This window comes from Paramisgurnus dabryanus, chromosome 2 (assembly GCF_030506205.2).
Source record: "Paramisgurnus dabryanus chromosome 2, PD_genome_1.1, whole genome shotgun sequence".
NCBI classification, from domain to species: Eukaryota; Metazoa; Chordata; class Actinopteri; order Cypriniformes; family Cobitidae; genus Paramisgurnus; species Paramisgurnus dabryanus.
Window position 1 is genome coordinate 35,775,884 of NC_133338.1, and position 144,179 is coordinate 35,920,062.

Here is a 144,179-nt window from a genome sequence, read left to right on the forward strand (position 1 = left end):
TTTAAAGTGTTTTACAAATTATCATAAACCATTCAGGAAATTAATGCAAATGTCGCATAACACACATGAATGAGATCGGAGACCCTGCCATAACACAACTGCCACACAAAGATAATGGGCCTGACCACTCGTAAGGCCGACATGTCAGGACAGACTCCTGCCAAATTTGTCCATCTCATTCTTCTTGTTCCTTTGCGTCATCTACTTGTTGTTCGTCTTTCTCCGGCGCTCTCTCTGATCTCTTTCTTTTCCTTTCGCCTTACTTTGCCTCGGTATTATCTTTTGTCCACAAGGCAGTCCGTGTGAGAGCTGAACAAATATCATCACAGATCTTGTTTAATTCATGGTCGCAGGCAGCCATTATGCTGTCATCAATAGCATTATCACAGCCCATTACCATGCCAGGCGTGTTTGCAAGCCAATCCCTATCCTCTCTCTCTCTTCCAACACCAATAAGATTGCAATCACAAGGCATGTACTGCTTCCTTATCACAATAGTTGTCATGTAATGTACGGTGATTACTGATATCTCTCCCACTGATTTACGAACTATCATCACATACGTCGGTTATCACCAAATAAACTGGATATAAACTTATATGGGTAGGCTGCGCACTACATTATTGGTCTTGTTGTTCTTTAAAGGGACTATAAGTAGGATTTTAAGTGTTTTATTAATCAAAATCAATTTCTTTATGTACGCAATAAGGTACGAGAGGCTGTGCTATATCGTGAATAAGTAACGGCTGAAGGGCGTTGTTAGGCACGACGCGAAGTTAAAACAATAAAAAGCATTCCTTCCACTAGAAAAAATTGTCCCTGACCATGAACAAAAAATGTGTTCCAATGTGCAATATGCATGAAAGCTCAAATAAAAACAACAAACCACGTGTTGTTGCTAAGGGTGTTGCTGCTAAGGGTGTTGCTAAGGGTGCAGTGATAAACAGAACCGTTGGGTGAAGCGGTCATAGACGTGTTTTATCGTGAATAAAGCACACCTATTGACCAATCAGAATCAAGGATTGGAACTAACCGTTTTATAATCATAAATATGTCCTTGTTGGTGTCAAATGACATCTGCCAATGATCTGACTTTTCTTTGTAAGCTTAGATTTCTTCTATTTACTTACATTGAACGGGTAAGTCCAAGGAGGCTTCCATGTCGTTCCACCGTATTGATAAACTATAATAGCAGAGAGGGACAAAAAGCACTAGCCTACCAACGCGTTTTCATTCAGAAAACGTGAACCAGCTGAAACGGACAAGGAGATCAGTGAGTACATAACGGCTACCGTAGTTGAAACACGCATTTGGAAAAGCGTTTGAATTCGTTTGAATGCAAAATACAATTTCACCACTAGATGGGGGTAAGTCCTACTTACTGTGCCTTTTAAAGAGGTTGTATTGTGAGAAATGTCTTTTGGAAAATAACGAAAACGTACTGTCACTTTAAAACTTTGACTTTTTCTGGCTTTATTTGGGACCCAGTTTTAGCACTTTAAGTGTTGGGTGATTACAACAATAAGACAAATATAGACAGTTTGACACTAACATTATTATTGGCAACTGAAGTGGCAACAGACCCTCAGGTCTGAGGAAGATCAGAGTAGTGGCAGATTGGGGGTAGTCCTTAAACTTGAACAGAGCTCCTATTAAGGTTTTGCTTATTACCTCTGATTTGTGGAGGGGTTTTCCATGTGTGCTTTACCACTGCATAAATTAGTGGGTTTTGCGAGAGAAAATGCAAAAAAAAGGATAGGTGATGTGATAATGGTAGAGGATTAGAGATAGTGATGGAGTTTTGTACAGGTTACAGATGGCACAAAACAATTCTTGGCAATAGCCATTTTAAAAGATGGCTGATTCATATAAATTTGTGCGATTTCATGCATGATTCACTTTCCCCCTATGACACGTTGGTTTGGCATGGGGGGTGGGTTGCCTTTTGGGTTGATTTGGCTTGAAGGTATTGGTTAACACTGGGAGACAAGTGTGTCTTTTTTTGGTTGCTGGCGTTTTTGGGTTGGGTTTGGCTCATAGACTGTAAAAAAAGATGTATGACGCGACTTCGCCTCCCACCATTATAATGAATTGAAGCCAAAAATGTCCGACCACGGTCGCCGCCATGTTACGTAAATACGTCAGTTTGGAGCCAAGGCATGCGCAGAAGGAATCGTCTGTGGAGCCAGAGGCAGAGCCGCGGTATCAAACTTCTGCCCAAACGCTCGCGCAACCAATTCAACCACGCCAATCATAAAGACACGCCCCGTTTCTATAGCATCAAATTACAAGCTAAAATGAAACTTACCACAATATGAACACTTGAACATATATCAGCCTGATGATAACTACTTAAAAGGAACAAAACCATTTTTTTGGAAGTGTAAATATTTTTTTGATTTATAGCAGAGTCCCATTCGTTTGAATAGAGAGGGGCGGGGTTTATGATTTGTACTGCAGCCAGCCACCAGGGGGCAATCAAAGAGCCAGAGGCTTCACTTTTCAAGGCTTATGAGGCACACCCGGTTTGGCTAGGTAGCTTATGTTATATGTTTTTTGTAGTCCATTATATTCTGAAAATTGCCACGCTTTCGTTATTTCTAGATTTTTCTGTCATTTCTATTGTTTATATTCCATGTAAAGCTGCTTTGTTACAATTAATTGAATGGAGTGGAATTAGGCATGGGGTTTCATGCTCTTTTTTTTATATTGATATGGTTTTGCATGTTTCAGAATGCACAAATTCATATGGAATCATAAAATAGGTACACGTTCCCATGAGGTCAGGGCTACTACAATGTTTTCAAGCGCTTTGTCCAGTGGGAAGCTAAACTGACCCTTCACTAAGCCACGCCCGCCCGAAAACCGTCACAGGCCAATCGTGGCTTAGCAACCTTAACTAGGCGAGGGAGCTCTGTCAAGCTTTCGATCGAGGAAATCATGCCGAAGCATTGTGCGTATGGATTGTGTAAATCTGATATCCTGTATCCTAAAAGTTTGGGAGGGGTGGTGGGATTTTTTCCCTTCCCAAAACCTAAAACCCAAGGGGAGAAATGCCGGACGTGGACTGAATTAACAAAAACACCTATGTTAATGTTAGCTAGCTAACTCAGCACATCATTGCTTGGAAATAATGACGGTTCTTTGTTCATAATGCATATATTTGAACGTGATATAAGATGATTCATGAGTTCACACTTACAAATAAGTCGGTTTAAATAGATTAAATTTGTAAACGTATTTGGCGTGCTGTCCAGGGAGAGAGCTCTAAGATCAGAAATGGGCCCGAACTTAGAGAATCCCCCCCCCCCCCTAGGTTTAGGGAGTAACCTGGTGAGTGAGAGGAGATGGGGTGGTGGAGGGATTCTGAAGACTGTAGAGAACCCTTAGGTGAGTTTGGCTGTGATTATATATGGGCTTGCTTTCATGCTGATTGGGTAGATATGTTGATTACTGATTGTAGACAGCTTGTGATACTAGAGGATTTGTCGATTACTGATTGTAAACAGGTGAAGTCACTTGAGTAGTTTATTTGACGTGTTCCTCCTGAACTACGTTAATAAAACATCATTTAAAGGCAAGACGGAGGCTGAGTGACATACTTAAAAAATATATATTAGCATTTTGTTAATGGACGGCCTTTCCCTAAGTACCCCAATCTGAAGGGTCAATTAGCGCAGTTAAAATTATGAACGTCTACTTGGGAGCCCCCTGGCCTTCAAGCTGCTCAAGATTGTGCCATTATTGTACCCTGTTGAAAAAGGGGTAAATGTGCGTTATAGTTATATTAGAAGTGATTTTCCATTCCAACAAAGTAATCTTAAATGTCTTATATGTTTCTGAAGAAATAATTGATTATGAAAGCATAATAAATCCCTGACATAACATTTTCATTTGTCATGTTGGGTGAAAGTAAAGACATTTGCATTTTACAATGAAATGAAAAGCGAGACGTATTACTGACACAGGTATGTCCTACTGCTCCCATATTCACAAATGGCGATTGATCGGCATTCAGATAAAGATCAAGCTGTAGTGCTAAAAGGATCAGTGAATAAATCATCAGTGAACTTCATTCGTTCTTTATCTAATCCTGCCAAGATAGTGATTATGTCTGGAGGATGCAAATTCTTTCGGCCTTTCCAACCTGAGACGAGCCGAAGCCTGTGGCTATGATCAACCTGTCCAAAGAGTTGTCAAGTGAACACATCTAATAACCTTTCAGAAAATGTTACGTGTCTATGTGGATCTGGTTGCTTTCAGGCTAACGGATTGCTTGATTTAGAACAGAACACTTTTTTTACTACCGGGAAACTGAATCAGAGGTAAACAGACAGAGATGCACTTTCCTGCAGCAAAATGAATTAAGGGTTTGGCCCTTCTCTCTTCTCATCAATTTCTATAATGTAATTGGTGTGGACGGCAATGGAAAGCTTCTTTTAAAAAGAGTACGCACAAGGGTATGCGTAACCAAAGGCTTGGTATTTAAAAATGGTAAATATGTAATATTACGTGACTAAGCAGCATAGTGCTACGAAATTGAGATTTCAAGCATAGTAATATCAGTACTGTCTGACAGGGCTTGTTCCCAGCTGAATGCAATGACTGAATTATTATAATCATTTGGCATGATCACATAATGAGGATGAAAGTGGGATACAATGAATGACTTTGCATTTCTGGCCACCTTAATCCTTAAGATTTAATTTACTGAGAACATAAAGAGTCTAATCAATTTTATTTTCAGATGTGTGAAGTAGCGTCTCCCTGGAGTGGGTCTGCAGTTAGACCAAAGGCTGACGTCATTTATGGCTCAGTGTCTCTCTATCTCTCCAACCTGTATTTCTTTCACTATGTCTCAATTTAAAAGCCGAACAGAGGATGGAGGATATTAAAAAAAAATAGATGTGAATGCATAAAGCTGTCAGACAGGACATAGGCGGATGAAATTGATTCTTACTCATCTGTCAAACAGAACTAACAGAATTCCCTCAAAATCATTTTTCAATCCTTCTGTTTGGCTTAAACCTAAGAAACCTTTGATCTGAAACTTAACTAACACATTTTGATCTAATATGGAATATATTAGATGGACATGAACAGGTTAAAAATCATACTGTCTGTCCCCTTGTGAACTGAATCTAAAAATGTATTGAAATGAGAATTGTAACCAAAAGCTTTTTTTAAAGAAGAGGTGCAGTTCACATCAAAACCTGACTATAGTAGTCTTAAAGAGTGCTAGCATATATATTTTTGAATGTATTATTATCCAACACAATTTTCAAATAAAGTAAAGTCTCATTATAAGAGCATACATTATATAAAACCTAGAACTTAGTCTTTGGATGTAGGCTACTGCAGCCTCCCTTAAGAATGACCAAAGTTCAATTAATTGTAGAGTAGATACCATACATTTCCTGTGTTCAAAGTCTTGTATGAAAGCTAAAGACCGGGTAAATAAGCTCCAGTAAACTTCACAGTTCCCTGTGCCCAAACAAACAGTGTTTAGAAAGCCACAAGAAAGTGAATCTACTTACACTGAGTGGCAGTCCTGTAATTCTGTCAGGTACCTTCGTATTAGAGACGACTACTGAGAGAATTACATCAAATAGAGATTAAAGCAGCAGAGCAGAGAGCAGGAACCCTAGATTGGACCGAGATCTCAAACACACTCTGAACCAATGAAAGAGGTGGTGGATGAATAACTCTTTAGTAGAAAATTGATTTTAAGTGTAGAGTCGAGAGTAGGGGGTGACAGGTGGCATGGGATCGGGATCAGAACGTGATTCAGACTTGAACCAAGAACCTTTAGTTGAAGCCAGGATGAGAAAAATTGCATTTATTTCCTGTTGTTTTACCAATAACATTGTGGTGTTATTGTTGATGAAAATACAATTTTAGCTTCCAAAAAAGTATGCTTTCTGATCAACTGATGAACACAGCATAAAATATTATTAAGATATGATCATGTTTTTGCTGGCTTTTCATTTTTCCACATTCTTTTGCATATACAGAGACTATTTTTTAAATTTGTAAAAAATGCTTGTATTTGTTATATCCATGTTTCTGCAGCTTACTCTTACAAGCCTCACCTTCTTATTTCTCTGAGAAACAGTGAGCAAGACATCTGTTCTGATCCTTACTGACAGTAGAAAAGTCACTGAGCTGCAGCAGCATGCTGAATGTGTGTCAAGCCGACAACGCAGCCATCACAGAAAGCACAGCAACACAGGCACCATAGCAGCACAGACTTTACAGACACCACAGCAGTACAGAGTTGTGGCAAGATGGGATATTTTAATCCTAATCCTACCCCCAAACTTAACCCTAAACCTAAAATTTTGGCCATATAGATTTTATCCATGACTATATCCCATCTAGCCCTAACCGCATCACAGAGAGCACAGTATCATAGCAGTACAAACACCACAGCAAACCAGACACCACAACAAGACAGACACCATAGCAGCACAAACACCACTGTAGCGCAGACTTCAAAGACATCACAGCAGCACATGCATCACAGACACCACAGCAGCACAGACACCACCGCAGGACAGACACCACAGCAGCACAAACACCACAGAAACACAGACATCACCGTAGCACAGACATCACAGATGCACAGAAACCACAGCAGCACAGACACCACAGCAGCACAGACACCACCGTAGTACAGACACCACCGTAGCACAGACACCACCGTAGCACAGACATCACAGCAGCACAGACACCACAGCAGTACAGACACCACAGACTTCACAGACAAGACAGCAGCACAGACATTACAGCAGGACAGATACCACAGAGACCAAACCATCAAAGCAGTACAGACACCACAGCAAAACAGACACCACCAAGGCACAGACATCACAGATGCACAGACTCCACAGCAACACAGACATCATAGCAGCACATGCAGCACAGCAGCACAGACACCACAGCAACACAGACATCACAGCAGCACAGCCGCACAGACTTCACAGACACCACAGCAGCACAGATTCCACAGAGAGCACAAAAGCACAGACACCACGACATCATAGCAGTACAGACACCACAGCAGCACATGCATCACAGCAGCACAGACACCACAACAACCCATACTTTACAGACACCACAGCAGCACAGATGCCACAGCAACACAGACTTTACAGTCACCACTGCAGCAGAGGCATCACATCAGCACAGGATCACAATAACAACAGACTCCACAGACACCACAGCAATGCAGGAATCACAAGAACACACACATCACAACAGCACAGACACCATAGGTGCACAGACTTCACAGCAGCACATAAAACACAGATTCACAGATTTCACAGCAGCACAGACATCACAGATGCACAGGACCGCAGACATCAAAGCTCTGTATATCCTACATTTATCATCATGAGAATTACTAAGTCTAAAGAAAGGTTGTGTGTATATGTGTGTCTAAACACTTACTGGCCCTAAAATGAATGTGTATAAGGATAGGTTGGAGTCAGAGAATGCAGGATGAAGTGTGGTATTTCTGAGACTGCCAACACCTGCGTCAGTGTTGTCTCTGAGCTGTGAGCTTTGTCTCTGCACTGCTCTGGCCTCTTTGAGACCCGGCTTCTTATTCACTCTCACACCGAGTCAATCACACATCTCCTACAGATTACACAGATACACACAAACCATTAATGTCCTTAAATTCCGCTGAATATGAGTATTTAAGTTAAAAAAAGATCAGAACACAGAGAGGGAGACAGACATAGAGGCAGTGAGAGAGATAAAAAGAGAATGACCAAATCAACATCTTATACTGTGCTATTAAGTTTGTGTGGAATTCAGTCTAACTCTTACTCTGAATTTGTATGTAAATGTAAATACATGTAGTTTACATAAAAACACCTAAAGCCATCAAATGCTAACATCACTTTTATGAGCTTCTTGCAAGGTGATGGTGCATGCAAATATCTTTTTTGATTTTGCAAATAGTCATGTTAGAAATGAAAGGTATTCAATCTATTTCAATCCATACTAATAAGAATGTCTCCAGCCAATAATTAGAAAGTCTGGCTGGCTAGATTGACAGAGCGTTTTGTCCCAGAAGAGAGCAAGTGCACAGTGAACATTTCAAGTCACACATACACAAGAATGTTTCATCTTACAAATGGATTTCTTTATCCCTTTCTCTATTGCTTTTATTTTACATCACTATGAATACTGAGATGACATCATTGTCTCTTCCTTTTAAGGCTTGCAGGGAACTACTGCAAGTGTATATATATATGCTGTATATATGTTGCACAAACACAGAGGAAAGGAGAGACAGATGACTTGCCCTCGGCTTACTGCAGAGGCACATTTTCAGATTCTTTCACTATTAAACTTTTAGATATAAATATACAGATTGTGTGTTATATAACATTTAGTTCCAGTCCTCAGATCCAGGGGCGATTCCAGGATTTTATAAATGGGGGGGGCACAGGGGGGACCAAGAACCAGTCAGGGGGGCCAATCAGAAAATTCAAATGAAAATAAATACTGGTTTAGAAAATATTAAGCAAGGTTCCCAAAATCTTGTGCAATGCCACGTGCTCTAATATAGATGGTATTAATTTTTTTGTATTTTGCATGCATTAGACAACACAGTTCTGTTCCAGAATAGTTCACTTTAAATAAATTGTCATAATTTACTCATCCTAAAGTTATTTCAAACATGTATGAGTTTTTCTTCTGCTGAACACAAAATAAAATATTTTGAAGAATCTTAGTAGCCAGAAAGTTGATGAACCCCATTGACTGCCATGTTATTTTTTTCCTACATATGAAGTCAATGGGATCCATCAACTGATTTTGGTTACCGACATTCTTAACTCTTTTCTTTTTTGTGTTCAGCAGAAAGAAACTCATACAGGTTTGAAACAAGTTTAGGTATATGACCATTTAAATTAAGTGAACTATTCCTTTAAGTAGGTTATCTAAATTACACAGAGTTGCGTGTAGCTGGTATATTAGTTAACGTTCTGACATATCAGGATTTTGGGAAAATATTAGCCCTACTTAAAAATGTGTTTTTCTACTCGGTCTGATCTGACTTTCATTGTTTATTATTTTTATTTTAACACAACTGAATGCTATTTTTACATATTATCTGTTCTGTTGTCAGACATAAAGAAAGAGTTTAAAATAGTGACTAAACACGACCCAATAGCACCTTGTGTTTTTAATCCAACCAGCTGTTACTTTATACTGCTAAAATCCTGATTTAAATGCGACAATGACCGCGTTTACATGCACCCTAATAATGCGATTATAATGGGATTCTGTCAATACTGCGATTATACTTTACCTCATGTAAACGCAATAATTCGATAAAAATAATGCGATTAAGCTCATAATCGCAATAAGTAAAGTCGCATTAAAAGAGGTGGCGTACGCCGTTTATAATCGCAGTATGCGTCCATGTAAACGCTTTAATCGCATTTATACCGCACTAATTAACTGCACGTGTGTTTTAGTCACGCACCTTAAGCACAAATTCGTTTTAATCTTGACATTAGGAAGTTTTACATGAACTCTGCCAACACGACTCGCTGTCAGCAGTCTGCCTTCATTCAGAAACAGCTCAAATAACACGACAGCAGTGTATAAAACCTTTAAATGACATTATAACGATAATTATAACGATAAATATATTAGTGACCACATCATAATGATAACTTCATGCTAATTCGATAAAACGAGCGCGGCATTACCTAATATTGGATATTTCTTGTAATAAAAACTTTTTTTGCAATTGTTTACATGTCACTGAATATGTACATATGCTGTTCTTGTTGCATTTACACAGCGGGAAACCAGCAGATGTCCTCAACTGAATGAATGTAGTAGTTTGTGTAATAATATCATACCTTTTGGCGTAGTCAGTGTGGTAGAAAAATTTCACAGCATCAGCGCTGGATACCTGAGGTAATTTTATGTTATAAACCTCAGCAATGAATGAGCTTTCTGCTGCATTTTAAGTGCGCGTGCACTTCAAGTTCAAATAGATTTGATTGGCTGTCAATGGTTTATCGTTCATCATGTGCCAAAATCGCTATCGTTATAGTTGTTGTGTGAGCTCTGCTATTATCTTTAATATAAAACGATTTTTAAAACTATATTTTTATATCATGTGAACGCCCTTTACAGGCACTGTCATATTTATATCTTCATCACGGCACCGGATAATGAAATACATCTATAACAACGTGTTTGTCATTTAACGTAAGTAAATTAAAACAGTGGACCATATATGTGAGTTCATCATTTGTGCTCTGCATTGAACTTTGTGTGAATAATCCGAAAATAAAAACTGCATGTAAACCGGAGTGAAGAGGTTAGCTCCAGTCATGTAAACATCTTACTGCGATTAAGACCTTACTCGCATTATTGGAAATAATCGCATTTTTGGTGTGCATGTAAACGTGGTCATTGTCTGATACAATTTACATTGAAGAGCTGATACGAGGTGATTTCGGATTACCTGTGCGTCTCGTGCAGGGTTGCTCTTCTCATCTGATTGTGTTTATGAGCGCTTTTAATTTTAAATTAAAATTGCTTTTAGTTTAATTGTAGATTGCGTATAGCGCAGACAATTCAGCGCAAATTCAAAAATATCAGAGAATACTGTTACGCGTGCGCGCGCAAACCGCACCATAGGGAGGGAGAGAGCTCATGCACAGAGAACTGGTGTGTCTGTGTGGGAAAACACTACTAACCTTTAAGTCATGATACTCGATCAACAGTCTTCTCTGTCAGTAACATCTGTTGACTGTTAACTTTTACGTGAAAAGACAAGTACACGGAGGAACCCAGGTGGAAAACACCGCCAACTTTTAACTCTTTCACTCAGTGTCATGTAAGAGAGGCACTGTAGAGGTTCCGCACGCAGCAGTGAGATAGCGTGCACGCGAGAGAGAGAGAGGCGCTGCTGAGCGCTTGCAAAAGCGAACGAAGCCGTTTTAAATAGTAAAATCAAATGTAAATGGTTATCATGAGAAATCTATTTGATTTGTGTTGATTTGTGCCTGTGTTGAGTCTGTGGCGGGTTGCCTGCTCCTTCTTCGCGTTCGCACGAGTCTTAAATCAAACAGTGATTGACAACTGGTCCAAAGGTGCGGTGGGTGTCTTGGTGTCTCTTTCCTCCTGTTTAAAAACGCGCAACTACTGTGCTCGCTTCGTCTTCGCGTTCGCGGGAGTCTCAAATCAAAAAGTGATTGACAGCTCTCTGGTCCAATGGTGCGGCGGGCATTTTCAGGTTGACAGTAAATCTAGCTGGCCCAATGAGATTGGAGGGGGGGCACCAGGGGGGCCAATCATATTCCAGGGGGGGCCGGTGCCACCCCATGCCCCCCTCTAGACACGCCCCTGCTCAGATCTCATTGGACAAGAGTTAAGAGTATGTAGCTGATTGCTTTAATGTACTACAAAATGTATTGTTCTGGAGTTGGAAGTGCTAACAGAGAAAATAGTTCAAGAACGAAAATGGCAATACAACATTCATTGATCCGGATTCAATTAATTGTCGATCTTGTTGTAGAAAGATCACTGCCATAGATGTTTTCTTACAATCTTTGTAAGTCCATATCTCCTCCATCTATTCCCGCTTCACTCACTCTCTCTTTCTGTCTTCATCTCCCTTGTGAGTGAAGGGCAGGAGTGCAGTCTCTATATATAGAGCAGGCTGGTTTATTTACCTGCTGCCCTTGCAATCGTGTCCTTGCTAAATGAAGGCGAGTAGGTCTGTCGCCATCCCAAGAACAGCGTTTCGCACCATCAGAGCCGATGGCAACGTGTGCGTAGGCGTGTACTTGTAGGTATCTTGAATCTGCATTTTAATCAGACCTAAACAGACCAATCTCTCCTCATCAGCGTTATTATCTTCCCAACAAGAGTTATTGATGTAAACTGCCAATCTATGCTTGATTATGTTTGTTAAAGTGGATACTTGTCTGGGAAGCAGGTCCACAATAGTCGGCTGATCCAGCTGCGGCTGCAGGGTAAGTAGTGAAGTGTGCTCACAGCTGCATATCTGTGTAATGTGGCCATTACTAAGTTTAAACAAGTCAAACAAACAAGTCTATCTCTGGTCCTCTATGTGTTCTTCATAGTTGTGCATTAGGCAAGAGGCTGTTGATTGATATGCGTTCGCTCTTCTTGTCATTCAAATAAATCTGCTGATCAGAGTTGGAGGGTTGGGTGCAGCTGAGGCGTTGCATCTCTTTCTGAACCTCATTTATCGCTGTCACACCAATGCATGTCTCTCTCACATGCAAACGTGCGCTTAGCCTGAAGTCGACTTGACACCACCTTCTCTTCGAAACCCTTGTTCTCGTCTATTTGTGAAGATGGTCGTTTTTGCCATCACAGCTTGCCATCAATTAGTTGTGCATATGGGTTACAGAACACTTGGTAGAGGTCATTGGTTCTCATTCGCATGCGTACGCACAAATTTGTTCGTAAGATGTACGAACGTTTTAAAAAATCAAAAACTTCTTACAAATCATGATTCAACAAAAACTTTCATACGAAAATGTTTTTTAAATTTATGCAAAAAAACGTAAGAACAACTTAGACCACATGTGCGCAATAATCATGAACAAGGAAAAAAATATATAAAATATCTAACACCGATATATTGATATATTTCTTTTTCCTTGTTCATGATTATTGCGTATGTGTGGTCTGAGCTGTTCTTATGTTTTTGCATACATTTAAAATAAATTTTAGTACGAATGTTTTTGTTGAATCATGATTTTAAGTTTACACATCCGTATGCACATTTTACGAACAAATTTGTGCGTACGCATGCTTAGTGAATTAGACCCAATGTTTCAAACCCAAAGATCGGCATACTGATAAATAGTATAACGTCAATGGACCGTAAGTTGCTTTGAAAACAAGAACCTGCCAAATGCATAAAATGCAAATGGACACTGGAAAGCCCTGGAGACAGCAGTGTATTGACATCACTGCCAATTTCAGGCAGCTTTAACTTTCAGTTATAATATGTGATCAAGTCTGCAAAACCCAGTTTAAGTCTTTTTTATTTACTGTTTAATGGAAAGAACATTTCTGTAAAAATTTAACCTATAACCTTTAATATTGACTGAGTAAGGCCATGTCAATGATTGAAATTAATGATTAAAGTCAAACTTTGGTTTTCCTAATATCATAATTAGATTATGAGAATTTAGACTGGAGTAATTAGACAGGGTCACATATATTTAAAAATATTAGGAAATTAAAATAGATTAATATACATTTTTATAGTCCAAACCCCAAAATTATCTATATATGATGGGTCTAATTTGACGTAAAGGAATATTCAATTTTCTTAAAAGAAAAATCCAGATAATTTACTCACCACCATGTCATCCAAAATATTGATGTCTTTCTTTGTTCAGTCGAGAAGAAATTATGTTTTTTTGAGGAAAACATTGCAGGATTTTTCTCATTTTAATGGACTTTAATAGAGCCCAACATTTAAAAATTAACTCAACACTTAACAGTTTTTTTCAACGGAGTTTCAAAGGACTATAAACGATCCCAAACCAGGCATAAGGGTCTTATCTAGTGAAACGATTGTCATTTTTGATAAGAAAAAAAATATCCACTTTTAAACCACAACTTCTCTTCTAGATCAGGTCGTGATGCGTGATGTGACCCCACGCAATACGTCATGACGTCAAGAGGTCACAGAAGACAAACGCAAAACTCCGCCCCAGTGTTTACAAATGTGTTGAAAGAGGACCGTTCCTATGTTGTTGTATGTCAACTGATACTAATTAATGTCTTTGTGTCAGTTTATTGTTTACAATGGTCCGCAAATTTGCGTTTTATATATGTAACACGTGACCTCCTACGTCACTACGCATTTACGTTAGGTTGCGCTGGATCAGACCTAGACGAGAAATTGTGGTTTAAAAGAGCATATTTTTTATTTTTCTTGTCAAAAATGACAATCGTTTCGCTAGATAAGACCCTTATGCCTCGTTTGGGATCGTTTATAGTCCTTTGAAGCTCCGTTGAAAAAAACTGTTAAGTGTTAAGTATTAAATGTTGGGCTCTATTAAAGTCCATTAAAATGAGAAAAATCCTGCAATGTTTTCCTCAAAAAACATAATTTCTTCTGGACTGAACAAAGAAAGACATCAACATTTTGGATGACATGGTGGTGAGTAAATTATCTGAATTTTTCTTTTAAGAAAATGGAATATTCCTTTAAACTTGAATATCGATCTACAGTAAATGACATAAAAATGCTTCCATCATTCATTACTTGACACTGAAATAAGTTTACGGTGTTCCAGTGTGTTTGTTTTATCTTTATGTAGAGATTTGGTGTGGGGTTTCCTCATTCGTTGGGTTTACACTCTTAATTCTGCTGAGATATTTTTAACCCAATGCTGGGTAAATATTGGACAGAACACATGTTGGGTTAATAAATAAACAAGCGTATGCTGGGTTGTTTTAATGCAATGCTGGGTTGTTTCAACTCATGGTTGGGTTAACAACAATCCAGCACAGTCCTGCAGAAATGAGAGTGTATTGTTTTATTGTTAAAGTGCAGCACACTCGAGTTTTCACTGAATCTGTCTGAAACTGTACTTTCTGTGTTTTAGCAGATGCTTCATCCTCTAATCACATTTTGTGGTGTCAACAACACTACTGTTAGGGAACACCTCTATATCGCCCCCTATTGGAAACTTTTTAGTAGTTTGAACCCAAAGACAACAATATTTCATTCTAAAACATTTTATTTTTCCAGTGTCAGTTACAATAATTCTTCCCAACAGAGACGAGGTATACATCAGTCTCAATCATGTTTTTTGTGTGAAAAGTCTTTAAAGAGCTCAGCCATCTCTTCTTTCAGTTTTCAGTTTTTCATTGACCTGCCATGCCCCCACCCCTACCTTTATACATGAAATACATTGGGTTTTTATACTCAGTTTAATTGGTTTGTCCATAGCTAACCACCCCTTAACTTATATTTTGGCCTTTTCTGATCACACTTGCTCTCTTTTTCTCCATTCCTCTGGAAAATGCTTTGGGCAACTCATGCTCACCAATGTTACTCTCAAGAGAGTCATTGTTTTACAGTATATCTCTCCAAGGAAATCTTCAGGTCTTTCCAGAAATCCCAAGTCTTCCCACTTTTCTACTTTTACTAAGGTTTTAAGCCAATGGATGGCGTATGATGTGGTACCAAATTATTAAGGTTTCGTCTTCATTTTGGACCTCAGACCTAAAATGCTTATGCCTTACCTTAAAGATTAAGCCCCAATTATCATTGCCTATTGCTTGGCACTGCTTTTGTATAATAAGACTCTTAAAATAGTTTTGGGATCAGAGACCTGATTAGGAGCCTTCTATGAATCATAATCCACGCAATATAACTCAAGACAGTTATTTCCTTTTAAAACATGCTTACTAATGGTGTTAAAATGTGAGTCTTTTTGGATGTAAAAGACTTTTAGAGGAAGTCATTATGTATTTCTTGGACATCAAAGTGTCAGTGGGACAGGGAGATAAATTGTAATTGGCCAGATCAGGTCATGCTCAATGCCAGGGTTGCCTAGAGACAGGAAACGCTTGATTCTAATTGGTTTGTCTGTCTGATGCTGTATGCCGGTGTCCTGTCCTGCATCACAGCACACGTTATTTGAGGCTGACACCAGAAGATCTGCATGACCCTCTGCTCCAGAAAGCAGACTGACGGGGAATAGATGGTAGAAGAGCTATTCATTTAGCCTTTTTGCTAAATCGACAGACACTCAATTATTGGCCAGTGCACACAGGGAGTGAAGCAACTGGGTCAGTTTGAAATAATGACTAGGGGTGGCACGGTCCATGAAAAAAAGCCGAACCGTTCGGTTCGCTTGTCTCGGTTCGGAGCGCGTGTGTGCCGCACGGTTCAACGGTTCATGGCATGCGCAATGTAGTCTCATGCCCTGTATGTGACCTCAGATAGCGTGTTTCCCTTTCACGCGAAAGAAGAGGTGACTGGTTTGGATTTAAGTACTGCAGGTTATGTTACGTGTAGAAATGGCAAGTGGGAGAGAAAAGGAAGTCTGCCTGCATTTGGAGGATGCGCCAGCGTCGTATAAGTTTGGTGTGTGGAAACATATTTTTATTTCATGTTACCTATGATGACAGCGGAAATAAAACAATAGATAGAACTGCAGTCTATGGGCTGAATGTGCTCGAACAGCTACCATTTATTTAATCTGAGGTACTGAACACTGTTTTACGTCTTTAGCGCTATTTTTAGCCTTTCATTGATAAAATTAAAGCGGCTGATTTCCGCGTAGTTTCATTTTGCTAGCGTGTGAAAGTTGCGCGATCTTATTTCAGAAATTGCCCCTCAAAGTAATCAGGACAGAAGTGGTCAAAAGTGGACAAAAGAGACGGATGTAAATATTACAGGTGTAAAGGTTATGTTTCTCTCTCGTCCACATATACTCTCAGTATTAAAGCAGCCTCTCAGTGATAAATCTATGACCTACACTGAAGTTGGCATTTTAATAAATGCAAGTTATCTTTGTGTGCTAAAAATGCACATAAAGTTCATGTAGATGGCAATACACATTCTCTTTTTTGCCAAATAAATGAAAAGCATGTTGAAATCATCAATGTCTTCCCTCTTGCTGTATCAAAATCTCATCTGGCTTTCCTCAGAGATGGTCCCAATAATGTGCTTAAAGTCAAATTCAGTTTGTGATTACATGATATAACTTTTTTAATACTGTATCCTAAATTATGGATAATTAATACATTCATAAGATAATACATTTCTGGAGTGTTAAAAATTTAAAGAAAAAATAACAACAAGAACCGTACTGAACCGAGAACCGTGACCATAGAACCGTGATACGAACCGAACCGAGGGTTTTGTGAACCGTGCCACCCCTAATAATGACACAACAGAAGCTGTATAGCAGAGGCTACGTCCTGAGGTGTGGTGCACATGAGTAACATCTACTAAACAAAAAGGCATTCGGTAACAAATTTAAGCTACACTATAAAAATGCTGGGTTAGTTTCAACCCAGCGTTGGGTCAAAAAGGGACAAACTCAGCTGTTGGGTTCAATTAACACAGAAAATGTTTATATTAACCCATCATTTTACGTTAAAACAACCCAGCATAGATTAAATTACAACCCAACTGGCCCAATTATCATTGCCTATTGCTTGGCACTGCTTTCGTATAATAAGACTCTTAAAATAGTTTTGGGATCAGAGACCTGCCTAATCCACGCAATATAACTCAAGACAATGCTGGGTTAGTTTCAACCCAGCGTTGGGTCAAACCCAGTGTTGGGTCAAAAAGGGACAAACTCAGCTGTTGGGTACAATTAACACAGAAAATGTTTATATTAAAGGAACAGTATGTAAGAAATTTTTATCAATTAATCATAAAATGGGCCTGATATGTCACTAGACATTAAGAAATCATTTTCATTTCAAATACTTATATCACTGACAACAGTGGTCTGGCCAGGATATTGTCATTAAAAAAGTGGAGTTGCAGCCCTCAACTGATGTTTATGTTGTTATTTTGTGTATTGGCCACTAGTTGTGTGATTGCAGTACCAGTTTTAGCCACAAGTTTTGTGATTGCAATACCAGTTTTTGCCACAATCCTACATACTGTTCCTTTAACCCATCATTTTAGGTTCAAATAACCCAGCTTAGATTAAATTACAACCCAACAGGTTGGGTTTGTCCCCCCCTGAACCAAGGTTTGAAAATAAAAAAGGATAGAAGACCGGTAATTGCATTATCTGTAGCCATATTCCTATAAATAATCAACCCATAAAAACTTTTCTTGTATTTCATACTTATAGTAGGCTGCTTATATTCTCTCTCTTAGTCAATGCCTCATTTGAAGAGTGCTCATGACAAATCAAAGCACTGTGCTCTGGATACTGGTTAAAATATGTTTTGTGTCATCATTCTGATCCCCTACCCCCACTGTCCTATAATAAAAAACACCAAACACAAAAACAGACACATTTAAATACATTTAGACAAATAGCAATAAATATAAATAAATGTAAATAATCCATAGAGAAAACATGAAGTACCCAGAACATAATGCCACCAGGACACTAGTGCAAAAACAAAAGGTAAAAAATTAAAGTTATTAAAATGTGAAAATAATTTTTTTTTTAAGTTTGTTGATGCTTTTTGCCTCTGGATTATTTACCTTAATTTTTTTTTAGATTACATTTGTGTTATATATTTTATTTGTGTAGGCCTATGTGTTAAAGTACATCAGGCTGTCTGTGGATTGTTTTATTCTCAGATGAAGAGCCGTTGTGCAATATGCGTTAATAACTTAATATTTTGTGGAAGCCGTGGTGTGCTGACTGTCTTTTCTGCTTTAGAGAAACAGTTAAACATAAAAATTCATGTAAAAGTGCACATTTATGGGTATATTTTATAGCATCTAAAATAATTGTTTAAAACTTTAAAGCAACACTATGTAGTTTCCATGTAAAAATGACTTACAGCTCCCCCATGTGGTTGAAAAGCGCAACAGTGCCTGGTATCAGACACTCTTCTGCAGGCAGGGGAAGGGGGGGCTGTGTTTCCTACACTCCACCACCACTTTCAGAGTGTGCTTGTAGCAGCTAGGAGGCTGCTCAGGTTGCAGTAACAGTACAATTTGTCCAGTTAAAAGTTGTTCTATCAATGAAATAATTTCAGAGCAGTGTTTCCCATACATAGGCTCTACTTGGGCGCTGCGCCCAGGTAAATTGCGACCCGCCCAGGTAAAAAAAAATCACTTTACGAATTTCCGTATTTTCTGAACTCGACTGGATGACCCGTGTTTTGGAGAGAGAGAGAGAGAGAGAGAGAGAGCGCGAAAGAGAGAGCGCGAAAGAGAGAGCGCGAGAGAGAGAGCGCGAGAGAGAGAGCGCGAGAGAGAGGTGGGGGTCGGGTGACCGTGAAGATGATGCACGCGTCATAAACTCATCATCCAGCGCGGCAAACTGGATCAACTGCAGCAGCACATACGGAGCAGCCAGGGAACATACTGCGACCAAAATGGTCGCATATGCTTATGTGCATATGTGTTTATAGCATCTAAGTTGGCTTCATTTTGCATGCAAGCACGTTGTGTCTCTCCGGTTGAGTGTCCGTTCACGTGCTCTCTGTTTCTCAATGAATTGGGCGCGACGCGAAGCAACCTCAGTGTCACATTGTATCCTTTCATGTTTCTGAACTTGAGCAGAGTTTTACCATTAGAGGTCTTTCTTCACTGAGGACGCGGGACCCGTACGGTTCCGGGTTTATATTTTAAATGGTCAGATGGGTCCGGGTCGGTCCTAGTTCATTACTTCGGGTCCCAAGTCTGATTAATATTGTGTGTAAAACCCGAGTCGATCGGAGAACGGCCGTGAGCGCTACCGTGCTAAAGCTCGAGTGCTGTTTTAGCGTGCCTCCGGTTTCTATGGCGATAGCAACTGGCTCTTGTCACGACCACGCGCCGCTTCATTTTCTTTATCCCATTTTTTAATAATCTTACTATTAATAGACAATATCTTTACTAAAATCTAAACAGTTTGCACAGAGATTGTAGCAAAAAGCAGTGCTAATACTGAATGAGCAAAGCTCTAGCTGACTCAGGATATAAAAAACGCAAAGCTGTAATGTAAAGTCTGTCATCGGGACAGCAAGTAGACTTTTAAATCTGAAATAATGAGTGGATTAAGCTTTTTTTAATCGGCAAAAGAGAAATAGAAAGCAGAAGCAGTAAAAGTGCCTATCTTATAGAAGTTATTAACATTATAACATCAGTCACATTTATAATCTATAGACCTGCACTGTCTATATAGGCTATAGTATACATAGTATTGTATATAATTGAGTTTGATAAAAGGGGTCATCAAATTGCTTCATATATCAGTGCAAAAACAAAGTGTTTTCGTGGTGCTTTGACAAACAGTGTCAGCTTTGTTTATGGCAAAAAAAGTTTGGGGTGGTTAGATTAATGAACTATAATGTGAAATTAATATGAATGTTTTATAAATCAAAGTATTGTGTTGTGTCACACATTATTAGTTCTTTGTTACATGTATAGTAGACCATTTTTTGTCGGTGGATAATAATGATTGCCCTTTTCACCGGCTACCACCACAAGTAAATTTCAGATCTGTGGGAAACACTGCAGAGACATTCTTTAAAGGTAAAAAAACTACATAGTGTTGCTTTAAAACAGCAATTAACTTGGGCTTTATTGAGATTTAATAGCACGGAAAAGCAGTAAAATTAGATACAGATAGAAAAACAGATATTTATGCTGCATAGTACTTGGTTCTGTTGTATACATCTGAGATGAATTACCTCCAGCCTCAAACTGCTGTTTTGTGAATATAGCTAATGTATAGCTGTTAGCTTTATCCTATAACAATGTGTATTTAACAAAATATAAGAGTTACGATTTGCTATTGACCTGGCTTACGTATCACATCACAGGCAAAGCGATAGTGTTTTTCCTTTCTTCTTACATTTTTGTAGAACCCAAAAAATCAGCTTATGAATACTGAAAATGGAAATAGATGTGTGCAATTTGGTTGTTGGCTGTCACAATCTGCAGACTCAAAGAATCCTTACACATTTATTTGAATCTTGGATCTATGGGGCCATGCGACATCTGCACATCTGGCCACAGTAAGTGGAATGTATGAATGTATGATTGCAATAAAAACACAAACATATTGAATAAAATTAAGCGAGAAACATCTTTGCATGTCATGTCTCGGTTGACCATTTGTAATTGTAAACAGTGGCAGCAGTACAAAACATAGTTTAACCTCATATCAACTTGCATGCATTGCACTTATATAGTTTTATATTGCAACAGCAATAGAAAAATTCAAGGCAGAGAAAAATTCAACACATTTGTGAGTGTCTGCTTCAGGTCTGCAAATCTAATGTAGCAGGTGGGTGAGGTTTTCTGCACCCTCCTGTCATTTATGCTAGAGCGACACAGACTGTGAATGTGGTGGACTTTCTTTATCATCATTTTTTCCACTTACATTTTTACTCTTGCTACTTGTCTTGTGTTATTTCTTTGACATGTAATATCCCACTTCAAAAAAAAAGTTAATTTCTGTTTATGTAAATGTGTGTTTTTATATTATGTAAATAGTTTATGTGATGTATTTTGTCCTAGATGAAATGACAACCTGACATTCAAATGTACAGCCAAGACTTAATGTATAGACATACATACTGTATACAGTGCACTTGTCCCATCATCTGTGCTTTTCATGTACATAAACACCTGTCTGCTGTTTTGTGATCTCTCTGAACTTTTACATTTACAGATCACATTAGTCTACAGTAGAACTTCTTTAAAACGCTTTAAATCTTCCCAACCCCCTCCAGTCTGACATAGTAAGTCATAAAGATAAAGGCTGAAGGTGCTTTCCCACCTGTTTAGACACAGACAAAGCTGCCTGCTTGCTAACATGCTCAATATATAGGTACATAGGAAGTAATTTCATTGCTAACAAGATTCCTGTAGGTTTATGATTTCTCTTATTAGTTAAGATTATTTACATAATCTAATAGATTTATTTAAATTAAAAGTGCCTAATGTTTATATATTTCAAATTTATTCAAGGATGCAACAATAAGTTTACTATAGACCGTTTCAGCAGTAACAACATAAACAAGCGGCTGTCGCGGTCCGCACGTAACTTCCGGTAAACTCCGCTAAGAATAAATAACAACAAAGTTCTTTAAACGTAGTTTATTTATATAACAAGCAAAACACATAGATTACCTAGGAAACCAAAACATTTTGTTATTTTCGACGAGGAATTTGTTCAAGAGATCAGTTTAGCAACTAGTCAGACCATTAAAAAAACGAAACCGGAAGTAAGGTTCGGATCCAGACGTGTATCACGTGCGTACGATGAAACCGTCTATACTTTGCTTAAAGTGTGTGCTGTGCAAGCTTATGAGAAATTGCTCTCTGTGTCTTTAATTTTTAATCAGTTTAGTATTATTTGTTTGTCTTTACTCTTAGAAATAAAGGTGTAAAGAAATAAAATAAAATTGTGTACAAAGGTGTACTTTGTGCCGTGCATATTAGTACATCAAAGGTAAAAATTGATACCAAATGTATACATGTATGAACATAAAGGGTACCACCCTATTGACAGCTCTTGTACCATTTATTTTCTCAGAGTGTATGAAAAGTAAATTTTTGTGTTTTTTTATCTGATCCAGGTATAACATTTGACAGAAAAAGGTTTCTTTGGAAAAACAAACGACAGACAAATGGCTAATGATACAAATTATGTTTATTGTTATTATTGTAGGTTTGTGATCATGTGATCACATGGTTATAGCTCAGATTGATTTGTGTGCATATTTACTTAGTGTCAAAGGATTAAACCAAAGACTTATTTTTTAAAGAAAGGTATTTGTTATTTTCCTGTCTAAAAATTGAAATCCTTCAATGAATTCAGTTTAGTCTAAAACTTATATCACTCTCAGAAAAAAGATACAAGAATATACAAAAGTTGTCAATGGGGCGGTACCTTTTCTAAAAGTAGATTATTGTACCTAAAAGTTGCATATTGGTACCTTAGAGGTTCTGTATCTGTACCAAAATTGTACATATTAGGACCTATTTAAAATGTGCCATCCCAGTGACAACTTTTGTACCTTTTCTCTGAGAGTGTGTGGGGTAAATTCACTTAAATACTTAAGCTCTGACTCTGTCTGCTATGATTTAAAATAAATACATTATGTCCACCTTAGGTTATTTGAGAGCCTATGCAACTCGATCGAATGAAAACAGCATTCCATTTTATTCTTTCAAAGATCACTGTACCGCCTCTCATCCTGGTGCAAGCTTTACAAGCATGTGTCATGTGTCTGTCTACCCAGCTTTTGCCACACCAAAGCAACTGCCTTTATTGTGGGGTTTTTAAAAAAGGAACCGGCTGAAAGGGGCATTGACTGCACAGACACAGTCAACGTAGAGTTGAAAGTCACAGTTAGTGTAACAGTCATTTCATTAATAATTGCCGCTCAATACTGGATTAACTTTCGAGGAAGAGACACACCTGGAAGGGCTGGTGCAAGTGTGTCTGTCTGTACAGTAATCCCCCAGCTTGTTCAGGAAAAATTCCACAAATCTCAACCACACCTTTCATATCTGTCTAATATGTTAGGAAATAATTTGAACAGACTAGGTGAAGTGTCCCTGTTTGACCAGGAAACAGAAAGCGTGTCTGATATTCCAAACTATTGGAAATATCTGGATGAGCAGGTAAGTATAAAAGTACATCATCTTATTCTCACCTTTTGCATTCATTATTATCATCATGGCTTTTCCTCTGCACTTAGTTCTGGCTTCTTTCACTCACAATCATGCTGCCCTCAATCACAAAACCGTGGTGAGCAGAATGAGGTCATCATTAAGAGTCTGTGATGAGAAACGGCAACACTCTCTCTCCCTATTCTTCAGCAGCAATTACGTCTGACGGAGAGAAACACGCTACCATTCCGATCAGTGTTAACGTGATTCAACATTTATTTCAAAAACTAATCCTTATTTATCGCCCCGGCTGAAGCGTGCAGACACATGTAGTTAACAATTAATTTTATTATCGATATGAATCATATTTCCCGTGGAGTTGTTCGGTGCACAATATCCCAAAGACTGTGGAAACATCTTAAAATGTCTGCATTCACTTCGATATGTCTTAAACATGTCGGATGTTATTTGGTTGTCAGGTAAAGCCTGTACTTCAGTCAATGATTCAAATGGCCAATTCATAGTTTTTTAATCAAACTTTTTACTGGTTGTAATGTATGCAGTGTTGATGAGTGTTGGTTGTGTTTTACGTAGACAGTGCAGTTATCGTTCAGAAGAACGACTTTTGCTTTAGGTGATATGGCACAGGCCACCAGCAACCCAGACTTATTAAACAGATAGTATCAGTGTCCTCGGGTCAAATGGCAATTGAACAAAGCATGCGGATGATTTACCATAACTTCTTATGCACTTATTTGCAACCTCAATATTTTCACTTAACTGCATCTATGTTTTCCTGTCCATCCTCCTTTCAAAGCTGACAGGGGGTTTGTCATCTCCATTCCACTTTTGGAGATTTTTAAGAATGAAATGTTCTCTACATACAGACCACAAAGAGTATTTTAAATCCAACAAACCGTCCAATGCCACTGAATACGATTCAGGATAAATACAATTACACAAGTCAAAAAAACAGCAGATATAAAGCTGTCCTTAAAAGTGTGCCCTGCGTGCTAACACCCACAGCTATTCAAATATTATCATTATATGGAGGTTAAAGGCATGTCATGGATTTTCTCAGCCTTAAGGAATTTCTAGACTTTTTATGCCACTGGCTGATATGTGAGAAAAATCAATATAAAAATGCCATTGATAACCACTTTTTATCCATCTTATAGAATTCTGCTCTTTCCAACAGCGCCCTTTGCCCCTTAAATCTCTGTTAGAACTGTGAACGGCACTTATTTGCGCATCCCTAAGACTCACTTCTTCCTTCCACTGTGTTGGGATGACCTGGGGCTCGGCTGTCTTGCCTTGGCCTTGAGAGGACTGAGACTGTGTTTAAGTAGAGGGAGCGGCCAAGCGAGGCAAATAAAAGTCTTTACACACTCCGAGACGGAGTTCAGTTGGAACCTCAGGTACGTGATTGTGAAATTCCCCAAGTTCCACTCCCTGCCGTCCATAACAAAAAGAGCTGCCTGAAATTGAGGCTAAGTGTCCCTCTACACAATGTTTGTCCTTAAGACTGTTTCGCTAAAACACTGGCTTAGAGTCATTCCCAAAGGATTAGTCATTTGAGTCGGCACATAATCTTGTATGAGTTCCACATTAAACGACATTGTGTTTGTTTATAGGATGTATTCAATCTGCACTTACATCCACATACTTGCAGTGTATAGCCAGATTTTGGCCCACCCTTTGTCTTAAAGCTGAAACTTGTAAATGATGACCATAAAAAGTAGTGTCTACATAATTATGAAGTCTATAAACAAATTGAGAAAACAATTATAGTATTGTACACAATACACATTGGAAAACACTAATAGAACGAAGAGTGAATTAGGAAAATTACAAATGCTGTACCACAGCAGGACTTATGTGGGTATCCCCTAACTTTCTATTTACAAGATAGAAATCAAGCAATTGATTACTTACAAAATGAGTTCATATGAAGAAAGTTATAGTACATAATGTCATCCTATAGTATGGGTGTCTAACCATAATAAACCATTACTGGTACATTAGTACAATCTACACAGGTCATACTAAAAAATAGACAACTGGTCATAAACTAATGAATTAGGGCATAAAGTAACTTCCATGTAACTTTTTGCGTGAACTCGGGGGAAGCATGTGAACTAACATTACTTCAGTTGCATGTCATGAGTTACTAAAGTTATTTTACAAAAGTGGAGCTGGATTTAAACTCAACCTTTTTTAGAAAATCTTAAAACTGCATAATTTTTGTTTTATAATTTTCAAATTGCACCAAGGTGATCTTTACATGGGAGGATTCTGGCACACGTATGATCTAAACTTTGTACACTAACAGAAGGACCCTACACGTTTACTTCTAGATGCATGCTGCAAGTGTTTTTGTGAGTTTTTAGCTTTAAAACTTGAAATTACTGTAAAACATGACAGCCTAGTTTAGTTGCATTTACTTTTTTTCTATTTAAGTAAAATAATCATTGAAAATGTTTGTACGTTTCAAAAAAGTTTAATTTAAAGTTACACATGGTCTTACCTGTGAGTTGAAACAAAGCATATCTTTATTTAACTCACATTTTTAAGGCAGCAGGTGAACTTTCGTTTCTAAGTTTTAAGATAATAGTTTACAGCGTACTAGACTGATTTACAGATTTTTTTGTTTAGAAACCCAAATCTAAACAAATAATAAAAACAATGTAAAGGAGTTGTAACTGCTAGAATGAATTTCCAACTTAACAACAACAAAATGCACTGTAAAAAATTATTTGCTGCCTTAAAATTTTTGGTTGAATCAACTCATATTCACAAATCATGTCAACTTACTATTATTTATCCTGACAAGAGTTGAGTTTTTACAACTTAAAAAATTAAGTTGACTTCTTTCAACTATATTTTATAAGTTATTGCAACTTATTTCTTGTCAAGATAAATAATAGTAAGTTATAATGACTTGTAAATTTGAGTTGATTAAACAGAAAAATTTAATGCTGCAAATAATTTTTACAGTGAGAATCTACCAGTTATCATCTTTTTATGTTTTAAGACGGTGAAACAGACAAGCTTTTCATGTTAGGCATGTTATGACATCTTGACCTCTCTTTGCTAAATGTGGTTTTGATCCTCATATATCATCATTATTTTGTGGCATTTCTGAAGTGCAGACAAAACTTTGCGCACCTAAAAACTAAAACAAACAGGATAACAAATTGTCTATGTCATGCTCAATTGAACAAAACGCCTTTAGCAGGGGCCCTACTTTTCTTAATGTATTTCACAAGACAAGCAGCCACCATCTTTGATAGAGCATTCTGGAAAATGTGTGAAACAAGAGAAAATAAGACAATAAGAGACATACCTTACCCGCTGCTATGGGCCAAGGAACACAGTGGTTACCATGGCTTAATCTGTCATTGAAGTGGACTTTGAGGGGTGACAGGGTTTTTGCGAGCTGATCTTTCTCCCAAATAGACAGCTTAGCATTTGTGTGCACAGGAAGAGCCCATTCCAATATCTCAAATAAGTTGTGCTGGGCAGAAGATCCAACTTAATCTCTCTCTCTCTTATACCAATGGAATGGCTGCTGAAAGTAATGAAGAAATATTTAATTATAACCTAATGAATCTAAACTGTCTTGGCGTTGTTTGACATTAACAATTAAGACAACAATTAAGAAAATATAAAAAAAGTAAATTATCAAGAAATTGTTGAACCTTTGAAAACATCACCCAGACACAATGCTGTTATAAATAGCAATGCAGTAAATTAGCTAATAATTAATTTTAAACTTTCAACTACTCTCTATAGTCCATATAACAAGGGAATGTATGTTTAACAAGTTATCAACTTCACAGTTATACGAGATACAATGAATAAAAATGTCATTGAGACGAAGACTACTGTAATAAAAAATTTTGTAAAATATTTTTAGCAGTATTGCAATAAATGTTAGTATTCTTAATTTTTCATTATTCATTTTGGTTCATGATGTTTATCAAAGTCGCATATTTATTCATTTGTAGCAAAAGTTGCAATGTATGAAAAGAGAATAAATTATGAAAATGTATTTCCAAAAGTGTCACATATGAATGAAGCTTATGCATCACATTAGGCACACATGTACTAATGTCGCAGCCTCAGAAACAGAAGCAGGAAAACCCGATGCGTTCAGATGTCACCTTGTCCCTCCCCTGAAGCCCACCTACTTTAAAGATTTTTGCACTTCTGTTTAGTGGGATAACATCAGAAGGGTTCGTCCTGTGGAGCCAATCAGGTCCCTCCCTACCTCAGATCGTAGCTATAATACATAGGAGTAAAGAGGCTTCTCGCATAAGTGGCCGTGGCTTCAACTAACGTTTTGATTTCGAGGTCAGTCTTACCTTTCCCATCCGCGCCGCAAACCTCCGATGCGCTCCATTATCACGCGCACATTTCCGCACCTGTCACGGTAGGGGACACGCTTAAAGTGAACCGGAGGAGGAGACGGCAAGGACATCGCTGGAAATCCGCGCATTGATAACGCAGCACGAGAGATCCCGGTAGACGGACTGCACGGGGCGCTCTGTAAAACACCGCATCCCGGGATTCGCGCGACATTCACCGTGCCAAAATGCGGCTTATGACGAGACTGGTGCTGGTGTCTTTTCTCAGTCTGTCCTTGGTGCTCTCCGGACTGGCCTGTGGTCCTGGCAGAGGCTACGGCAGAAGAAGACATCCGAAGAAGCTGACACCTCTCGCATACAAGCAGTTTATACCTAATGTCGCGGAGAAGACCTTAGGAGCCAGCGGCAGATATGAGGGCAAGATAACCCGCAATTCAGAGAGATTTAAAGAACTTACTCCAAATTACAATCCCGACATTATCTTTAAGGATGAGGAGAACACAGGCGCGGACAGACTCATGACACAGGTAATACCTTTAACACAGATTCCCGGAGCACATCTTTCTGGCCAAGCATAAAAAGTACTGTTCGTAAAAGGATGATGAATTACACTTTATTGGCTCGATTTTGCAGCAGTCTTGAGCCTTTAATAAAGCTGTGCGAGAGACAGGACCGGCTGCTTGCCTTGCTCACCCGTATTGTGAAAGGTTGCTTGAAATATTGATGTGGCTTACTGTGCGCATCTACACATTTAGCCGCGCTGAGATATAAGACACGTGTGTTATAATATGTGAATATTCATGCATAATCTAGCCTACCAAATAGATACAGTATCTGGTTTTTAGAAACTGTGATGGTTGAGAATGTGTCAAACATAGATGGAAATTAAACAGTGTTCCGTTATATCACCGTAGCACGTCGCAGCGTTTGCTTATCAGGGCATGAAAATACTGACATGCCTAGAAGGATGCTCATAAAATTGTTACTACTTTTTAATGGGCCAGGACGGTGCCACTTAGTGACGGATTTTAAAGAGAGACACATCTTCATACTTTTATGTTGTGCAGTGCCTAGCTTATTATGCAGCAGTTTGGTCATCTGTAGGCAAATATTTTACACTCTGCGATGCTGACTAATTATTTGTTGTGTCTAAGAAACAGCAATTGACGCATTTTTGAAATAAGTTTTTATGTAATACTCCATAATACTTTTGGGAATACAGCAACTTTAAAATAATTATTTTTAAGAGACATTTTAGATTAAATGCTGCAAAACGGCTCTTCTCTCTTTTTTAAATAGCCTACCGGTCTAACGCAAATATCTATTTTATGCTTAATGCGAGACACATGGGTTATAGTTGCTTTGAAATTTTTTTTTCTTTTACATTTTTTTATAGCGTTTTTACCCACAACGCTGCCCTTTATATTTTTTAAAGATATGTAGGCCTTTGAAAAGTCAGACGCTTCGGGAATAGTTGTCTGTCCTCAACATGGCTTTCCACTCTCGTCGCATTAGCAGGGATCATTTGAACTTCTGACCCTTGCCAATGACAAGGAAGAATTGGATATATATTTGAAATACATTGCTGCAGGGTGTGTATTTGTTTAAAGCGTGATTTACAAACAGTAGAAAATACCTATTGTACATCTCTCTGTTAGAGAGAGATGCTTTGTAGTTCAAAGTCTTAAACATTAGTTTGCTGAATGTGCGCTGTCAAGTGAATTTACACGCGCCACGCAGGTGCATTATAAAGTTTCCCCTTTTCTGCTCCTTAAAAAAAGATGAAACCCTCGTCTGCTGTGGTTTCCTCAGATGTTTATCAAACTACACTTAAGGTGAATATGATTATAAGCGCGAGATGACTCGCGGGCACACACTGCCGTTATAAAATAGCCAAGGAAAGCTACTCTTGAAATCTTCAAACATGAACGCTCTGGGCTTTCATTGAAGTTAACGAGGTGTCCCGTACGTGTCGGAGAAGCGCAATCGATTTTAAGAGATGGTTTGTTGGTTAAGCATCTTGCAGTGAATTAGATTTGTCGGGTCTGCTTGCGAAATTAGCCGTAACGGTGAGGGCATCTAGTTGGTTGTTTGCTCTGACATGTAGCTGATAAGTGTTTTCCCTAAAACAGTTCATTTTGGGAGGAGATTAGAAGCCGACTGTGACCGGGCGGCTTGTTGAACAAACCTCGTGTGGAGCACAAAGTGGCGGCGCAGGGGTTCCCGCTGCGCTTCATGGTGGCTGAACAGAATTTGGCTTGCTTTGCGGCACACGACCCAATGAATTAATAAAGAGTTTAGGCTTCACGGCTCTTCAGTCCCAGGCAGTTGTGCTCTGAATGTGCCAGGTTGCATCTTTTGGCCCCTTATTTCTATTTTCCTCTATCATTTGAGTGCTACAAGTGCTGTAGACAACATAAACTGCAAATATAAACGCTGCAGCTATTGGAAATGTTTTATTTTTGAGGGGTTCCAATATTATTCTGTCATTTTATATTACTTGTATTACATATATTCCACAAATGTAACAATGTCAGTCTAGCTGGCTATATGAGGATATCTGTCTCTATGAAGGAGAGTAAGAGAGACGCCTGCTTTTTGGTGGTTTGACAGATTGATAACCAGACTTTAGACATATGTTTTATGTTTAAAAGTCAGTTAACTAAAAGCTGACCATATGGACTATACCTCATATTTTAATATATAATGAAATACAGCTCAGTGTGTCTGTAGATGCATATCAAAGTTTTTTTCAATGATAATTAGAAGGCCAGGCAGATTGGTGATTGTGTTTTGGGGAAGGGTAGCCTAGTATAGAAATTAATTTGGATGTTATTAGATTAAGGATTGTGTGTGTGTGTGTTTTTAGGAAACGGACTTATACAATTGGAAAGTGAGCAAAGTGAGCGAGTCAAAGCTAGAAAGGCCCATGTGTGAATTATTATAGGTATTCATTTGGCTTAGTGTCACAATTTGCAAGCATATTTTGAATAGATTTTATATAACCTCTGAAAGAGTGTCGATTAAGCAATCACATCACGTCCCTTGAGCAAACCTGTGCTGCAAGAATAATGAGTAGTTGCTTCTCCCCTTGGATGCAGTGAAAGAGTCTTTTGTGGTGTTTTATTTGACATATTGGTTAAGTGTTGGGAAGAGTTGTCCTGGAGAAGGCCAAGCATCTCAACACAAGGTCCCGGGAAAGGTTAGTGGGTGCACCGCCCCAAACATAGCCTAATATTCCGCATCATATACATGAACTTTTGATCTCTTTTTGATTAAACAAGAAATACTGCAAATCACTTAATAAAAGACATCATCTGCCGTTTTAGCTGATCATTGTGGTGACATTGTGTTGTCCTTTGAATGCGTTTAAGAGAAAGGGCCCTGATGCAGTTACACCTTTCCATGGCTGGATCTATATGCTTAAGATCGGTGAAGCGAAAGCAAGAACTTATCAATTTTTCATTAAGCTCTTGGGACAGAATATCCTTGCATGCAAGACTGAATTATTTTCAGTGTAAACACGGTTTCTCATAGACTTGAGCAGTAGAATAATTTGTCTGGAGATATTGATCAGATTGAGTACAAATTTTGCCATAAAGAGCTGGGATCCTAGCAGGTTGCTTGGATTGGAGCAATTTACTATATGTTGTTTTTTGATGTGATGTTTTTTGTTGTATTATTTAAAATGCAGAATTAATATAAATATTGAATCAATAAGTTAATTTTTCTCTCTCTATCTATCAGAGATGCAAAGATAAGCTGAATTCACTGGCCATCTCTGTAATGAACCAGTGGCCAGGGGTTAAGCTGCGTGTAACCGAAGGCTGGGATGAAGATGGTCACCATTTTGAGGAATCACTCCATTATGAGGGAAGAGCTGTTGATATCACTACCTCTGACCGAGACAAGAGCAAATATGGGACTCTCTCACGGTTAGCAGTGGAGGCTGGATTTGACTGGGTCTATTACGAGTCCAAAGCTCACATCCATTGCTCTGTCAAAGCAGGTAAGACCATGGTGGACTGAATAGTATGCTAAATTTACTGCATGTATTATTTCTCAATCCATTTAAAACAGGGTCACATGCATAAACAGTTTTTGAATACTAGCTTTTATAGAGTTTATATCAAGAGAAGCACAGCTGTTAATTTATTACTGGAAAAAAGTCTACTATTTTTTTATGAATAACTAGCTGTAAAAAAAGAAAATGCTAACTAATTTGACAAATGTATTTATTTTGACCAGTTGAACTTATTTCATTTAAGTTAGGTAAAATCAAACGATTACAAATTGTTTTAAGATTACCTTGCATTTAAATTTTACACAACATAAATAGTTTTATAAGATAATATGCTGTGGGTTATAAAGACGGAGAAAGACTTGCCAGCCTATATATTTACCGATCTTACATCGCCCCACTCTGTCCCTTTGAAGGAAGCGCTTATCTGCTCATCACAAAATCACTCACCGACCCAAAACACGACCACAGCACTTACTAGACAGCTATGTGTTCAAATTGAGGATGTCTTTACACGCGCGCTTGTAAAAATAAGCGGCATCACTTGCTTAAATACAATTTAACACCTGGTATCCGAAACCATTCGTTTTTATTTTCTACTTTTAGAAAATTCTTATTTTATAAGCTTACGGTAATTAAATGCATCTCCTGACTACGCTGAAACATATTAGTAAAAGCTTATAAGTTTTAAAATCTTTCATTTTAAATTCTAAACACATTTACAAATACATTAAAAGGCTTTCTTGCTCGCCCAAATCTGTTTCTCCGTTGTCACCATCTTATTTCATGCCCGAGAATCTTATGAGAGGATTAGACTCTTCTATAGCTCTGTTTACCCATCCAAGAGACTGGAATGTGAAGGGTTCCCACAAGGCCCGAATTATTGTCATTAAGCCTGACAACGGAGAGCATGATGGTTTAAAAAAATGAAAGGAAAGAAGAAGAGGGCATTGATTGACTACCGCTAGCATTTCTAATTTACATTCAAATCTACACCATTAGAGCCTTGGAAAAGTGTCTCGGCTGAGTAAATACTATTTGAGCCTGCTTGGGGTTTTCTCATTCTTCAGCAGAGGACGAGTATAAGTGTGAATTGTCACATGGAGGTTTCTGCACCTGAGCAAATATGAAAGAGGCGCAAGGGAAGGCACAAGTGTCCTTTTCCAAGAGTGCTCTGCACACAAGCAGCATTAGAATGACAATGTCTGGCCTTTATTGGTTTTTAATTAGACCAGTCCAAGCTCTTTCCTCCTTCATCTCAAACAAAGACATTGTTTTGGGGAAAAAGCTTGCGAATTACAACCTAATTCCTGGTGCTACGTTTTCTTTTTTGTTTATTCAGACTTTTATATGTGAAGTGGGCTGATAGCGTTTTTGAAATCTTTTTGGTTTTATACTTTTCTTTCAACTGTATTATGGCAGACCTAGAACTATATTTTAATTTACATATATGCATTTGGTAGACGGTTTTATTCATAACCATACATTTCTCTCAGTTTGATGGCTGTAATCGAACCCATTGCATTTGAGTTTTTAACCAAATTAGCTACAGGAGCTTTAGTAGCTTATATTCAAAACTACTATAAAAAATTTATATTTTAAGGCTTATTTGATTTACACTATATTTCGTTTATTTCCTACAAATGCTATGAAAACCGTTTATTCCATTCAAACCAGTTTGTACATTGGGTGCTATTTATCTCGACAGAAAACTCAGTTGCTGCTAAGTCCGGAGGCTGTTTCCCAGGTTCGGCTTTGGTCGCATTAAAAGACGGGAGGCAGAAGGCCGTGAAGGACCTGAGACCCGGTGACAAGGTGCTGGCGGCGGACAGCGCGGGAAACCTCGTCTACAGCGACTTCATCATGTTCACAGACAGAGACACGACGACGCGACGTGTGTTTTACGTCATAGAAACAAAAGACGCCGCCGAAAAGATCATGCTCACCGCGGCTCACCTTCTTTTTGTCCTCGACAACTCCACGGATGATCTCCACACCATGACCGCCGCCTTTGCCAGCTCTGTCAGACCCGGACAAAAGGTGATGGTTGTTGATGATAGCGGTCAACTTAAATCTGTCATCGTGGAGCGGATATACACGGAGGAGCAGCAGGGCTCGTTCGCACCAGTGACCGCCCATGGAACCATTGTGGTCGACCGAGTACTGGCGTCCTGTTACGCCGTCATAGAAGACCACAGTCTCGCACATTTGGCCTTCGCGCCAGTTAGGCTGTTTTATCACGTGTCTTCTTTCATATTTCCTAAATACTTCACCAGTAAGTCCAATGCGACTTTACAACATGAGGGAGTTCACTGGTACTCTAAACGCCTTTATCAGTTGGGAACGTGGCTTTTGGACAGCCACAAGCTTCATCCTTTGGGGATGTCAGTAAACTCAAGCTGAAAAGCCTCTTGTGGAAATAAAGCAAGAAATCACATAATGTAGGATATAAGACAATATTAGTACAAGAGAGAATGAAAGAGAGAAAGAAAGAGAGACAAATGCCCTAAGCGGAGAGGTGGGATATTTATTACAATGACTTTAAAAGTTGTCATTTTCAAAGAATTAATGGAGCCTTAAAAGTTTTCTTTGCATTATTTATTCTCGCGTGAACTCAGGCTGGTGGCACACAAACGGAATCTAAAGCGGTGTGATCAGCCAGTGGTGCCGAATCTATTTTTGTATATCTTCTGTAAACTGGAAAAAGACAATAAAGAAGAGATAATGTAAGAAAAAACTGAATGAAAAGAGAAACTGTCATGAAAGGTTGTAACATTCTGTGCATATGTGCAAATGACTGTTATATTTTGGGGGTAAGCAAACGCCGTGGGGCTCCAGAAATTATATTTTTATACACAGAATTGTACATTAGATTTTGACCGATCGTTACCTAATCACTTTTCGTTTTTTGAAATAGTGTAATATACGAGAATATATTTTAATTTAAATAGTCTTGTGCTGTTTTTGTTTAGATTTTTTATTATTTTGTCATTGTTTTTGTTGTCAGAATGGGACAGACAGCCTCTATTTCAAGGAATATAAGTCATTCGTTACTTATTTCTGGTCTCATCGTTTTTTGTATTTCTTTTGAGAAAATACGAAATGCACATTCTGACAAAGACAGTAACGACGATAGTCCCACAGTGGAGAGAAAAACGTTTTCGTTAAATAAATTAATAAGTAACTACTGTAAATTACTAAAATGTATTTTTCTTTTCATATTTTGTAATAGGTAAATAGTTTTATAGAAATAAAATGCAGCTGATGCACAGTTTGGATAGCATATGACTGAGTGGCCATAACAGCCTATACCTTTCATTAAGGCAAGGTGTCAGGAAATGTATAGAATTTATTATTTATATGTTTATTATAAAATGATATAAAGAAACTATTTCAACTGCTCGCTGTTGTTTTCTTTCCTTTCAGAATATTTTTCCATTACGTAAAAACTGAATTTCCTAGTAATTTCAGTTAATAGAAATGTAATATTTTATGTTGATTATTTAAATTACCAACTCTCATTAATATTATTATTGCTTTTATTTAAATAACTGGTTCCTAATGCCAATTGATATTATTTCAGAAGTAATTATAATTATTTTGTCAGCCCTTATGACGTGGAAAAGAATAAACTATATGGCTTACAGTAGATAATTAAAAAGTGTACAAATAAAAAGTTTACTGATAGTCTTCCATGTATACGTAGTTTTAATTTTTATAGCACATCATTCTGTCTGTTTAATTTACTTCAGTAGCGTTTTGAAACCCCTAAAGTGAGATAAACACTAAGTCTAACGAACGTGTAAAATAAAGTTAAATCTTAAACTGCTGAAAAAGGCTAACAGTAAGACGCTAAAAAGTCTTTGATCTGGGTTGTGTATACTTGCGAAAAGTTGTGGTCCGATGTTGAATATGAAGAGGAAGGTCTTTCGCAAATAACATCTGATTTTCCACGCATAGCCTACCAAAAAGCTGTTTGTATGGTTTAAATCTCTCACAGTAATAGTCTATTTAGGCGATTTTACACCGCTTTATTTACTTTTCACAGAGGTTTAATACTATATAAATAATGCATATCTATCTGTCTATCTATATCAGAGTTATTGTACTAAAAACTCAAGTCTCATTTTGTGCGAAATCCGAATGACGTAAAATACAGAACACGTCATGGTTTCAATTAAACACGTTAAGCATATTTTCGGATTTAAGATTGTTGCGATCTTTTAAATGCGGGATTGAAACAGGTGGTTCATCATGTGTTGAACTGCGCCTGCCCAAGATGTAAGGAGAGAAAACGAGAAACTTCTCCACTTGAATGAATTACTTTAAGAGATGAACAGGCACAAAGAGCTAGGCTGATATTTTGTAGGACAAGACCACTACCACAGATTAAAGTAATATTCGTTTTAAATCAGAGAGCTGCAGCTGCTGCATCAAACAAGGCAAAATCTAAAAGTTCTAGCTCCTCTCAATTATGCCAAGGACCACGGTGTGGATAAAGGACCAATAAATGTAAAAATTTGATACTGGGTTAGTCTTCAGTCTGTCTCTGTTTTACTACGTAAACGTAAATATATTCCTTTTGTCTTTTATGATAAATCTGTGCATGTGTGTATGTGTATGAAGGGTGTTAACTGGTGAGTAAATGGAAGTTTGAGCTTTTGAACTCTGTTGCAACACGAATAGAAATTCCACTACCATTTCTTAAGAAGACCTCATTGTGCTGCTGGTTTTGCTGCTTTGTAAAACTGTTGGTGAGGCTCATTCTCAGGCCTGACCTTGAGCATTTACACAGACACAAAAGCAACCAGGCAAAAGCATTCCTACGAGCAGGTAAATAAAACCAACTAATCCTTCAGAGGGGCCTCGTGTCTGCAGAGAGAGCAACTGTTTCAACAAACGCTTGCTGCCATTTGGGAACAAAAATGGGTTGGCAACTTTTGTTAAGTCTGAATGAAATAAAGCTTACATAATGTTTAATTCCAATCGTTCATTTTGATCACATCAATATTTACACCAAGTGGCCACCACATACCCAAAACCCCTATTTTTCAGAGAAGAATAGGATATTCACAACTAAAATTTGAACAATTACACCAAACACATTCTTGTGTCTTAAAGCTGTAGCAACAACAGTTTCCAATGACCCATGCAGCAATATTCTATCTAAAGAACAGACCAAAGACTTTGACATTTAAGGGGTGCACTGTTGTTCCATAACGGTAACCTCAAAATCTGCATAATGCTTTTATGAACTGAAGAAGAGGTTTGTGTCACACAGTAAAACAAACTCACAACAAAAATTGAGTCCAGTATACAATATCCAGGAACAGAGATTTACTTTATTTCATCAGTACAATAATCAAGGCACATTCATGGTTTTCATTTGACAAGCACAATAAAAGTTGCTAAACAAACACCATTTATATTTTTGACAATTCAACATGTAGAACAGGGTGGTGTAAACCTTCCAGACACATCAAAACATTTCATTAATACACGACTGAGGGAAAAAACACAGTGGTCAAAACAGCAAAGCATAAATCACTTCCCCTCATATACAATGATTTCCAAGTAATGTTTTCTTTTCATTCAACAACACTTTTCAATGTAAGACGTGTGTATAGCTGGGAAAGAGTGTACAGATCACTCTTTGGCTTTGTGCAAGTTTTTGAACTTTGGAACTGAGTAGGGTGCGGTCCCAGAGACGCAAAACATCCATGGACGTAGACTAATACAAAAAGGAAATCCAGAGGCAAGGTCCCCCTGCTTTGATACAGAAGGATTATGATCACACAACACTACATTGAGACCAACAACAGCTTTCCCATTAAATCTCATCCTCGGATGAAAAGAGCAACGGAAGAATAAGTGAAAGAGAGAGAGAGAGACAAAGTTAGAGGTAAGAAAAGGACGGAAGGAAAAAAGTAAAGAAGGAAGCAGAAATGAAAGAAAGAAAAAAGAAAGAGACAGAAAGTTCAAAAAATGAGAGAGAGAAAAGAATATAAAAGAAAAGAGAGGGGAAGAATGAAAAAGAAAGAGAGTGAGAGAGAGAGAGGGGAAGAATAAAAGAGAGAAAGAAAGTGAAAGAGGAAGAAAGAAAGAGATACATCTTTCATCACCAATTAAACTGAAGAGCACCTGTTAAAAAATTAAGACATAAAAAGTTAGCATCATCTGGAGCCTGGCGTACTGTAGACAGAGGCAAAATTATTGACATTTAAATAAAAGAAGGGTTTTTCATAACACCATAGTTTTATTTTCGTTTCTATGTTATTAAAGAAATCACACTACACAAAAAATGTATTTAAATCTTTAAAGATGGTATGCAATGGTTTTCAAAGTTTTGTTTAGACAAATGTTGTTTTATGGATTTAGGCAACCAAACTGCAATGACTTAATCCTTGTTTAAGTACTGTATGAATTATATTACATATGTCTATCTTTAAATTTATATCTCACCTACAGCAAATCATACAGAATTGAACAAAAAAGCTGTCAACCAAAAACAGAAAAAAGATGACCTCCTTAGCCATCTGCTATCCTAACGTCAATCAAAAAAAAACCGACAATAACTAAATGACTTAACTTATAAAGGTGCTTTGCAATTAATGTAAATAAATACAAAATGCATCCAAACTAACACAACTGAGATTAGAGAACCGAAAAGCTAAAGCTAAACAGTCTTTTTGAAAACCAATGTAGAAAACATTTTCGAATTTTTTTGTTTTTATGAAAAACCCTCCTTTTCTGTGCATCTGAAGCTTTGTCCTGGAAAAGAAAAAGGAATGGTTTAATTACAAATCATCACACTTTCACAAATGAAAAGCAGTTTCTTGTGTTTGAAGCTTAAAGTGGGCAAAATCTGGTAAAAGTGTTTATAGAAAACAAGCACCATAATCTAAAAGTCACCATTTTTCCCCAGTGGGAAAAATGTTGAATCTCTGGTCTTACACTAAACTATAATATTAAAGTATTTTAAAAGCCCAAATCTTAAAACAAGTACATTCATACTTGTGTTTTTACATACGGCCCAAATGTTGAGAAATGCAGCAGTATCCATAAAAAAATTAATCTGGCCAGTCACTTTTGATTTACAAAAATTAAAATAAACAACAAAAACATTGCACCAAAACATGTTATTCTTTAGGCGACTCTTAACTGTACCAGACTAATTTTTGTATCTCTTGTATAAAACCTCCCTTTCAAGTAATCTGAAACAGCTTCTAAATCAATTATGTGTGATTACAGTTTGAAAAGAGAGTTCCCCAAGTCTACAAATATTTCAAAAAGCTAAACTTACAACAAAGTTACTCAAAGGTTCAATATGAATCTGTTTTCTCTCTTACAGAACAACAATAAATGTGATGTCCTATAAGACTTAAAATACCTTAGAAAAGGTTAAAAACATTCAGCTTAGCTGAAACTCTATAAATCCACAGGATTCACCATCTTGAATATATATCCTATAAACTTGTGCAACTGTAAATATAAATAATTTGTGAATTATATCCATTTAAAGCAGTATTACTGAAACTCAAAAGCAAACAAAAACAAATGAAAAAGCAAAACCCTTTAAAACACTAAGTGGATCTGCACATCATCCTACTTCAACATTATTCATAATCTTACCCATTATGTATATGTCTGTTACTCTTGAAAATGTAAGATGTAATGTATCAAAACAAACAAATAGGGAACCAAGGTTAAGCCTGTCTGTCTTGTCCGACCACTATATTATAATACAAGAGGGCTTCTTATCAAATAAAAAATTAAAACTTATTAACACAAGTGGGTGGCTAAGGAAAGCAGCTTTACAACACGAACCGGACAGCAGTGTGTCCAAGACTTTGGGTCATGTCTCAGCATCAATTCACATGAAAACACCTCAATTTTTTTGACTCCAGTTGACCTGTGGTCACTTGTTATTCAAAACAATTATTCCCACTGAGATATCAATGTCTACAGTAGGCAACATAGGAAGAAACATTCATAAGAATAATTAAAAGGACAATTTAGATTCAAGAGGGAATATTTAACACAAAAACAACATCAGACAGTTAATGGTGATAAAGTTAGTCGGCTTCACATACCTGTATTTACATGGTATATACGTGACCATCTTTTATTTTTCATCTTTAAAATATGCTTAAATAATAAGCTCTAACTCCTCCAATAACAAAACAGTTGTAAAATGACCAAGGAATACTTTTTTATATTTATATATTAAAACAAACTGAGAAAAGAAATTCACCTGCCACGTATATCGACAGGTATTTTCAAACATGGAAAGTTTCAAGATGAGAAAACAAGACTTGACAGCTTCATACATTTTTTTATATACAAGAAAGTGAACACTGATAATAGTTGCTCCAAAATCCTGTGAAGTTGTAAAACCTAATGTGCCACCGGCTACAAACCCTTACTTTATCTTTTACTCACTTTTGTGTATGAGATTTAACTGAGATTATACGAAATGTAACAATCCTATTTTTGCAAAATGAGCAGCTTGTAATATAAATGGTTATGAATACTACAATGCACTTCAACAAAGAAATTGATGTGGGGCCAATATCAGTTTAGGTTAAACTGTACAGTCAGACTAGATCCAAGCACTACACATACATACTGATGGACAACTGATAATAATAATTTGAAACACTCATGATTAAAAAAAATCCTTTCACAATTCACTGGAGAATAAAATGAGAGTGAGATCTGTGTATGTGTTAGCGCTAAACAAAAAACTAACTGCTACAAAAACTTTAACTTACAGCTGATAATGGGCATCCCTTTTCACAATTTGACTAATAACCTGTATACTTCCCAATTTAACAAACTTCAAAACAGCTAACTAAACACTGACTCGAGCAAATCTTCCAACCATACACTTTAAATAAACAAAATACCCAAATATTGCTTCTGTTAACAGCATAGCTACATAAACATCACAAAAAAACAACGACAAAAGCTTGTAGTCCTCTAGACAATCCATATCAAGTAAGCAAGACAAAACAATACAATAAAATCCTATGAAAATCATCCTAAAGGCCACACAATGTGTGTGACAAATTTTGAGCAAAGAAACATTTTAAAAGGGGGTAATAGCAAAAATGAGGTGGGAGGATTCTTTGACAAACCGACCTTAATAGGGTAAAGTCAGGTAAAATGGGACAGTTATCTCAATGTCAGAAAGTGTCCTAATCTTCCTGAATTCATTCGACCGTTTCCACAAACAATTATTAAAATAATCAAAATATGCTACATGATAGCATCAAACCTAAAATCATAGCATAAAAGCCATCTAGTTTCAAATAATGTCGACCATTGTAAAGACCATGCAACACCTCTGCAACCTAAGGCAACTGGAATAGATTAAGGAAGGTGAAATGGTCAAGAGCAAACTTATAAGATAATGGATTATGAACAAACACTGAAATATTACAGTGGGTCCCAAAAGACCTGCAACTAGAAAACCTCGGCCCTTACATTCCAAAACATGCTCACTGCACATCAATACATATACAAGCAAAACATTTCACCAGTATGTACAAATGCTCTATATTGCCCAAAACCATACAAAATGCCATACAGTCATATTTACATGCCACTGCTGCCCTCTACAGGTGGCAGAAACAACTGCAGATCTGAACATTTCCATTCGCTGAGGCCCAACTACTCGGTTAATACTTTTTAATACGGAAAGATTCCATATAAACAAGAATATCTACATTATCCGTTTTGAAAGCCACAGGATAGGAGCAACTATTATCAACCGTCACACAAACTGTCTTTGTGTTATACCTCTCTGTCACTTTTCACCTGCTGGCTCAGACTAACAAGAGATTCCCGCTCTATTAGCCGACTTCCCAAACGCAAATGATCGTACAGATGCAAGAGTCATGCCAAAGTCATTCTCAACATTAGCTCATACGCTACCATGTCCTGCAGGCCACCGCTAGTGTTTTGTCTCTGTTCTTGATTTGATTTCATGCACGTGGCTTCAGTTGTTGAGTTGATGACAGTACTTTCCACACAGCATCCAAAGCTTTGACCTCTTGAGTTAGCATCCACCTTTCAGAAAAGCTTCTTGCTCACTTCTCTTTTCTGCTCTTCTGTTGAACTGACTTGCTCCTCAGCCATCAATAATGGAAACATCGATGTGAGACAAATCTATCATGTGCCTATATAATCAAGGGAACATGGGATTGAAATGAGATACTCGGTTGTGCAAGCAAAAGTGGGAAATAAGGACATTTTCACAAACAGGGAGAAATAGAGCCTTGTGAGATCAAACTAGATATTATAGAAGCCATTTTCTTTTACTCATCACTTGTTAGTGTAGTTTACAACCAAAGGCCTGTTTTTAGATAATGAAAACATACATTCCCCCTCAAAGACAATTTTTTTACTTGGACCAGGGTTGAATAGTTGATCTTGTAATAAACACTTATAATAAATACTAACCTAGTAATAATTGCTGGATACAGTCATGAAGATTAAAGAAATAGTTCACCCAAAAATAAAAATTCTGTCATCATTTTCTCATTGTTATGTTGTTAGAAACCTATATGAATGTCTTTGTTCTGATGAACACGAAGGAAGATATTTTAAGGAATGTTTGTAACCAAACCGATCAGAGGGGCCTCTGAATTCCATAGTAGTAAAAATGAATGGGCCTCTGATCAGTTTGGTTACAAACATTCCTCAAAATATCTTCATTTGTGTTTATGACGGGCTACGTATGCTGTAGGTAGGGTACCAGTTTAATTTCAAATAGTTCTCACAACAAAATCAAATGGACCTGCACATCAAATGCTAAGACAAATGTGCTGGCAAACCAGTTTGTATCCTGTTTATATAATACAAGTCATACAAACTAATCTTAAGCCCTCCATCAGAACATGAGATTAGAAGCTAAAGCTCTGGTTTTGTGATAAAAAATAGGCTAAAGCTGTTTGAATGGGTACATCTTGTTTGCCTTTCCGATTCAAAATCCAGTTCATTAATTTTCATTCACGAAGACATAAATGAAGGCAAAAAGTTTACCTGTGAAAGCTGTGCTGAAAACTTGATGCATGTTGTGGGTTCTTGAACTTGGCGATCGCTTTCCGCTGCTCAGGCAACATTGTAAACATCTATAAATGAAGCACAGATTATTTATTACCTGATCAATGCAAAAACCTCTTTACTTTTATTTTAATGATTCCTATTTGTGCGGTTGATACCTAAATCTAAGGGAAAAGTCAGTAATGTAAGAAGAACAGCAAACAGCTAGATGGCGCTATTGTAATATTTTTATGCCATGACCACAGAAAAAACTAGAACAATCAGGTAGAGCCAAAGCAACTGGACAGAACTTCAAATTTAAACACTGGCCTAAAAAATACAAAACAACCACATCCTGGAACAGAACAAACAGCAACTAGTTGTCTGTTAGCCCATTTATCCCAAACAAATTTCTCCATGTGGTAGTTCCCTTACATGCATGCAAAAATGCTTTGGAACTGTTTTTAACATTTTAAAAGTCAACCAGACAAGGTCTCCAGCAGAGTTTCAGTGTGAAATTAATTTTCAATGAGTTATTAAGTAATATTGCATAATATGAATACACACACCTGCATGTGAAAACGTAGCTAAAGCAATTTTTTGTGATGAACTGTTTTTTTACATAAAACCATTTGACATAATGTAAATAACACTTTGTGAAAATATAACCTTGATATCTTTATATCTTTAGAAGACTGAAATCAAACTTTGCTTCTCCTGAACTCATAATTCGATTATAAGTCTTCAGTTTGGAATTCATAGGCAGAGTAACATATATATTTAAAGTGACCTTACCTCAACAGGGCCTATAGAGTTGAGCAGGTTCATAAGCTGTTTGTTGGTTGTAGTGGTGGACAAACCCTCAATGCAAACGGTGCTGGGCTGAGGACCCTGAGATCTTTGACTCTGTTGCATCATCATGCGCCCGCCACCGCGGCCTCGACCCCGAACAACCACCTGTTGAAATTCAGAAAAAGCATTTAACATTCCATTTACACTTATGTTTTTATATCAGTTCAATTATTTTTTTTTAACAAAACAAAAAATATTAAGGAAATGCCAAACAATTTAGATTTAATTATATTATTATTGCATTAATTGTAGTTAAGTGTTGAAGTATAAAGAGTTACATTTTGTTATTTACCATTCATTTTTTTGAAACATGAACATATTTACCAGACTATAGACCAGGGGTAGGCAACGTCGGTCGAGCTCTAAACTAATATAATTTAAACTAAGGTAATTAACTTGTTATTTATTTTGCTTGTTATCAGAAATAATTAACTTTAGAAGGACTCTGTGGTTATTGATTTTATGGAAGCCTACAGGAAAGTACGTTTGAGCCACAAAAGCCATTCGCTTATCCTGTTGCCACTGAAACCGTCTATACTGAAAACATTTAAACACTTTTTTCTTGTCTGTCAAATCATTGTGCAAGTATTGCAAATTTGTGGAAGGACATCTAGCCATCACTGTATGGAAGGTTATTGTTATAATAAGGCTGGACACAAATCACTAATGAGCTCAGGTCTGACACGATAGCTACATTGACCACGTTTACATGCACCCTCATAATGCGATTTTAATGGAATTTTGGCAATTTTGTGATTATACTGTACCTCATGTTAACACAATTCTTCGATAAAAATTAATGAGATTAAGCTCATAAATACAGCAAGTATAACCGTATTAAAAGAGGTGGTGTACGCCGGTTTTAATCGCAGTATGTGGCCATGTAAACACTTTAATCGCATCTATACTGCACTAACTGAAGGGCCCATGTGTTTATGTCAACACGACTCGCTGTCACCAGTCTGTCTTCATTCAGAAACAGCTCAAATAACACAACAGCAGCGTATAAAACGGTTACATGCACTGTGATGATAATAATATTGTCTTCATCACGGCATCAAATAACAAAATACGTCCGTAAGAACGTGTTTGTCATTTAACATAAGTAAATTAAAACAGTATATGCGAGTTTATCATTTGTACTCTGCTTTAGGCTATGTGTGAATAATAAGCACAATCATTAGCAAATAATCAGAAAATAAAAAACTGCATTTAAACAGGAGTGTAGAGGTTAGCTCCAGTCATGTAAACATCTTACTGAGATTAAATCCTTACTCTGATTATTGGAAATAAATCGCATTATTGGTATACACTTAAACCTAGTCATTTACATGCAACCAAATAATCCATTTGTAATTGGACTGATGGCTCAATCCAACTGAAAAACCTTCATGTAAACACCTTCATTATTCCGACCTGGATCAATCTGAATGAAATTTCAAATGGAGCATAAGGGGTTGTGTAGACCGGTCTGTGATCCGATCATCAGGCGAAAATAATGCATGTAATCAAGTGAATCATAGTATTTTCTCAATCTGATCCAAAAATAACTTGCACAGTGGAATTATATTAACATATTATTTAAGTATCACAGGATACTCACTGCAAAATATGCAATGGCAACACGCATGATAGGAATGATAGCATGCGCTATACATTCTGCAGGGTCCATGTGTTCTTTCATAACATTACATAAAGCAATACAACAGCATTGTGCCATTCGAAAATTGTTTCTATATCTTAAAACTCCTTAAGAAGAACTTTCTCTAATCCAACATTCATCCAAGTATGAAGATGATGATAGAACCTGTGCGCACCGTTGCCAAGTCTGCGGCTTGATATCAAAATTAGGCTACTTTATACTGTTTCCACCAGTTGTTTTCTCTGCAGGTTAAAGTTTATTGGTATTTCGGCTGTGCATGGTCATTAGGATGGTTTTAGGCTTGTTTTAAATAGCCTTTGGACTGGTTTTGTTACTCAGTTCTGGGAATTCTGGCAGTGCTCTTTGCACAGACATTTTGTTCGCATTATAAGGTTCATGTTACGATTACGGTACATATCATTTATCTGATTGACAAAAATTGAGCATGTAAACACAGCTAATGTGAGCACAAACTGCTGTATCAGTGCACATGATATAGCTTGCCTGGCACCTTATGGTACATTAGCGAGACAGAGATTTGTTTCTGCATTTTTATTTCACTGCAACATACATTTGCAGCAGAATTACTAAATTACTCTTGGAAAATTGTCAGCTAATACAGAATCGCACATATTTAATATTAATATTTTCAGAGGCAGATTTATACATGACCTATGGTTCAAGTGTGTTCAAGTCGTGGGTGGGTAAACCATGCAATACAATTTTTACCAAAACCATTTCACCCCAAAAAATCAGAGGCTAATGAATCCCGTCTTTCGGATGAGATGTTAAACCGAGGTCCCGACTCTCTGTGGTCGTTAAAAATCCCAGGATGTCATTCGAAAAAAAGTAGGGGTGTGCCCCGGCATCTTGGCCAAATTTGCCCATTGGCCTACTAATAATCCCCATATATACTAATTGGCTATATCACTCCTATCCACTAATAAGCTGGTGTGTGATGGGCGTTCTGGCGCAATATGGCTGCCGTCGCATCACCCAGGTGGATGCTGCACATTGGTGGTGGTTGAGGAGATTCCCCCATTCATATGTAAAGTGCTTTGAGGTCTGCAGAGAAAGCGCTATATAAATGTAACGAATTATAATTATTCCAAGTTGTAAAAAGGTTTTTTAATAGTTGATTATTAAAACTATCTGTTATTCTTTGTTGTTTGTTAAATAAAATGCTTTTACTAACACGCCAGCTAAAAGACTAATAGAGATGCACTTTATTTGAAAGCATTAAAACTGTCCTCCAATCTTTTCACGAGACCTGTGAAGTGGCCAAAGGGAAGTCACTTCTGTAAAATACCATCATTAGGTTATGCCTGGAGTTTGCTAGAGGCCGTTTGACAAAACCTGGTGAATTAAAATGTTGTAGGGTCTGTTGAGACTAAAGATGAGCAATTTGGATTTAAAAGCATAGCTCTATGCAAAAAAGACCAGAAATCAAAGAGAGACCAATGCCCACGCAACAGGAACCCTGTTAAAGGTGCAATGTGTACCTTTTAGAAGAATCTCTTGACCGAAATGCAATATAATATACATAACTATTATCAGTGGTCCTAACATAAGGAACTGTATTGTTTTGATTACCTTAGAATGAGCCGCTTTTATCTACATACACCGCGGGTCTCCTTACATGGAAGTTGCCACAATGTTTCTACAGTAGCCCTAAACGAACAAACCTTCGACAAAGCGCCTTTCGACCTTACGTTGTCTCAGACGACTACATGTTTGTCCTGTGGCAGCTACCGTAGCTTATCATTGCATTTTTAAATTGAGGTTAGTTGCAATTCGCAATCAAAAAACATACTGTACCTTTAAGCACAAATACTGTGTAGCATCAAAATGTGACCAGCCTTTCATTTCATAAGGCACTTTAAAATGTTGGAACAATCTGTATTGTTAAATAATTTTGTGTGAGCAACTGTGAATGCCATAAATAAATAATATTTGTTGCAAAGACAGAAAAGACATCCTTCACACACAAAAACAACAACAAAAAAGGCCAAACTGGCTCTGGACCCACGCAAATAGAGCTACTATAGGAAAAACATCCCTTTAGGGTTTCCAATCCCATGAGCTAGAAATTCTGTCGTGACTTTTTTCACATACACAATCTACTTTTGCTCCAAGCAAGACACCGGTTGCAATGTCAGCGAGTGATTTACAAGGACATGGGTGTTACAGTAAACAGCAGGAAGTGTTTGTATGCGAATTTAGATTATCTGACTCGACACGAGAGCTCAGGCAGAAGCAACAATATAAACTGACTGAAGGTGCTGGCGAGCGGCTCTGCAGGAAGGTATTCTGCTGTGACTGACTGACACATGTTAGCACTGCGTTCGTCCCGAGAGAGCGGACTACTGTACAGAGACGGCAACGCGTGGATAAGGCCAAGGGATCTTCATCTCTCCCGCTTCAGCCTGTCAATATCATCGCACCTGGCACTCTGTTCCATATCATTACAGCTCCTGCTCTCTTCCAAAACAGCTACCGGTCCCCTGGGAGAAGCAGTGACACAGCTGAGCCATAGCAGGAAACCAAATCTGCCGTCTTTACTAGCGCTGAAGCGTGAGGGAGAACCGCTTAGAACAGCTTTTTACGATGGGTAAAAAACAGCATATCTAACAAACAGGGAAGATGCGGACTGTATATTCTGGCAAGTACTACATAAACTCATAAGGAATAACATGAATGTATGGGGTGATTAAATAAGATACGCAACAGCGCCAGACAAAAACTGTCACAGCAAAAAGCTGACCTTAAATCCGACCAAACATTCTGCTGCAGCTGCAGTGGCAAATTATGCTTTTTGTGTAATATACTAAAGCTAGACCGATGACCGAGTAATAGCATCCAAGCTTGGTGTCATCTGTGGAAAAATGGCATTGTGCACCTGTCTAATTAAAGGCTTATCAAAAGGAAATCCAGATTCAATGTCGTACCCGGTTTGTTTGGTTTGTCATGCCGCGGCCAGCTTGTTGATTTTGTACACCGCCAGTTGCCATGGTAATTTTCCTGATGGGACCCATTCTCTGTTGTGGGGCAGGCCGTCCAATTGGCTGCTGCTGCTGAGGTGGGGGACCAGTGGTTGGACCAGGAGCTGCCTGCAGAATACAGAAGAGAAAAATTACTCACACGCAGAAAACACCAACACACTTGACAAGGGATGTACATTTTCAGAAATATTATAAATCGATTAGCATTCAATTAATTAATTAATTAATTATTAGTATGGAGAACCCCAAATATCACATTCACATAATAGCAACCACTGCAATGGTGTATACTAGCAATCACAAGCTTAGGGTTGCTAGACTGTGATAATGATCTAAAGGCGTATGTCTGAAAGTTTGAAATCAGTTTTGTTGAGAACAACATGGTATACAAACATAGCATAGTATTTTTTAAAGGTCACATTCTTCCTCATCCTATTTTTTAAACCCTAGTTAGTGTGTAATGTTGCTATAGTAAATAACATAAATAACACCTGTAAAATTATAAAGCTCAAAGTTTACTCCCAGGCGTTATATTTTCTTTAACAGAATTCGCCTTTCAAAGCCTACAGCGAACAGCCTGTTTGGACTACAGCCCTCTACTTCCTGCTTTAATGACGTAGGTAGAACAATTTTTTGACTAAACCCCACCCACAGGAATATGTCAGTCGCCAGCTAAGCCAACGGCAAGCTAAGCTAACGGCAAGCTAAGCTGCTGTCGAATCACAACACGCTAAACAAATTACACAATCAGAAGTCAATGCGTATTTCTGAAGGAGGGACTTCATAGAACAAGGAAGACATCAGCCGGTTTTTATGACAATGAAAACAGCGCTATACAGATAAGTAAATTGAAGACTTTACTAGTCTTCGTTTTTATTTCTGAAGTTACCCTGTACATTATTACAACACAAACGTCCTAAGCATGTACATAGTTATATACATAGCTGAATGTCAAAAAACCGTTATTTATACCCGTGTCATTAACAGAATGCAGCAGACACACTCTCACCTTAACGTTTTTTATAAATCCATTATCCTGCCCGATTAAAACATAAACATTGCAAAGAACACCAGAATTAACAATTATTTTACGTAAACATATCCTAAAAATTAATCTTGTGTGACTGATACGCTTTACGCTATAAGCCGGGTGAATTTAGAACATGATTTTGAATGGAAGTCAATGACACCCTCTGCCTGTTGGGTATACCAAGATGGCCGTTCGAACTCTGCGCTGGCTTCACCTCACACTGATACGTTAAGCGTTCTACATGCAATCCAGGCATTTATATAGATCAGTGGTTTTAACACATTCCTTAAAGGGATAGTTCACCCAAAAATGAAAATTATGTCATCAATTAGTCGCCCTTATGTTGTTACAAACTTATATAACTTTCTTTGTTCTGATAAACACAAAGGAAGATATTTCAAGAAATGTTTGTAACCAAAGCATTTGTGGACCCCATTTACATCCATAGTATTATTTTTTCCTAACATGGAAGTAAATGGGGTCCACAAACCGTTTGGTTACAAACATTTCTCAATATATCGTCCTTTGTGTTCAGCAGAACAAAGAAGTTTATGTGGGTTTGCAACAACATGAGAGTGAGTAAATGATGACAGAATTTTCATTTTTGGGTGAACTATCCCTTTAAGTCTATGTCAAGGACATAAATGCCAACCTCACACGGAAAACATACAAATCGCTTACAAAAAAAATGTTTTTTAGACCATGTCCACCATCTCTCTTCATCCGGTCCACATCTGAGAGGGTTAATTGATTAATCTAACTCAATACAAAATCCACACCTTCAGATTACACCTATCAGATGCTCCACTGCAATACACTGGGGTGGGGTGATGACACTTGACAAGGCCCTCCCCACTCCCCCACCCACCCTGTCACCTCCATCCCCCATGCTGCTTTTGTACGGCACGGGCTTTGTATTCTTGTGATGAAAATTTAATTTGCTCTTATCTGTACGGCTAAGCTGGTGAAAAACACAAATCCGCCCCAACTGCCATCTCTCTTTCTTCCGGACTCTTGGAGGTATTATTACACTGATATCAACGTAGACGAAGAAGATTAATTGCAGACATGCCTGTATTGACATCTATTCTAGCACACTTAAATGATGAACTGATGGATGGATAAAGCAGGCGGAGACGGGGAAAGGAGATGGATGAAGAGAGAAAGCGCAAAACAGAGAGAGAGCACAAGTTAGAAGGGAGAACAAGAAAGAGAGATAACATTGTCAGACTGCCGAGGTTGACAGCAGGAGAAGAGAAGCACCTAGAGGATCGTCTTTTTTCAGTTTTACACCCCCTCCCCCTTCTTCCTCTTTGTCAGAGCCGTGGCACTTCAGATAGCTGTGTGTAGCTTTCTATTAACTAAGTTGACACGGAGTTATCTTCATCCACAGAGACTCAAAGGAGATATTTAGCTTTGCTCCGGGCAGAAGAGGAGAAAAGGATGTTTTCTCCTCATTTAACGTAGCAAATCATCTCTTAAACCCCATAAATCATCCTTGGGCCCTCCTTATCTTGGTAAAGATGCACAAAATTCCCTGTCAGATTTGTTAATAATAACCTCAAAATAAAGTCTTTGTAAATACTAAATGATTGCAAAAAGACCTTGGTGCTACTCACTATACAACTTATTTTAGGTTTAGCTTGACCCCGCATACAGAATACCACCTTGACTTAAAAAAGACCCAAACCTTTAGAAAGCCTGGATCTCTTGTCACTCATTGTTAAAGTGCAAATGCCAAGTGACTCACTTTAATGATGACAGGATGGTGCCATTTATGCTCTTAAAAGGTAAAAGTGCTCTGTCAATTAAGTGTGCTGTCACAAATCACAGCATTGAGACGACTGCATGTATTGATTCTTTCAAAAAGAAAAATTCACTTCGTACTTTGGACCGTTTTAAACTCTAAACACTTTAGTTTTGACTTTTATAGTAATTGGAACAGATTGCGGTCTTTGTGGAGGTTTCTTGATTTATTCTGTTTAAAGTTCTAGTGACAACTACTTCAACAAAACTACCGAAGGACGAAGACAAAAAGAGAGAAAATCAAAGAATCAGTGGCAGGTGAACTTTAAAAGAAGAAATCTAATCTTAAGGACCATTCACACAAAGAACTGTAACTATAAAGACAAGGACAGCAATAACTGTATTAGCATCTGCCCCAAAGATTCAAAATGAGCGTGCTCTTTAAAGTCAGATGGAGTTTGGTTTACTGTCTTGTCTCTTAGACTGTCTCCTTTCTAACGTTTTATCATTCATCAGTTAAAGGCAGGGTGCGTGATTTTTGAAAACCACTTGGGAAAAGAGAGTTGAGCCGACTACAAAAACACACTTGTAGCCAATCAGCAGTAAGGGGCGTGTCTACCAGTGATGCGCGGGTTGATCCGAAATGAGCGGGTGCCTATTTATTATGATATTCGGGTCGCCGTTGATCGGGTAGTTTGAAATAAAGATGCCAATTAACTATTTTAAACAATTACTACTTTTAAAAATGTGGGCAAGGGAGCGGGTTGGCTAGAATATTTATACAAATTTTTTTAGTTTCGAGTTGCGGGCGGGTTAGTTGAAAACGTTGGTCGGGTACGGGATGTTTATACATTGACCCGTGCATCAGTGGTGTCTACTAACCAACATCGTTGCCTGGGTTGCGTATTTGTGGGGCGGGTCTATCAAATGGCGCTTTCCATTGCATAGTACTCCACGGTTTGGTTTAGTTTGGGTCGGGTCATCTTACTTTGGGAGCTTTTCCACTGGGTGCAGTACGTAGTACCCGATACTTTTTTTCGTACCACCTCGGTTGGGTTTCCAAGCGACCCGAGCTGATACCAAACGTGACGCGAAAACACTGTAGGTCACTGATTGGTCTGAGAGAATCGTCACTACGGCGTCATCGCTATAATGTAGATTAGCTTTACCTGTGCTAGCTTGCTGTCTCGAGCAAACATGTTTTCATCTGTGCTCTGCTATAAGTTCCCAAACTCCCTTTTAGCGACGAAAAACATCCAGTTTGAGAATCAGGGACACCATAACAGTTTTTCCAGACTTGCAGTTTGTGGCGAAACATTTGCGACGAGCACATCAGCATTATATATGCTTAAATGCAACTTAAATGAGGCTCAGCGGAGTGCCGCCGACCGACACCACGGGTGTTTGTACAGAAACTGTCATGTGAGACAGAGGTAGTGATAAACGCGATGTGTAAACATCTATTTGTGGTGACCAATTTTAATTTTGTGGCGCACTGAGATATAAATGAATTTATGGGAATGTACTACAACGTTCTCACTTGTATGATGTCGCAGCAGTAGGCAGCACAAATATAACGACACGCCTTTAATCCCTCCCACTCCGAAGTGATACTAACTCGATGGAAAAGCTAACCACGCCAAAGTGAGGTGAGCTGACCCGACCCTAACTAAACTAAACCATGGGGTCCTATGCAATGGAACAGCGCCAAAATGAAGTCCATATTCTATTGGGGTAGGGGCGTGTTTGTTTAGGTGATTTAAAATATCAACATTGGCTTTCAGAGACCATGCACCCTGCCTTTAAAACAATGTCAGAGGTAATCCCAAAGATATTGCTTCTCTGTATCGTTATGTTGTGAACAGAACTACTTGCCTAGATTCAGAATGTTTTTTTTATATTTATTGTCCTTGGTATGAACATAGTTTTAAGCAAACATTAACTTACCTCTCCTGATAGCTTAACCACTCGCACTTTCTGTGGCACCTGTGGTGATTCTGTGCTGTTTGTTCGTTGCATCACTGTTCTCTTGCCTCCGGGCTGAGCCTGTCCATGCGCCTCTACTGGGCTACTCTGAACAGCACCCTGTCTTTGAGCAGGCGGTGGATTCATAGGCCTCTTTTGCTGTGGCTGCCATTGAGCTTGCTGGTTGGTATCGGTACTAGTGTTCTGTTGTTTCGGTGGCCCAGACCAGCCCGAGGCTTCCGCCTGGGGTTTAGTGTTCTGCAGGCGGGCCTTCACATTCAGACGAGGGGCAACAGGACCCGAAGAAATGTTCTGGGGTGTACCATTAGAGATCAGCGAGGGTACCGGCTGGGGTGGTTGGGTAGCAGGGGTTTGGGTGGCATTCTGTGTTTGAGGGGTCTGGTTTTGGTTCTGGCCACCGATTCTTTCCAGCAGTTCTTTTTTGCGCTTTCCAGCCTGCATCTGCCTGCGCAGTTCTTTGCGTTTGAGAATCTCTTCTCGCAGACGCTTCTGTTCTTCGATCTTCAGTCGGTACTGACGTGTCTCCTCATCTTCATCTGGATCCTAAAAGAACAATCAAATCATTTTGAAGAAGATAAAAGGAATAAAATAAAAAGCAATATACTTTCTACAATAAGGCTTAGAAGTGCTCAAGTTGTCCATCTACATTTTGGTAATGAATACTACATTATGTCCATGCAGTCCATGTACACAATGTATAGGTTAACTTATAACTGCTATGTATAGTCAAGCTATGCAGAATTACCTCTGGAGTGGTGCTTGACTGTGGAGGTGGATGCGCTGTCCTTATCTGAGGTGCAGTGGGCTGCTGTTGTGCTTTGATAGCGCCTTGTCCTTGTGCCACAGGTCTTCCCCTTCCTGCAAGTCCAGGACGAGCAGCCTGCCCTGGCCTAACATTCTGTGTTGGCCTGGTCATTGGCTTTGCTTGGCCACCAGACACTAACGGTTGGTTATTATTGTTACTTGTGGCGATGGGCAGCTCACGAAGATTGCTGTTGCGCTGAGGAAGGATCTGCTGCAGGGGAGGAGGGGATGTCTGAGGATAAGGAGATGGTCAGAAGAATAGATTACCATTTCAAGCCAGAATCATACAGGCTTTTACAGCTGATAGAGAAACATAATGGATAAGTGGGTTTCACTTACACATACAGCTACTCAAAATATCTAGATGGCCAAATAATACAGTGGTAAAATGTATGTAAACTAATGGGAACATATGTAAATCACCATTATTGCTTACTGGGTTTCGATTGGTTTGGCTGCAAAATTTTAATGTACTGTCATTCTTACTTATTTTTGCACCCTAAATAGTGCAAGTACTGCCATCTACTATTAGTTTAGGGTACTGAAGCTATACCAACTTGTGTCTATATAGAATTTGTTCAGAAGGATCAGTCCATTGTTCCCAGAAACATGCCGATTTTGTCTTGTACAATACTAATTTACACTCAAGGAAACTAACAAAAGAAAATGTTAACAACACACTAAATTTAACCTGCCACCCAAAGCATCTAAAATTATTCTTCCCTAGCATTTAAAGTTGCATTATTTGGATAACAAAAACATGCATATGGAAAAAGTACAAGAAACAAACAATAAAAGTAAAGTACTACAAATATTCCAATAGAAACCAATTGAGGACTGAAACAGAGAAGTCTGTTATTGACAATATGCCTTTGTATGCATGCTTGAAAGGGCTCACCATTCTGGGTCTAGGATGGTTGTTTCGTTGCTGTGTTCCCTGTGGGCGTGACTGTGGTCTATGCCCACTTTGAGCAGGTTGGCGGAAATTGGGCTGGGAGAGGTGCACAATAGGATGTTGGTCCCTTGAATGGTGTTGGTGGTGCTGTTGAGGTGGAGGCTGTGAGTGAGACAGTGCCTGTGGGGGAAAGTCCTGTCTGTGCTGCTGGTGTAAGGGCTGGTGGGATGGTGGATGATCATGGTGCAGGGGTTGAGAGTGCTGCGGCATCAGACCCTGTAAACCACAGAACACAAAGCATCCTTTAAGTACAGGCCTATATTCCAATGTCCACAAAAGAACGCTGAATTTAAGGACATTTACTTTGAAAATGAACCAGCAGTAACAGAGTATGGGATTCCCTGGACATTGGCACTGTGTAGCTGGGCAAAACTAGATTAAGGCACAAACTGGTCTTCTTTCAAACAAATGATTTGGTGATCTTTGGTAGTATTACTTAAATATCATATTAACTTAATTGCTAACATCAGCATATGAAGTTGAGAAAATAAAACAAATCAGTTTGATAACATCAAAACAATTGAAAAAGTTAAAAAAGAGCCAGACCTCTGATCTGTGACAACTAACCCAGTGACCTTAAATAACAAACTGACAAATGATACTAACACAAGAGGGCAGTCTTGTCTATTATTTGGATTGATAGAGCATGATGTGAAACATATTCCAAACTAACATCTTTGTGTACAGGTATAGATTATATAGAGATAAACCTCCTTAAACATGGCTTAATACCTTCTACAACCGATCAAAACGTATTTAATTTTCAAATAAATAAATAAAAACAACACTTAAAAGACCCAAATTAGTAAACAAAAATTCTTTCATGTTAGTTTCATGCTATAAATTACCATGCCAAGTCGATCACACCAGCAAGGCCATGCAGACTTTAGATAAACCAACTTACTCTCTGGCGTACCTGCATACCAAACTGCATGTGCTGGGGGCTAAAAGGGGGTCCTTGCTGCTGGGGAGAGAAGGGCTGTCTGTGACCCAAAAAGCCACGGGGACCAGGGGGTCCTGCAGGGCCACCATGTTGTGGGGCAAGACCCGGCCGAGGGGGATCTCTCTGGAAAACTCCTCCTCCCTGAGGACCTTGGTTCTGGCCCAGACCTAAAGGACCAAATCCTGGACCTCCAAATCCCCCTTGTTGAGGGTAAGACAGGGGGCCTTGCCCTGGCATTGGAAGAACACTGGTATTCATGAGAGGGGCAGGACCTGGCTGGTCAAAAATGTGCTGGCCTGGAAAACGTGGTTCTAGAAAAAGAACAGAGAAGAGAAAAAAATGATGTGCATGAGAATGTGGAAACCCACAGTATCACTTCTAATGGCACTGTTGATGTTGCTGTCTGCAGTTGCTAAAGGAAGGAAAGATTAATATATCTTTTAATTTCTTACTACAAACAATTCTTTGTTTTTTTAGGTTGAAAAATATGTTCCTAAAAGTCAATACAGGTATACAGCAGCCTATGCCGCTACCCAGGTATTTTAATCCAACAACTCCCTTTATAGTTAGACTTGTGCCAGTGCTTTCTGTTGACCTTACCACCAGTAAAGAAGTGCTCTCGGTCCTGGTGAAGAGGTGGTGGTCCTCTCCACTGGTCCTGGAGGGGCAAAAGCCGCTGAGGTGGGCCAAAATTTCCTTGAAGATGCTGCTGAAAATCAGGAGGAGCCTGAAGGAAAACAGAAAATAACAATGAAACAGGAAAACCACATTGTCTCTGCAGAAAACAATGACTTCGCCAGAAGCAAAACATCATAATTGTTGACACACGAGGTGCTTTTTGACTTCATTTCTAAATGTAACTCTTCATATTAAGATCATAAACAGCAGCTAATACCATTGAGAAATCTTTTAGCCAGAAAGGAAACAATTTGCATATGCCCTTGAATATCAATCTTTATCCGTTCTCTGTGCTTACCTAACCCACCGCTCATAAAACTCAAAATCCCTCCTCTACCATTCTAAAAGAAAGATAGATAATGATCCTTCCTAATCCTGCAGCTGAATACCAATCCTCGTATCTTAAATCATACTTTGCTCTTAAGAAATTAGCCTTCATTCAAAGAGGCCACACTCCAACAAATTGTGATGCTTAGTACCTCTTTACTCATTATAAATGACTTAAGATGCAATCAAACTTTTAATCCACGTTTTCAGCTCTGATCTTTAGACAGCCAATGAGTGTCGCCAAGGCCGGCCAAGTTGCTTAACAGAAAGTCAATCAGCAGCTTAGCTAAGCAATAGACAGGAGGGTGCGAGAATCACATTGTTATTGTGGACTTCATTGCTCTATTCAAAAGGTCAGCTCCTGTAACACAAAGGGAGCTTAAGTACATTCACAATACCTTTGCAAGTTTGCATTCGTTTGATAAAAGGAGCATGTCCTTTCAGGGGGCTAATCTTTCGTAAATACCCATGGATTTGTTCAATATGCAACCGGTTATGATCAGCCTTGAAGATAGAAAGGAGAGCGAAAGACAAATGCCAAACACAGACGGCTGCCATTTTGAAGACGAGCCTTGTGTGATTTCAAGTACACTCGCTAGGCTCATTTCTGATGTTTGCTCTGGTATCAAACAAATGCTCGAAGTTCAAATTAGAAAATGCAACACAAATCTCATATCTACAAGCGATTACTGTTGTACATATAGAGGAATTTTCCAGGACAGGGCTTTAGCCTTAAAAATGTTACTTTTCAAATGAAAAAGAAGACATACTCTTACAAAGTAATTTGCCAAATATAGCCAGGCTATGGACTTAATTACACAAATACAAAAAAGTTGTTTTCTTTACTCTGACCACTATCAAACATAAATATGTAGCATGAATATTTAAAAAAAAAAAAGACTCTGCAGTAGTAAATATTCATAGAGGAACTGCGGATCAGCCTATTGTAAGATGAGATGTGATTGAATGCTAATGTATGTTAATCAAGTGCCCACAGGGCTAATGGACGCTACTCTCTGCAAAAAGCCATTGGCATTTTAAATGGTGTCCTGTCTGTACCAGACTGGCTATGGGAGACAGACAGCTGGAAATGAATGTGAGTGGAACTACTTTCCTATTTAGCAAAATTAGGAAAGACCAACCATCCAATTCATATAATGTACATTGAAGAACGGTGGGGAACTTCGTATTTTAGTGGTTAACAACTAGCATAGGGATTTTTAGTCGATGTACTTAAATGGTTAAAATTTATGTATTAGGTTCGTCACTACCAAGGGGCAACCGTCAGATCTCTCTGATGAAGCCAATATGGAAGTGACTTAAACTGCAATTCATCGACTGGCCGCTTGAGGCTGGCTCCAAAAGGGAGTCAATTCCCATAGACCTCCATGTTAAAATGCCCAACTTTACAGGAGAAAATAATATGTGTACAGCCTTGTACAAAAAGTGTTTTTGGTCTATATAACTAGTTTTGCCCTTCATGACAACTGTGGGGGGGGGGATTTTTGTAACTCATCCGTTTAAATTATATTAAGCCTTAAACTTCTGCATAATTAAGGGGCGTGGCCCTTGAGTGATGGGTGAACTGCCACTGCTGTCACTAGAATCGAGCTAGGCAGGCGTGGCTTGAGCAATCAGCCACCTCGGTTTCACCCATGTCCCGCCTCTTTACCCATTTTCGATTATCCATGAGTGATTCGCTGTGACGCGCGGCCAAGTTGGCGACGACAGGCAATGCCTACTTTATGCTTCAAAAGGTTCAAAAACAATCTTCACAAACCAATAGGTGAAGTCACGGAAACTACGTCCATATTTTTTTATGGTCTATGGTCACTACAGATTCTTGTAGGTTACTACAACTGTGATCACACAAATGTGAGAAATTTATTTAAATTAAGTACTATAAAAGAACAACTATCCTATGCACAGTAAATGATGATGACGTGCCAAAATTACAAAAAAGGTTTGGTCAAAAACATTCTAAATAAAGTTAAATGGAGAAAAATGCCCACTTTCCAGTTTGAAATTGCCATGTAAACCTTGGCCAGTGACAGGAAGAAAATAACACAAATATATCATATCAGTGTTGGCAACAAAGACATGGTGTCCTCCTTGGCAGTAATCACTTTAGCCACAGAACTGTCCGAAGCCTGATGGTTCCTCTACATCCTAACAAGCTCTCCTCTTTTCCAGGCAGTAAAGGGCTTTTATATCGGTACAGTGTTTTCACGGTTTCCATTTCAATTTCAAACGCCAACATATGAGGACGTTTCTCGAGACATACATTCCACACAGCAAGACAAATGCTGCCTTTGGAGGGTGCAAGCCAGTCAAATCGATTACACTAAACTCAGAACTAACCATGATGTCTCGACTGTAACACACCACAGTTTTATGCGCGGCGAATGACTCAATTCGAACTTAAGGCAAAGTGAGGTTACTTACCGGGATTCTCTGTGGAGGGATGTTAGGCCTTGGCTGGTTCTGCACAGGAGGCATCGAGGGAACTGAGATTAAACGGAAACAGAAAAAAGGGAGATGCTGAATGTGAGAGAAACTATAAAAAAGTTTCTTCTTTCCACGTGTCTAAACTCGTGGTTTGTCACAGCTGGTCACAGAGAGAGGGCTGTTCTGCTGATTAAACTGTGTGCCTCTCTCCTGAGCAGACTGGGCCACCTAATGAGATAAACTGACAGTCAAAGGAAGTAATTTCACTGTGAATCATTTCACCTACAGAGATGTGTGCATTTCAGAAAGCTGCTTTAGTGCTGATGTGCTGCCTACAGAGTGAAGGCCATAACATGGAAAAAACGTAAGCGTAAACGTACAAGGGCGAGTAAGCACTTGAACGGACAGGGAGTAGGAAAGTCAAGTACACATTCCGAGACACTTTTAAATCAGCAAAAATTCACGCATTACGAGTACATTAAAGGCAGGTTTGTTTCTGGGACTTTACCTTGCACAGGTGACGAAGAGGGTCCTCTGAAATGTGGATTTATGTGAATGTTCTTGGGTTGGTGCTGTTGAAGTTGCTGGCTGAGGTGTGTTTGCCGTGGTGGCGAGCTCAATATGCGTGGCCCATGCGTGTCATGTTGTGCTCTGGAAGAAGGTCCCGGGGAACGCTGGGCCAGGTGTGGCATCAACAACGGCTGTAGTGGCTGCTGAGGGATTGGGCCACCCAGTTCGGAGAAATGGCTGGGACCACCAGAACCTCTCGGGCTTGTCAGACGAGACTGATGCTGGTGATGATAATGGTGGTGATGTTGGAGTTGAGGATTCATTTTGAGCTGCTGCATAGACAGAGAAAAGAAGAGTACATGAAAGGGTCAGACAGGTCAATCAATCAATAACTTAAGCTCTTTCCATCTCTTTCACCAAAAAAATCATTATCTTGTTCTCATGTGACCTTGGGTCTGAAGGCAAACTCGTAATAAAGTAATCAACCATAACAGTCATGATGTGATTGGAAGTGAATTACTACGAGAAATACAAAAGTACCATTTACATAAAGGTTTAGGTGTCATTTTCTCTGTCTCACGGATAGTGTATGCCGAAGGGCACCATCTTAAAAAGGAATACTACTGTAACTCCCCTTCCTTACAGACACAAATGACACGTTTTCTTCAAGAAAGGCCACGTGCATCCATTATATTTTGATTAACTTATCATCACATAAAGACAACTTCATCACAAATGACAACACACAGACTGGAGTGGAGTTCAATTAAATCATTATAGCCGTGCTCTATATGCTGTTGTCTAAAGCTTCATGTTAAAGAACACATCAATGCTGAAGAATGACAAGTTATGTCAAAGCCTTAAAATGCCCGACTTCTCCATCAAGAAAATTAGCTTTAAAAAAGAAAAAGGTGCAGCTTGAAGGAAATAGCAGCTCAAGCGCAAAAGGATTACACCCTCGACAGATATTTAATAATAAAATAGGCGCAGGAAGCTAAATCCTTTAGCAAAGTACAAATCTAATTTGGTGTAATGCTTCCTCAATGGACTCCTGCCAACTTATTTTCCATAATCCATATATCAACAAGGATAAGAGGGGAAGACAGAACAGTGATAAATGACTTTTTATCACTCAAACCAACTCCACATGAGTCATACAAAACACAAGTCAACAGATATTTCATGTAAAAAGTCCTTATAGTACTAGCAATTCTTGAGCAATAATTAAAAAAGTTAAACATGTAATTTTGATTGCAAAATAAGAACGATTCGCAAACATCCCCAACCTAAACCGCCACTGGTTTGTCCCAAACAAGTTAGTTAAATTGTGTATGTGTTAAAAGGTGCTATTGTTTGCACCTAATAGAAAGTTACTTATCTCTTTTCAACAGGTGAAAGCATTATTAGGGCTGCACGATTATGACAAAAATCATAATTGCCAATTATTCACCTTGATATTGTAATTGCGGTTATTATTGATGATTAATTTATTTTACATTGAAGTTTTTAATGTCTTATAACTTTCTGTGAAGCAGCTGCATCGTAAATTCTAAACATCCAAACGAAATGATATAATGTAAATTCCAAATTATGATGGGAGCTATGTTGTTAGTAAAAAAAATCCCAAACCAAAGGCTAAAGGACATGGCAACTTCTCATTTGTAAAATTTCTGATTCAACACTGTATTTGGTCCCAGAACATACTGCCAAAATGGACAGAAATTAGCACAAATGGACAGTTGTAGTTGAGGTTTTTGGCGATTATGTAATTGTTTCACTCGTAATTGTAATTGCGATTATTTTATTTATTTATTTCCCCCCGATTTATTGTGCGTCCCTAAGCAATGTGTGTCATATTGTTTTATTACAGATATCCATCACACTCTTACCTGAATCCCTAAGTTCACTTGCATCAGTGGAGGCCTCTGCCCATGCATTCTCATTCGTCCTCCATCTCCACGGAAATCCCCCATTCCAAACAGATGAAAATCCCCTCTTCCACCTCGTCCTCCTCTTCCCCTGAACCCACCTCTACCTGTCATTCCTCCTCTCCCTCCATCTCCTCTTTGCCCCCCTCTCCCTCGTCCTCCAAATCGTCCCTGCTTCCGTTGACGCTCTTTCTCCTCAAACTCCTGCAGGTCTGCTTTAGCTTCCTCAGAGAGCTCTGAAAACAAAGAGAGAGAAAATGCAGTTCACACACATTTTATATCATATAAATTTTTTCTAAACCCAGCAGTGTGATCTAAAGCCATTTACAAAAGTTCATATGTAGAATCAAAACAGAGGGTTATTGAAAACCAGATTTTAGTAACAGAAGGCACTTTATTTGATAGTTACCCAACGTCTCCGGGATGTTCCGTCTTTTACTGGTTGCGTCAGACAGCCTGACCACTGCGGCGTCTTTGCGTTCGGTCTTAAACCGCAGACGACCAGATTCTTCATCATCTTCCTCCTCTTCTTCAGACTCCTCCTTTACATCCTCGTTCTGCTCATGTTCACCTTCAGCTTCTGGATCATTTTCATGCTCCACCTGGTAAGAACAGATAAATCTTTAGTCTCACAGTTTCAGCAACTGCAAGTGAGATATGAACACATCCTCTGTGGCAACCATCTTTTACCTCCTCTAATTCTGTGACCTGAGACATATCCTGCTCCTCGGTTTCTTCTTCACACTCCTCCTCTTTCTGTTGATCAGTCTGCTCTTCACTGTACTCAGCGGGGTACTCATCCACCTATGAAAAACAAAATCTTCCTAAACATCTTCTCAACAGCTGCATAAGTAACATGTTTACACAAGTCGATTACTTTATTGGCTAATGCAAGCATTATAATTGGTCATTATTTATGCAACCATGTTAATTGCAGTTTTACAACTTCCCAAAATAAATAGGCCTCCATGACATTTTCTGTTCTTCTGTTTCTACAAGGCCAAAAGGTTGTGTAAAAAAGAAAACTGGGATGTAGTCAAATTTCACAGTTATTATTAGGAACAAGTCCTAAATAAGTAGTGTCTAATATGCTTAATGAGAGAACCATAAAACAAATGTAGAATACCTTCACAAGGTCTAAACTGATCTCTTGTATATAATCTACTAAAACATCTGCTGTAGAGTGCGACATGTAGGCCAGCACCCCCAGAGCCTGTTCAACGCCAAAAACAACACTGATGAAGATAAAACATAAGATTGAAGGAAAATCAGTTCTGAATGAAAATGTTAATGCCACATCTGAGAGACAGAGCCCAGGAAGGCCCAGTGCAGCGTTCTGATTTGGGGGGGGGGGTGCATGCTGAAGGGGAGCCTACCTAAATTAGCATAACAGTGGGAGCCCAGTCTCATTACTATGCCCTATTACCATTCCTGCTGATATTTGAAATTCAATGAGATGTAAATGTTTGACATGATACACAGAGAATGGGAGATAAACACGCACACGGCTCAGTGGTGGTGAAAATATCATTGACTGTGTCGACCTAACACAAATACACACACTCACAAACAGACACAAAGAGTGCTCCAGCACACACGTAGCCCAGTGACAGGAAAAATATCATCATCTGACTCGCAGCAAATTCTCCTACACACTTGGAGACAGAATGTACAAAAGCATCTGGAGAAACAGGCATATACGGCTGACTACCTTGCTGAAGTCTATAAGCTCCCCAATGCAGGTATTGTCTCCCTATCCTAGCTGTAGTCCACACCACAGATCCTATCTCAAACCCATACACAGGTCCTTTTTCTGCCCACCTGTTATAGCAAAAAAGCAATGTCCCTATTACCCTGCTAAAGCCATGATTTAACCCGGAAACTAAGAGCTTACTGTGACAGTGGAAATCCAAAGTGCAGAAATCAAATGGGCGCAGCAAAGCCTTATAATACTGAAAGAGCAATTTTATTGCAGAAAACCTATTAGAATTAGGGATGTGCATTTATTTAATGTTTTTCATTTCGATTAATTCATAGTACTCAATTAACTGGGGGTGGGGCAATCAAAGGGGTGGGGCGTACACGTCATGGTGAAAATTAAAATATTTTTACTAAAAACACTCAAATAAAACTTAATTTTGAAAAAACTATGACAGAACAATGAACTCATGCTAGATTATCTAAATCAAAAATATTATATTAGTAAAACTCAGTACACGAGAATACTAGTGCTGCCTCACAATAAGTCGCGACTAATCGTTTACATAATATATGTGTGTGCACTGTGTAGAAAAATTATGTATATATAAATACACACACATACATGTTAGAATTTTAAGAAAAAAATATTTTTATAAAAAATTAATGCCTTATTTAGCTATAATACGTGAAAACATCTAATTAAGTAAATATTTATATTTTATCCGATTAGTTGATTAATCGATTATGAAAATGATCGTTGGTTGCAGCCCTATATATAACGCTTATCAACTACTGCACTGAGCTAACATTACTGTGTAAAATTAATGTATACAATGTTAGCTACATATCCTGAATTCTTGCCTGGCTGCCAGACTGATAAATACATACAGCCCATACGGACTACCAGCACATCCGGGAACTTGACTGTAAATTTCGTCACCGCCCCTTTTTGGGGGAAAACAAACTAGGCTTCTCATTGACTTCCATACAAAATAGCGGAACAAAGCAACGTTCGTACACAGCCGGCAGGCGTTAATAACTTAAAATAAATCACAAATTACAAAATGTTGAGTAATTATCTGTCCACACTGCCTGCCATAGAGCGCGAAAGATACATTGACACATTTAATTTGGTCAATATAAAAACATGTCCCTTTCATTCTCACAGCGTCAAATTTGTGTAACAACGCTATCCAGTGATTGCTGGAAATATCACTAAGCCAGTTAGTTGTATGGCTGGACGGAAAAGTGCAGACAGTACTCTAAATATAAAGACATAATATATAAATAAGAAGTAACTTTCAAATACGAAGAAAAATCATTCACTGGCTTCCCTGTTGACTCGATGAGGTACAAGTAAATGTCCGGGTAAGACACCTCTGGCCAATGGGGAGTGTTGTTACACAAATTTGACGCTGTGAGAATGAAAGGGACATGTTTTTATATCGACCAAATTAAATGTGTTAATGTATCGTTTGCGCTCTATGGCAGGCAGGGTGGACAGATAATTACTTAAGCAATCACTCAGATTAAACATGTTAAGTAATTTACCCTGCCGGATGTGTATGAACGTTGCTTTGTTCCGCTATTTTGTATGGAAGTCAATGGGGAGTCTAGTTTGTTTTCCCCCAAAAGTGGGCGTGAACCTGTTCAGGAACATTCTAAGATTCTATGTTAACTGTGCCAGCAGCATAACCACGGCAACGCGCGTGCATCCGTCTACACTTGGGTTTCCACTAGTTTGTTTTAGAAAATATCTCAGTCCACACTTATAACAGCTTGTCTCATTGCAGTGTTATAAAATGCAGAGCTAACTGCAAAATGGCTGTTATAAAGGACAATGTCAGCAAAGCCTGCAGTACTGCCTGCATGTTACTGTTTACACTGGCATTAAGGCGGGTCATTGTGGTCTTCTGGAAACGTAATGGTCATATGATAGGCGAACAACTAATAAGAGAGCGAATGTGGGCAGCCTCACTTTTGTTTTTATAAAAAACGTATACTTTTTTTTAATACCTTTTTATTAAGCAAGTGTTGTAATAGGCTACACGTCACAGCAGTGGTGCCTTTAGAAGTGCCTTACAAAAAATTCGGTCCGGCGGCAAGCAATTTTTATTTTTATTGCACAATAATTGTTTTACCTCGATTATCTTGTTTTGTAATTGTTTAAATCCAAACCTGAAATTGAAAATAAAAATTGATTAATAGCACAGCTTGGAAGAAAAGAACAGAAGACAGAAAAGGCAATTGTGTGTCACCACTGTGTCAAAAATTGAGCTGCACAGAGATGCAAGGGGGAGGCGCGCAAACACGGGCAGCAGATGTAAAATTTGGGCTTAAGTCTCCATTTTGTTCTGTCTAAACCAAAACACAACACTGGTGTTTCCAAACTAAGATAATCATTGGTTCTTGTAAAAAGTTGTAATATGTGTTGTAATAAAACACACAGTTATGAGATTCAATGATCGTCTTACGTACTGATATGGAGCCGGCATGCAACCACTTCTAATATAAATGTTAACATTCAAACACAAGACATTAAAAGAGACAATAAAATGCTGCACAATAAAGCAATTCACTCAAAACAAATATACTCTAAAGAGGACAATTTAATGGTTGAAGATCTGCCTCCAAACCATCACAGCACAGTGATTTGTGTCTGTCTGTCTATTCTAACCATCTATGCTGCACACACAGCACATTAACTGACCACCTAGAGGGCAAAAAGCTAATCCTTTAAACCGTTCCACACATTAATTGTAGATAACAGTAAACACAGACATGCTAAGCACCGGCAGCAAAGCGACCTTGTAAACAGAGACATCACATGATCAAACAAAGCATAGTTGAATACAGGAAATGAAATATTTTTTAAGAGTGTTGCAAATAGCTGGCAAAAAGCTGGTTCATCTTTGTATTCACAACAAAATATTTTGTCAAGTCTGTTGGCCCAATTGCGTCTGCACAAACCAAGACAGTATCTTCTTGACATTCCTATTAAGGTTTTGAATTTGGTCCTCCTGGTTTGGTCCCTTGAGATCAGAGTAAAATAAATAAATAAACATGTACAGAAAGGACACAACTCATCCATCATGCCAGTGTCATGCTTGCTAAAGAAGACCACTTTAAAAGAAGGTCAACAATCTTTCCACCTTCAGCCAACTTTATCAGATCCTGTCTAAGAGCTCTTCCTAATAGCCACATAGACTGGCAGGACATCTGCTGAACAAAGACTCTGAAAAGAGCATCACCCTTAACAAAACCAAGAGGCCTGAGGGTCACAAAGAATGATGTGTCAGACTGTAGACATAAGGGAAATGTGGTGGGGAGGACAGAGATGGTGTGAATGTAAGCAAAGCACGATTACTTACTTGAAATTCGTCATCTAATGGCTCATCTAGCTGAAGGTCTAGGACTTCATCTTGATATCCCTCATAATTCTGCTCTCCTGAGTATTCCAGACCTTCTTCATCTCCGTGGTACTGCTCTTCCTCATACACACTATCCTGAGAAAAACCTGCTGCCTCATCGTAGGCATTTTCAGTATATCTGCCTTCAGGGTCTTCAAGGTGACCTGAGGTACCCAGATCCAGTGTTGCATTTAAACTCAAAGCATCAACCTGCCCACTGGAACACATAAACAATACCATATAAACAGACAAATATAAAAAGGCTTGCAGATTTTTGGTTTTTGCATTTTGGTTATAAGTGCCCTTATTAGTCTTCTTTTGGTTAGACAAACAGACCACATCAAATTTATTTCACTGGTTGTGTCTGGCTAGCTGAAATGCTCAAACAGATCAATGTCTGATAGTGCATCACAGCCTGTTTATATTTTTTGCTAAATCAACCTACTGAGGACATATTTATAGTTACTTATGTCAGAAATTATTAAAGAAAGTATTTTAACAATAAAAACTTTCACCCTTAAAAAGAACACTACATATATCACAGTTGCAGGAAAAAGTATGTATGCCCTTTAAGGGATAGTTCACCCAAAAATTAAAATTCTGTCATCATTTATTCAGATATTTTGGGAAATGATTGAAATCAAACCGATCATGAGCCCCATTCACTTCCATAGTATTCTTTTTTCCTACTATTGAAGTCAATATGGCCAATGATCGCTTTGGATTCAAACAATATCTTTCTTTGTGTCCTTGTGCATAAAATTAAAACACCATAAAATTGCACATAATTATAAATTTAGGCACATAAAAAAAATTCCTGGTTGTTTCTGCTGGTAAATACATGAATTAAAAACTATAGTAAAGGTTAACGCTCTTTTTCCTTTATTACATTTTGAAGAAAGCTAAAACACATTATTTAAAATTAGGGTTATGATTCTTTCTGATCCCATTTTTTAAAGCCTAGTTAGTGTGTAATGTTGCCATTATATTTTCTTTAACAGAATTCGCCTTTCAAAGCCTACAGCGAATGGCCGGTTTGGACTACAGCCCTCTACTTCCTGCTTTAATGACGTCAGTAGAACAGTTTTTTGACTAAACTCCACCCACAGGAATATGTCAGTCGCCAGCTAAGCTAGTGGCAAGCTAAGCTGCTATCGAATCACAACACACTAAACAAATTACACAATCAGAACTCAATACGTATTTCTGAAGGAGGGACTTCATTGAACAAGAAAGACATCAGCCCGTTTTTAGGAAAGTGAAAACAGTGGTATACAGTAGGGATGCTCCGATCGATCAGCCGCCGATCGTAATCGGCCGATAACGGCATTAAATGACGCGATCGGCACTCGCTAATCTCATGAGCCGATCTTTCTGTTTACTTTTGTCATGATAGTGTTCCTGATGCGGCTGCAATCAGAGACCATTTTACACAGTGCGAGCATTTTGTAACCTGTTGCTCATGTGTGACGTGCAGATTTGGATTTCTCTCTCTGCCTTTACAGAGATATGCGTATTTTCTATGAGGACGCGCTCCGGTCCTCAGCGTGATGCGTCTTCACATCCCTATCAAACAGCGTATACAACACATATCTATCGTGGACAATTGCATCCTCATGCAGAAAGTTTATTACTTGCATTCGTTTTAAAGTTTTGAAGGTTTAAACTTCCATTTTCCTCACAGCTGCTCTTGTTTGCGGACACCCATCGCACGCATACACAGCAGCCGGTCATCAGTGGACTTGAAGAGAATGATCTCTCCCACGTCTTAAAGATACAGTATCCTAATTCATCTCTCAATAAAATTACTCTCTGCTCATCAGTGAAGAACTGTTGTACTTCATACAAATGCGTGTATATTTAATTCATACAGTAAAGACTGTGAAGTGTTTTTTTTTTAATGACTTTTAACAGACATAAACCTTTTTAAAGGCATATTACGTTTCTCTTTGCAAGAATAATTATTTGTTGTGCTTATTTATTTGATTCTCTATTAAAACAATAATATACCTAATTTATAGTATTTCTACAAATGGTGCAAACTCTGCTAGATTATAGATAAAAGATTCCCATTCCACTGCCATTCTGTGATCGGCACTGATCGGCGATCGGCAGATCATGATCTTGGTGATCGGTAATCGGCCCCAAAAATACTGATCAGAGCATCTCTAGTATACAGATAAGTAAATTGTGTGAAAAATACCCCTTTTTAACCCGTGAAACATGAACACGTTATATTGCGCACTGTTAACACAATCAAAGCTTCAAAAACACAGAAAGAACGAGACCTTTAAAAAGTAACCTATATTCATAAAAAAAAACAGAGAAAAAAACAGAGAAACGCTGAGTTCAGTTTTCTTACTTAAAATGCTGTCTCAGTATGAGCCACATGCTTTGAATGACCTCACAGATCTATGCATACTTGCATAGGTGTCAAAGTTAGTTCAATGTCACATCTAATTATGTTATGGATGAGCGGCTCTATTGATTTTGTTAAAGTACAGATGCTTTGCATAAATGATGGGGTAAAGGAAATTAAATACACAATATAAAGTCAGTTCGGTTTACAGATTCATACAGTCAATTTCCTTCTGAAAAAGAGTTATTCACAATTTTGAACAGCTGTATATCATCTTAATTATGAGCTGAACCTTTTATGTTTACAGTAAAAAAGATGTTCCTATTTAACAAAAAAACTGCACATATTCATCAGACAAACTGTTCCAGCATTCACTGTAAAACACATGTTTTTATTAAGTAGTTACACTACTATAATAACTTGTATCAAACCTGTATTTATCTGTGTAGAATCATCATTGCAGTCATTACGAAGTGCTTTTTTAGTCATATGCAACAGATATTCAAAACTCTCTGTTGTCAACTCTTATATATGACTAAAGTTCACTTATAAGTACTTTGTTAGCGTACCTTGCATTTTGTTCTTCTTCATCACTTTGCAAGAGATCATCATTTAGTTCCTCATCTGACAGCTCTGATGGGTTCTGAAGATGGAGGATTAAAAATTTATTAATCACTTTCTATTGCATTTTAGAGGTTGTCTTGAATAAGCTCTACTGCAGAAGTGGACAGTAGTGAAGTATTTTATATGTAATTTTTTAATGTAATTAGATATTAAATACATTTTACATGCAATATACAGGAATAAACTGTATGATTCTATGTTTTATAATGTAGTGAAGTAAAATTTTACCCAAGACAAACACTTTGTTCAAGTACAGATGCTTGAAAAAATTTAACTAAAATACTTAAATACTGTCCACCTCTGGTCTACTGGAAGTTTGATTTGTGTAATGATGATGTTACCTTTTTTGATGACAGCCAATCTTCTTCAAGCAAGTCTCCCTCTAAATCACTGTGAATTATAAATATAGTAAATATATAATTAAAATCATACTTTTACCATTTTAAGAGTTTCTGAAATGCATGATGGCTTTGCAGCAGAGCAAAGAATGGCAGTGAAAACAACAACTTAGACAGCCTCTGTGATCAATCATGTCTATGATTAATATATTTTAAATGACAGGCAGATGAGTTAAAAGTCTGCAACAAGGTCTTCTTCTGAACTACTGCTCCTTATAATTAATTTTTGTGTCATGAAATGAAATGAGTAAATCAAAACAAAACAACAGCAATTAGACAAAGGCTCACCTGTCCAAGTCATCATCATCACCTCTTCGTCTTCTCGACCTTTCTGCACCCGGCTTATCATATTCATCAAACTCATCATCTATAAATAGATAGAAAACAGAATAAACTTAATCTTATTATTGAGGTATAATTACTCCTACCCCATAAAAATGCAATGCTAATAAATTCATAAGGCATTAATGCTTACAAATAATACATGATCACATTAAGCACAAAACACCTAGGGGTATTTTACACACCCTTTAAGTACAGCCACATTTTCAAACCTTGGAACAGCTGCTTTAGCTGTTGAAAGTCTGTCAACAAATCTGTGAATGAAATGCTCTCTCTGTTTCCAGTAAATTATTATTTAAAAGGCAGCTCAATTTATTTAATGTCATTTAGTTTATCATTCAAATCATATATAAATAAATAAGAAACATGGATTATTCACAGGTTTTATATGTGGAGCTTTCATAATCTAGGATTCACACCCTAGTCGAATGAGTGACAGGACAAAACAAAACAGTATGAGATCATACTTTACAACAGCCTTGATTTACAATTCCACATCTCAAATCAACCCGGACTATTTTAACACATAAAAACACATATTATGTACTACAACACATTTAAATCTTAATAAAGTATTAGTTGACTGCTAAATTATAAAAACGTCAGATGTGCAGCCTATTCACATAGCGCTGATGATTATATAATTTAGATCCATCTTATTTGACTAAACACGACATTTTTCATCCAACTGTTAACATGAGAAAATCACAACTGCAGAATTTAGCATAATTATGCGGTTTTTAGAAGTCATTGTTTTTACGTATCAGCGCAATCATTTTAACAGTTGCTGCTAGCTACTTAGCTATCGTAAATTAGAATAAAAACGTAAATAAATACCCGTCTGCTCAAAGCTTATGAAACTCCGTAACAGCAAGCCAATATTGCATAAAACTATTTACCAATAAAGGTAAGAAAATACCTTTTAACCCGACAAAATAAATATAACCCAGTAAACAAATGAACAAAAGCAGCTAACTTGCTAATTCGCTAGCAGGGTGCTAAAGTGGGTGTAAATTAATATTACATATCATACCCCCGGTATTGGTCGCCATAACCCAAGACAGTATATTATCTTGGAGACTCTGGTGTCTTTATAACGTCGTTGAGTGCATTGAAACTGATTTAAGTGTAGCGTTTGAGGCCGTTAGCTTAGCGTGAAATCCCCTCAGTCTGAGCTTTGAAAACATCTGCAAGAGAATCATGGCGACAGGACTGAGACGCGCTGCATCATGGGTATGAAACCGTAATGAGGGATGCGCATGCATACAGGATGCTGCTGGTTTCATGCTATCTAGACTCTTGAGTCTGGTATTGTATCGTTCAGTTTAGTTTAAACGGGTTTTCCAGGTATAATTCCAATTGAATAAAGGTTTAAATAGTATACGTAATATACATATTTTTGTTTGCTTGTTTTATTTTGGGACATATACGTTTTTAATGTTTTTATCTCTATAAATTTGCTGTAACAGAAAAATGTTAAGAGGACACTATTTGAATAATAGTGCTTTATATGATTTTAAAAGAGTTTTTTGTGAAAATATGAACTTATATATTATAAAATGCAATTAGGCTATATGTTCCTATAACTATTCAAAGCACCATTATTTAATTGCCACTCTTATTGCACTTAATGGGCCATCTTTTTAATCAAAATTTAATCTTTCATTGACAGTCACAGAATCATAGTTTTGTTATCAATAACCCAGACAAATCACCCTGACAAGATAAAAACCCACCTTATGTCATTTTTTGTGATTTACTCTTTTCTACATAAAATCATCCCACATAAAGAACATTCTGTATATCTTTAATATTCTGAAAGATTTAAATCAATGTGAAATCAGTGAGTGAAAACAAACTTTGATGTTTCTAATCTTATCGTTAGATTATGAGACCTTATTTTGGATTTCACAGGAAGGGTCACCTTTGTTTATTCTTTTGCATTAAAAACATTGCATTTTAGATGTGTTTACTTCTCAGCGTCTGCCAGCTGGCTTTGTATTATATCACAAATATAATGAATGATCTAACTCATAGTTCAACCTATCCAAAACAAAAATGTTTACTCAACTAGTACATTATTTTTAGAGAAAAATATCAACATTTTAAAGTGACCGTTATGTTGTCTGCTTTTCTTAAAAATTCAGAAATATAATATCCATATCAAAATGAACCTGCATGGTAAATCTAATTCATTGCCACCACGCCCCCACCTCCAATCATATTTCTTTTGATCGCGTTTCCTAAAAATTATTTTCTCTCTCCATCCGGGGAGTCATTCAGGGGTTATCATTTTTCCCCTGCTGTTATTGGATAACATGCTCAAATTCGGGACGCCATTGGTCTAGTGCTTGTCAGTCTATGGCGCCCCGATGCTCGTGAACGCGCTGCGCAGACAGTGCACGACATGTATGTGGCCAGAGTGTCTGGAGTCTGTCTGAAACTGATAAAAATGGTGATGGAGTTTTCAAGAGTCTTGCTCATATTTTATTAGAAAGGCAAAAGGAGACAGAGCGGAATTTTGCATTGATCCAACACTATAGTCATTTCGTAGCTTGAAAACTAGATTTTATTGTAGCGCATTTCAAAGTTTATTCCATGTTTTCACCAGACAGTTCGATTATTAACAGGTAAGACGATCATGGCGGGGCGCAAGTCTTTTTGTCTAATGTAGTCTGCAGTTATAGTGATTGTGTTGTTCATGAATATTTACTTAACTGTTTGAAAATAATGCCATGTTTCTTTATCATAGCAAACAAGACCGTGCATGTTAAAGGCTGCTCAGCTTGCAGGGTGGTAATTTTAATGTGATTACATGATGTTACCGCATGTCGTTTAGCGGGATAAAGAAAGAGTTTACGAGCCTCGCGACGATCTCTTCAGTCAGATGACGCACCTGCGCTCACGTGAGCGCGTTCTCTCATTAACCCCGTGAACTCGTGGGGCCAAAACAAACCGTGAAATCATTGTGTCTGTAGTGTATACAGCACAACAAATGTATGCAGCCTGGCACGCTGCCATACGTAAAGTCATTTGCTGTTTATCGGTGCAGTTTTAGGCCCGTCTTTTACTTGAGATTTCGGTCTTTGGTGGATGAACGGATTATAATTTATCATGTTTGGGATTTTGGCCAATGTGCTGTTTACAGGTAAAGTACACAGATATACACGCTGGAAGATATGGGTAGCTAGACTAAACTGGATGCACTTAGAATGTCTCTGTGAAGTGTTTGTGCGCCTGTAAGCATACGGTGGCGCTAATTTGTTTTCAGTTATGCTAACTCTTGTCGCAGCTAGTATTATTGTGGTGGAGGGCTGTTTAAAAATGACTTGTCCCAAATAGCTAAAAATCAAGTAAAATGTTATAATAAAATCAAAATGTATCATTCGCCCCCCAAAATAAATATTAGGTTAAAAATGCTGGACATTTTTTTCTGTGAAAAATGTTACCTTATTTGACACTACTGTATCATTAGGACATTTTCTTGAGGCAGGCTATTGGCCTTTAATTTCCTTGACCCTTATGAAGTTTTGGTAAATATAGATTAATTTTCTAGCTATATTCAGAATGTACACATTGCTTTATAAGTAACGTTTTTGTTGTAACAGAATTTTTAAAAAAGTATGGTAAACTAACAAAAAAATCAGCTTAGTAAATTGGTTTATTGTACCTTTTATATTAATTCTTCACTCTTATCAGTGGTTCTGGTACAGGTTTGGCTCAATGACAGATGTTTCATTGCACATCAAGTGTTGGCCCAAAACAGTACCAAAATTGTCTGTTTTATGGAAATAAACCAAAATCTAAATCATACTTTTTTTATTATGATAAACTTCACAGGTCCAAAACAACATAGGCTAAATATGATTTTTTTTTACATTATACATTCATACGTTAGACAACCTGTCCATGTTAGCATCTACCTAGTTTGTCTAGATTTAACCAAGTTCTAAATTAATTTCTGACCGAATAAAGTATAGCACATTGATGCCATCAACAAAGAATTTCAAAAGTGTCATATTTTGCTGTCAAATTATGCGTGCCTAAATGGTTAGTTGCGTATTATTTTGACATTTTAAAAATTATTGTATAATTTCTGTATTTTTTTGTCTTTGACTCAAGCTGACCTGGGATCGAAATCCACTGATCTAAGACATGTTTTAGAAATTTTAACAATAAGTCTTTTGCGATCCTGTGCTGCTATTCTAATTATATTATGCCCAATTGTGTGCTCAAATTGGTCCAGAATTGACATTGAATATGTTGACACAGAACGCTCATACATTAGTAATTTTCAAAAAGACATAGACAGCGTTATTAAACAAATGGTAAAGTCAATGACTCAGCTTTTTGCCATATGCAAAGCAATATGGCGGCTTCATGGGAGGTATTCAGAACCAGGGGTTAACTATTTTATGCTATGTTTTCAATAAGCTTAATGTGATCTGTGTGAAAGAGATTGGGGCCCTGCACTCAGAAGGTGACATGCCCTGACCCAGAGATTTGAGCAATACTGAAACGAACATCTCAGCAAATATAATTGTGAATATTTACAGCGTTTATGCACACTTAAAGATATCCTGGCCTCAATCCATTCCTGGAAGATGATTAGTAAAATGTATTATTGTTAAATGAGAAATTGGCAAACAAGCATTAAAATTTTATTTTCCCGTGTTTATTTGTAAAGGTCACACAAGGTTATTGTGCAAATTCGTACTTTTGTAATACATTCTGCTGGGTTCTTGTGCTATAGGTTATGTTTTTGTTATAATAGCAAAATATATGACTTCTGAGAAAATTGTTTTTAAATATATAATCTATTTTGTGTTTTATGTTGGCCTTTATGTACTGTAATGTCTACTGGCAAGAGAAAACAAAAATACGGAGTACTACAAATATTTTCTTGTGCTTATAGACGTTATGTGTTGTAAATCTTTCTCATATCTATTACAATTTGCAAAAATAACAGATGCTTTATTTCTGTTATTGCACTTTTGGGTATTTAGGCAGAAAACGAGTCAAAATAGCATTCAAGCGACTCCAGGTTTAGAAGTAGTACTTGTAACTGTTGTTGAGGTACGTATTTACATGTGTCTAGCTGTAGGTAGCTATACAGTATTTTGTAAACAACCTTTTAAATTTTAGGGTAAAATTTCTCAATATCTGAGATCGTAGCTCGCCACGAAAGCCCCTTAAAAAAATCATTCTGTTTGTTCAGATTTTTTCGTACAGGACGGTTAGTTGGCTCAGTGAATGTTGGTGTTTTTCCTTGTACTCGACGGTTTTCATTACTATCATGTTTGAAGGTATTATAAATGCTCCACTGCTCGCTTCAGTATCAGTACACCTTGAGACCTATCAGTGTCGTATGCATGTCTAATCAGCACACGTCTGTAAAACATTTTCAAGTAATGTTCGATATTTAAAAATTGACAAAAGTTTCTGAGCACATTAACTTGTTGGTACCATTATAGCCTATACCTCGATTTATGTTTTTAAATAAATTGTTTTCATTTTCAAATAAATTGTTTTCATTTTATTTTTGCTATAAAATGTCTGTTAAAACATCTGATGTTGTATTTATTAAACGCAACAGAAATTATCTTAAAAGTAGTTTTTACTTTAAAATTTTAAAAATGTAATTTTTTATTTACTTTAAATTAATTCTTTGTATTTGGACTTTCTTTACAGGCAGGGGGAAAATATCATTTTGGTGACCCCTTGACTGTCACAGATTCAGCTACACTGAAAGATGGTGTCCGTAATCTGGATCTTTGCTGCCATGTGGACGGTAGGTTTAAAAGGGCATTTCCCTTTTAACAGCAAGCAAATTTGGGCATGTCACGGAGAAACAGGCGAAACAGCAAGAATGCAAAGAGGTATCCAAAGGTGTGATAAGGCTCATAAATGTGCATCTAGAGGCTAATGCTTAATGAAAGTCTCAGTTTTCCAGCATTTGAATGTTGCCAAGTAATTGCTGTTTTAGAAACCCATCATCTGCTCTCTTCCAATGAGAGTTTTAAAGTGATTTCTTAAGTAAATACCATGATTACATTGGTAGATTAGCTGATATGAGGTTAGTCAGTGATTGTACTGAATATAAAATAAATACTGCATGTACAGATGGTCCAGAAAGCACATAGTGCTGTGTTAAAATCTAAAGCATATACATTGACTAAATTGCTTTGGGTTTTTATGTGGCTGGTACAAAAGCTAGATGCTAAATCTCTGGTCTGCATTGAAACTAGCCCGGTCTATTTTGTTGACAAAATTAGCCCTTAGAGAACACAATGTGGTTATGTTGGTAGAGTTAAATGTAATATGTCAACCAGGTCTTTCTGTAGCTCTGGTTGATAAAGCCTGTGTAGTATATGTGTAAAGCGATATGCATCGCTTGCATATATTCTATATTAAAGCCACAATGGCATTTTAAAGAGATCACTGGCAGGCAGCCAAAACATAAAGCCTCTCTCCTTCTAACCTTCCACCTCCTTTTGGTGGCTGTCCTGGCTTACTCGCCTTTTTACTCATCTCCTTGTGCCGATGGCAGCGTAACGTCTGACTCTTCTGAAAGCCATACCCAACTGCTGGAGCGAGGCATTGAATGTGTTAGGACAGCTGCCTCCATTTTAGGGAGGAGTTTTGTGGAGGAAGATGGAGATCCCTTCTACAGTACCAGAATTTGCAGCGTGAATCGATTCTGATTTGAGGCATTGTTTGCAATTTTTTACCTCGGTTTTGTTATCCAGTGTTTACTTGCAAATTGAATATAATAATTTAGTAAAATTTTTATTAAATTGCGCGTGTGGTGTTAAATGAGATTGTTGGAACACGACGAATCGTACTCTGGGTTCATTGCTTACCAGTCTCGGATTGCAACAAATTTTGTTTTCTGTTCGAAGCATAGCCACTATTATTGTAACATTGTAAAGATTTTGTTTTGGTTAGGCATACAGTGACAGATTTTGATCGGCTTTTTATTGCATTTTCTGTACTGAAATTGTTAGTGATACAAAATACAAAACAAAACACCTTAATGTTCAAATAAAAAATGCCCTAAGGGCCCCAGGATTTTAGTGGTAAACATGATTTGTAATATGCTATGAAATTTTATTTGTCTTATTTATTGTGTATTACCTAGATAATTAGCTGTTATATTTAGATTTCTACCCTCAAGTCGCACATTTGGCAGATAGTATTACCAAATTTAAAGTTGGAACACATTTTTTTGGAGATGTTTGGTGTGAAACGTGACTCTTAGTTTGTGTCTTTTACAATACAGAATTTTAGCATTTGTTTGAGATTTGTTTTATTTCTGTTTATTACAACGTTATGTTTTGTGATTTCATCTGCCATTTGAATAATGCTTATCTTATTAATTGTTCATTTGATTTTTTTTGTGAATGGCATGTTTAAAATTCAGTTGACATTTTTGAAGTCAAAGATGATCTAAGAAAGCAGGCAAATGTGCTTTGAAATTAGCTTGTGAGAAGTTTGAGTATATCATATTTTTTTATTAAAATCTTGGTAGTTTAATAATTTAAAAAGCATTGTTTATTGGTTTGTGTAATACAACTATAGGAAACTATTATTTTATTGATTTTGTATTATTGTAATAATTGTTTCAAATTAGTGCTTGTACTGAATTGTAATTTTAATTACTATTGCATAGCAATTTCATTAATGTAATTTTTTGTAAAAATAGAATGATCGTAATTGTAATAAAATTATAAATTGCTGTGATAACAATGTTTGTTTTTATTGACACAAATATATTGGGTTTCATTCATTCGTCGAAACATTGCTTGATATGAGTGAGACTGATTGTAGTTTAGAAGGGGTATAAGCTTCCTAAGCCACATGTGTGTGCAAGTTAATGTCTGCGTGTATTGGAGGGTGGATTTGTGGCTTCGTATCTTGGGCCTTGTGCTTCAATGTCTGAGATACACAATGTTCTGGAAGATTCAACCTCTTGAGACCCACTGGCCCTGAAATCTTATAACTCTAACTGGAAACTGGAAAAATTTGGGGTGTGACACTGTTATAAGAGGTTCAGAAGAAACTGGGTTGTGAATCATAACCTTTTATAAAACAAATTGTAGATTTTACTTACGATTCTGAAATAGTGCTGATAGAATATACAATGAACTTTTACTTGTTTAAACAATTTTAAAGTGGACAGACACTTAGATTGTATACAATATTTAACATTGTACATTCAAGGTTTTTGGAAAAATATGTGAGGGCAGAAAATGAAGAACGGTAAAAAACCAAAAAGGTTGAAACTGTTTCAGCAATTTAGAAGTGCAAACAGTTGGTCTAATAAAGGTTTGTAAACATTAGTGTTGTTAATGTTTATGCTGTTGGTTTGCTGTTTCAGTGCAAGTGTCACATGTCCTTTTGCTAAGTGATATGATTGATGTATTCGTTCTTCATTTTTAGTGAGAGATTTCTCTTTTACTTTACTTCGGCAACATGTTTTTTCCTAAATCGTTAACACCATGTTGTGTGTGTTTTTTTTAGGATCGCTGAGGGTTATGTTAATATGGGAATTGTCAGAGATACATGTTTAGTACATTAACATGTATCTATCTAATTAAGTTACTTTTGAGCACACTAAAACTGTTATATAAAAATTTAGTGTATGAATGATTCTTTCAAAATTTTGTTGGCAGATAGTTTTGGATTGACAGAAGAACTTTATCTTGTCAATCCCCTAGTAAAAAAGTGTAGTTAAAAACAAATTATGTTTTTTTTTTTTTTAGAGAGAAAGTATAGCTTGATCACAAATATTTTATGATTTGCATAAACTGATTAAGAATTGTTTTGGTGCTAACTAAGAATAATTTGTTGACCTTATACCTAAATAGCTAAGTTTTGGCCTCAATGTCCTCACAACTTTCTAAATGAAGTAAGTTGAACATAAATTTTATTTTGAATGTTTTCATCGATTTTTAAGTTCACAAATTGTTGCAGCAGTTACTATTATTAAAAATTATTACTATTTACTAGATTTATTTTTTTATGCTGCTGTCGTTATCATTAAATTGCATTATATATGGTTCATTTTATATTTTTACTCCATAATGTTGGCTGATTGTAATGGTGTTTAAGGTGTTTAGGTTTGTGAACATCTACTACTGAATTTATTTGAATTCCCTCTTAAGATAATATCGTTGTGCCATGTTTTCACAGACAAAGATTATATAATGTGGCAATCATACACAATTTTTTTTTACAGTGCATTAGAAACAGCAGCAAGACTAAACTTGTAATGTTCATATAAGTTCAAATGTTAGTAATTTGTGAAGGTGGACAGACACTTTCTTTTAGTTTAGTCCCTGAATTCTTGCATATTACCATAAGTGATTCATTATGTTGTACTCACTCAAAAAACAATATATTGACAACTTGTTATGCCCAAATGCACCCCTGAATGTGTTCAATTTTGAATGTTTTGACTCTTAAATAGGTTTCCAAAGTTGCTGATATTGTATTCGCAAGACCATTATATTATGCAAAGTCTATTTTAAAATCGTCTTGATTCTTGGAATGTTTTAACCAATGACCCAAACTTAAATATTTAGTGACATTTTTCAGCCAATATTCAGATTGGTGTTCCTTTTTGCATTTCATTTCATGGCAGACATTTTCCCAGTTATGCATGATTGTTGTTTGTTTCACTTTTTATTTTTAATGTTATAGGCATGTTTCCTAAGCCGTTGAATGTTTTATTAAGTTTTGATGGAAAGGGAGACAGAAGGTTTGTTTATCCCATCATCCCTAAAGGCACAGTATTTTAATGAAATCTCATCTCTCACTGTCTCCCTTTCTTTATCTGTCACCGTTGTCTTTCTCAGACCTGTTTCTTTTTCATAGCTACTGATCACTTAATGACTGTTTAAATAGTTAGTCTGAACGATGCGGATGAGTTCCTGTGTGCTATTTGACATTAAATAACTGATAAACACAGGCCTTATCGCTCCACTGTTCCTGTAAGTAGATCTTCATGTATGCCAAACATTGATTCATATGCAAGCAATAAACTAAGCAATAAAGAACTTTTAATGGCAAAGCATTTTCATTTGGTTATTTGATATTGTGGTTCAGTTTTATTCTCTTAGTGCCTTCAGCTGCAGTCCTAAATGTTTTTGATCTACAACTCAAGGTCACACTCAGATTTAACCTCGGGTCCATGTTTTTTCTGTCAGGTGCTGAGGCCCACCAAACCGTCAAAGTGTTGAGACTCATCAACAGTATCAGGGGTGAATTTCATTTTGATGCCAGTCTGCTAAAGTATGTGTTGATGGGTTGAAAACCAAATGAACTGGTCACAGTGATTAAAGGCCAAGTGGTTAATCCCAGCAAAGAGTGTGTGACATAAACACTAAACGAACACTGCGACTCTTCGATAAGAAAAGCAGCGCTTAAGCACGCAAACATCCCAAATATCAATTTCACGTCTCATCTCCCACTGACACGCAGTGCGTGAGAGTGCAGGGGTTAGACCAAACAGGGCCTTGGCAATAGTATCATGTTATCTCCTATCAATTAGTGCCTAAAGGGGATTAACCCCTGCAACATAGAGGAAGCAGATAGGATCACCGTGTGCGTCTATTGAATTGCAGGGGTCACCTGATTCCCTCATTAGTGACGACCTCTATCTCTCTCTATTGCTGTCTCCCGACTCACTGTCTGTCATTTTTATGCATTCACTAGTTTAAAAAGTAGACTGATATGTTCAGAGTTTTTGTGGACATATTTTTATTATTATTATGAGTGTCTATGGGATGGATGGTTACATTTTAGGTGATTAGTCATGCTGTGTGGTGTGTTGTTCAGGTGAGAGTGAATCAGCAATGTATTCAGAGTTGACAACATTTCTCTTATAACAAGGTCGGCCGAATGAAACTCACAGTTTGACTCTGGCTAATGTTGGTTTACGGTGGCACACACAGGGTAAGCAGCAGCTGACCTTATGTTCATGAACCTGTATAGTGGTTTAATAAAACTTTTGTTTTGCTCAAGAAAAAGTTAGATTTAAAACATTTACTTAGTAGGCCCAACCATATGTAATTTATCATAGCGAAAGGATATTCAAATAAAACAATTATAAAAAGATTGAATAATTTTGAATAGATGCCTTTCAATTGGGATGTTTAAACAAAAATGTTTTGCTCCGTCCTAAGATAAATAGGAAAATGTTCTAGCACTTTTGCATACAATAAACTATAAGTTTTAAAGCGGGAAAAAATAATAACACCATAACAATAGACCATATGACCTGTGTGTTTTATTCCAAGTCTTCAAAAACCATTCGTTAGCTTTGTGTAAGGAACAGACTGAAACTAAAACAGCACCGTTTGTCCTAGCTTTGTAGTTTCTTACACGTGCGCATATTCAATCATGGGGTGTCATAACACATGCACAAGTCCATGATACCAAACCTCTGTGTAGTTGAGCTTTATCACTGTTTGTACTCCAAGTTTAGCTAGTTATTATTAACTAATAAAATAGAAATGGTCTTTAAAGGGAGCAGAAAAGATGCTGTTTTAAAAAAAAGTATCTAGACAATTTGCAGTTAGTTTTACCCAGACTCACATTAAGCCTCAAATTTAAAAGGATTTTTTATGCTGCTTTGCATTGAAATAATCTGTTTATATATTCTTAGATTCTTCAGCATTAGTTAAGCATATTTTCTTGGTTTCCTATTACTATAATGTATCTGGAGAGGAGATGCATTGCATTTTTTCGCATACGCATGTGTTGTGTACCTGTACAAGTTAAATAAACTATGCTTTGCTACGCTGTGCATTCGACCATGCATGTATGTTTCGTACGAAATTCCGGGCTTAAAGGAAAACACAGTTTTTCAATATTTTACTATGTTCTTACCTCAACTTAGATGAATAGTACATACCTATCTTTTTCCAATGCGTGCACTTTTCATCTTTGTACAGCGCTTCTCGAATGTGTTAGCATTTAGCCTAGCCCCATTCATTCCTATGGCGCCAAAAAAAGTTTTATTTTGTGCCACCATACTTACTCGTGTAACTACTCATGTAACAGTCTTTAAATAGGAAAAACATGGAAGTGTTTGGTGGCTTCTAAATTCATCCCTGTTTGGCACCATAGGAATTAATTGGGCTAGTCTAAATGCTAACACATTCACGAGGCACTGTACAAAGATTAAAAGTGCACGCATTGATAAAATATAGGGATGTATTAATTAGTCCAAGTTGAGGTAAGAACATAGTAAAATATTGGAAAACTGTGGCGTTTTCTTTTAACACTGAAGATCACTGATCACTGGTCATAATCGTCACTATCAGCGTCATTGCAAGATTATCTCACCCTCGTGTGCTCAAGCAAGCTTAGTAATGTCGTCATATGTGCTTTTGTTGTGGTTCCCAAAACTCCCTTTTATTGGTAAAAAACATCCATATGCCGAGAATCAAGAACACAGTTTGTTTGTATCACGTTTTTACTATGATGTCATGCAGTAGAGGCGGCGCAACTGTATATGTAGTCCCACCTACTCTGAAGTAGCACGAAACTACAATGGAAAAGCAAACCGAGCCAAAGTAAAGTGAGCTGAGCCCACCTGCTTGGTAGCGTACTGGGCCATACTATTCAATGGAAAATTAGTCTTGAGGCAGACAGGTGCAGGAAGTTCTGAAGTAGTGAGCTATTTAAAACAACATTCAGGATAGAAGTCCATGTAGTGGTGGAGCGTGGGCGAGAGAGAACACTTGAAATTCATTTTGGCTGCCAATGTTATTTAAATGAGAATGTAATATGTTAGATGTTCTCTGCTAAAAGTCTGATCCCATTTTTCTGTTAAACACGAAGGGTCGCTTGGAATTGAGCTGCGTTTAAATACTTAACTTTCAGTTGAAAGTTTGAAATGAAAATAAAAGATTATAGTGTGAAATGGCCCTGCTAATAGAGCAGTAGAAATCTTCTTCATTCTTAACTGAAGTTCATGGAACATTGTCAGTACTTTCAGCATGTGTTTGTGTGCCATTAGTGTGCTACGGTGCTGCAGTTCATAGCTCAAAATAATATACATTTAGTAATGAAAATCTTTTCTCCCAATGCGTTATTTTTTGTGGAATTTAGCAAGGTCTTATATATATAAAACATATTATTATATATGTATGTGTATATTATACCTGCCTAATAAGCTGTAGTCATACATTTACCCATGCATCAATATCCTCTCAACATTTCATTTTGAAATGTATTATTTCAGCATTTCTGACATGCTTTTTGGGGATTCCGAGTGCTGTGTATGTTTTTTAATATCCCGAAATAATGAAATGCCACAGGGTAAATACTGTTGCAAAAAAAATCAATGCGAGAAAAATATATTCACTTTTACAATCTCTCTGAAGAGTAAAGCAAGAACAGATCATAGCTTAAATTGTTAAAGGTTGAGCTAATAAAGAAAAATACATCACAGCATTTTATTACTACCAAAGAAAACTCTATATGTCTTGATACCACTAGTGTTTAAATTTGAGTTGGTTTTTGCTGTATTCCAACTTGTTCAGCAGTATAGTTTGTTTTGATAGATTTTTGAGGTTTTAGTAATTCAGTCATTCGTCAGATTTTATGGCTTAATTTTAAAGAAACGATACATAGGGAAGTGTTTGACTGTTCTTCTTATTGATTTCATAAAAAACACAGAAGGTTTTCAATATTATGTTTAGTGTTACTTTTTGATAAAAAAAACTTATGACATTTATATTAATAATTTAGTTGGTGCTACAAAATATTTAGTTCAGCTTTTTTGATCTGTCAGTAATTTTTGTGTGTCTAAAGAGTGTGCATAAGTATTGTGATTTTAAGTTTTAGAGAAGTTTATGCAGCTAGATTGACACCACCATTTGAAATTATGCAATTTGTGTAGCCACTCAGAATACTTCTCATTTTAAAAGATAGATGAATTATGATATGTGATTAGGAATGTTGTAATGTGAAACTTATATTAAATTCACATTACATGCTTCAGTTTCTACATTATTTTTAAGATCTTCTGGGAAAGTTTGTGTAGATGTATGCTGCTTTTTCTGCATTTCTCATAGTTGTTTCTCCATCTTCTTTGCCGTTTTAATAAAGATGCAGTCGCAAACTTTTATTAACTGGGTGCAGTAGGCATATAGGCAGTAAGAAAATAACACACTGTCTGTGGCCTTCCAGCTGTGTGGATGTCCATCAAACTGAATTTCTTTAAACTTCAAAAGAGGTAATGTTACTTGACAGTTTTTTGACATGTTAGGAAAAAAATGATGGCAACATTCAGTCAGGTGAACTTCATAGTCACCTACTATGACTACTAAAACTAAAAGATTTTCAGTGTGTATTTATAAGATTTTTTTATAGTTTAACAATACAGGCATGGGTAAAAAATAGGAGTGCTAGTTGTGTAGTCATTTCTTATTATACATTGTTATATAATACTGTAACACCACTCACTAAATTAAATATTAACAAATTAAAATAATAAAGGTTTAATTTTTATTGCTATTATAATTTAAGCACAAACTTGTTTTATTATACTTACAAACTAATCTTATTCTGCAGATCCATTACTTATTAAAAGTGAACTCAGTATATATACTGAGATGGACAGAAATGTAGTTTCTGCTAACACATTATATTCTGTATGTTGGCAAAAATTACATTTGTCATTACTAAAATGCTTACTTTTTAGTCAGCCAGGATTACTATATCTAGTGAGTGAAAATATCTAAATAATATAAGAGTTACTGAAAGTGAGAAGAACTCGACTGGACATGTAATCTCAACTTTGTGGTCACCATATCTTGACAACCTCTATGTAAAAATAAATCTTTTATTAGGCTACTATTACTGAAGTCTCATGTGAATGTCTATCCAGAAACATCAGAATCATGAATAAATAAAAGTAATTTGTTTTTAAAGTTGTGTTTTTTCAGCAAAGGCTGTAATAGACACCTGTTTTGCTTTTTTAAGTTTAAAATCAGTGACTGTGACTATTTAAATTATTTGCTCATTTATTTAAGCCGCATTAGCCATGTGAAAAAAAAATGCAGTCTAGTAAAAATAATCACAAAATTTTGTGCCATGGTAATAGATTTGTGTTTTAGGGGATAATTCACCTCCGCTCTTCCCCAAGTTATAATAGCAATCTTTCTCCATGTGATATGGTAAGTAAATAAACCAGTATTAGCAAACTAGGGCTGTACCCTCCACAGCTCAGGCCTTGCAGACTCATCTGTATGAGCCCTTCCTGGTAGGAATAGCATAGAAAAGGAAGTTAATTATTTCCACCCAAACCTAAAATGCCTCTGTCTTTCTCTACAAAGATTGGCTTGTGATTTGCATGAGGATTTTGTGGAGCTTTTCAGCATGTTTGCCGTGTCTGTCCTGGCTGTCTGTTTAAACAGGCCCCGAGTAATGAAGAAGAGAAGATGGAAAGAAAGAGGGAGGGAGAAAAAGAGGAGGTGTGCTAAACCCTGGTTTCCCTCCTCAGCCCTTTTGGGATATGAAGGCCCCAGATGGTGTAGGGGTGTGAAAGCAGCATTGTGTGTGTCTGCGTGTTTATATTTAAGTGTGTCTGTCTGTTTTTCTGTCTGTCCATCTGTACTTTTCTTCGGAAATCCAGGGCGTCCTTAGTGAAGGAAGTCTGTCCTAAGGTCATCTGTGTGAGTGGAAGCTTGTCTCTCTGTCTGAATGGAAACAAAAGACAGTGGACACAACTAACCCCCCGAAAATCATCTTTGTCCGCATTGCCCTCTGTAGCCCAGAGCCTGACACCCAGCAGTGGGGGCTTTGATTAGCCAAGTGAAGACACTGGGGGTCACACTACCCTTTGCCCTGATTAGCCTGCACTTGGCCACTGCTGACCCCTCCTTCCTAAGAAAATGATGAGAAGGGGTTGGTAATATTGAAACAGGGCATTTGGGAAGAAACATCATGCACCTTGACCTGTCTAGACACTGCCGGTGTAACAAATGGATAATGTGGCATGTTTGTGTTGTTTATATGGTGTTTCCACTCTTTCTTTTCATGTTATAGAGAGTTAAGGTCAAGAATTGCACTTGTTTTAAGTTGCAAAAAGATTTTTTTACAGTGATTTTTTTTTATATGGTATTCAGCTTTTTTACTTTTAAAGTGGAATCATTCCCAGTGATATTTTTGACACATCACGAGTGAGAAAAGTTTGACCCTGTTCCCCAGAGACTCAACATTTTCTGTAAGTATTTTTTTTATTTACCTAAATTGATGATACTGCTCTAGTTTTTATGTTGCCTTAAATTGAGCTTTTTCCTAAAACACAAGCAGCATTTAAAGTATAGGATAAAGTTTTAAATGTGAATTCTATTTAGATTTTTCACATGTTATAGCTGAAATAATTGTTTTTATGTACGGTAAATAATTTGAAAAAAATTGTTCCCAACCATAAAAACTTGTTATAAATAAGGTGGACGGTACTGAATCGTAAAACTACATGATTTTCTGTACTTTCGTATATTATGCTGAGTCAATGTCTCTGGTAAAATATGATGATGATGCCTTTTGGGAGTTAGGCACACAAAACATGATGACCAGTGAAATATGTGGTCACAGGAATATTACGATTTCCAAATTTTTCTGAAATGCTCATGTGAATGCGGTATTTTTCCTTTCATTATGAATGGCTGTAGGCATAGTTTCCTCACTGAAACAGCAGGAAGTGCCGCTGTTGTTGTTCCTGTGTGTGTGGGTGGGTGCCCGCACTTCTATTGCGGCTCTGCCGGTTCCCTCCAGTGTCGTTCAGCAGTATACCCCAACAGACCTCGAATCTGTAATGCTCGAGTGTTCTGTCACTTATGATACTGAATAGATTGGATAAATCTGACCCTGGATCAGCCCTGAGAGAATGCATTTACGGAGGTGAATTTTAGAAAAGACGCTGTGGTGGGGGTTGTTATGGCGTACTCTGTGTGGCTGCTCCTGCCCCGCCCTCTAACCAGCCACTCAGAGCCAAGAAAATGGCAGCTGAAGTGAGCTACCAAGTGAACACCGATTCTTCACCCACCCCTTCATTTCACCAATAACCTCCCACTCTCCCTCTACCGTGTTTTGTCAGTTTTGCGGTAAAATAAATTAGACCTTTGTGTTTTTTGCAGTCTGAATGCCATGTGCTTTAATGTCTTAATGCAGTTCAGGTTGGTGTGAAACTGAAACATGAAGATGATGTTGTCTCTCGATTATGTCTAACCTCACATGTAGACATCCGCTCCCACTTTTTTCCTTTGCATGTTACCATGAAGAATGTAAGAGGAGTCATTTGGCCTCAAACAGGGGATCCTTTAGTAAATACATTTCATGCCAGTCAGAACGTCATGAATGTTTTAATGAACACTGTCATATGTATGTCATTTCTGATAAATGGATGTTGTCAGGGGTTTTATTTTTGCTGGTGTATAATTGAGTGGGGAATCTGGATGGCGGTTGTAAAACATAGTGAGTGCATTCTCTCAGGTGTTTTATTTGGCTGAGTTTGAGATTTTATGGTTTTGATTAAACGAATGCATTTTAAATATGGGCCATTAAAATCTTGACTGATTTAACGCCAAATTTATTAAATGGAGAAATGATTAAGAAAAGCGTTTCTTAAGCTTGCATGATCCATGTGGTGTGTGTTTTGCTGGTGAGACCCGAACAGTGGCTGAGTCATTAAATCTTTGCTAAATTTTTTCCTGCCTTGCTGTATCATCAGTTCCAAAGTTTTTCTTTTTTATAAAGATGATTAGACTGTTGCAATTTGTTTGCAGTTTCTTAGTTCCAAAATGAGCTAATTTGCCATGGCTAAGCTAACCCACTTAAACGGCTACAAGAACCAGTCTTAATAAACAGTGACCCAGTTAGTTTGCCTATCCCGTGTTTGGCTTTGCCAGCACATAACAGTGTGACAGGCCAGGGCCATAAATGATTCTTTCTGACTTTACTATAATGGGCCAGACACTTTGTCTTAACCTCTCTGAGGTTGACTCTCTGTATGGATGTATTTGCCTATGTGAGGATAATATGTCAAGGTTATTCTGTGGACACCATGTGACCTTCCCTATTTTCCAGCTCGAGTTGATGTTAAAATGGAGCTCGGCAGTTCAAATGAATAGATCATTGCATGTCGGTGGCACAATTATGCTGTGTATACTTAAATGCTATACTTTTTAGATTTGAAGCCTGCACTTTTTTGTATTGTACAATAATGTTTTACTGATGCCCTTTTTGTGATTTTATCTGTGTTTTTTATAGCAGGATAGCGAAGAGGAACAGAGATGGGGTGACTTCTGAGATAAGGTAGTTACATGAAAGTATTGCATTTCTCTCTTTTTTACTTTTGGTGAAACCGTGTTCTCTTTTATCCTGTCACTTTTACCATCATTACAGTGTATAACTGCTTTTAACGTCCCACCTACACTCATTGTAAATATTCCAGATACTAAATATTGACTTGATGCTACCGGCAGTTTATCTTTATTTACCAGTAGACATATACGTGATTATAATTGGCCAATCACAAATTTACGAGATATGTTATTCACAGAGGAAAACTGATACTGAAACTAATAACACAGCTTCATCCGGGTACCTTGGCTGGTTCAGTTTAATACACAATGGGTAATTGATGACAGGTGTTGAATTATTCGAAAATAATGCATACCCAAGGTGGTAATGCGGCACGATGCGAAACCTTTACTCCGCGGGTGTGCCGTATTTTCAGATAATTCAAAGGACTGGAGTCAGTAATTTCACTTATACCACGGTTACCACAGACATTGCTATGAAATTGCTCTGGTGGTTATTTTAAGACAATTGACAGCTTAGATGTGCAATTATCAAAAACCAAATTAAAATAAAGCATTCAATAGCCCCCTTGTATAATTACAAATACATTAAATATAAATGTGCCTACTTAAAGGGACACTCCACTTTTTTAAATAGGCTTATTTTCCAGCTCCCCAAGAGTAACAATTAAGTTTTACCATTTTTAAATCCATTCAGCTGATCTCCGGTCATGGCGGTACCACTTTTAGCATAGCTTAGCACAATCCCTTGAATCTGATTAGACCATTAGCATAAAAAATAACCAGAGTTTTGATATTTTTCTTATTTAAAACTTGACTCTTCTGTAGTTACATTGTGTACAAAAAACTACCGAAAATTTTAAGTTGCGATTTATTTTAAGATGTATTTTTGCGAGCTATTGAAAGTTATCAAGGAGACTAATTTCGGGAGCTGCGTAATATCATTGCTCCTGCTGCACCCATGGTATGGCAGCAAAGTCCTTGATTATTATGTTGGAATGAGAGTATACTTCCTAACCATATCGGGCTAGAAAATTGCAACTTTTTATTTTCCGTTGGTCTTAGTAACGACAAAAGAGTCCAGTTTTAAATATTGAAACTCTTTGGTTATTTTTGAGCTCAATGCTAATGGTCTAATCAGATTTAATGGATTATGCTAAGCTATGCTAAAAGTGGTACCGCCAGATCCAGAGATTGGCTGAATGGATTCCAAAACGGCAAAAATCAAATGTTTAACTCTAGGGGAGCTGAAAAACAAGCCTATTTTCAAAAAAAGTGGAGAGTCCCTTTAAAGGGATATTTCACCCAAAAATTAACATCTGTCATCATTTACTCATCCTCATGTTGTTCTAAACCTGTATGAATTTCTTTTTTCTCATGAACACAAAAGAAGATACAGGGCTCCAGACTAACTTTTTTCACTAGGAGCACAGTGGCCCCCAGCTGAACATTTTAGGGGCGCAACCAAAACATTTAGGGGCACAAACCGTAAATCAACATGCTAACCAAATAATGACATTTCTACAAATTTGCACTGTATTACTAATAAATACTTTGATGATAGATGCAGAAAGTACAATGTGCTGTTTCAGATTCAGTGTCACGTTACAAAAAGGTCAAAATTACTGGTCGCACATGTGCGACTGGATGTAAAATTCAGTGGCACACTCTCAAATTTTGGTGGCAGTCTGGAGCCCTAAGATATTTTGAGAAATGATGGTAAAGACAAAGCATATAGTGTACATTGACTTCCATAGTAGGAATAAAAAAACATGATGGAATTTAATGGGTACCGTCAACTCTGTGCTTTCCATCATTTATCAAAATATTTTCTTCATCATTTATCACAATACTTCGAAAATATTTTTTCCTACTATGGAAGTCAAGGGACACTATATGCTGTGTGTGTACCATAATTTCTCAAAAAAATCTTCTTCTGTGTTCATCAGAAAAAAAGAAATTCATACAGGTTTAGAACAACATGAGGATGAGTAAATGATGACAAAATTTAAATTTTTGGGTGAACTATCCCTTTAATAACATACTGTTAACGAAACTTTGTTTACAAATGATTAAACAAAATGCATGTTTAAACTTTGCATCTTGGCTTTAAGCTGCTAGGAAACATTTTTCTTACAAACGAGCTTATAAAATGTTTCAAATCAGTATTTTGTGTCTTTATATTTACTTTGCTGTAATTTTCAGATTTTCTGTTAGAATGAAACTTAGTTCTCATATGTATCACCAAGTATTTTCATAAAAAGTAGGATGTCTCATAAACTTATCATTCACTAGATATTTATAGACCTTTAAACTGAAAAGAGTGTTTTAAATGGATATTTTGTCCTGCTTGTGATTAGTGGGAGTCGCAGCCAATTATGTCTCTAAATGTCGTACAGTATAAGGTCAAAAGTCACTGTGCTGTATTAAAAAGATGACAGGAACCACTCTGGAAAGGTCAGCCACTTGTGATTTGTCTCCGAAGGAAAGGTGCCACAGGGATGCCTTTGAGCTTATTTATTTTATAATAGATTTTTATTAATTGTGGATCTTCATAAAGTAATCTTTCTTTTCAGTAAGAGCCACCCAATAAGACAAATCTTTGCATTTGTGGATGGTTCATTACTTGCATTGCGTGTCTGTTTAATTAGACTTGCATGTTACGTACTAAACATGATGCACAGTATCTATTTAAAGTAGTTTTAAATGTGAAGAACTTTTCAGCCCTCACTAACACCTATTTTTCGGTTTTGGTAGTGTTCTGGTATACACTGCATGATCACGTTGTAGCATTGTGGAGGTGTTTTTTTATTGTGTTGAGATTCCTGCAGTGAGCGAAGTCTACCTCAATGTCTTTACTTTCATGTATTCAAGGTTCTTTCCATATTGTTGTCAGTGGTTATGTGCACACTTAGAAAATTGTGCTGAAATTTTGTTTTGTTGTTGTTAATCATCATAATTCAAGAACAGTGAGGAAACATGTTTTTCTTAAAAAAGAAACTTAACCTTGAGTACTTGTATATTCAGCAATGTTGCTTTATGAATTCCAAATTATGTTTTATATACACATTATATGCTAAACAGAGATTCACATTTCACCGTGCATTGCAAGCCACAACATGCTACAAACATTAACATTTTAACCTATGCCAGTCACTAACCCTCAAGATGCACTCTCATTAGATTTCTTTAATGAGCTTTTTTAAATTGGAGTGAGTCGAGTGACCCATGTGGTTGTGGTGGTATGCAAGACTTAAGAGAGAGACAGAGCAAGAAGCGAGAGACTGGAGTTTCAATGCATCTGCTGTCTTTTGTCCTCTGAGTTGACTTCTTAGGAGCCCATTGCCAGAGTGCCATACATGAGAGATCAAGAGTTACCAAGGTGCTCAGAAGATAGACACAGACACACACTCATTCACTCAGACTCATTTCCTTTGCATGTCAGAGCCCTGCTGGGGTTTCAGTAGAGGTCACTGACACCACCAATAGAGCTTTCTCCAAAATGAAAAACCATCCCATGCAGTGTATATGCGTGTTTCTGACTGAAAGTTGTCTTACTGTAAGGTATGAAGGAGGAGGGTTCATTATATGAGTATGTTAAGGAACTCTTTGTGATCTGTTCCATCTTATGTTCTGATTAGGTAACTTGTATAAATGATCTAGTTTTTGTTGAAAGTTTGCATACTAAAGCAGTCATTCATTATATGTGCACATCTGTATGCAACGCAGATGCATGAATGTTGAGGTAAGATATGCAATGTCTTCAACTTATTCCTATCATCTAGCTGTAGCATTAACTTGTATTCTAACAAGATTAAAATATATTTGTCCTGCGGATTAGCATTCTCCACCGTCCCTTTCGTTTCTTTGCAGGACTGGTCTGTGTATGTGCAGCAGTCTTTTTGATCTGCCGGGCGTAGTAAAGATCCTGGCTTGGTCTGGCCATCCTAGGGCCTGGTGTGAAATCGGCCTGATGTCATCCCCATTGTCCTCCATTTGCATCCCTCACTCTTTTAACGACATTTCCGAACCTCGCAGGCGCATTCCTCACTGGTCCATAGGAAGCATTTGGAGAACTCCGGGCAGAAAAGCACAGTGGGAGTGTTTGGGGTTGGGGGATTGAGGGTGTGTGGATCTTTTGAATGGAGAGCAGACATATTTTCATACTTTCCCTTTACCTTAGGCTTTTCTCCTGTTTGACTGGTTTCAAAGTTTGACAAATTTCAAGTTGTTAGTATTTAAACACAAATGTTAAGTATTTCCTGCACATGAGGGAAAACAAGTGGCTTGCATTTAAAAAGTTCATTAAGGATTTAACAAAAGCGCGTTGTGGATCATTTTAATGATTGCGATGACACAGATTTACAAATAAGTAGTGTAAAGGCAATCTGTGCACACTACATTTTGCAATAATTGATGCAACGTGCTTATTTAAGACCATTCTGTTGAATGCAAGTTATGTTATATTAAAAAGTTTACACTTAAAGAACTTTCTGAGATTTAACATTGTGTATGTGTGTGAATAGAAAAAGTTAAATGTAGGTGTAAGTTAGAGAAAGTAAGTGCTGAAGGGGGAGTGGGACGGATTGGGAACTGTTCCTTGCAGAGGAAATGAGCCACCTGCAGCCATGACAGGAGGTTTTGACCTTCATTTGGGGTTTCTTTTTTCTCTCCCTCCGTTTCTTTCTTTCTGCCTCTTTCTCTGTCTGTCTCTCTCATTACTTTGCTCGCACACAAACACATACTTTTGCTCTATAGAAAGTCAGTCAGGGACCTCTCCCCTCAACCATTGGGCATCACTTCCTCATACAAGGGGTGCTAGAAAAGAAATGTAGATGAGGCATTGTCATTGAGCAGGTCAGTGCATGGGAAATTCCAGTTGTCTGGGTCCTTTTCACATCCCCCCAGAGAACAGGTATACCTTGACCAGATGATATTTTTAAGACCATATTTTCATGGAAGTCGCGTTAAGGTTTGAGTGACTCAACAAATTGATACTGAGAAAGGAAACACGTCTGTTGAATCTGTTATGTATTCAATAAGATGTAGTTTAGTTTGAGTCCTGTTGGCTTGTTGAGGTCTCTGACAGCCCCTCAGCAAACATTAAACAGATTTACATGTTGCAGGCAGCCGAGTATGTGTTCACTATGTAGAGACAGACAAAATGTGACCATACCCATAAAAACCAAGCTAAAGTCATGTTTTTTATGATTTACTGCTTTCTACATGAACTCATCTTACATAATGTTTCAACAATCTGCGAAAACATAACCTTGATCAAATGTAAAATTAAAGTGCAATCGGAGTGAAATCAAACTTTAATGCTCCTTTCTCATAATTAGATTTTTTAGACTTAAGCCTAGACACAAATGGTTACTTTAACAAACTTATGTATATAAAATTACAAAATTATGTTTAATTTTATGTGTAAAGTATATGGTCTGTTAGTCTGTGTAAGATTGTGTGTATTATATTAGGGGGCCTACAATATTTGAGTGAAGTTTGTAGTTTTCATGAACAATAAAACTTAAATCTGGAGAAAGACAAATTACAGATGCATTTGTTTCTAAAGTTCATCTGAGGTGATTATAATGTCTACCTTGCTTAGTTTAACTGACTTTTGCAGTCAAAATGTTTTTATGTTAAACTAGTCATTTGGGGAAATACGCGTATTTTTTTACTTTTTTGTTACTGGCCGTCTTAAAATTAACAATATGCTTTTTGAACAAAATAAAAGATAACATTAACAACAATAATCATGCATAACGTAGTACATATTGATCTTATTTTAAATTGATAGTAAAAATAACTTTTAGGTAATTTTGACCTTTTTGGCTAAACGAATGTATTTCAAAACGATATTTTTACATAAGCTAATAGTTCGCTTCTAATCATTGTTTTTAAAAGCATGTAAAAGATAAAAAAGGCATTATTTGTTTATTTAGAAGATATTGCTACCAGTGTTAGTAATAATTTTTGTCTAATTCGCTTGTAATTTTTTTATTTTGGGATATGATTTGTTTATTCCAGCTGAAGATCTTTACGATCCGATCCGAAACCAGGTTTAAACGCCTTACTGGACATAAAGTGGTTTTCTTACCCCTGCAATGTAGATGTGGTTAGCTAATTATGAGATTGTTTTATCAACATAAGCCCGTTTTTTTCACAGACAGAAATAAATGTAAGTTATAAAGAGCACATACTATTATTTGTCAAATCTGTAAATGTCAAGTAAAATTTGGATATAAAAAATGCAATACTTAGGCAGTTTACGAGTGAACACAGCTATTTAGTGTTGTAAAACTGTGATAATATCTTAGACACATTGGGGTTGAGCTTTAACAACCAAATTTTGATGATACTAGGATTCAGAAATAGAACAAATGAAACTGCACCCAAACGACCACGTGTTGGTTGTCGTTTATTATATAAACCTATATTTGCAATGCTTTTCAATTGCCTTGCTGCTGAGGACGCATTACCGACCCACTCCTGATTTGGTAAAGCTTTGTGTGCCAATGCTCTGACGTCATGTCCTCTGGGCTCAGCTCCCATTTGATGGGAGGGTGGCAAGTTCAGATAAGGCTATAGCGCAAGATAGGCAAGTTTTATACCTTTTTCCAAAAATTAGGCTATTAAGACATTGAAAGTTTCATTCATATTGTTTATTTAATTCTTATCAAGATTTCAGGAGGCAGTTAATTACACAATTAATACGTACGTAATACAAATTATTTACACGTTACAAACAGTACCTGTAAACCCAAAATAAAAATACCATTATATTATACTTTTCAGTTTTTGTCATTTCAGCTTTCAAATAGCTTTCATAGATAGATCTCGGCTGGTAAATTCATTACGTCGTATATCAGATAGAAGGCCATATTTATAGATATGCTAATGCAATTGATTTTAACACTGTTTCTCTGATTCGGCACAGTTCTATGTTATTAAGTTCGCACTTGAACTTGTAAGGCAAGGTGTGTTAAGTTTGGTGGCATAATTGTCACACACTCTTTTCAGATAAAAATAAAAAAAGTAAAACTTGCACAAATTTGGCATATGGACACAGTCTGCAACATAAATCTCGATCATACTTTAAGCTTTTCTAAATACGCGTGAATATGTCCTAATATGATAATTTGCAGCTTTCATGCAAAGGCCCCGATAACGCTTCATTCACATAAAGAAGTTATTGCAGTATAAATAAGCAATTTAAACACCTTAAAAATCTACTCTCACATAAAAAGCAACACCGGTCATTGGATAAAGTTTTTTCCTTAATAGAATCTATATAAATACATAGTCAACAATAAAACGGCATTTTAACGTCTGTTATACAGTAAACGGCTGGTTTGCTTATTTTTGATTTGATAGTTGTGGTTTATATTTATATTTATAGCTGTATATATATGTATATTGTATATTTCTGTGTGATGTGTTGTGGCGCTTAACCCTGGCTTTTGTCAAGAGTGCGCATAAGCGTACATCATTGTCAATGAGCTACACGTTTATAGGCAGCATTATAATGATTAAAACATACTTTGCTACAAAAGATGACTATATTGCTCTTTTATAAAAACTATGAATGCGATTTAAGACGCGTCGGTACGTTTGCTTATTTATTTATTTATTTTTCGCACCTAGTTTAAATGCTGACCAGGCTATGAAAGTTAGTCCAATGTTATTGTTATGTTAGGCTAGTTACATGGCAGTTCAGCCAGACAATCTACAATGTAATGCACAGTAAATTAAGTTCTTGCGATCTGTACAGTCCATCGCGATTTTTAAAAGTTTGTTTGAAATAGCCAGGCAAAGACGTAAACATATTTACAATAAAAACATTTTTTTAAATCATATTCTGCTGAGATCTGATGATTGCTGCGTTCATTTTCTATCAAACATCAAATCAACAATGACAAGAAATAAACCGACTAAAATGCATTTTATAATCACAGTTGCCTGGATGCAGCAGTAAAGACTCTTTGGACTTAAGCAAGGTTTTTCGCAATTGTACACATAACTAATATATGTATATAAACGTTCGATGCGCTGATAGTGGAAAACGCTCGGTTCTAGTGAGAGCCTGAAAACGGAACACAATAGAAACGTTTGTTTCTCAAGAGAGCCACTCTGCCAAGTGCAATACGGCCCCTATATAGCCTATTTTTGAAATAATTTGAACATTATTTCGTAGAAAAATTTGTATTCAATAAATGTATTTCGATTTACCCCCTGTTTCACTTCATGAATGCTGGTATATTTATTCACTGGCCCTTTATTCTTTAGAATTATTGCATTGTAAATATAACCTAACCCATCACCCCAGTCCTCTATCCCCTTCACCCCTCCCAGCATTTTCTGTCTCAGTCACTGTCTGATTTGTCTTCCTTTGACGTGGTGCTGTGGTTGTATAGTCCTTGTGCCATCAGGTGTAATGCTAGGCCGTTCTTGATGCCGCTGGCCTTTTTGATTTTTGCCCGCTTGTTCTGAAACCAGATTTTGATCTGGGATTCGTTGAGGCCGAGTTCCTGCGCCAGACTCTGCCGTCGCTGCTCGGTCAGGTAGCGGTTGGTTTGGAACTCGGTCTTGAGTCTCTGAAGCTGCTCCGCCGTAAAGGCCGTGCGTGGTCGTTTGTCCTCTTTACTTGTTTCTTTCTTCTTTGGTTTACGAGACCTGGGACCTGTTTGTGTGAATCAAATAAAACACAAAAAAGGTAGTTTGAGAACTAGACACAATCTGTACAACAAAGCACGGTGTAATCTCAGTTTATGTTTATGAAGGGTCTGGAGAGTGGGAGGCTGTAAACATGTTTCACGAAATGTTGTAATTTATGAATCTGTTTGCCTGTGTTTTATTTATTTATTATTTTGCGTCACATTTTGGGTGTGAGCTAACGTTTGCCTTGCGCTACACAGTGGCTACATTAATAGGTAATGTGGGATGAAGCAGAATATTGATGAGGGATTCATTGCTAGTTACAATTTGGACAATTCTAGAAAGAAAAACCTTTATAAGCCTCGAAATGGGATGGGTATAATTCAATGACGACCATACACGCTATTAACCCGTTCGATATCATATCTCTTTAATGCTCTGTAGTTCTAGTTCAGATAGCTACTCTAAACCAATAAATACATAACACAATTAGCTTTACCATGGGACAAGTATAGAAATAGAGACATGCTCTAATCTTTGCGAAATTCTTCAATAAACATTTAGATATAGGTTACATGAGGTCTGCATGCTTTTAACAACGAAATAAAACGATGACGCTACGAAGCACATTTCAACACGGAATTTAGCTGGATTATATTATTACTAAAACGGTTTCTTTTTAGCATTTTACAACTAAAGCGTAATGAAATTTGTGCCAAAACGCTAGATCTAAATATTTTCGAAAGCTTACATTCAAAGATTTTAGGATAATTTTAAGACAGTTCTCTTCGATAAACTCATTTTCAATGTTGTTTCCCCATTAGATTCTAGATATGCACACAACGTTCTATGCTGTTATGAAATGGTTCTTTTGCCGAACGAAGCAATTGTATTTTAGTTAAACACCAAAACTATTAAATGTACTTCACAGTACAAAAACACTTTTTCTCAGAATACCGTATATATGCGAGGCCTGTTCTATTGTCAAAAATATGATAATGAAATATCAACAAAGACAGAACACTGTAGGCTTTAATCATTCACCATTTAAATTGTTTCTATAAAACAATTTTCTTTACTGAAGTAGGCTCATTACAAGTTAATGTATTCCCACTCAAAACAACAACAAAAATTACTTTATTACCCAGAGACGAATGATCATTAAATACATTAAACATGTATATAACTACTGTGAAACAGCCCTTGATGACGTATTTACTTACACTTTGTTACAATAACTTTTTTGCTTTTCGGAGCATTATGAACGATGATGTTTTTAGTCGTTTTTTGGACTTTTGTCGATTTGTTCCAATGTGATCGTAATCCTACCTTGTTTTTTAATATGAATAAATTAGAAAAACCTTGAGACCGTTTAAATAATCCGTTATAGTTTTTAATTTTTATATTTGTTAATTTTTCCGAAATGTTTATCTTTAAAGATTTAGTGGTTATATACTGCTGTGGTAGTTATAGAATTACAATGGCGCTGTAAATTTGGTAGCCTATATACGTGATTAGAATTCAATCAATGTAAATCTTAGTGTTTTTTATCTGCTAAACAACAGATTACCGGACTCAAGAAAGACACTAAAGCAAAGCCTACCTGACGACGGCCTGTCCGAGTAGCGTGTGCAGTAAACCCAAGCGGGCCATAGCATAGGCTGACCAGTTCCGTTTGAATTGGACTGTGAACTATCCGATTCCGAACTCGGGCACTGATCCACATTCTCCCCGCGGGGCTTCAAGGGCTCATCGCTTGCTATCTGTGGTTTCTTTCCTTCGCTTCTCGTATTTGTTGTGGAAGTTCCCTCTGCTGGTACTGTACTCCCCACCTGTCCCGTACTAGGACCCGTAAGGCTGTGATTCGCTCTAGCACCGTGATTGCTCTCATCGCGCGTTATGTTCGCTTCTTTTTTACGACCAAAGTCCGGACGCAAGATGTTGTCAATGAAGAAGTTGGTGATTCGATGAGGAAGCTGCAGGTTCCCCGGAGCTTGCAGAAGAGGTCGTATGGCACTGTTGGATTCGTCCGCCGCTCCTCGCTGTTCCGCGTCTCTTGCGCTCTGCTCATTCTCATCCATGCTGAGGCACACTTTCCAGTTTTCCTCCTTAACCCTTTATCGCTCTCCCGCACGCAGACACTACACGAGCGACTCCGTCCACTTTGTTCACTTCAGGAAAAATTTGAAATCGAGTAAAAAATCTGTCAGTGTATTTTGGGAACAGTAATCATCCTTTGCGCACCATGGTCACAAAGGAAAAACATAGTTATGCCTTTCTATTACGGTGCGTCCTATAATTAAGGTGAATGAACTAACTTGCCAGATTGGTGCTGTTCTTTTTTGCGTAATATCGGGGCTTCAGTGTCTACTCGGAGGGCAGAGCAGTGGGGCTCCTAACTGCTCCTGAAATACTTTCACTCCGGATTTTTGTTCGTATTTTTAATACGAGCCCCCAGTGACGTTACACTCTGGTATCCTAGACACGTGCCTTTGACCAATAGGTTAGTCTAGAAGTAGTCACATGACCCTGATTCGAGAGTAACAGACAACGCTCATCCAAGCACTTTTAAAGGCACAGGCTTTACCAAAATACAAATTCAGGCAGTGCCAAAAACGCATTCTGCATACTAAACAGTTTCCACGTTGTATTTTGTCCTAAATAAATGACGCTAAAAGCGGATCTCTTAGGATTTAAATATCTTTTTTCGTTTTGCAAGGTTTGGCAAATCTCTCCAATCACATATTTTAAGATTCGTAACAAAACACGACTAAGTAAAAAAGATACATTTTTACGCATTACTAGTTCTGGCTTCTATTAAGCTCCCAAACAAGATTTTTATGAATATCACAGCATTGTTTCATTGGTAATGGCTAGTAATTTCAAACAGGTTGATGCGCCAAATCAAAATGCGTGGGAGAGATGGTTTCCGCATTGAAAGCTTGCCGTTTCCAAAACCACGCCAAAACGCGTCATTTAAAAGAATTACTCTCTGTGGATGTAAATCATAGTGCATGGTCATTTTATATTTATTTTAGAGGATGGTGAAATTAAAGATATGATCGATGTATCCTACATTCTGATGGGGGAAATAAATTTGGCATTCTTGTTACAGAACCATGAATGTGTATACACTATTATTTATACAAACACTACACTAAACTGAAAGCTACACACGTTTTTTTCTTCATCTGTCTTCATCCTAGGCTACATAAAAGTAGTCCATTCTTTAGTGAATGAAAATAATAATTTTTGACTTCAGCTTTCACTTGTTTATGAGAGTTATCCCCAGTAATACAATCATTGTTGAAATGTTTAAACCTTAAACTGCAGATAGTGTTACTGCCTCGCTCTCTCCAGTTTACACAGCGCAGCGAGTATTCATTGCGCGCATTTGTAAGATTTAGATTGTATTTATCTTCAGTTTCATCGATGCAGCCGAAAGCGTTGTGGGTAAGATGAACAGCTCATCGGCCCAGATCAGACGTCCAGACATTGGCCACACTGATATAACACATAAGGACAATATCTGCAGTTACAACACAAGCAACATTAACAAGAATTATTTTGGTTTGTTCCATAGATATTAGAAGTATAGCATTTGTGTAGAAATGATTCAATTGGGGCTGTCAATATAGGTGATTGGTCGCTTCTCCCAAAAAAGTTCAGTATATAGATTTTCAAACTTAAGAAGTTTCTTAAGAAGCTTTCGTGATTGAATTTCCTATTGTAAAGTTTCTGTGGTGAGCCAAGACCATGCACTCCCGCCTCTTGCAAACTGATGCAAATTCACTGCCTAACAGTCTCTTATGATGACAAATCATAGTTTCTGTACACAATAGCCTAAATCTTATTAAATAAATAAAGTCAGTGTTGTTTTGCATCACAGTGTGTTCCAGAAAATACAGTTTGGTCTTGGGGGGGCACGTATATTGGTAGCTATTGCATATTTATTACACATTTATTGCTGGCACAGTTTATTAATGACATTATATTGTTGCAAAGCCATTCCGGTATTAAGCTACCTTGATGAAGATATTATTTAGTCATGTTGGTTTAATAGTCTACATTCATATTGGTCACTTTTTTATGAAGTTTACATGACAACAATGTACCACTCTTCTCAAGCATGGAAAACGACATGGCTCTCATCCAAGCGTCTTTAAAATGCGTTGGCTTTAATGGAACGGGGTATTCTGTTATTTTTAATTACCCGCAGGATATTTACCGTAGACTCCATGCAAGATATGGTGAAAGACAATAGAGCGGCTGACAGATCGCGAGGACCATGACCTGACCTCGTCTTTCTGTCGCTTTCTTTGGCAATTTGGTCAAGAATTAAACTCACCCATTCATTTTACTTGTTTTCATACGCATATATTAAATTAATTATCACACATGCATATTAGCATTATTAGGCCAGCAATAATAAAAGCATATTTTACACAACAATATAACACATCATTGTTACACTATACCAATGCCATAAATTAACTGTGTGCGCTCTACAACCATTACTGCTTCTTCCTCATATGTATGTACCCAATGATTGCTCTTAACCAATAAAAGATTTATATATGACTTCGCCTCCCATAATGCCAAACACACAGGACATATGTTGTTTCTAAAGTTCAAAATACATTAATATAATTAAGATATATTTATTATCTGATGCACATTAAACACAGATCCAGAAAGCTTAGTTTTCCTTAAAGTTAATGTAGGTTTTAGTACGTATGCGTAGGTACGCATGTGGACGTTTTTATTTTGGGGGAATGCAGATTTTTCATATTCTCACACCCTAGGAACTGAGGGTTCACGGCACGCTTCATAAGACAATCACATCTTGGGCACCAGTAATAAATCCCTGTGCATGATTAGGGACATACGGTGATGTTTTTATTTGCCTAGATTTGACATCAGTTCTATTTTTTTATAATCCTGTTCATTCTGAGCGTCAGCCGTACGTGCAGTCTTGTTCACGTGCCTTCTGTCTGATAGTGTTTCCAAGAGTAGTCTGGCTGAGACCTCAAATTTTCACTTTGGTTTATTATTGTTCATCATTGTCATCTTTTTGTTGTTGTTATTGATGCTGGTGAAACGAAGACTGTCAAAGTGGGTGATTTTGTACATATTTATAGACATTTAAGTTACATACAGGTGTTGTGCCTGATTTGGTCTGAGATAAACTATATAGCCATTAAAAGGTTCACTGCAGCATTAAAAAAAAGTTTAAACTGGAATAAATGGAAGCCAATTAAATTAACTTTTTGAACCCTTACTAAATATGGTGTCGGTTATGCAAAGTAAAAGGCTGTCTGGTGTTTCATGTTTGTAACTCTATGGAAAATACAAATATGAAAGAAAAAATGTTCTAAAGGCTGCTGCCAAAAGAGTTTTTAATTTAGTTTTTACCAAACGGGGCTCACAGACATGCATAGTCCAGTGTTTGGTTTATTTTCATTAAAATAAAAACTAGCACCAACTAGTGTTTGCCTTTGAAATGGCCGGTTACCTAATTTTCTACTGTATTATAGTTTCTACCCACTATATATACGATATCTATCAATAAATGGTGAAGAGAGTCAGCACACAGTTATATTTGAATGGATTTAAACTTAAATTGGACATTGTATTATGTAAGGTGCAGATACATCTGATGTTTAAACATCAGTTGTCTGTGTGTTCTCTTGAACTCCAACACGTCACAGTGGTCACTACAATAGGTGCTGACGTACTGAGTTGATTTGTGAATGGACGCGCTGGTGTGTGTGCAAGCTTTCGAGATCATAGAAATCGCAGCCCTATAAGGATAACCCCCCCCCAACTCTCTCACTCTCAAATACACACGCACGCACACACACACACACACACACACACACACACACACACACACACACACACACACACACACACACCAGGGCCAGTCAAGTCGAGTCCTGACACCATGCCGGCTGAATCCAATCCAGTCGGGGAAACGATGACAGTTATTATGTTTTATTTCCTAAAATATTTGTAAAGATCTTTACATGTTACTATTCGAATAATGTTTACAATTATAATATCATATCTGACAAAGCGACTCCAATATTCACCATCTAATTTTTGGGCTGTTTTAATGTGAAATGCCACTGTGGGTACTGGTCTAAATGCCTTACTGATACTTCTTGTTTTAAATACAGATTCCTTCAAAGCCAGAGCACTGTCGGGGTCCGGGTCCTAGCAGAGTAGACACTTTGAAAACGCTGGGAGGATAGAGTTGATAGGTTTTAATGCTTTTAATTCTTAAGCGTCTGATCGCCCTGGCGTAAATAAATCTCCTTTCAGTCTAAACAGCCTCGCTGCCTGACCCACAGTGCATGCGGCGTCCTCCACAAACCTAATTAAGGCTCTTTAGATGGGATCAAGCTAATTGAATGCTGCTCCCATCTTGAGACCTTTTTTTTGGAAAATGGCTTTATTTGTAGTCAAAGCGTTTTCCTTGTATAACTTTGGAGACCTTCCCACCTCAAAGATTTCAGTGATTCAGAGGGACAACACGTTTTTACGTGATTGAGTTGACCCATTTTTAATAACCGTAGAAATCAAGATTTGCATTAAGATTTGAAAATATTTTTAGACATTTTGGGGTGGGTTTGCAAATGCAAGACATTTAAAGTGCCACAGGTGCAAATTCACTTTCACAAATACCAAGCATTTTATCACCGTGAAAACTCTCATTAAAACTGCCACTCAGCCATGTCAGTCCAAATTATATATCATTAACCTCTCAGATCAAACGTATTTTTTCTAACTGATTTGTGCCCAGTTGTCAAGAACTTTTGTGAAAGTGAAAAATAAATCCCGTTTCTAATTGTCTGCACGGTTACAATCAGTTTTTATGAAGATTGGTTTTACTTGTTGCAGTGGACTCATTTTATAAATTGTAATTAGCCCATATGATTGCACTTGCTTTTGGTTTCAAATGAAATACGCCACTTGAAACAACTGACATTTTGTCAGACGTTATTTATCATTTGTTTTATTCAATTTTTTAAACGAATTAAAATATATAATTTTTTAACAATTTAATTGTTCTTCAGTAGTCAGTTTTCAAGATAAAAGAGCAGTTTTTGTCTTTACCAAATTATATTATTCTAGCAATGTAATTTGATCATCTTTCCTGTAATTCTCTATTAAATGTTAAAAGTTAAGTTAATTTTATGTCATTGATAAAAGTTACAAGTTTACAGAAAGTTGGTTACACGCATAACCATAGCATGCTCGATTTCTGCTGACTCTGGGGCAGTTGGCTACCAACATTGCGACGGGAAATCGTTAAGTGATGGTAATTTTCTATTTCTATTTTTTTACTTGCTAAATGTCAGTGATGTTGCAATCACAATTAACTACTTCTAAAGTTTAGCTGACAAATTTACAGTGTAATTAATGCAATCAGTTTTTTAAATGCGTAGGAACAAACTTTTTGTTTATGTTAAGTTAAAGTCCATCCTAGTGTTAAGATGTAAAGCAGTTAAAAACAAATTTTATTTTTCGACACAAAATATAGAATAGGCTACATGAATTTTTACAATGTAAACAATCCAATTTCCTCATATTTTCTTTCTATAAAACGAATGGGTTTGCTTTACACTGGCAACGGGATTAAGTGCATATGGACATTTCACATGTTGGGACGACTTACTTGTGACAGTTACTAATAAACACCACGTGGTGGCTATAGCACTCAAGAGGCTTTGCGTTTCCATTCAAACAAAAAGACTCGCGTGAGTGGAGGGTGTGTCATGGACAAAACCATGAAAAAAATCAGCTTAGAACTTCAAGATATATAGGGAGTCGAGAGAAGCATTGTGCTTACCGATAAACAACTTACATTAGACAGCTCGGGTCACTGGGCTCTGTCCTGGATACTTCGCGGGTGTTTGGATTCTTCAAATGCCGTTTGCACCTGTGCTGCGCGCTTTTAATTGTTTACGACCCTCGCAACAAGTGTGGCGCGTGACATGTGCACAGCACTTGTCTCTAAACACCTCAAAGCCACTGTGCACTTGTTGCTTCACTGTTCAGTCGCTTTGTAAGGTGTATGCAAACACAAAATCTATGCAGTTTTTAAGTTTAATCCAGTTTATCCAAAGTGTCTGTGCAAGCGTTTTTAAATATGGCAAATTATCCCAACTTTATCCGTAATGAGAACGATGATCAGCGTTTTTCATACATTTAGATTTTTTGAACATAGCCTCTCTTACATCTGACTATATCTAGTTTTTAATGTTATGTGGGCCTTTTTTACTGTTTGCTATGAGAAATGAAAATAGTCTAGGATGTTCTTCGTGTGTGGCATGCCTAATCATCCTCAGATTTAGCATGCATGTATTGAAAAGAGGCTGATTCCATGTGTCCTGTGCCCCACCTTTAACCTAACCCTTAACATATATTTGTTTTGACCACAGCTGAGAGGGTTTCCTAAATACAATCTAAACAAGACATTTGCAGTTGCCAATCAAAAGGCATAGACCTGATGGGATAATACTGTTTCAGTGAAAAAATAGTTTTTTGAAACAACCTTACTACGATGCCATAGAAGTATCATTATGACTTAACGATTCCATAAAACCCGTTAACATCAGAAGAACCTTTCTATTTCACAAATGGTCTTTATGGTAAAAAAAAAGCTTCTTTAGACTACAAAAAGGTAGACAATTTTTTTCTTTAAAGAACCTCTGACTGAATGTTTTTATGGCATCCCTGTAAAGAGCCTTTTAAATACCTTTATATTTAAAAGTGTAAATAGGCACTTTTGAGAAAATGCTACAAGGATGCTTTCAAATTGATCAGTTTCATGCAGCTGTGCCTAAATTAACTAATGTTTGAATGTATATTAATATTTCCGGACAGTTTAAAAAATTTATAATAATCATCCTAAAAGTACTTTAGGTGAAGAATCTTATACTGCTCTAAAATAAAGGCCTCTGGCTTTATGGTACCAAGTAGGCCTACCTTTGATATCCTTTGCAGAAGGTTCTTTGTAGTGGATAAAGGTTCTCCAGACTACAACAGGTAATAACTAGGTGGCTCTTTTAGCAAACTTTGATTTTACTCTAGAGTCGAGTCTCATTACATATTTTATTCGATTAAATCGAAAAAAGTTTTAAAGCAGTTTAAACAACAACTTTTTTTGCAAAATAGATTTCTACGTCGGAACTTTTTTTTTCACCCATGTGTCCCCTTTCCAGTGCCCCTATGAGAAAGTTGGAGTCGTCTTTTGTACGTCTGTACTCGACCGGAACCCGCTCCATCCACATCTGCTCTCCTGCTTTGTGATAGGGAATGCGTCATTTCACCATCTTTCACACACTAATCTTTTCTCTCCAGTTCCCTGTTTTGCACTTCTCATTCCTGTAATTTTAAAATATTCCAGTACATAATAGCTACTAACTTTTCTATCCCTTGACCAGTGATACATCAAATTATTTTAGTGAATTTGAAGTAGAATTCGAAGACAAAACTTAACTAAAGAATTAATTCAAATGATTTTACCAACTAATTTAGTTAGTTAATTAGACATTTAGATACGTAAAATAATTCTGTCATGCTTTACAATAAGTCTTTAAACCGAATATGCTTCATGCCAAGGCACTCACGTGAATTAACGGATCAAAGATTGGGTCTGAATAAATGGCCCGATTAATATTCGGGGCGGAACAAAAACAAAAGTAAGTTATGAGAATAATTTGCGCTCAAAAGGGTTAGAGAAGAGGATTCCCTTTAAAGCTGCTCTGTATTTTCTTGTGTTTTTGTTGTCTCTTCTGCTTTCAAAAGGTAAAAGTGCAATGTAAGGCCATGACTTTGATAATGACTGATGCCCCAGTTTTTCGATAAAGAACTTTGGTTGCTTATAAGCAACCAAAGTTCTTTATCGAAAAACTGGGGCATCAGTCATTAATTTGAGACAGGCTTATTGTAAATTATTGTTTTTGATATTTAAAAGACTATGAAAATAGCTTACAAGGCTGGTTATTTTTCGCCAAGGAGTTGTTCAGTTTTTATAAAAATATCTTTACATATATAATTTCAAAAACATAACGTTCACGGTGTGGTTGTTTTAATCACGCAGTTATTTTTAATAAATTAGCAGCGGAGTGCCAGCTGTTAGTAGCCCAATAATGAAGGTTAAATGAGATGATAAAGATGCAAAGATTGATAATTTGAATTAGGTTTAAAAACACTAAACTTTAATTTCAAGTAAAATAAAAAAACAAACATATTCCGCGATATTGTCTTTGAGATTAACACACAGCTGCTTAACGTTATTTGTTATTTCATCTTATAAACGGTATCAATTAGCATGGATATTGAAGTGAGTGAACACGAACAGCATGGTTTTGAGATTGTGTCTCCGTGTTGCTTGATTAGGTTGTAATAGTGGCAGTAAGCAGTCAGTTAATCCCAGTCCGTAATGCCATGTGTAGATTCATTTGCACTGTAAAGGATTTACGCGGATCAGTCGCTTCATGTGTAATAACCTGATACTTACATTTCCTACTCAAAGCATCGCATAACTGTGCGATTCAGCACTTCACAGAAGATTAAAGCATTTTTTTTTAAATCGTCGTTCTAAACTTTTCCATTATTTAACTTAGATGCTGTGAAGTATTTTAATGTAAATTAATGCCAATAAAATAGAAGTGCATATTTTTTCGGGTGGTTATGTTATAATCATTACACCCTGATTGTTGATTATAGTTTTACTTACTCTGAGGAAGACTTATATTTGTCAGGATGTGACCTTGACCCTTATTATACCCTAAACATGCACACTTCTGTGTTTGTCTTTTGAATCCGCCATGCAATTCATAAACCAATTAGAAGAATCAGCGCTGAATCAGACTGACTGAGGCGAATGGGAGTCCTGGTCAGTGGTGAGGGATGAGACACATTTAAATGCCAGGCTGGCATTTGAATGGCATTGCGGGCAATTTGGACTGAAATGGTGCTCTGTTTTTGCATCCTCCTGTTACACCGTCGCTGGTGTGTGTCCCATTAGGTCTAATTCTTCAATTCATTATCTTGATACCCTCAAAGATTGAGTAAGACGGTGATGAGGCGCTGATTGAGGGACTGAAGAGAGATATTGTCATTTTGGCTTAACATGCACCCATCAATCCAGAGTCAATGACAGTGTTGACTGAGGTAGAAATTACTTCACAGCCTAATTTAGCATCATTTTGTAAATTGAGAGAGGTGTCTCTCTCTCTCTCTCTCTCTCTCTCTCTCTCTCTCTCTCTCTCTCTCTCTCTCTGTCTCTCTCTGTCTCTCTCTCTCTCTCTCTCTCTGTCTCTCTCTCTCTCTCCTGTACTTACTCGTCGTCTTCTACTCCTGTGCTAGTTCAGTCAGAAGCCAAAGAAATGTCAGGGGTGAGTTCAATAAGTCTGGGTAATTGCAATTTTGTATTCTGGTCCGTTCTACTGAATCATTTTCCATTAAAGGAACAGTGGGAGGGCCTTTACCCAGGGCCAAAGAGCAATCTAAAATCCCCAACCCATGTTAAAGCTCCTGTCACCTCCATACAAACAGTTATTTTGTTGTTCTTTCTAGTTCTGGGCTTTAAAACACTTTGGGCTTTGTGCACAACTGGTTGTCTGATATTTAACATATGGTTGAGATAAGTAGGTACCAGATGTGCAGTTTTCAGAGACAGCCTTCTAAAACAACCTGTGGTTAAAATGCAATGTTAAACCTTTAAACGTGTTGCCTATTCAGAACAGATTTATAACACTTTACACTTAACGAGCCTTCAAGGATGGGTACTCATAAATGACATGTAAAGCTCTAAAAAAAATGCGCAATACTGCCATCTACTGAAATTATTTGGAAGTGCTTTTTTAAGAGTTAAACTGGTCGGGGGAGGGCAAAATGTCATCTCGGTCGATTTATGCAAGATATAATAAAAATTTAAAATGTACAGAGTACAGCCCGATAGTTTTTGGCAAGTAGTCACATGATAGTATTTGTTTCTGTTACTATGGAAACATCTATACTGATGGGTAAACTTCCTCAACAAGCACGCACTGCCCCTGCTGAGTCAGAATATACAACTTGAACTTCAATAGTCAACATTTACAGTTGATCAAAACCAACCTTTCTTGTCTTAGGACAACTTTGGTGAACTTTTTCATACATTTCAAATGTTGGCTAGTACTTAAATTCAGTGCTTTCAGTCTTTGAAGAGACTTAAACAATTGACATAATTTCAGTTTTATAGGCCTACCATACATAAAATTGATGCATTTAGTGTTTTGTAGCTAGTATATAGATGGACATCTAATATTTGTTCTTGGGCAAAAGGCAGTGAAGGGTACAATAAGACATCAGAAACCAGAGAATAATGGTCAAAGACAAGAAATATTGCTGTAATTAAAACTTATGGCATTTAACCAGTCTTCCGGATTTAACATAGTTAACATTTATATACTGTGTATAAATTTACTAATGTAATACATTAATAAAGCATCAAGTTTTCAATAAAAGCTAAAAAAGTTGTGTGTTTTATTGCCTTATTTTCAGTCCGATTTTGCATACAGAAAAATTGTTAAACACAGTATTAAAAAAATAAAAGTGTTGTGATTGACATGCTTGTATATGGTTTTGGGGCATTAAAACTAATAAATCATAATTGGAATGCTGTAAATTGCGTGTGGATGTTGACACTATTCAGGGCACTTCTTAAACAGGCTTCTGGGCCAGAGGTTATAGGCATTTCAGCTTGACTTTCTGTGACCTAAATATTAAGGAGAAAGATGAATTTTTACGAGCTTTTAATACACCAGCATTACATTTTACCTTAAGATTGATCAATGTGCAGTTTAAAATCACAAAATTCATAATACTGTGTACATAAAAATAATCTTAACATATATTAAGCTCATATCAAGCAAATACACCTATAATTTTTTACACATAAGTTATGTTTATTCATGAATTACTTTATATTTTTTATATTTCAAATTATATAATGATGTGTTCATATTCTTATAATGTATGTCTTTAGAGTGAATGAACAAAGCCTTTTCAGCACACAATTTTATTTTCATTCATAACTGAACCCAGGATAGTAAAATTATACAATTGAAATGGTATGACACACATGCAAACTCAACTAGAAACATTGCATTTCTTTTCTCTTCTAAATAAAGCTTTCATTCAGTTTTATAGCTCTCCTTCCTTGACCGAGGTTCTCAAAGAGCCTGTGACCAGTTTTATCATGGTTTGAAACATTTTCCTCATGTTCTTTTCCCAAACTTACTAAACCTAGTAAGTACATACTTTTTTAAAAAACATGGTCATTGGTTTCAGTTTAAGAGCATCCTTTTGTGTGACATTTAAAAGTGAGTTTGCGGTCACACTTTACATACATATAAACAATGTGTTTATTGCTGGTTTGTTTCTGTACTGCATCTGACTCATCTGGGACACCTGAACATTAAAAAGTAATAAATATGAAAGAATACCAGTCTCATTGTAACTGATTGCACTTAGCTTGCCAAGACCCCAAACCTACACTTTAGCTCAGTAATACCTCTTCAGATTAGATACAGGACTGGCTACATGTGATAAGCACTACACAATGAAGTTATTAATAAAGAGGCATTACTGTACTGGGGAAGTGACAAAAGCACTCAATTCTGGAATACAAAGGCAATCACAGATTGCAAACCTTGGAGGCCGCAGGAAACACATCATTTTTCTTGGATGTTAAGTCATCCTAAGTTTACAATCATAAAAAAGAGCCACCTTTGACATTTTTAAACTTATGTTTGATTTCGATTTCAAGGTGTTACTTCATTATATTACTTTTGGTCTGCATTAGCCACAAAGAAAACAATACAACTTCAGTCAAAGAACTACAATAACCAGTCGGCACAAAATGTAATTGGCAATCAAATCTTGTACTCGTGGAAACACTTTGTGTAGTCAGTCTGTATTGGAGCCTAGCAATGCTGCTAATCTGTTCTCAAAAATAAAATTAATCCTACACAGACCTCTTTGGATATTTTAGGTATTTTGCACGTTCTAAATTTTTCCCTTTTTTTCAGTTCTCCAGCAAAATTAAATACAATGAAGTGTGCATTTCTGCACCACCTTTCCTGGTCCAGCGGACCAGTACACGTACACTCTTTTGTATACACACAGCTTCACCACTACTTGCACTCTTTCAGTTTCAGCAGTCAAACTAGTTAGGATTTCATCCAGTACTTCAGTGTCACTCCAGCAACCTGGTAAAAAGACGACTAATAGTACCAGTAACACAACTGCCTTTGTTGAGCAATGATGATGCTGCTGGTAATGGATGCTAGTTTTTTTTTTTTGGCTGCTTAAAAGTGCTCTTCATGGCACGCTGGGCCAGCGCCGACCAACCCATTCTTTGTTTTCTTTTTTTCTTATAAAGAGGAGCAAAATTAAGGGCACAAGTTATGCTTGAACTAAAACATCTTTGTCTCCAGGGACACCCAGTATCTCGGTTTGCACGCCCTCCGTTTTGGCACTCATCGAAGCTCAATTCATGACCTCAGATGCCCGCTTAGTCATTGTGAGGTTTCTCAGCAGAGCCCTGTGAAGGAAAAGAAAGTCATTTAGTAAGGAAAATACAACACTTGCACACACTTTTTGTACCTAATTTCTTTAAACCATGACGTTCATGTGCTCTCACAGTATAAACATGACCATTATGCAAACACACCAAATAATGCACCTTAAAAGCAGCTCAGGTTAAAGAACCCTCAGGTACAAAGGAACATGATTCTACCAAGTAAAAGGTTTTTACATCATTTGAAAGCTGAATACAAATTAAATAAGCTTTCCATTAATGTATGGTTTGTTATATAATATCTGGCTAAAATACAACTATTCAAATGACTGGAATCTGAGGGTGAAAAAAATCTAAATATTGAGAAAATCACATTTAAAGTTGTCCAAATAAAGTCCTTAACTATCTTATTGGAATATGCTCTCTAATATATAATAATATTACATATAATATATTAATATTATAACGATTTATGGCATAAAAGAAACATCTATAATTTTGACTCATACATTTTTGTTTTTGCTCCAAATATACCCATACTACTTGAGAGGTCCAGGGTCACAATTGTGCTCTCCGCAACTTTTAAGAATTAACAACTGAACCTTTTGGGGTGGTTTCCCAGACAGGGATTACCTTAAGCCAGGACTAGGGCTTAGAGATAGACCGATATATTGGCCGGCCGATATTTGCGAGTTTTATATGTATCGGCCAATACGTGCCTGCCGTGTTTGGCGATTTTTTCCGGCATTATTTACAGACAGAGTGCTGGAAGCCGCAAGCGATTGCAGGTCATGTGACTAAAAACTATTTTTTATTTCTCATCTCTATGGTGCGGTTTCCCGGACAGGGAATAGACTAGTCCTAGACTAAAATAAATGTAAGAACTGTCCAAACTAATAACATCTTTTTTTTTTACATATCTTAAAATACATCAGTGCCCTGTGTTTTGCCTCAAAATGGACCCAAGTAATGTTTTTAGTAAGGCATGTTTGTTAAAACTAGTTATATTTCCTAATTAAACTAAGCTCTAATCCTAGTTTAAAATAATTCCTGTCCGGGAAACCACCCCTATAAATATTTGTAGTAGTAAAGCGCTAGAAATCAATATCCTTTGCTGATAGTTCCTCATCATTGTGGAGAGTGCAGTTCATGGTTCCATTGCACCCTCACCTGTTTTTACCATTTGTTAAATATAGTTTTTTTTTTAAGTGTAATAAATGTTACTTTTTTAAATTGAGCCGTGTAACATTTGGCATCATTATTGTGTCAATTTTATTATGTAAATTGAGTGAGCAAAAGCAGTATCGGCTCCAAATATCGGCAGCCTGTATCGGTCATCAGCTAAGGCTGTTGAAACAAAAATCAGTATCGGCACTAAAAAAAAAAAATCCATATCGGTCAATCCCTAAGGCTTAGTTTAATTATGAAATATAACTAGTTTTAATTATAAAACTAGTTGTGCATTTTGATGCAAAACAAAGAGCACTGATGTTTAAGTCGTTTTCAGTTTTGCCAGCTCTTACAAATTTATTTTAGGACTAGCCTAATCCCTGTCCGGGAAACCACCCCCTTATTTTTAAGGCACATACATTAATACATCAGCAGACTTGATACCTTAAACACTGGCTATAATTAGTATGTACTACATATGACAAGCCTTGTACATAGATGAGTTATATGAGGCTTGAGTGGATAGAGAACCCTGTAAAATAGGATAGGCCCTTGTAGGTCAAAACTGTATTCTGCCTCATATGCCCCACCCATGGGCAGCTGGCCGGTCTCCCAACCCAGTCTTTTATGGAACATCAAGAGCAATCAATCATCACTAGACTCACAAATTTGGCCATCAGGTTTCCTGAATAAATGGACCTTTCAGTTAAATTCCAATTATAGTAACCCACAAAAGTGTTCTGTTGCTTAAAAGTTATTTTGTAATAGAAAGTTTCTATAGAATATATAAACAAGCAAGAAGTAAGGTTCTAAAAGCGTTCTTCACAGTGATACATCTATCTATCTATCTATCTATCTATCTATCTATCTATCTATCTATCTATCTATCTATCTATCTATCTATCTATCTATCTATCTATCTATCTATCTATCTATCAGAATCGGGGACTGGCAGAAAACATGAGAGAGAAATAGCAAGGGTCAAGTTTCTTGTTCAGGATTCATGCATATCTACTCTATGGATTTATGCTGTCTTGCAGTTTAGCACTGTCTAAAATATCCTAGCTTGGATGGTGATGTTGAGTGACATGTGGCATTAATGTATTAGTTCTTCTTTTAATAGCACTATAACGATCAGCTTCTATAAAACCAACTGGCCACCCGATAATGCAAGAAAAGTAATAGTCTATCACCAATTCCAATCAGTCAAGGAAACTCAAAAATTGAAGAGCTCACATGCAAAACCCTCTAAATGTGTCATGTTTTGGATGGATAATGGATATTTTGCCAACAGAGAGGTACTTCTGAATGGCCTGAGGTCACGATTAAACCGATTTTACGCAAAATTATTTGATGAACGTAATGCACACCAAGAGCATTCGGTAATCATTTCATTTTTGATGGAGGTAGTTTTAGCGGCTTTTGCATCGGAGCTCCTCAATTGCAAACTCCAAAATGACAGCAAAACAGTAATGACTTGTAGAATTTTCAACTTGGTAAACAGAGTACTTTACTGCCTCCATCTCTCTGACCATTAGCATGAAAAACAATGATTGTAATCTGCTTTCACACCCCTATTGGTCATGTCAGAAGGACAAAGCTGACTAAGACGACTTGTTGGAGAGCATGGCACAAACATGCCTCACACAACAAACAGCAACTAATTACAATGTCTAAGCATGACATTTTTGTCAGGCGTAAGATTGTGGGGATGTCAACACAACACTAGAAACTGGTAACAAATGCATCACTATGAAGGAACGTCCCATTTTAATTTAAAATCTTGAATATTTCTTGATAATTTTAGAGTGATAATCTAGAAAGTAGTGTACACTTAATTTGGCACTTGCCTCATAGAATAAATTATTTTAAAATGTATCAACATTAAAATCCTACTGTATGATAACCAGGTTGTCAATATTACTTGGTTGCTAACATATGTAGATATGTTACAGGAAGAAAGCATTTACCCTGCTTTGAATAACTGGGAACCATTTCAGAATGCATTTAAAGTTTCACTTTCATTTCTATAGGCGTGCCCAGTGACCACTTAAGTTTCACTTCTGAAATAAGCTAGACTTACTGTCTCCAAGTCTAGTACAGAACACTACAGAATCAAATGTCAATACTGAATATTCTAACAGACCATGTATACTGTATAATGACTCAAATTAAAATGAAAGACAGGGAAAGGGTTTTGTGAGATTAGAAAATAATTAGTAAATGTTTATAGCAAAACTATTCTTACCATAGCTAACTGTCGCCCAATATTTCCTACTGTCACTCCACCGGAGAAGAATATACAAGGCAACCAGGAACGTACATATAAGAAGTCTGGAGACGTATACCTGAAACAACAGAGTCAAATGTTAAACTGTATGAATTATTCACAATTATTAATCTCAAACTGGACAGAAATATAAAGATGTGGTAAACTGAAGAATTGTAATTTCCCCATTAATACTTGTTTCTTAACATTATGACAATCAACTTACTGGTAGATGCCATTGTAGACAAGCAGCTGAGCAATGAGAGTCGCTAACAGAGCAGTGGTCAGTCCTAAGCCAAAGCCACTCCTAGAACGGTCAAATGTCCACCATAGGCCCAGGGACAGGGCAGCCAAAGTAAGTGAGAGTTGCACATTATTGGCAAAGTCCAATTTCTATTGGATACTTTGATTTAAGGGAAATATGGTAGATCTAGTTGAGCACTTTACAAGAGCTGATTACTTTAAACGGTTATTTATAACATTTTAGAATGTGTGTTAACTGTAAAAACAGATACATTATACAATCAAATCGTTTAAAATGTTCACTGGCCACAATGTCTAAGCCTTGAAGAATGAGACTGGTAAGGATACAGCACTGGCATGATTGATGCCTACAAAAACTGCAATACAGCGCATCACGCTTGCCCATTCCCGCTTAAACTTGTGTGGCTCTCCAAGATGGCTGTCCAAGCAGGGATACAACAGACCAACAACAGCTGAGAAAAGAGAAAACAAAATGCATTTAAGAACACTTGACCAACCAACAGTGCTCATAAATAAAATGTACACATTGGTGCCTATGTAAGTTATAAAGTTTTTTTTGTATCCATCTAAACATGGAAATTAAGAAAAGGCGGTTTTCACCTTTTGTCATATGTATATAAACAAACTGCAAAGGGGAAATTCATAAAATCTGATTCAAAAGGATGTAGACTGGTGGTATGTGTCCACATCACCACTACGTGGACTGTTTGGTATGCAGGGGGAGGAGTCGAGCGTGACCGAATAATTTATTCATTTATGCAAACGACTTCCGTGTTTCTCGTTCGGCTAAGTGGCATGTTCAACACAGCAGCCAATCACGCGCCTTCCTCACAACTCACCCGTTCTGAGCGAGCCAATGAAAAAGCAGCACCCCAAAAATGACCCCGAATGCCCGGCTGTTTCCAGGGCAGTACAAACCGAGAGCGAATAAGCCTTTAGTATGTCAACAAATAGCCCCCAAATGCATGAGTCGGAGATTTATGGGATTGTAAACATTATAATAAAATACTAACGCTTATCACAGACCACTGTTTGAATTGATGAAACAGTAAAGTTAAGAAGAACCTTGATAAAAAAATATTACTCCTCCCCCATACACGCGCGCCTTTGTCTTATTAAAATAACGTTATACACGAAATGCACATCGGCCAAGATTCAGTTTACTCAAAGCTGATTATTTCTGACTTACCAGCAGCAGTCCCACAACAGAGGGGAATCCACCATGCGGACGAAAACAAAGTGTCCAGCACTTCCTCTGGGAACAATGTCACATTTCTCTGGATCTGAAGTAAGTTTAACACCAATGCGAGAACAACTCCAACGATAAACAATACAAGTCCCCGTCGAATTAAATTAGCAGAATGTAGGCTGTGCATAGAGCCGTATGCATGGCTCAGCACTGAGGTTATGATGGACATCATTTCACCCGTTTTACAAACAACACAGCTTGCGCTCGGTAGATCCTCAGACTTCACACTGGTTGAACAGGAGCAGCTCCAGCAATGATCCTCTAATCTGGGCATTTGGCACTGCGAGAACCAGAGATGGAATAATTAGCTTAAAACAAAAGAACTAAAGTGTACACTTCCTTATAATAATGCTACAACGTAAGATACCAGACCCATCATTTTTAAGTCTAAAGTCTTTTATTTTAAGAAAAGCAGCATCTTTATCATCGTAATCGTTACAAAATATATTTAAATTGCATATATTGAAAACAAACCCTTAGTAGATATGTATAGGATTTGAACACTCACCTTGGTCCTAGGCAGTGTTCTCGTCTGAGCTTGTTAAACTATTTAGCAAATCGCACCGCAAACAAAAAGATTATTTCAGATGTGCTATCTGTTCACATTATATTCAACTGCCTCTATCATCCCACAGTACAAACCTTATAACACACGCGCGTTTCCTCTGCAGAAAACAAGCGCGGTCATGTCTGGTGAGTTGCGTTAGCCAATCAGAGTGCGGTAAGCTGTATGACGCGAACGCACGCCACATCCCCCTCACGGACACGCGCTGTTGATGTACACTCACTGCCGTCAGCTGTTCTGTTACGTGTGTGACGTGATGATAGAGAGGCATGCAAAGTTTAAAACGACTGGAATGGTAAAGTTTTAAAAATCATTGTATGGCCAAATCCTTTGCACAGAACAACACGCTACGGCACACTGCTGTGGGACAAAGCGTGCTTACATAGATTAGTAGCCCAACTGCTGTAATAGCTGTGTTGTTTATCCTGAAACAAACTGGATGTTGATAAGGTTTATCATAATTATTGTTTTAGCATTGGGGGTGACAAGCAATTTTGCACATTGTAAACAAAGATGACCAGCTCCTGAGATAATAGTTTGTTGGTTTTAGGGAACGTGGTGTGACGTGGAGTATGTGATGCTTGTTTTGGACAATGTCCATAATTTTGAAAAGAGGGAATCAGGTCAGTGCTGTCCAGTGATGTGCAGTGGTTCCATTGCAAATAAGGTTATGTACATATAGCACACTTTTTATTTATACAGAACAGAGTTCAAGACTACCTGCGGGCATGTACAGCGCACCAGACAGTCAGATATGTTTCCCTTGTCAAAAACAACTACATACTTATCATAGCTTATCTTCCATGTGAGGACATGCAGTTGCACAACCTTGCATGACTGTAAACATACAGGTACAAATACAATAGGTATGTAACAAATGTCTGGTCAGCATTTTAGTTGTCTGCTCTGTTAACAATGTAAAACATTGCGCACTTCTTTCCTTAACCCAGTAATATGTTTCAGACACCATAATGGCACATTCTGCTTCTTTATAAGCCAATTCACTTCCATATCCATTTGTAATGTTAAGGGAAATTACCAATAACCATAAATAATTGTGAGCTAAGAGATTAACTATTAAATCTGTTTTTTTTTTCAAATCATTAGGCAAACACTATACAGAAATGCAATGACTGTAGTTTTCACTAATGATTAGTTTATTGTTTTCCTGTTCTTTTCATAAAACTTAGTTGAATCGATCCTTGTACTTTGGCTGAGACTTTGTGAATTATATTATTAATTTTTAAATGTAAATAATATTGGCAGAAAATGTAAAGCACTTATTTTGAAAAATAACATATATTATCCATAGCTGAAAAATTATATTTACTTATTTTTATCTTTGTGGACATAATGACCTAGAAACCCAGAAGAGATGCTGTTTTAAGGCCTTTCTAATTCTGTAAGTGTCAGACATGTGCCAGTTACCTGCACTCTGAAACTGCCTGGTTATTTTTGACCCAAATTGGGTAAATATTGGACAGAACACATGCTGGGTTAAAAATGACCCTTTTCTGGGTTACAATTATCCAATGTTGGTTTGTTGTAATGCAAACATAGGATATAATATCCCAGCAGTTGGGTTAAAACAACCCAGCATTGGGCCAATTTTTTAACCAGGGTGTGCTTTGTCCAATATTTATCCATTATGGGTCAAAAATAACCCAGCCATAGAGTGTGGCAATTTTTCTATAGACTGGAGTTTCTCAGTACGTGACATTTTGGGCTGGTTTCATGGACAGGGCTTAGTCCCAGACTAAAATGCATGTTTGAGCTGCCTTATTTTAAAAATACCTTGTACTGACATATCTTAACACAGGGGTCTTCAACTACTCTTCTTCTGGGGCCAGATTTTAAAATTGTTAATATGACGAGGGCCAAACTTTTACCCCTATTTTTTACTATATGTTTATGTGTGTTTTGTTGTTGTTTTTGGTAATTTTGTTATAGTATATTTAAAAAACAAAAAACAAAAACAAATGCACACTTCTTGTATCCAGTGTGTTTCCTTTTAATAACTGAAAACTCATATTTTCTTTATTAATATTTAGAAACAATTGCAGTTTAACATGTAAGAGCCAAATGTTAATGGTAAAATTATAAAACATCAACACTCTTACACATATTTTGTTTATAACTTTCATTAATTGTTACATGTCAAGTATTCCCAACATATAGCCAGTCTTCTCCTAATGACTAAAATTGCACTACATGTTTTCCTTTTTTTTCTTTTATAGATATATAGGCTAAACAGCCTTTCCGTTGTACATGACAGTTATAACTGTCGGGAGTTCGCCCCCTAGTGGCAGTCGTAATGAAATTGTAGTTTAATCGTAAATCTGTCATGGGAGAGAACCTTTAGTCTACGAATATATATTTATAGTTAATAATTTAATTATCACTAATTAATCGTTTTTAAAGTATTCAAGTGTTACTGATAAAGTGAAACAAAAACAGTTTTGATTGGAACACTGAAATACATCACTTCCGGTCGCCGCGTCACACTGTGAAGTCGCATTGGATCAGCTATAAGCACCCGCAGATGGTTGGCACCCCACGCAGCCCCTTTCAGACTCACTTTCCGTGTTTTCGGTCGTCATTTGTCATGTACAGTGGAAAGGTAAAAGTAACCACGCTGAATTTAAATCAGACTATAGTCGTTTTTCAATCCGAAGGCTGCAGCCTCTGGAGGTCGCATTTCCAGGCTGCATACGTCATTGTCTTATTTCAGAATTTTAACAATTATAAAGTTGATTATTATTCTTATTTAATCGTAAATTGTTGTAATATGCTTATGATTTGTGAATGTAATGCTCAGTTAACTTAAACTTGATGACGTATGCAGTCTGCATATTATGCGACCTCCGGAGGCTGCAGCCTTCCGATTGAGAAACGGCCAAAGGTGACCGGCGGGCTGCCAGTTGACTAGCCCTGATCTAAACCATGTCCGGGAAACCGCCCCTAAAACATTTAGTTAAAGTAAAATAATAAATTTTTCTTTGTACAGCAGTTTTCACAGTAAATATTTTTGCAAAGCAGCTTTACAGAGCATCAAGTCTTAATGTTTCAACATGAGCTGGAATTTGTTTATTGAAAGCTTTATTAAATTATTTTCCAGCCAGTTTAGATGTATAAAACATTTTTATTATTGTAATTTAATGCTTGGAAATACTAAGGCAAATTAAAGAAACCTACAACTGGCATTGTCAATAGGCTACACAAAAACACAACACACTATTTGTTCCAAAGCTTCCTCCAAAACCTTAGTTATGGTTTAACCTCATAGGGTAAATAAGTTCAGTGCCACAGGAAGCTCACACATATCGTTTGTACAGGCTAGATTTAATTTTTGTCTAGTTCAGAGGACAATATGCCATGTGGAAATTTTGCCTTGTAGTGGCTTATATTCAGCAGTGCTTTGTGGCAAAACAGCTGTGCAGCAATGTGTATGAGAGAGATAACATGTGAGGGGAGGCAGATTCACTGTAGAAGGGGCATGAGTGCTACAGAAGCATGAGACAGACAAGAAACTCCCTGCGGCCAATCCTCCTCTATTACTGAAGTCCTGCCCATCCTTCAACACCACACACACATGATTTCATGCCATATTTTTAAAGTACAGGGCCACACTATATTAATATTCCTGAAATATATATAAGGTCATTTTAATGTTAAAGGTGCTTTATAGAGCTTTATAGAGTTATTTAGTCAGAAATGGTTTGTCTATGTATGGCACCAGGCACCTTAATTTTTAAGAATATAGTAAAACAAAAGAAAAACACAATTGGGTGTTTTCCTGGACAGGGATTATCTTAAACCAGGACGTGACCTTAGTTTAATTAGGAAATATAACTAGTTTTAACAATCATGCCTCACTAAAACATACTTGTGTGCATTTTGAGACAAAAACAAAGTTCATGGATGTATTTTAAAATTTGTCAGTGCAAGTTGTTTTCAATTTCAACATTTATTTTAGAAGACCACCCCAATATGTAGCATGCTAACATGAGCTTCAGTTTCAAAGTTTAATTTGGTTAGTTTAACATGCTTAATCTTGTTGTGTTTTATTAATTCAATTAGATTTCCATTATATGACACAACATTAGGTTTAGCCAAATAATTATTTTGCACTGTTTGTGTCTGCCTTGCAAACAGTATTTTCTTCAGTTTTACACCAACCCAAGAATTGGTGGCCATTAAAGATATCAACAGGGAAATAGAGCTTTAAAAAGTGTGATTTTGTGAAGCGAAACGATTTCTAAATTGAAATGTGATGATCTGGACAAATGCATAATATTTCCTTTTTTGAGTAATTTCTTTTCAATGAATTGGTAAAACTAAGGAAATATAAGTTGTACTAAATAGTACAGTAGCATTAAATAGTTTAAAGGAATGTCTAAGTTCCCTTGCACAAGTTACATCTATATTTGCTTCAATGTGTTTGTAATTTTAAGAAATAAGATTTCATTTCCAGAGTTGCAGAAGAAAACAATGCCCTGACATTCACATAATTGCATTATAATTGGCCTGTACTGTTAAAATTTAATTAAAATGACTATCATTACTATCCTCTGGATAAACCGGTTAGAGGGTTCATTATTCATGTTATTAATCTTAAGTGCACCTCTGAAAATGAGCATTGACAAAAATGAGAATATAAAGTACATCAATTCCTTAAACTGAGAAAATAGATTCTAAATAGTATTGCAAGGTACTATGTGTGTATGTAAATACTTTTTAAAAACTGCATAAATTACCTGCCGTATAGTGTAAAAATATCTCTTTATTTGTGAAAAAATGTAAAAATGCTTTGATTTAACGCTGCCTTCCCCTTTTCTCTCTTTCATTCTCTCTAGACACTTCGGCTGCAGGATGTTATGACACATCAAATGAATCCCAGATGAAGCGTGTCAGAGATTAAGCAGTAAGTCTGGCTGGAATAGCACCATATTCAAAGTAATGAAAATGTTAAAGTGGCTGCTTTAAATTGACTCATCAGACAAGACATCCTTATGCCCTCCCCAGACACAACATGAAGTTATGTGGTTGAAACATTATAATCCATCCTTTGAGACACAGGATTAAGCTCGAGGGCCAATTTGATCCCTTTTCACTGAATTTTTGGCAATCTATTGATGTGTAAAGGCTTGTTAATGCAGTGTGTTTAGCTTATATCATCCTATATTGTTTTACTTCATGTTAGCGATATGCCACTTGTCATTCTTAATCCGTTTACTGTCGCATGTAAAACTTAGCTTGCCTTTATTACATTTATCTCCAGTTGTTTGATTTCTCATCAGAAAACACTAAATTATCACATCAAAAATAGGAAGTAGTTGTGTTATGTAGTTTATTTTGTGTAAAGTTGTGTTAGTTGTGACTTTATATAGAAATTTTTTGATTGATTTTGATAGATCTTGTCCAGCTAAAATGATGAAACATACATTTTGCTCAGAAAGAAACAAGAACAAAATGGATGTTTGCGTATTTGAAATGCAAATGAGAACAGTTTGTTATCTTAACAAACATTGTTGGTGTTTGAGAATACACAAGAGTATGTATTTGCTCAAGTTCATTGGAGACAAAATATTTCAGTATCAAAACAGTAATGCACAAACACTTCTTATAATACATGTAAGGGATAATGTAGAGGCAGCCGGTAGTTATCGGGAAATAAGCCCCGACAGTGTGATCAGGACCCGACGCGAAGCGGAGGGTCTTGTATCACACTGAAGGGGCTTATTTCCCGATAACTACCGGCTGACTCTACATTATCCCGCTTATTACACGGCTACTTGTCACATAAGAAAAAAAACTGGACATGAATATGAATTTGAAACATTTTATTGGCATATTTGTTTTAAATTAACATTTTTTATCCTTCCGCGAAACTTTGCACAGATGCATAAAATGATCGTAATACCTTATTAAGATCCTCTGCTTCATACTTGTCTATCTTCATTTTTTTCTCTTTTAGCCAGTCTTTGAGAAGTTTTAATGCCCATTCTGTATTTTTTTGTGTGTTGGCTTCGTAGCTGTCATGCTCTATTTTGTCAAGTTCAGTCTCAGTAAGCTCTCTGTGTCTTGTCGTGGTTGTCGAGTGTTTGTCACAAGATGGCGCCAAACAAACAGTAATCTTTATTGATCTTTATTGGCGCGGAGCGATCTTACTCATAAAAGTAGTACCGGCTATGCGTTATTATTTTGGAGCGGTTATTATTCGAAAAGAACGAACCTGCAAATGTCTCAACTGACCAATCAGAATCAAGCATTCCAGAGAGCCGTGTAATAAATGAAAATAAAGTCAATGTATTATAAAGTACACAGTGTACAGTGTGTAGAGTACAAAGGTTTCGAAAAACAACACAGATATGGGCTCAGTACTGGTAGCCAACCAGCTGAAGGCAAGAGCATCTTGTTGTTGAACTAACCAATCAGGCAACAGCCAATAGGGGGGTGTGAGGCAGACACTGGTAATGTTTTGAAGATTGCTCATTCATAAAAAACAGGGTGGTTACAGTATCATAAATATATAAAAACACTCATTTTGTCACCTCAGCTACAGCTTTCATATCCTTGTTTTTGTTTATTAATCTAAATGATTGAAAACTAAAGGTGATACAGGGCTATTAAATGTCCTTATCATGGTATTTAGAAAATATGCTGATAAATGATAGAGGCTTGGAAATACTTTAAACACCTTACGGCTTCTATACTGTATATAAATTAGCCAGGAGATCTCTAAGTCCTGTTTTGTGTGTGTGTGTGTGTGAGTGTATGTGTGTGTGTGTGTGTGTGTGTACCTGGTAATTATCACGTTCTGGGGACCAATTGTCCCCACAAAGATAGGAATACCAGTATTTTTGTGACCTTGTGGGGACATTTTGAGCTCCCCATGAGGAAACAAGCTTATAAATCCAACAGAATGATGTTTCTTGAAAATCTAAGGTAGCAGAAAGTTTTCTGTGATGGTTTGGGTTAGGGGAAGGGAATAGAATATACAGTTTGTACAGTATAAAATGCATTACGTCTATGGAATGTCCCCACAAAACATGGAAACCAGAATGTGTGTGTGTGTGTGTGTGTGCGTGCGTGCGCGCACGCGTGTGTGTGAATAATGCAACCTTGCACAGACCCCGCAGGTTAATATTTAATATATGTTTTGAAATAATCTGGTGGGGTGTTTTTCTAGTTCAGATCAGATCCAACAACAACATTTGTAAAGCATGAGCACAAAAAATGAGCACAACGGTTTACTTCACCCAGAAATGAAAATTCTGTCATCATTTACTCACCCGTCATGTTGTTCTAAACATGTATGAGTTTCTTTATTCTGTTGAACACAATAGATATTATTTTGATGAAATTATGTAACAACACAGTTGACAGGACTGATTGACTTCCATAAAAACATGGGTAATGAGTACCATTAACTGTGTGCTTCCTTATCATTTATCAAAATATCTTGTGTTCAACAGAATAAAGTACCTAACACCTAATAAAATAACAGGGGGAGTAAAAAATGACAACAATTTTTATTATCCATTTAAACTTTTACATGATTATTATTGTAAAAGTTTAATATTGTAATAAACATACACCAATAAACATAAAGGGACAGTTTCCCGGAAAGGGTTTAGGTTAATCCAGGACTAGGCCTTTATTATGTCATTTAAGATGTTTTTACAAATATACATTACAAAAAACACTACAGGTGTGCATCTTAAGACAAAACAATGACACTGATATATGTTTTTAAATTAAAGCAGCTCAAACATGCATTTCAGTAATGGGACTAGGATAAGCCCTGTCCAGGAAACAATACATACATAAGCAGTTATGTCTTTTTTATTATATGGTAGGCTTTTTCTTGGATCTAAATGTTTTAGAATGTTGTTGTGTACTTTCAGATCTGTTACACATAATGAATTACTCTGGTATGTGTCCTCAGATGGTGCAATTCAGCTGCTTATCTGATTCCGTGCATGTACACAGTGATATAGCATGCTGGCCTAGTAAATGTCTCACATAAGTAGATCAAATGAAGATCAAATGAATAGCCTACAGATTATGGGATGGTCCTACATATGGATTGGATTCGGAAAGTACAGGGATATTGGTGTAAAATACTTGTTCATTTGGCCAGATCTCCTAGGCCCTTTATCTGTAAAAATTACTTGTACCCTGACTTTTATACACCTTTTGTGACCAAATACATATAATAATTTTAGCATTGTTTAAGTAAAGATTTGGATACATTCAACACTCCCTCATCTGGCCAGGATTGGAACTACTTTTTTAATTGCCTCTAAAAATAGCTTGTACTAGGCTATATATACAACAATGGCAGTTTTGAATCCTAATGTTCTGTTTGTAGACTTTACTGAATAAACTGGATTTCCTGGTTTCTTGTGAAGAAAATAAGTGAACTTGTACACAAGCCATGGTGTTCAAATGTTTCAAACAGTAATATCCCACATTGTTTTCAAATGAACCCTCTATTTGCATGTTCACATTTACATTTTGTTTTGCATTTGACAGACGTTTTTATCCAAAGTGGCATTCTTGGCATGTTTTTAATTGGCCGGTGTGTTTCCGAATCAATTCTCTGCACTAATTAAACTCAGGGGTGGCATTTGCGTATAGCAGGGTATGGCAGTCACCATACCCTAGCATTCAGACAAAACATCAGAAATTGACAGGCTATGATGATGTTCATTTAAGATAATTTTAAATAATTTAGGTACATTACTAACAGCAATACAAACAAACGTGTGTTCAACTTCATGTAAGCCAAAGTAACCGATGGCAAAGTCAGGTGACATTAAAGTACAGCAAGAGCGATTTGAGAAATTATATGGAAGAGTTTGATTGACGGTTTGATTTCAAATCGCTCTCGCTGTACTTTGATGTCACCTGCCTTTCGGTTACCTTGCCATCAAACTCTTCCCCATGATTTCACAAATCACTCGCGGTACTATAATTTTGGCTGCGTCCGAAAGCTTAAGCAACTGACTTGTTGCCTCGCTGCCTCATGATGCAATGACTTCGGCGACTTCCTCCGGGAAATGCATTCAGACAGACTTCATAGGCAGTGTAATGGAATTCAATATAACCAGAGAGCACCTTTGTGATAACTCATTGAATATTTGAAATTGAAAACCACAATTAAATTTTTCGCTAGAAATGCAATCAAAAGGTATAAAAAGTGAAAATATAACTTCATTAACACTAAATTTGTAATCCAGCTGCTTTTATGATCATGATTGAATCTCACTTAAAGGCTGTGTGCACGATAAAAAAAAAATGCTTTGATAAGGGAGTCAACTGAGTACCGAAACACACTTGTAGCCAATCAGCAGTAAGGGGCATGTCTACCAACCGACATCATAGACCTTTCTCACAGTAACCGGAAATACGTAATCGTCGTGTAAGCGGAGTTCCTGTCAAGCGTCAACACACTAGAAAAACATAAACCCGGGCAAGTTTAAAATGGATCAAAGAGTCTACAAAACTTCGTTAACGGATTTGCCAAATATTACATTTGCTGATGTGACACGACTAATGGAGGAAAACTTTTTCCATGAAGAATTTGTCCATAAATTTCTAGGTAAGTAGAGAGCGAGTCTAACTGTTACTGAACTGTTAACTAAAAAAACGACACATTATAAGTCTCGCCGGATAGCCTGAATCCACTTCTGTATAACTTCACCATCAACAGGGAATTGATGGAACAGATACGGCTTTTTACATTGCCTTGACTGTGGAGGAAGTAGATTTCCGCGACGATTGCGTATTTCCGGTCATAAATACGGAAGTTGTGAGAAAGGTCTATTGCCTGAGTTGCGTATACGTGAGACAGGTCTATCAAAAGAAGGTCCAGATTCTATTAGGTTAACTGCATGTTTGTTTAGGCGATTTCAAATGTCAACATTGGCTTTCAGAGATAGTGCACCCCGCCTTTAAACATTGTGGGTAATGTAGTTATTTACCTGTGTTTTAGCGATTACAATCCTTTTCTGTTTTAACATTCAGACTCACGGTTCTCCCCCACGCTCAAGCTAGATGCACATTGCAAACATTATTTTTTAGAAGTAATATGATTGGTTCTCTGTAGATAAATAAACATGTTCTTACAGTTCCACTGGAAATTGTAGCACAGTCTGTTTTGATAATTTCATTTATTATTTTAGTTTGCATTAGTTGGTTAACCCGTGTGCTATCACATCATTTAAAAGTCTGTTAATTGGCAGTTGTCATGACAACATTTGGCTGTGGAGAGACGTCACAGTATAAATGGAGAAGTGTTTTGTGTTGATACAATTGTTTTGGTTTATTTGTTGCTGGAGTTGCACTTAAAAAACAGCCTTTGAAAAGCATTTTAAACAACCTGGATTAGAATATTTCAGCTTTTGTATTCCTTGCGTATTGTTGTTATCTTTGGACTTTTATTTCATTTTATTGTTTATTTTTACAGGGACAATGCACAGGGGCGTCGCTAGACCCCTTTTACTGGGGCACGTGCCCCAGTGTAAATCTTTTGTGCCCCGGTGTAAATCTCAAGTTTAAATTTTAGAAGTTAAGTGTATTCCTTTACAAAGACAATCGCGGCAAAAACGGATCTTTATGCAAAGTAGTTACACAATTTAGGCTTGTAAAAGCGACGAAACAGTCGCATTGACGCGTGCACGCATGTATCCATGGACGCGCGCGTTTGCGTTCACCGCGCACAACCGCATTCAAAAGGTGACGCCACGCGAGTGCTTATGAAAGCATAACGAAACTAAAGTAAGTTTCTAAATAATAATGCTAATCTTATTTTGACTCGATCATTACTGACTTCTGTAGATGTACATCAGAAATGTTTTGTGCAAAGAAGGGAAAGGGAAGAAGAAAGGAGAGATAATGAGTTTAAGGGAGGTAAGACAAACTACATCCTCACCCTGTCAGGTCTCAAACAGAGGAAAAATCTCAGGAAAACCTCTGTCAAGTATATAGAATTGCATTGTTGCTGAGAAAATCAACAGATGTATGTGTTATACTGTTCTGTATTTTGAGATATGAAATTAATATTTAGTTTACTAATATTTAACTCTAGGACACTAACTTACATAACAGCAGTAACTATGACTGAGATTATTTAGTATAGCACTCATAAAATGAATAGTTTCTTAAAATGTTCTTGTAAATATAAGTTAACAATCATTGCTATCATTGTATAATGTAGAAAATATTTCTCTGCTGTCATTATTTTCAAACATTTTATGCCATTTATGCTTTCAAACATGTTAATAATGTTAGGTATGATGAAGATTACACTTTTATATATGTATCTTTCGCAGTAACTGTTGCACTAGAATAGTGGGTTAAGCAAAGGACATTGTATAGAAGTGTTGCACACTTCTCGCACACAGCAGGCTTTCAAAAAAAAATCAGCAAAAAATTGGGGGCCTGTGCCCCAGTAGAGCTTTATGTCTAGCAACGCCCCTGAAATGCACAATTAAAAGTAATTGCCAACATCTAGTTTACATCTGCTGTCCCTGGGCAGGTAAACAAATAAAATAACATACAACATTACACCACATAAAACATCACAATACATATGTCCAGGAATGTAAAATGTAAAAATCAATATATAAAACAGATCATTTACAACATAGCCATTGACGGTTGCTGATTTGTTTAGTAGCCAGTACTAAAGCTTATTTTTAAAAATTGAGAAGCAATGAAGGCTTCGGATGTTTATCGTTAAGGAATTCCACATCCTCACTACTCTAACTGAAAAAGCTTTTTGACCAAAGGCTGTTTTTCCATACTGCGGTACTGATTCTCCCCTGGCAGATGCTATAGTCCTACCGGCACTTACGTTATGGTCAAGGTATCCCTTAAGAGGAGGGGGGAGCAAGATTATAAATAATTTTGTACATCAGGCACACATTAGAATAAAATATAAAATAATCTGGTCTCCATTTAAAACAATTTCCCAAACTTTTTATTTTGATTATTTTAACATTCATGAAGAATTTGAGTTTAAGTGCTTTGACTTCTTTGTGGACTGTTTAAGAACACTGTTTATTTCAATGCTTATCACTGGATTTGAATTCTGCATCGACACTTTTAAAGTTTGTCTGCAGTTACTTTAATTACCAGAAGAGGGCAGGATCACGATAGTTTATATCTTGATGAAACTGTGGAGTCGGTCAAAAAGAAATATGATCCATAATTTAAAATGCTTTTTACTTATTTCACTCCATCTGGTTTGCTGTCACTTTAATTTAATCAAGAGTTATTTAGTAATCAATTATTTGAGTTCCACATGCAGATAGAGACCCACGTTTCTTTTTTTCTTTCTTTCTTTCTTTCTTTCTTTCTTTCTTTCTTTCTTTCTTTCTTTCTTTCTTTCTTTCTTTCTTTCTTTTCTGGCTGTGTGCCTTATAGTCTCAATCGAACACAAATGTTCAGACTGCCAAGCATTAACATCTGTTCTTTTATGGCTCTCCACTTTTTCATCACAACACAGATGCTAATTAATTACATTGTCAGATAATTACAGCAATTATTTCTAAAGTTCTCTTAGGCAATAATTGCAGCTTATTGTAGAGTCACGACCTTTAAAGACAATAGAAAGGAACAGGATAGCTATTGAGAATGAACGCGTATTAATTACTTAAATGCACTAATATAAAAAGACACTTTACCTGCTTTGAATGGTTTGATGCTAGTTTAGGATAAATAAACAAAGAAATAAGTTTTCCCTTAACTTCCATTTACCCAATTTTGGTTAGATTTAGAGCACCAAACATGGCAGAGGACTGATAGCATTCTGACTGACAGAAACTAAGTAAACAGTTTTCAAACAGCTATTTAAATTGAAATAAGGATCGAGGGGAAGCAATGACAGCAAGTAATACGTTTTGAAGAAAGCAGGTATCTGTGCGATACACGCTCAGTCATTTCATGCAGGCGACTGCAAATACAAATTTGATTGGCAATGTCAGTTTTCTGCTTTGTATTCACCTGAGCATGCATCTAACATTATGATGACAGGATGTTTTGAAAAATGCTTTCAAAACATATGGGTGCACAATTATGGTACTGGAATCTCATCACTTTCTATCACATTTGTCTATCTATATCTATCTGTCTGTCTGTCTATGTCTGTCTATGTGTCTGTGTCTATCTATGTCTGTCTATGTGTCTATGTCTGTCTATGTCTGTCTATGTGTCTATGTCTGTCTATGTGTCTATGTCTGTCTATGTCTGTCTATGTGTCTATGTCTATCTATGTCTGTCTATGTGTCTATGTCTATCTATGTCTGTCTATGGGCTCTATCTTACACCTGGCGCAATGCACGACGCAAGTGTCTTTTGCTGTTTTCCACCCTGCGCAATTATCATTTTCACGTTTAGCGCCACGTCGTTTAAATAGCAAATGCATTTGCTCCCCCTTTTGCGCCCATGGGCGTTCTGGTCTGAAAACGCGGTGTGTTCAGGCGCATTGTTGGCACGTTGCTATTTTGAGGCAACTAAAATAGACTACGCCATTGACCAACAAAAAACGCAATATGTTTTTTGTTATTTAAAGAGCGCATTAGTAATATGCGCCTATAAACGGGACGACAACGCAGGTTTGCTTATCACATAGATGAATGCGCAGCAGCACAAAAACGCTTTTAAATATGAAAGATTAAAGGATTTAATGTAAAAGATTATTATTGAGTATCTTGGACATAAGTGAGGACTAATTATGAGACATTAGAAGACAAAAAGAGCTGCTTCACCTGCACCCTGGTAAGTAAATAAATGCTTGCTTTAGACAAATGCATCTATTTTTAAATGTTTTTAAATGCTATCTTACGGATTTATTGTACATGATGACAATGTACCTGTGGATATGGAAAGATGAGAAACATTTTAAGTAATGGTTTGTAAAAAAGATCCCATGGCGCTGTTCTAGTGCTGAAACGCTTCGGCTCTCTGCACGTTTGTAAATCCATTATCTCTTGTTTGTATTTTTAGAGTACAAACCTTTTCTTGCATATTTGCAAGTTATTTTATGAGATTACAATGATTATGTAGGATATCAATACATTTACAGAAATTCAGAGCCTGCTATTTGTACTTCTATGACTGAAAGAAAAAGGCTTTTAAAGGTTTTAATTCAAAAAAGTAAAATGTCAATAAAAATGAAAACAACACATTTTGAACATTTATTTTTAAACTTCCTCCGCTTAGTTTTTCAGTTTACAAGATCCGTCATCTAAATAGGGAATATGTACAGCGCCAGCGCAACTGGCTTTTAAAGGGGATGAGCGGTGAGACTCTCATTGGTTTATTGCAAGTTAAGCCCAAAACAAACCCATAACTCATTAGGAAAATATGTACAACCCTTTTCCACCATGCGCTCGGTGCACAAACCATTTTTCCTAATTTCGTTAAATTAGCAAAAGTGGCATTGGATATGCCCATTTAGACTGTGTGCCATGCGCTTTAGACAATGCGCTTAGATCGTTAAAATAGGGCCCTACGTGTCTATGTCTATCTATGTCTGTCTATGTCTATCTATGTCTGTCTATGTCTATAAATGTCTGGCTATTTCTATGTCTGTCTATGTCTATCTATGTCTGTCTATGTCTATCTATGTCTGTCTATGTCTGTCTATGTGTCTATGTCTACCTGTGTCTGTCTATGTGTCTATGTCTATCTGTGTCTGTCTATATGTCTGTCTGTCTGTCTGTATCTGTCTATGTATCTGTTTATCTGTGTCTGTCTATGTGTCTGTCTATCTGTGTCTGTCTATGTGTCTGTCTGTCTATCTATGTCTGTCTATGTTTCTGTCTATCTATATATCTGTTTGTTTGTTTGTTTGTTTGTTTGTCTATCTATCTATTGTGTCTGTCTGTCTATCTTAAATGGCATACAGTACATGTCCTGTTATCAATGTGGGTAATCGTATAGAAAAGCAAAATATGAATGTAAAATCAATTAGCTCAATGTAATTGATTAAAAATTGAATGTTTTTTTTAAATCAACTGAACAGTTAATAAAAAAAATCTCACTTGATGTATCATAGAGGGGGTAATTGAAAAATTAATAAAAGAAATCTGAGGGGAGTTTCTCTTTTCAGGAAAGATTTTGTAAAAAAAATCTTTAATAAAGCGTTTATGATTTTAAACAACAGGCATTTGCATGCACTATTAGAAAAACTGGTCAAAATATGTACCCTATTCCTAATATTTACTATAGGTGCAAATATGTATATATACTGTATGTACATTTGGTACCAATATGTATAAGATACTCCATGTATTGTGTATTCTTTAGTATACTACTAATATATACCTCTGAAATGCCAATACAAACTCTCTAGGTTCAAAGGTGTAGTTTTAGAAAGGGTACAACCCAGTGACAGCAGGGTATATATTTTGTCTATTTTTCTGACAGTGTGTGGTGTGTGAAGCTAGTGATAGCCTTTTGGGTTTCTAAATTAAGTTTCTAATTTTGGGTTTCTAATAATGGCACCACAGTGATGTGTTAGGGCACATGAATAAAAGTTGGTAAAGTGATGCTTCCTTATGAGAGTGTTATAAACAGGCAGACGTGTAATAGGGAAGCTGATTTTGACAGCAAGACAGTGTGACAAAGAAGCTTGTGAATGGATGATATTCAGGAAGAACTGTGTGTGTGTGACATAAAGAAAAAAAGAGCAAGATAGAGAACAGCTCCAGAATGAACAGGTGCAGTTGTTAGGCCCCTTTTGATCTTCACACTGAGGCATGTCCCATCACACCATTATTACACGCGCGCACACACAGGCACGCACGCACACACACACACACACACACACACACACACACACACACACACACACACACACACAAACAAGGGTTTTATTCTTCTGCCTGCCTCATCCTTTTAGCACTCCATCCATCTCTTCTATTTTTATTTTCATTTCCATATTTATTTTCCATTCCTGCAAGTCCTTTCAAAACGAAAGCACATTCTTTATCTAACCTTATAGAACTAATAACATGTGACATTGGGATATAAGAATGAGGCGATACTCACAACCATAAAGGTTTTTGAATAGATAGAAATGTTGCCAATTACTGATTATGTATGAAATATGGTGGCTATCAAACTGTCTGGATCGCATCTTTTATTGATCATAGTTAAACATTAATAACCATCAAGACCAAATAGCTATGACCACTTGACTTTTTTGAGATGAGAATTTCAGTAATTTCTATGTTTTTGACCTACAGCGAAAATAAATATTTGATACTGATAGATCCTTTGGTCACACTGCGGTTTTGCATATCAAAGACTTAACCAACAATGAAGGATTTTAATGAAGTGTGACACAAGAAAATGTATTGTTGATGGTTTTGTGTCACTGGGTTGAATTTGAATGTAGTTGAGCTGGATTCATTTTATTTTTTAAATTAAACTTTGCCTTCAAGTATCAGGATTAATATTCTTTCACATGCTGTCCTTCATTTTGGGACAGGCAATAGGACTTTTTGTGTTTTTGCTGTGTCTTTATAGTCATTGTTTGAATGTATTTTAAGGAAATGAAGATCTCCTAACAGGCTTGCATTGTCTTGTTACTAGAGTATTAGTGCAAATCTCTTTCTCTTATTGGTCTCCTGTTCCCCTTGTTCACTTACATGTAGACACACACACACACTAAGTGGCTCCCTTATTCCCCACTTTCTCTTAAGATCTGTAATTGCTCCACAATCATTGACATCAAACACTTTTGTTGGATACATGAATTTCAATCAGCCTCTTTCCCCGTCCAGCACTCTCCCAATCCTGATTCACACAAGCAAGCGTTCTGTCCGCAGCATTCACAACAAGAGGTCGTCATAGATACCAGCCAAATCAGAAACACGTCCTCACCCTTTTTCATTCATGATTTTCTATGTGTGAATTGCACTGTTTTTGCTGGTTTGTTGGATGTGCTCCGAGTTTGGGTAGTTCACTTGAAGTGTTACTTTATGTGTATGCATGAGCGAAAGGGGGAAGAAAACTCTGACTTTTGAGCTTCTTTGTGTTTTTAGATGGTGAGCTGCCCATCCATACTCATGAATTTTTCTTTTACATATTGTTTTCTCACATATTTTATTCATTTGCTTATAGGACTTCAGTGCAGTCCTATTGCTACACTGACTAGCAGATTGACTAAATAAAAAAGTTAATTGATATTGGTTTTGATAATATGCCGAAAAATATAAAACTTTTCATGATCCTAATACACAAATAGTATTGTTTAGTCCATTGTTTTTTGGTGATATCATACCTGTCATCCTTTACTGAGACTGGTTTCATTTATGAGAATATTTTTACTTCAATTACACTGTAAAAAAAAATGCCCCATGAAGTTAAAACAACTTGGTTTTGCAAGTCAGTTCAATCTACTATTTTAAAGAGCACCTATTTCATTGCTAAAAACGTTTTTTTTTTTTTGTGTGTTTTTTAAATGTGTGGTTTATGGTAAAAAAACACATTATTTTCCACGTAACGTACATTTTTGTAGCTCCAGATATCCTGCATTCCTCAAACACACAGATTTTGTACAAAACTTATCGACGTCAGCCGGAAACATGACAATCCTTACCATGTTTGAAAAAGATTTGCCCACAATGAAATGCTAGCAGGAATTAACTTACCGGCTATGAGTCAAAGTGGAAGGAATTATGAAAATGTCGGTCTTGTCCACGTCAAATTACATTTTGAAATTGTTTAACTTAATATTTTAACTTAAAGTAATATAAAAATATATTAATTTGACAAATATGTTGCATTTTTTACAGTAGTAGTAATACTCGCAAGAAGGTTTTTGCATAGAAAAATGCCATTTAAAAAAAGATTGAAGGAAAATATTTCAGTAACTGTTCCCAAAATGTTAATTTTGTGTTTCTCATGTTGGAGGTTTCACGATAGAGGTTAGACTTTTCACCATGTGCCTTTTTGTAGAATCTAATCATCTCTGTTAAATTCATGAGATGGCTTTATGCGCTCTAAAAATGGCTAGGTTATTTTTGACCCATAATGGGTAAATATTAAACAGAACCCATGCTGGGTTAAAAATGACCCCATGCTGGGTTAAAAATCACCCAATGTTGGGTTGTTCTTATGCATCCATATAATAACCGAACAGTTGCATTGGGTCAATTTTAACCCAGTGGTGTCTCCTTCCAATATTTACCATTATGAGTCAGAATTAACCCGGCCATTTTTAGAGTCTGGTAGGCTAATGAAAAACCAGCCTGATTTCACAAGTATTTGTACATGTTGGTTAATTTGTATGAATTAGTACAAAGTTGTTTGGACAAAAACGTACGATTATCATAAAAAACAATAATGAACCCCTAACAGGGGCAAAGGAAAAACACACAAAATGTATGAATGTGGTCATAAAAATTAATATGAATTAGCCACATCATAAAATACGTACACGCTCGGAAAGAATGGTACAAATGAAGAGTTTGGTTCCAAAACGCAATAAATGTCATTTTTGAAGAAAAAATGAGTTACTGCCAAAATCAGTATTATATCAGGTCAGTATTTAAAAGTAAATTCTCAATTTTACGCAAAATCCAATATCCGCCGTGTTATTCTGTCACCTTTTCTCCCTTTTTTCCCAAAACGCAATAAACGCCACTCCTACTTTTCTACAGAATTCAATAAATCCGCTCCACAAATCACAGCGCACCATTCCACGCAATGTAAACAAACAATGGCGGCGCGTTGAGTACAAAGATTCCTAGTTTTCCTCATCTTCTTTGAACTTCGTGATCAACAAACAAACAAAAACAAAATAATACTTTAATAGCATTGATAAACCTGTGGTGTTTTTTTGTGACGGGAAAGAAACGTAAGCCATCAAGATCTAATAATTTACACGAGAGGCACTCGGGAGACGATCGCTTGTTCTTCCGACAGCATCAAGCTTCTCTCGTGCACATTGACCCCAAGGCCAGGGGATCTTATGAAAAACTTTCCATTATTTTACTCAAAGTCAACGAGAATCACAGCTGATCACTGTGAAAAATGTTAAGCAATGACGTCAAGTATAACCGCACAGCAATGACTGTGTTCCTAATATGACAAAGTAAGTGTTTTGATTAATGCCATTAATGTTTATTTTTTTAATCTGTGTGTACAACTGTCCAACTAAATGAATATAAAATGGCAAAAATTAATGCACATTTATAAAGTGATTGAATAGATTTATAGAATTTTGAAAAAAATCTTGTCATGGATTTATTTTGTGGAAAAAATAATTTGTTTTTATAATAAATCTTTGAAAATCAAATTATGGATTTGAATTTTTTATGTTTTTCTAACCTAAAGATGCTATGTGAAAGTTTGTAACAGAAAATAGTGGTTTTCATCTTGTCACTTTCTTGGCATAGAAAACACGTTTTTACCAAAATTTGTCAAAATGGATTTATTGCGTTTTGGAACCAAACTCTTCAAATATTATCATTGGGACGGTACCTTTTTAAAAGGTTCTAAAATGTACCATTTTGGTACGGATGTGTACCTTTGAGGTACTAATATGCACATTTTAGGAACAAAAGTGTACTTTTTGAAAAGGTACCACCCCAGTGACCGATTTTTTACCTTCTTGTATCTCTTTTTCTAAAAGTGTACGAATTGCCATGAGATAGCGTTGTGGAAACATCAAAGTGCTTGTATGTCAAGGTAAACTTTTGTTGACTCTGAATCGAGGTCTGGCTACCCTGGAAGAAACATCTGTTATTACCTTAAGAATCAATTTTCCTGATCTAAAAGAACATTTGTGTTAGTATTTTCAGGGGGCTGGGACATTGGCTTTTTTAATATTAGCATTTTGATCAGGTGGGTCAAATGCTCACTTTTAAAGGAAAACACCACAGTTTTTCAATATTTTAATTATCTCATACCTATCTTTTTTCAAAGCGTTCACTTTTAATCTTTGTACAGCCCACTGTGAATGTGCTGGCATTAAGCATAGCCCCATTTAATTCTATGGCTTTTTTCTATGAATTTAGAAGCCACCAAACACTTCCAGGTTTTCCTATTTAAAGACTGTTACATGAGTAGTTACATGAGTAAGTATAGTGAAACAAAATAAAACTTTTGATTGGAGCCATAGGAATGAATTGGGCTATGCTAAATGCCAACACAATCAAGAAGCGCTGTACAAAGATTAAAAGTGCCCGCGTTGAAAAGATGGGTATGTATTAATTCATCCAAGTTAAGGTAAAAACATTGTAAAATATTGAAAAAATGTGGTATTTTCCTTTAATCTTGTACTTCTGCATGTTCCAGTGCGTATTCCTGTGCTGTTCTTTTCGCCACTGGCCCCGGTTGGCTCTGTGAAAAGAAGATATGAAGCAAGTTTAAGGTGATAGCTAGCCTAAGCTGGGGAGTCATGACCGGCAGCAGCATACTGCTCACTTCTCCCCTCTTAATTGTTTGCTGGAGCTGACACAGGCATCACAAATCTAAACCATTCCCCAGGAGGGCTGCAGTTAGGTGGACTTTAGATTAGGGAGAGAAAAGATGTCCAATGTTCAGCTCAGTAGGAAAGCGGATGTGCCAAAACATTGTACTGTAAATGTTCTTTTTTAAGAGCAGTGGGGGGTGAAAAACGCAATCCATGCAGGGCCAGGCTGGTATAAATTGCTTGGAGAAACAAATTAAAAGATATGAGGGGGGAGACCAAGCTAACACAGGTCGTATCTCCTGCTGCATCGTGCCGGTTAGATAAGCACATCGGAGTCCGAAAGAGAGTGTGATTGTGGTCATCTAGAGTTAATTTGCCGATGTTTTCGAAATCAGTAAATGCTAAAGAGCAAATGAAGCATGCAAAACACAAAATATACTGAAATAAAAGCTATAAATTTTTTGAGTCATACGTGATAATGTACAGTATGTACGTGTGGCAGGATAGATGATTAAATGCATTATTGGCCTTGGTTGGGATCAGAGTCGTATAATAATAGAGTTACGACACTCACATAGGCGTCCGTTGTAAGAATGGAATGCGGAAGTAACAGCGTTTCATGTAGTGACCGGTAGTGACGCATAGTTCCAAACGCAGCACTGAAGCCCATTCATTTCAATGGCACCTGCTGGTAAATTGATGAAATTACCGTTTCTCTTTACATTTTCGGACATTTCATTAATATAGTCAACAGTGATATTTTATGAACTCTGCTGTAGGTAATGCTTATCGTTAATAATAACTAGTAAAATTTTTATATTTTAATGAGTTTTGTATAATGTGTGAATAATATAGATTTAATGGTTTAAAATTGTATTACTGGTGGCCATCTACTTAATACTTATCTTTTTTATATATTACGAGTAACACTAGGGGGCAACAGCGACAAGCTAAATGCCTTATTAAAAAGTCACACTGCTTTGCTGCTATGTGTTTCATTGTGTTTGGTAAGTAATACGAGTGATGTATCCTCGAAAATCATGTATGATTATATTAACATTTAATGTGTACTATAAATACAATTAAATATGAATTTAGTGTGTTTCTGTTATGCTTCACTGTTACAAATAACCGCGTTGGCGATCTTTTTTGTGATTTTAATATAGTAAAAGTGTAGGAATTATGTTTTTAGCAGATTGATAGCCATTTATATAGCCATATTTTGCCACAAAAATAAAAGATAAACTGTGTTGCTGTAGTTGGTATAGATAACCACAGTTATCTTTGGGTCACAATTAACTGTTTATCTTTATTAACTGATTTACTGTATTTCCATCACTCCCTAGTAAAAAAAACCGTTATAAACATAGTAAGTATAGTGATCAATTCCCATTACAAGCTAATATTTACCTAAAATAGCTGAAAACCTATGCAAACAGATTGACAGCCCTGCTTGGTTTGGAACTGTAGAACGTTACATGAATCACGTGACCGCGCGGCGGCGAGATCAAAGCGTTTCGTAACTCTGTTATTATACGACTCTGGTTGGGATGTGATTGCCATTGACCATGGGTTAGACATGGCCATATTTTTTAAGGACTATTATTTCCCGTTTTGTTTCCCGTTTTGTTTCCCTTCGGTCTTGGGTTCTTGGAGTGAAGCTGGGGGCCGAAGTATTGTGGCGGATTTAGCTGTTAGCAACATAGCTGGCGTGCAGATGCTAATTGATTAGACTGAGGTGCGAGACCTGTGAGGAACCTTACAGCTTGTGTTTATTATTCACATATCCCAAATCAGTAAATAAGTTATTTCTTGAACTATAATTGGTAAAGCGTACCTGTGTCCTTATTGGGAGGAATTCCCTGGTGTTGCCATTATGTTGAAAAGGTGTTGATTACTTGGTTTGTCTATTACTTTCTTTAATAAAAAAAAAAAGGAGAAAAGCAAGTCATGTTGCATGAGTTAACTTATAGTGCTTGATTCATTGCCAGAGTCTGCCAGATGATGTTGTTGTAACATGTTTGTTCTTATTTCTGCTCTTTAGTTTATCAAGTTAATTATCTTGTTTATTCGCACCTCCTCTGTTTCCATGGTTTTTCCATGCCTGTTCAGCCTACCTCGATCGGCTCCACCCAAGTTCCACTTGTGCTTTGCCTTGGCTCCTCCCTCTGTTGTCTCCACCTTGGTGTTTCCGCCCACCTGCCTCACCTATATCCACTGGACCTTACCAGCTATTCGACCTCCACCCTTCTATGGACATGTTTTTTGACCAAATACCCCCCCCCCCCCGCCACCACTTTAATATCTTTTCAATGGCGCAATGACGCACTGGGAGGAGGAATTTCTCTAATAAGTTTGTTCTTTTGTCTTCATCATTTCTTTAGTTTTTCATGTTAATCTTGTTTATTATTCCCTTCTCTCTGTTTCCATGGTTTTTCATTGTTCACACCTGTGTCTAAATTAGTTTACTCTGTAGTTCTGTGTATTTATACCCCTGCCTTAGTTCTCTTCATTTGTCAGTCCTCGTCTATGTTTGAGCATTATTGTGTAGATGATGTTACCAGTTGCCAATACAGTGTTTTTAAAGTAGGGTCCTGTGATCCCGGGGGGATTTTAAAGCTGCTAATAAACTTTATTGCTGCAGTGCAAATACATTTGAATTTCAAATGATTGTCTTCAGGTTTATACATTCAGCTTCACTCTAAGCCAATTATATATTCGTTATAGATAAAAATATGTAAATTGTTATATTTTTTAGAAAGGGGGTCCCTCACAAAAGGTTAATCATATTTGGGGGTCCTTTGAATACTCCTGCTACATGGATTATTTTAAATGTTGTGTGTGTTTTGTTTTATGTGCATATCAGTAAAGTGACTTTAATTTTCATCTTCATAGACCTGCCTGCACCACAATCTTGACAGTTGTATAGGTCCTTTCATCAGTATTAATGTGAGCCTGTATGTGATCATAATCAGTTGTTGTAAATTGCATAAATTGTTATTGTTTGTCTTCTGTTCTTCAATTTCAGGTTTGTTTGTTTTTGCATTATATAGTAATGAAAATTTGGATTATGATACAGTATGTAAACACAATTTAGATAACCACATGGGTTAAATAGCCTGTAATGAGCTTATTTAAAACATTATGAATTAAAAGGTGTCTTATCTATTTTAAGGTTTTAATGTAGTGTTTTTTCTATTATAACTACAGAGTGCATTCAGCATACTGATTCTGTCAGCCTCCCTGTAGAGTACACAAAACAAAATGTACATATTGTAGTACTTCTTAATACTCTTGTTTACAAAACTATTTTATACCATTTATGTGAGAAATTGATTTTGCTACTTCAAATGGCCTTGTTTTTAATGTACCTGTTCTATACGGGTAAAAAGTTATTTAAAAAACATTTGTGCTTTACTAATTGTTCTTGGTTGATTTAGGATGTTTCACACGACACAAGCCTTAGATGCTTCCTCTAGCAGCTCATTAAATGCACCCACATAATGGCACGTCTCATTTCACAATATCCAATTAAGTCATCTCACCGTGAGCAGATGAGATTGTATGATCTAGATACAGGCAAAACAATAAACTTAATTGACTTCTTGCTCATCTTTTCTCAGCATCAGATGTTCACATTAGCGGTGTAGTCAAGACTACAAAACTGAGACCAAGTCAAGACCAGAGTATGCGGAGACCAAAACAAGACCAAGACGAACCCAGGGCAAGAATGTGCAAGACCAGACTAGCAATTCATATGAGCGGTGGCACAGTAGCTCTGTGGGTAGCACTATTGCCGCATAGCAATCAAGATTCGGGTTTCCTTCCATAATCCAAAGACATGCAGGTTAGGTGAATTGGAAATGCCAAATTGTCCTTCCCAACTTGTGTAACCCGTTCTACTTGAACCCGCCCTGAGCAGGACTCGAGCCAGTGATCGGTCCAGCATAGGTATTGTTTACATTTTAGGGATCAAACAGGGGCAAAATTGATAAAAAATGATTGAAAAACAACTGTGCGTGTGTAAATACGTGTGTACTCCACAAAATCAATGGGTTCAGACATCATGCATAAGAAGGACATCAGCTAGTGAACATGTTTGTATGCATCTCACACATTTAATTCACCTAGATCTGGGGAATACAAATCCGTCTTAAATAATTAGAGTCAAGATAAAAGGGCAGACAGCAGCGTACATGGGGATTTCTGAGATGGAGAGAGGTAGGGAGAGGTTATTAAGATATGTGATTGTCAAATCCACTCAAAACACAAAATAAGCTCCCAAATCTTTTTAAAAATAGATGTAATGCATATTTTGAGTTAGGGGCAGTGTGTCTCAAAAGTTTTGTTACTTGAACAACATTTCAGTATATTTGTAGGATTTTTCACATTATTCCATGGTCATACACCCTATCATACACCCAGAGCAATGCGCGACACAAGTTTCTTTTGCTAGTTTTAACCCGGAGCATTGATCTTTTTTCGTTTAGCGTTAAAATAGCAAATCCATTTGCGCCCAATTTTCCCCCATGGGCGTTCTAGTCTGAAAACGCAGCAGCACATAAACGTTTAAAAATATGAAAAAACAAAGGATTAAAATGTTAAAGATTATTAGTTAGTATCTTGGACATAAATGAGGACCGAATATGAGACGTTAGAAGGTGTAAAGAGCAGCTTTACCTGTAGCCGGGTAAGTAGCCTTATGTTTTGCTTTAAACAAATGCAAATATTGCATAATTTTTTTTTTAAATGCTACCATCACGGATTTATTATATATGATGACTTTGTTCCTGTGGATATGATGAGATTACAACCGTTTTTATGTAATGCTTTTTAAAGCACTCATGGCGCTGTCCAGTGCTGAAACGTCTCCACACATTTTCTTGCATATTTGTAAATTATTTGCTGAGATAACACTGATCATGTAGCCCCTAGTGTAGTTATCTCAACAAATAATTTACAAATTGTAGGCTATCCATACATTGACAGCAATTAAAAGCCTGCTAATTTAACTTCCATGACTGAAAGAAAACAAATTTTAAAGGCTGTAATGCCCCAAAATAAAATTTTCAGTACAAATGAAAATCCGCTTAGTTTTTCAGTTTACAAAGTCCGTCATCTAAATAGGTAATCGCCATGGCGCCACTATAACTGGCCTTTAACCCTCATAAGCCCCTATTTTCCTGTATACGTTAGAGTTATTTGGGGGTAAAAATGACCCCAGAAATTAAAAGAGTGATTACAAAAAATATATACATTTTTAATGATACAAACAATTTTTTTTTTGTTTACTTCCCATCTGTACATTAATGCTGTGTTTTGGGAGATATTAAGTATTTTTGTACCTGTTTATCACTCAATTCCTCAACTACACCATTAGCTTACCTGTAAAATATCAAAATTTTATGACAAATTCACATACATTTTTATCTAAATTTGAATTCAGCCATTTGGTGTTTAGAAAAAAACATAAACGAATTACAGTTTAGGAAATAAATCATTTCCACCAGCAGATGCCCATAGAGACCCATTCATTTCACTGGATGTGGCCAACTGCTCAACATCACCACTTTAGTGAATTTATGTTTATATAAACATTAGAAAGGACATTAAAAATAAATATTTCAAATAGTAGAATTTTTTTGTAGTTTTTGATGCATTTTGTAATGTCTGTTGTTACAAAATGCCACAGAAATTTGAATGAAATAACATCCCAACTACTGATATTTGGGAAATGTGTTTATAGGAAAGGTTTCTTTCTAGACATAAAATAATGCCAAAGTATCTTATTTTAAATCAATAATTTAAATTCCACATTTAAACTGTTAATTTGTAGGTATAGTTGCCCTGCCTACCATTTTAGTTTGAGATATCAAAATAAAAATTTGTATGTATTATTTAAAAAATTCTGAAAATGTATTTTAACTTAATAGGTTTAATAGAATATAGTGACATGCCATGTTGAACATATAAAGCTTTTTATAGTACATAATGCTCCCAGACACAAAAAATATGCTACATGTTAAAGGGAACTTATGGTCCGATTCACGTTTTTAATTCAAATCAATTTTATTTATATAGCGCTTCTCACAACTGTTTAATTGTTTCAAAGCAGCTTTACATTAATAGATGCAGGAGAAAACACAGAAAAATTAATGGACAACATAAGCAGCTCTCTTATATAGTACTGTGGTTTT

General features: G+C 36.9%; 4 protein-coding genes across 5 annotated transcripts; 1 reads left to right on the forward strand and 3 right to left on the reverse strand.

The window, feature by feature from the left end:
* The first annotated feature begins 27,555 nt into the window (after positions 1 to 27,555).
* Positions 27,556 to 35,036, forward strand: shha (sonic hedgehog signaling molecule a). Its single transcript, XM_065289384.1, has 3 exons — positions 27,556 to 28,208; positions 31,429 to 31,690; positions 33,411 to 35,036. The coding sequence occupies exons 1-3, from the start codon at positions 27,909 to 27,911 to the stop codon at positions 34,103 to 34,105; spliced, it is 1,257 nt and encodes a 418-aa protein (XP_065145456.1). The 5' UTR covers positions 27,556 to 27,908; the 3' UTR covers positions 34,106 to 35,036.
* A 1,988-nt stretch (positions 35,037 to 37,024) lies between these two features.
* Positions 37,025 to 71,652, reverse strand: rbm33a (RNA binding motif protein 33a). Of its 2 annotated transcripts, none has more exons than XM_065289383.2 (19): positions 71,470 to 71,652; positions 70,383 to 70,461; positions 70,038 to 70,086; positions 69,642 to 69,715; positions 66,675 to 66,930; positions 62,293 to 62,406; positions 62,012 to 62,204; positions 61,564 to 61,838; positions 59,673 to 60,006; positions 59,162 to 59,223; positions 56,312 to 56,438; positions 55,685 to 56,022; positions 54,712 to 54,984; positions 53,755 to 54,045; positions 52,971 to 53,552; positions 48,194 to 48,355; positions 43,547 to 43,708; positions 42,752 to 42,840; positions 37,025 to 41,886 (listed from the first exon to the last, which is right to left on the reverse strand). In XM_065289383.2, exons 1-19 carry the CDS (start codon positions 71,486 to 71,488, stop codon positions 41,838 to 41,840), a joined length of 3,528 nt encoding a protein of 1,175 aa, XP_065145455.1. In that variant the 5' UTR covers positions 71,489 to 71,652; the 3' UTR covers positions 37,025 to 41,837. The 2 variants fall into 2 exon arrangements, with proteins under 2 accessions (XP_065145455.1, XP_065145454.1); XM_065289382.2 differs by having other exon boundaries at positions 55,673 to 56,022.
* Positions 71,653 to 95,435: 23,783 nt separating this feature from the next.
* Positions 95,436 to 99,868, reverse strand: en2a (engrailed homeobox 2a). Its single transcript, XM_065289376.1, has 2 exons — positions 99,042 to 99,868; positions 95,436 to 97,463 (listed from the first exon to the last, which is right to left on the reverse strand). Exons 1-2 carry the CDS (start codon positions 99,517 to 99,519, stop codon positions 97,147 to 97,149), a joined length of 795 nt encoding a protein of 264 aa, XP_065145448.1. The 5' UTR covers positions 99,520 to 99,868; the 3' UTR covers positions 95,436 to 97,146.
* A 10,635-nt stretch (positions 99,869 to 110,503) lies between these two features.
* Positions 110,504 to 117,641, reverse strand: insig1 (insulin induced gene 1). The gene is made up of 6 exons (XM_065289375.2): positions 117,483 to 117,641; positions 116,915 to 117,254; positions 116,053 to 116,177; positions 115,688 to 115,854; positions 115,441 to 115,540; positions 110,504 to 112,046 (listed from the first exon to the last, which is right to left on the reverse strand). The coding sequence occupies exons 2-6, from the start codon at positions 117,246 to 117,248 to the stop codon at positions 112,017 to 112,019; spliced, it is 756 nt and encodes a 251-aa protein (XP_065145447.1). The 5' UTR covers positions 117,249 to 117,254; positions 117,483 to 117,641; the 3' UTR covers positions 110,504 to 112,016.
* Between the last annotated feature and the right edge of the window lie 26,538 nt (positions 117,642 to 144,179).

Bases quoted from the DNA above. Each gene is read 5' to 3' on its own strand.
- insig1 (XM_065289375.2), bottom strand. From the start codon at position 117,248: ATGCCCAGATTAGAGGATCATTGCTGGAGCTGCTCCTGTTCAACCAGT. The intron at 115,541-115,687 runs GTAAGTTGATTG...CTGTTGTTTCAG, and splicing joins GTCTACAATGGCATCTACCA to GTATACGTCTCCAGACTTCT. The intron at 112,047-115,440 runs GTAAGAATAGTT...TTTCCTTCACAG, and splicing joins TTGGGCGACAGTTAGCTATG to GGCTCTGCTGAGAAACCTCA.
- en2a (XM_065289376.1), bottom strand. From the start codon at position 99,519: ATGGATGAGAATGAGCAGAGCGCAAGAGACGCGGAACAGCGAGGAGCG. The intron at 97,464-99,041 runs GTAGGCTTTGCT...TCACACAAACAG, and splicing joins CTCGGACAGGCCGTCGTCAG to GTCCCAGGTCTCGTAAACCA.
- rbm33a (XM_065289382.2), bottom strand. The intron at 42,841-43,546 runs GTAAGGTCACTT...CTTCATTTATAG, and splicing joins ACTCTATAGGCCCTGTTGAG to ATGTTTACAATGTTGCCTGA. The intron at 41,887-42,751 runs GTAAACTTTTTG...TTGATTATATAG, and splicing joins TTTCAGCACAGCTTTCACAG to GCACATGATAGATTTGTCTC.
- shha (XM_065289384.1), top strand. From the start codon at position 27,909: ATGCGGCTTATGACGAGACTGGTGCTGGTGTCTTTTCTCAGTCTGTCC. The intron at 28,209-31,428 runs GTAATACCTTTA...TCTATCTATCAG, and splicing joins CGGACAGACTCATGACACAG to AGATGCAAAGATAAGCTGAA. The intron at 31,691-33,410 runs GTAAGACCATGG...TTATCTCGACAG, and splicing joins CCATTGCTCTGTCAAAGCAG to AAAACTCAGTTGCTGCTAAG.